This window comes from Prionailurus bengalensis, chromosome A2 (assembly GCF_016509475.1).
Source record: "Prionailurus bengalensis isolate Pbe53 chromosome A2, Fcat_Pben_1.1_paternal_pri, whole genome shotgun sequence".
NCBI lineage: Eukaryota > Metazoa > Chordata > Mammalia > Carnivora > Felidae > Prionailurus > Prionailurus bengalensis.
This window is the reverse complement of record NC_057348.1, coordinates 83,735,780-83,879,958: the sequence shown is the minus strand read 5'-3', so window position 1 is coordinate 83,879,958 and position 144,179 is coordinate 83,735,780. Positions and strand designations below refer to the sequence as shown.

The 144,179-nt window shown below is 37.7% G+C and overlaps 1 protein-coding gene across 2 annotated transcripts; it reads right to left on the bottom strand.

Annotated features, from left to right (window-relative positions):
• Positions 1-34,408: 34,408 nt before the first annotated feature.
• Positions 34,409-122,080, bottom strand: GNAI1 (G protein subunit alpha i1). 2 transcript variants are annotated; one of them, XM_043588697.1, is made up of 9 exons: positions 121,800-122,080; positions 121,098-121,266; positions 63,920-63,962; positions 63,678-63,819; positions 54,322-54,479; positions 50,455-50,583; positions 44,170-44,299; positions 42,386-42,539; positions 34,409-36,471 (listed from the first exon to the last, which is right to left on the bottom strand). In XM_043588697.1, the coding sequence occupies exons 2-9, from the start codon at positions 121,213-121,215 to the stop codon at positions 36,281-36,283; spliced, it is 1,065 nt and encodes a 354-aa protein (XP_043444632.1). In that variant the 5' UTR covers positions 121,216-121,266; positions 121,800-122,080; the 3' UTR covers positions 34,409-36,280. The 2 variants fall into 2 exon arrangements, with proteins under 2 accessions (XP_043444632.1, XP_043444631.1); XM_043588696.1 differs by having other exon boundaries at positions 121,098-121,814.
• Between the last annotated feature and the right edge of the window lie 22,099 nt (positions 122,081-144,179).

Sequence of the window (144,179 nt, the reverse complement as noted above, 5' to 3'; positions counted from 1 at the left end):
GTATGCTGAAAACTATAGAAAGCTTCTGAAGGAAATTGAAGAAGATTTAAAGAAATGGAAAGACATTCCCTGCTCATGGATTGGAAAAATAAATATTGTCAAAATGTCAATACTACCCAAAGCTATCTACACATTCAATGCAATCCCAATCAAAATTGCACCAGCATTCTTCTCGAAACTAGAACAAGCAATCCTAAAATTCATATGGAACCACAAAAGGCCCCGAATAGCCAAAGGAATTTTGAAGAAGAAGACCAAAGCAGGAGGCATCACAATCCCAGACTTTAGCCTCTACTACTAAAGCTGTCATCATCAAGACAGCATGGTATTGGCACCAAAACAGACACATAGACCAATGGAATAGAATAGAAACCCCAGAACTAGACCCACAAACGTATGGCCAACTCATCTTTGACAAAGCAGGAAAGAACATCCAATGGAAAAAAGACAGCCTCTTTAACAAATGGTGCTGGGAGAACTGGACAGCAACATGCAGAAGGTTGAAACTAGACCACTTTCTCACACCATTCACAAAAATAAACTCAAAATGGATAAAGGACCTAAATGTGAGACAGGAAACCATCAAAACCTTAGAGGAGAAAGCAGGAAAAGACCTCTCTGACCTCAGCCGTAGCAATCTCTTACTCGACACATCCCCAAAGGCAAGGGAATTAAAAGCAAAAGTGAATTACTGGGACCTTATGAAGATAAAAAGCTTCTGCACAGCCAAGGAAACAACCAACAAAACTAAAAGGCAACCAACGGAATGGGAAAAGATATTCGCAAATGACATATCGGACAAAGGGCTAGTATCCAAAATCTATAAAGAGCTCACCAAACTCCACACCCAAAAAACAAATAACCCAGTGAAGAAATGGGCAGAAAACATGAATAGACACTTCTCTAAAGAAGACATCCGGATGGCCAACAGGCACATGAAAAGATGTTCAGCGTCGCTCCTTATCAGGGAAATACAAATCAAAACCACACTCAGGTATCACCTCACGCCAGTCAGAGTGGCCAAAATGAACAAATCAGGAGACTATAGATGCTGGAGAGGATGTGGAGAAACGGGAACCCTCTTGCACTGTTGGTGGGAATGCAAATTGGTGCAGCCGCTCTGGAAAGCAGTGTGGAGGTTCCTCAGAAAATTAAAAATAGATCTACCCTATGACCCAGCAATAGCACTGCTAGGAATTTATCCAAGGGATACAGGAGCACTGATGCATAGGGCCACTTGTACCCCAATGTTCATAGCAGCACTCTCAACAATAGCCAAATTATGGAAAGAGCCTAAATGTCCATCAACTGATGAATGGATAAAGAAATTGTGGTTTATATACACAATGGAATATTATGTGGCAATGAGAAAAAATGAAATATGGCCTTTTGTAGCAACGTGGATGGAACTGGAGAGTGTGATGCTAAGTGAAATAAGCCATACAGAGAAAGACAGATACCATATGGTTTCACTCTTATGTGGATCCTGAGAAACGTAACCGGAACCCATGGGGGAGGGGAAGGAAAAAAAAAAAAAAAGAGGTTAGAATGGGAGAGAGCCAAAGCATAAGAGACTGTTAAAAACTGAGAACAAACTGAGGGTTGATGGGGGGTGGGAGGGAGGAGAGGGTGGGTGATGGGTATTGAGGAGGGCACCTTTTGGGATGAGCACTGGGTGTTGTATGGAAACCAATTTGTCAATAAATTTCAGAAAAAAAAAACAAAAAAAAAAACAAAAAAAAACAAAAAAAAAAAACTCCGAGGGAAACAGGTTGGAAGCATTCCCCATGAAGATGCATGAATTTGTTGCTTTCGATAAATAAATTGACATAAATTTAAAAAAAAAAAAAAGAAAGAAATTCCTCTCAGTAAGGGAAGCTTGGCCATTGAGCAATGCTTCAGTGTGCCAAGGTCTAAGTGATCAGAGGAAAGTGTCTTTTCAGGCCCCTTGTGCTATTAATTGTGTAACTTTTCTGAGCGGCCATTCTGGCACTGAAGGAAAACTTAGAGACTGATAATTTGAAGGTTCATGCCATAAGAACCATTTCAGGTTTCTGTTATACGTGGAGACATGGAAGTCTTTAGTGTAGTATCTGTAACTGGGCTTATTTTAGAGGGCCTAGTGGACTCTGTGCGTGCGTGTATGTGTGTGTGCTCGTGTGTGTGCATGTACATGCACACGTGTTCATAATTCATTACTCTTTCCACTGAGGAAATGTTCCTCTTCCTTTCATCGTGGTTCTGAGGGGGCCTATCAATCACATAGTCTCACCCTCTCCTAACCACAAAGTTTGGCCTAGTTCATCAGGATAACTTATCTAGTCAATGACTTTGATACTCCAAGGGGTAGACTTGTAATCCTAGCAGGACATATCTGAGTCCTTCGTGAGATTAGATAAATATTGGGAAACAGAGAGGCTCTCTTTCTATCAGTTCATAAACTATGGAGATAATGGCCTGAGGCTGACAGCTATTCTTTCCTATCATGTGGAAAAGCTTAAATAAGAATAAATTTGTCTTGTAGAAGGAGGCAGAGCCCAGAGACAGAGAAACTGAGTCAGAAAGCTTTGTTAGAGACCCTGGATTGAAGTGCACTCAAAGTCTACCTCATGCTTTCACTTCCCAGGTGTATGAATCAATGTTTATTTACTTATTTGCTTATTTAAGGGATCTTGAATTTTCTTTTGGTTCCTATTAGAAAGAGGCTTTTACTAATGGATAGACATTTTTACAAGAAGGAGGCAGGAAATGGATGAGGTCACTGGCAGAAGTTTTCACCAGGATCTTGGGGAGCATGGCTTTAGGGATTCAGGAAGAGATATTTGATGTTTAGGTGAGCCACAGACTTGAAGAATTGCTTAGGACTTCCAGCAAAGTTAGCAGTGATGTTTTATGTCCAGCTTCACCATTAGGAAGGACAGCCATCAGTCACTGGTGACGTCACATGGGCCATGCTCAACTAATGAAAGAAAGGGGTTTGGAAATGAAGTTTGACCTCTAGGAACCTGATCTGAAGTAATGCTTCCTTGGAGTCTGAAGGGTAAGTCCAGAGACAAATATTTGATAATTCGTCACAAACAAATGTTAGAAATTCCTAAAAAAATGGAAGTCCTTACAAATACTGGAATTTCTTTAATCAAGATTGGTGGAGGCTTGTAGCAATTATGATTTAAGATACAGTTTTAAGTATAATTTCAGACTACTTATATAGAGAAAGAAATTAGGAGAGGTCATTCTAAAGAGAAGGAAATACTGACAGTGAAATCTTGACATATTCATAAGACTATGAGAACATCAGACTGACAAGACAAGGTGAAAAATTTGGAGGAGGTTGTGAGAAATAAGGCTGGCTAATTATAAGAAGGATGTGTTATGGTGCAGCTTGTCAGAGAAGTTTAAGTCACATTTAGTATAAAATAGGGGATAAGAGAAGGGTTCTTATATCACCAAGTGGTATAAATTCAGCAACACCAGTTTAACTTGCTTGCAATATAAATACAATCACACTTTTTCTGTTCTAGTTAATTGTTTGAGTTTTCAAGCTTCATTCTAGAAGTTCCTTTATTTCCTTTTTTAAGATGTCCTGCTGCACTCCCACCCCAACCCCACACTGAATTGTCAAAGAATTAAAGGGCTTACTCAGTGCAAAGGAGATTAGTTCTGCTTCAAACACCACACAGGGAGAGATGACTGTAAGGTCAGACTGGCCCACATCCACCATCGGTTGGGTCACAGGGATCTCACACTGTTGGATGATGCTCCTGTCCTTCATAAATGCCCTTACTGGTCCAGATACCTACACAGGATGGACTGGTGACCAGTTTTCAGCTTCGAGGGTATAGAACTTAGGTAAATATTTATTTTCCCAGATGTTATTTCCAACAACAGGACACCATATACTGCAAGGGCTGGGTCTCAACTCACGCTGCCTCACAAGGATGCTAGAGCAGAGGAATGTTCTTTGAGGGTAAACTCAAAATTCCACAAGCTCTGCCTCCCAGCACTGATCATGGAGTACATTTTTGCTGCCCTGCTGCAAATTGGCTACAACTTGAACAATACCAAGTGTTCTTGGGATTGTGAATAAACTGCAAGTTTTACACAATGCTGGTAGGAGTACAAATTGCTACACTCATCTTGAAAAACAATTTCACATTTAGCAAAGTTCAAGCTGTGACTATGCTTGTGCTCCATAATTCTGCTTCCTAAATATTAGCTCAAGGTGAGCATGTCCATGGCAGTATTGATGAAAGAAGGGGACATCAAAATGTTCAACAACGAAGAATGACTACATAAATTATGATATGGTTTTACAATGGATTAGAGTTCAGTGACAATAAACAAGAATTACACATGTCAACATGGATAAATCTCACAATGTTGAGCAACAACAAAAGAAGCAATTTGTAACAGAGCACATGGAATTTGAGGCCGTATATCACATATCATTTCAAAAAATATGAAAAACTAAGCAATATTTGGTTAAAAACTATGTACATGTGTGATAAATCAATAAAGTAACACAAGGATTCATAAAGACAAACGTCAGGATCCAGATTAGTTCCGGAGAGGATGGAGAGAGCTATGCTCAGGGTTAGGCATGTGGGGGGCTCCAAAGATATTAACTTCATATAATACAACACAATGTCTGTTTTATTCTTTTTTTTTATTTTTTTTAATGTTTATTTATTTTTGAGACAGAGAGAGACAGAGCATGAACAGGGGAGGGTCCGAGAGAGAGGGAGACACAGAATCCGAAGCAGGCTCCAGGCTCTGAGCTGTCAACACAGAGCCTGATGTGGGGCTTGAACTCATGGACCGTGAGATCATGACCTGAGCCGAAGTCAGACGCTCAACCAACTGAGCCACCCAGGTGCCCCAACAGTGTCTGTTTTATTCTTTAAACCATGCAGCTACACTATATGTTTTGCACACACCTATCTACATAAAAACACATATAGGATTTCATAATTAAAATAAACAATTCTTGATCATTTAAGTGAGCTCTGCAGCTCTCTAAGTACAAGTCCAGTCCAAAAATCTTGGCTCTGTCTTGACTCCCTGGTTTGGAAACTCTATGGAGGTGAAGAATCATTAGCATGAGAGTCTCAGGGACTTTCTGAGAGTGGAAGGGCCAAAATAGCAACTCCTCCCTAGCACTTCTCTGCAAGCAACCACAGATACTTGTGACCAGACCATGAGACACTGGGAGAGCCTCCTTATACAAAAGCCTTCCTGTGGACAATGACCACTCACATCTTCTTCCAGAAGTTTTACCTCCAGGTCTCTCCCTTTCAGGTGTCCATGGCTCAAGAGTGTCCACCTGTGTACCCATCTACTCTACATTTGTTCAACATTTGTTCACTTCTTGCTTCTTTTCCCTCTTAAGGCACATGGTAATAGAGAAGAAATGGGGTGAGAAAAAGACAAAGAGAAAAGGAAATACTTCAAAAATACTGTTCTAAATATACTCATTGTGTCCCATAGGTGTTTGAGAGGGATAGAGCCTCCCTTACTCAATAAGTATAGCAAATGTAAAAAAAAAAGTTTTGTTTTGCATCAGGACTTACCAGAATCTTTAAAACTCTAAGAGGAGGATCCAGTACACTATTTATTTTCAAATTCAAAAAAGTCCTTTTCCACATATCTTTCTTTAATAATACTATGTTCTGTGGAGAAATTATGGGAAATCCTGAGTTTGAATTATGACCAATAATATTTTCATAATAAAAGGAAAATAAGTTATCTATTTCACTTTTTCTACATGAAATATTAGTACTAAAATATTTTAATTGAATTCTCCTACTTTCTATAATGGATTCTTTGTTGATATGTGTGCAGCCAATTCTCTATGGTAAATTCTGCAGTTTAGTGAATATTTTCTCGACATAATCACCTTAAAAAAAAATTACCTCATGCTTTCTCCTCCAATACTGAATGAGTGTCTGCCCTGTATTAGGTACTATGTTAGTGCTGGGGACACAGTAGTGAAAAGTATAGACATAATTAGTGTTCTAATGGAGCTTATATGTAAGAAAAATAAATTATTAGAAATTAATCCCCTCTCTATCAAGTATACCTAATAGTAAAATAAGGAATAAAATTTTAAGGCCAATTTAAGGTGATTTTTAGCCCCAAATATTTTTTCAACTTACTATAACTCTATTCAAGTAATAGCCTGAATTAGTTACTGGATTTCATTATTTGAAAAAAATTAAAAGTAAAAAATATTGGGGTGCCTGGGTGGCTCAGTTGGTGAAGCATCTGACTTCCACTCAGGTTATGATCTAGCGGTTTGTGAGTTCAAGCCCTGCATACAGCTCTGTGCTGACAGCTCAGAGCCTGGAGCCTGCTTCAGATTCTGTGTCTCCCTTTCTCTCTCTGCCCCTCCCCTGCTCACAATCTGTCAATCTCTCTCAAAAATAAATAAACATTTAAAAAATTAAAAAAATATAAAAGTAAAAAATACTGCTCAGGGAAGAAAAAGTCATCATATGAAAAAAACGTTTATTCAGAGTTTTGGATTTAGTTAGTTCCTGCTCAAACATCCCTCTTCTGTTAATAGCAGTACATTGCATCCCAGGACAGAAACACCTTTATCCCTCTAGGCTTTTAATTGTTGTATTTGCCTTTTATTGCCTGAAGTTTTATGTAAATATAAGTCAAATCAATTGAGGAGTCAAATTATCAATGCCATTGAGAATATAAGATTTAACATAATTGATGAAAATAATGATGGAAAAATACTGTAATTAAATCTGAGATAGAAATAATGACCTGGCAGAATAAGTCATGATAAAAAAAATAAAGAAAAATACTTATAAGAATGATAACAACATGAATTACTCAGGGATGAATTATTAAGAGAGATGCTTGAGAAATTTGGTAAGCCCTGTAGTGTATCTTCAAAATACCTAAGATCATTCTGTAAAAACAAAATGTGAAGGCAGTCATACTCTATCACATTTATTTATTTATTTATTTATTTATTTATTTATTCATTCATTTATTTATTTATTTTTATTTATTTATTATTTGGAAAATACTATACCAAAAGTATATATTGCTTTACTCTGTGTTCACCAAATTAGAGCACAATTAAAATGTAATCTAAATGCTATTTAATATAAGTTATGTGTATTTTTCAGAATCTTACATTTCATCTGTCAGGAAAATACCCAGGCAACTTTATCATTATATATTATACACTTTTCTCTCTGTTTTAAAAGGATTCACTTTAAAAGGCTTTTCCATTGTCAGTTATTCTCATATAAGGAAGATTTCCTACACTGGGTATTCTCCTAGTTTAAACATACACTTGAAAGTCACACTAAAGTATAGAGCCCTATTTTCTCAGTAAATGACTTCCTAATTCCACTTTTGGAAATTGCAGTTAGCTGACTTAGCCATGTGTCTGAGGTGGCTAAAATATTGAACCTTTCATTTTTAATAGGATGGTATTTAGCTCCACGGACTATGTTCTTGACACCAAAGCAATGAATACAATAAGTCTCTGTGGTAGACAGAATAATGGCTCCCCAAAGATGTCTATGATCTAATCCCTGGAACCAGTGGATACATTATATAGCATAGGGAAATTGAGCATGGGAGAGAATAGCCTGGCTTATCCAGGTGGGCCCAATGTAATCACAAGAGTCCCTATCAGAGGGAAGCAGGAGGGTCGAAATATTTATGGAAAATATAAGGATGGAAGCTGAGGTCAGAGAAGAGAGGTTAGGCTGTAGGAAGAAAGGGGCCTGTGAGGCAAGAAATGCAGGCAACCTCCAGAGGCTTGAAAAAGCAAGGAAATAGATTCCCCCCTAGAGCGTCCAGGTGACATGCAATCCCATGGACCCATTTTAGACTTCTGACTCCAAAATTGTAGAATGTTTTTATTGCTTTAAGCCACTAATTTGGTGGTAATTTGCTGCAGCAAGAGGAAACCAATACAGTCTTGTTTCAATTTTTTCTGTTTTCTGCTCTGCTGAAAATGCAAAGAAAACTTAGCTTTCCCCTATTCAGGTCCCTTTTAGGAGGAGCTTGGCAAGGAACAAAGAAATGGTTTTTCTTTTCTAACTGTTCCTTTTATGGATCAGTTCAAATGTCTTTCCTCCATGAGGTCTTACATCCATCCCCTGGCCTCTTATATCCGTGTGCTTTTATTTGCAGAGGCCATAGGACAGTTATGAAGGTGCAGTAAGTGACATTAATAGCCCTGCTGGGAAAACAGGGATAAACTAGAACTTTCCTGGGACAGATGGTCACCCTACTTATATTTCCACCACAGTGCTCATCAGTTTTCTTTGAATTACAATTAAACACTTTACTTGTCTGTCCCTCCCATCTCCTTTCTCCTTCTGCCAAAGATAAGGGAAGACTTCTTCTTCATCTCTATTCTCCGTAATATATTTAGCATCATCATTGCCATTAGCATCATCATTACCATCAGTATCATGATCCTTATAATCACTAAAACTCCCATCATACTTACTATGTGTCAGGCAGATTGCCCACATCTCGTGTAATAACTCAATCCTTACAACAACTGTAGAGGATGGCATTAATGTTATCCTCAGTTGATAGAGAGGTTATCGAGGCTAAGTTATATGCTCAAGATCACACAATGGAAGGTGGTAGAACCAGGATTCCATTTCAGAGAGTCTGGCTTCTTAATCACTATTGCCTTCCCAAGTAGAACTTTTCACTGACACGGTGTGTGTAGTCATTTGAAAAGTAAAGGCTGCACATGTACAGCCCTAATTGTACATGTTAATGGAAAAAGGCATTTAGGAAACAAAAAATTTCAATTTAATACTTTGTGTGGTGGGGCACCTGGGCGGTTCAGTTGGTTCAGTGCCTGTCTCTTGGTTTCAGCTCGGGTCATGATCTCACAGTTTATGGAACCAGGCACCACGTCGAGCACTGTGCTGACATTGCAGAGCCTGCTTAGGATTCTCTCTCTCCCTCCCCTGCTTGCGCTGTCTCTGTCTCTCTTAAAATCAATAAATAAACATTTAAAAAAATTATTTGAAGCAAAACGGCTATCCACACAAAATGCTGTCCCTGATGTTTTAAGAAGTAAATTAAAATTATTAGAATTAACTTGGGGAAATAAGAGTTACTGGGAGGATCAGATGCATCTTTATTTTATTTTCCAGTTTCGTTAAGATCTACATATGACATACAGCACTGTGTAAGTGTACAGCATAATGATTCGACTTAAATATATTGTGAATTGATTAACACAGTAAGTTTAGTTAACATCCATCATTTCATGTTTCCTTAATTAAAAGGTTGTTTTCTTTGTGTGAGAAGTCTTGTGATGAGTAGAATCCACTCCCTTAACAACTGTCAAATATACCATACAGCAGTGTTAACTATGTTCATTATGTTGCACATCATATCCCTGGTATTTATTTATAACCGGAAGTTTATACCTTTTGACCACTTACATCCAATTCCCCTTCCCCACACCACTCATGTCTAGTAACCACAAGTCTGATCTCTTTTTCAAAAAGTTTGGTTGGTTGTTTTTATTTCTCTCTTCTTTTTTTTTTTTTTTTTAGATTCTCCATCTAGGTGAGATCATGTAGTATTTGCCTTTCTCTAACCTGTTTCACTAATCATAACCTGAAGGTTATATCACAAAAGGCAGGATTTCTTTTTTAGGGGTGAATAATAGGCCATCGTGTGTGTGTGTGTGTGTGTGTGTGTGTGAGTGTGTGTGTCTGCACACGTGCACCACATTGTCTTTGTCCATTCATCCATCAGTGGTTAAGCTTGCTTCCATGTCTTGATTATTGTAAATAATACTGCTAGTAACATGGGGCACAGACATTTCTTTCACACAGTGTTTTACTTTCCTTTATATAAATTTCCAGAAATAGAATTGTGGGATCATATGTTCAATATTTAATTGTTGAGGAAACCCCATACTGTTTTCCATAGTGTTTGTAAAAATGTACAGTCCCACCAGCAGTGCACAAAGGTTACCTTTCTGCAACATCCTTGCCAACACTTATCTCTTCTTCTTGATGACAGATTTCTCATCGTGGTTTTAATTTGCCTTTCCCTTGTGATTAGTAATGTTGAACACTTTTCCATGTTCATGTGGGTCATTCATATCTTCTCTGGAAAAATGTCTCTCAGGTCCTTTGCCCATTAATTGGGTTATTTGGGGTTTTTTTGTTGTTGTTATTGAGTTGTCTGAGTTCTTGATATATTTTGGATATCATGCCTTTATAAGTTACATGGCTTGCAAATATGTTTCCCATTATGTAGTGTGTACTTTCATTTTGTTGATGCATTTTTTTGCTTTCCATCAACTTTTTAGTTTGTAGTCCCACTTGTTATTTTTTTTTTATTTTGTTATTTGTGTTTTAGGTGTCCTATTAAAAAAAATCATTGCTAACGCTGATGTCAAGGAGCTTACTACCTATGATTTTTTCTAAAAGTTTTATGGTTTCAGGTCTTATATTTAAATCTTCAATCCATTTTAGTTAATTTTTGTGAGTAGTGTAAGATGGGCTGTCTAGTTTCACTCTTTTACACATGAATACTAATATTCCTAGCACCATTTATTGACAGGACTGTCTTTTCTTTATGGAGTATTCCTGGCTCCCTTTCAAATATTAGTTGTCTTTATATGAATGTGTTTATTTCTAGGCTCCCCATTCTGTTCCTCAGATCCGTATGTCTGTTTTTATGCCAGTACATATAATTTTGATTACTGTAGCTTTACAATATAGCTTGAAATCAGGAAGTGTGATGCCTCCTCCTTCTTCTTACCAGGATTGCTTTGGCTATTTGGGGTCCTTGGGATTCCAGAAAAATTTTAGGGTTGCTTTTTCTACTTCTGTAACAAATGTCATTGGAATCTTAAGACAGATTGTTTTAAATCTATAGATGGCTTTGGGCAATATGGACATTTTAACAATATTAATTCTTTTGATCCATGAACAAAGGATCCTTTCCATTTATTTGTGTCTTCTTTGATTTCTTTCATCAATGCCTTGTAGTTTTCAATATAGTGAACTTTTATCCCTGCAGTTAAATTTATTCCTAGGCATTTTATTGTTTCTCATGCTAACATAAATGGGATGATTATTTAATTTTCAAATAATTTGTTAGTATATAAAAATGCTTGTTTTGCTTGTTAATTTGTATCCTAAAACTTTATAGAACTTGTTGATTAAATCTAACAGCTTTTTGGTGCTGTCTTCTAGGATTTCCTACATATAAAATCATGTCATGTGCAAATAAAGACAATTTTACTTCTTCCTTTCCATTTCTGATGCCTCTTATTTATTTTTCTTGCCTAGTTGCCCTGGCTAGGATTTTCAGTACTGTGTTACAGTGTGGAGAGTGGGTATTCTTGCCTTATTCCTAATCTTAGAGAAAAGCTTTCAGCCTTTCACCATTATGTTAGCTGTGGGCTTGTCATGTATGGTTTTTATTATATTGAGGCACATTTCTTTTACACCTAATTTGTTAAAAGTTTTTATCATGAATGGATGTTGAATTTTATCATAAGCCTTTTCTGCATCTGAAATGATCACATGATTCTTTTATTCTATTAATGGGATGTACCACATTGACTGATGTGTGTATTTTGAACAATCCTTACATCCCAAGGATAAATTTCACCTGATCATGGTGAATAATTCTTTAAATGTACTACTGAATAAGATTTGCTAGTATTTCACTGATAACTTTTATATCTGTATTCATCAGGGATACTGGACTGTAGTGTATTTTTTTCTTCCTAGTGGTGTCATTTTCTGTCATTAGTATCAGGATAGGGCTAGCATCATAAAATGCATTTGAGAATATTCCCTTCTCTTTGATTTTCTGGAAGAGTTTGAGAAAGATTATTGTTGATTCTTCCTTAAATGTTTGGTGAAATTCACTAAGGAAGCCATCTGCTCCTTGGTTCTTCTTAGTTGGCAGATTTTTTATTGCTGATTCAATATCCTTACTAGTAATTGGTCTGTAGAGATTTTCTATTTCTTTCTGGTTCAGTCTTGGTACATGGTATGCTTCTAGGAATTTTTCCATTTTTTTCTAGGTTGTCCAGCTTGTTGACATATCGTTGTTCATCAAAGCCTCTTATGACTCTTTGTATTCTTAAGATATCATTAGAGTGTCCTCATCATCTTTTATATTTTGTTGATTTGAGCCTTTTCTCTTTTTTCTTTGGTTAGTTTAAAGTTTGCCAATTTTATCTTTTTAAAAGAAATAACTCCAAGTGTTAATATTTTCTTTGGTTTTCTTCGTTTCTATTATATTTATTTTTCTTACAATCTTTATTTCCTTCATTCTGCTAACTTTTATGCTCCATTTGTTCTACCTTTACTAGTTCCTTGAGGCATAGATTTAGGGTGTCAATTTGAAATCTTTCTTATTTCTTAATGTAGCCATTTATTGTTATGAACTTCCCTCTTAGAATTATATTCACTGCATTCCATAAGTTTTGGTATGATGTTTTTCTATTTTCATTGTTCTCAATAATGTTTCTTATTTTCCCTTTAATCTCTTCTTTTATCAATTGGTCATTTAGGAGAGTGTTGTTTAATTCCCGTGTGTTCTTGAGTTTTTCTGTTTTCCTCCTGTTATTGATTTCTAGTTTCATACCATTAGAGCAAGAGAAGATACTTGGTATAATTTTTGTCTTCTTGAATTTACTAAGACTTGTTGTGTGACCTAAAAAATGGTCTGTCATAGAAAACATTTCTTCTGCTCTTCAAAAGAATGTTTTCTCCTATTCCCAGGTAGAATGTTCTGTATATGTCTGGAAGGTCCGTTTGGCCTACGGTGTTGTTAATATTCACTGTTTTCTTGTTGATTCTCTGGATGATCTGCCCATTGTTAAGAATCGGGTTTTAATGTTTCCAACTGTCATATTGTTGTTTATTTTTCCTTTATACCTCTGTTAGTTTTTGCTTTATATCCATGGGTACTTCAATGTTGGGCACATAAATATTATAATTGTTATATCTTCTAGACGTTTTGACTCCTTTATCATTATATAATGACCTTCTTTGTTTATTTTTACCATTTTTAGTTTAAAGTCTATTTTGTGTGATATAAATATAGCCACTTTTCTTTTGGTTTACCATTTGCTTGAAATGTCTTTTTCTATCCTTCACTCTAAGTCCCTATGTCTTTTAAAGCTAAAGTGGTCTCTTGTAGACAGCATATCATTGGATCTTTTGTCTTAGATCAGACATTCTGTGTCTTTTGATTAGAGAATTTAATCCATTCAGGTATTAAGTAAATGTTGATGGTTAAGGACTTGCTGTTGCCATTTTATTAATAGTTTTCCAGCTTTTCTAGATCTGTTGTAGAGTTTGTTTTTTCTTATTTCTTGTCCTGCTTTTTTTTGTGTGTGTTTTCATGTCTCTTGGGTTTCAATATGCTTTAACTACTTTATCATATTCTTTTGTGTATTTATTATAGGTTTTTGCCTTGTGGTTTTCATGAGCCTTATATAAAATACCTTAAAATTATAATACTCTATTTTAAACGGATAATTTAATTTGGTAGAATTCTTAAAGTTTATAGTTTATTTCTCCTCCCCCTTATATTTTAATTTATTGATATTACTGAATTCATATTTGATATTGTGAATCTAATAACAGATTATTGTAGCTGTGATTATTTTTCCATTTGTTTTTAAACTTTTAAAAAACAGTTGTAAGTAAACTATACACCACCATTTACCATATTGCAGAATCAAACTCTATATACTTATTAATGGCAATGAATTTACATTCCCTTCTTATATTTTTATGATGTTAATTAGTATGGTTTTACTTCCACTCAACTCCCTTTAGCATTTCTTGTAAGGCAAGAATGGTGATGAATTCCTTTAGCTTTTGTTTATTCTGGCGAGTCTTTATCTCTCCATTTTTGAAGAACAGCTTTGCCAGGGATAGAATTCTTGGCTGACAGTTTCCTTCCCTTCAATATTTTAAATATATCATCTCATTCTCTCCTGACCTAACAGTTTCTGTTGAGAAAGCTATCAGTACATTTATGGGAGTTCCCTTATATGTAACTTTTCTCTTCTTGCTGTTTTCAAAATTCTTTCTTTGTCTTTGACTTTTGACAATTGAGTTACACTGTGTCTTGGTGTAGCCATATTAAGGTTCAACCTATTAGTGGTTCTTAGGGCCTCATGAATCTGGATGTCCATTTCTTTCCCAGGTTCTTTCCCAGGTTACTTTAAATATACTTTCTGTCTCTTTCTCTTGATGTTTTTTTCTGGAATTCCCATAATGCAGATATTGTTTCTTTCGACTGTGTATTGTAAGTCCTGTAGGCTCTCTTTGCTTTGTTTCATTCTGTTTCCTTTTTGCCCTTCTAACTGGAGATTTTCAAATGTTCTGCTTTTGAGGTCACTGATTCTTCTTCACAATCAAGTCTCCTTTTGAAGTTCTCTATTCTGTTCTTCAGTTAAGTCATTGTATTTTTCTAGCTCTAGGATTTCTGTTTGGCTTCTTTTATCTCTTTTGATAGTTTCTATTTTGTTGAACTTGTCATACACGATTTTCGTAATTTCATTTAGTTGTCTCTGTGTTCTTATAGTTCACTAAACTTCTTTAAGATTATTTTGAGTTCCTTATCTGACAGTTCATAGATATCTATTACTTTAGGGTTGGAGCAATTAAAGCTTTATTAGTTTCTTTTGTGTTTTCATGTTTAAGTGATTTTTCATGATCCTTGATTCCTTCTGTTGGTATCAGTGCATTTGAGTAAGCCATCTCCTCTTCCAGACTTTAAAGATTCACTATGGCAGAAACAGTTCTTTACCAGTCAGCTCAGTTTGGGCTTCTGGATGTGTCCACTTATAATGTGCTTTGTGAGATGGAGCTTGCTTTATCAGGGTCTATTTATGAGTGAGGCCACTGCCCAAGCTCTGAGAAGTGGGGATGGTATTGCTGGCTGAGAATAGTTGGATAAAAGTCCTGGCTTTGTTTGCTGCCCAAGCAGAGGCTGTAGGGTGGGGTCTATAATTTCCTGAGTTCTGTAGCTGAGCCTACTAGATGGTCAGGATTAGGAACTATACTGCAAATAAGTAGGAATATGAATTAGCTTTCCTGCCCTGGTGGGGCAACCGAAAAGACCCCAGGGTCTGAATGGTTCATTGTTTGGCAACCTGAGTCAGGTAAGACTATCACTGAATCCCTTGGTATTGGGGCCATCAGTTTTGTTCTGCACATGGGGAAAAAGCCCCAGTCTATGCTTTTTGTTCCAGTACCAGTGTAAGCATGAATATTGGATGAACTATGCAGCTTCTGTGTGCAATATTGACATTCAGTGGTTAAGTGGGATGAGGCTGTATTTGGCTATGGGTGGGGCTACAAGTTAATTTTCCTGCCTGGGCAGGGTGGGAAAACTGGCTCGAAGGCCAGAAGGGCACTTTGTGGTCTTGACTCAAGTTGACCCACACCCTAAATTCTCTGGTTGAACAGGGCCAATGCATTTGTTCTGTGGATAATTGGGTCTGCCTGCTGGACTCTGCTCAATGATGGCTGGGCTATACAACCTTCCAGATGTTTTTGGCCAGGCATTCTGGTAAAACAGTTTCAGGAGCTACACTTAGCATAGGGCTGGGCTATGACTCAGTGCTAGGGCCATCAAGGTCTTTATTTGAAGACCCAAATCAGGCAGACCTCTCCCTGATCAGATTGCACCACTGTTTTGGCTCTGCAGATTAGTACAGCTGCTGGTTGGGACTGCAACTTGGGTCCCGCAAGTATAAACTCAGTCATTCAAGATCTAAATGCTGGTTATTGCAAGCTCCTCTCTCCCTTCTCCATCCCAACCAGATTCCCAGTGGTCAAACCCCAAAGATCCCATCACAGTCTCTGTGGGATGAGACTGGAGTGGGAGTTCTCAAGAAATGATCCCCAAGGCTGGGGGAGCTGGATGTCTACCCTGGGTTCTCTTTCGCCACTGGAAGGATGATAGGCTCAGGGGTGACCTCTGTGCATGGTCTCTATTGGTCTCTGTTGGTCTCTATTGGTTCCTGTTGTAGAGTGGGTGCTTTAGTCTCAGCCCTGTGTTCTAGGATTCTCTCAACGTTGTCTTGTACATGAATAGATATTTGTCCTTCTTGTGAGGAGGAGGAAAGAGAGTAATGACCCATGTTGTCATTTTGGTGACATCACTTCTGTATTTTTAAGTTGCTTTTTGATTAGAGATTAACCACAGTATCTGTAAGTGGAACTGGCAGCTATAGTTTCCTTAACAGGTAAAATGCTTTCCAATTGCCCTTAACAATAACTAAACAAAAGGCCTTTTTGCCAAAGCCTCAGGAAAAAGAAGGATAGCATTTATTTAGAAAATATGGAACATTTATATGGCTTATTAGATAAACTGTTGCCACATTTGAAAAAATCATGTTGAGAAAGAGTCCTGGGCTGAGACTACCAGCCAAGTGTGTGAAGTCTTCTGCTGCTTAGTAAACAGAATAACCATGATATTGATTATCCACATACTTATTCAAAAAAAAAGGACCAGTAATAACAACAACAACAACAGAAAGGCCTAAAAGATGAAGTTCGATTCTGAGAAATCACATTGCAGGACTGATAGCTCTTCTCTATGGAAAAGTATTGCTTCCAATGTGAACCCTGGTGTGTTTAAGTAAAGGTGAGCTCATCTTATTGCTTTAGCGATACAAAGGGTAGAAACACTTGGAATTAGCAGAATGCAGATGAGCATAGTGATTTGATTTTTTAAAAATGTATTCTTTTTTAATTTTGTAAATGTTTATTTATTCTTTGAGAGAGAGAGTGTATGAGCAAGGGAGGAGCAGAGAGAGAGGGAGACACAGAATCTGAAGCAGGCTCCAGGCTCCAAGCTGTCAGCACAGAGCCCAACGTGGCACTCAAACTCACAGACCATGAGATCATGACCTGAGCCGAAGTTGGACACTCAACCAACTGAGCCACCCAGGCGCCCCTTAAAAATGTATTCTTGGGGATCCTGGGAAGATGGCAGCATAGGAGGATGCTGGGCTCACCGCGAGTCCTGCTGATCACTTAGATTCCATCTACACCTGCCTAAATAACCCAGAAAACCACCAGAAGACTAGCAAAACGGAGTCCCGGAGCCAAGCGCAGACGAGAGGTCCACGGAAGAGGGTAGGGAGGGTAGGAAGGGCAGAGAGGCGGGTGCGGGCTCCACGGACTGGTGGGAGGGAGCCGGGCAGAGGGGCGGCCGGCTGGCCAAGCAAAGCCCCCGAGTCTGGCTGGCAAAAGCGGAGGGGCCAAACGGAGTGTGTTCCAACAGCAAGCGGGACTTGACATCTGGAAGGTTATAAACTAACAGCTCTACTCAGAGAGCAGAAGGCTGGAGGACAATGGGAGGCAGAGTTGTTGAGCCCTGGACAACAGAGCTCAGCTTGGAGGGAAACAAAGGCACTCGCCAGCGCCATCTCCCTCGCCCATCCCCCCGCCAAAATCCCAAAGGGAACCAGTTCCTGCCAGGGAACTTGCTTGCACCGCGCAAACACCCAAAGCTGTGCTTCTGCGGATCCATCCCTCTGGCGGGTCTGACTCCCTCCCGGTGCCGCAGGGCCCCTCCCGGAGCGGATCACCAAAGGAGAAGCGAGCTGAGCCTGCCCGTCCCGCCCCGTGCACCTTGCGGATCCACCCCAGCTAATATGCCAGATCCCCAGCACCACAAGCCTGGCATTGTGCAAGTAGCCCAGATGGGCCACACCACCCCACAGTGAATCCCACCCCTAGGAGAGGGGAAGAGAAGGCACACACCAGTCTGACTGTGGCCCCAGCAGTGGGCTGGGGGCAGACATCAGGTCTGACTGTGGCCCTGCCCACCAACGCAAGTTATTCAAGACAGCACAGGGGAAGGGCCCTGCAGTCCCGCACCACTCCAGGGACTATCCAAAATGAGGAAATGGAAGAATTCCCCTCAGAAAAAACGTCCAGGAAATAACAACAACTATCGAACTGATCAAAAATGATTTAAACAATATAACAGAAAGTGAATTTAGAATAATAGTCATAAAATTAATCGCTGGGCTTGAAAACCGTATAAAGGACAGCAGAGAATCTCTTGGTACAGAGATCAAGGGACTAAGGAACACACAGGAGGAGCTAAAAAATGCTATCAACAAGTTGCAAAATAAAATGGAGACAACTACGGCTTGGATTGAAGAGGCAGAGGAGAGACTAGGTGAACTAGAAGATAAAATTATGGAAAAAGAGGAAGCTGAGAAAAAGAGAGATAAAAAAATCCAAGAGTATGAGGGGAAAATTAGAGAACTAAGTGATGCACTAAAGAGAAATAATATATGCATAATTGGTATTCCAGAAGAGGAAGAGAGAGGGAAAGGTGCTGAAGGTGTACTTGAAGAAATAATAGCTGAGAACTTCCCGGATCTGGGGAAGGAAAAAGGCATTGAAATCCAAGAGGCACAGAGAACTCATTTCAGACGTAACTTGAATTGGTCTTCTGCACGACATATCATAGTGAAACTGGCAAAATACAAGGATAAAGAGAAAATTCTGAAAGAAGCTAGAGATAAATGTGCTCTAACATATAAAGGGAGACCTATAAGACTCATGACCGATCTCTCTACTGAAACTTGGCAGGCCAGAAAGGAATGGCAGGAGATCTTCAATGTGATGAACAGAAAAAATATGCAGCCGAGAATCCTTTATCCAGCAAGTCTGTCATTTAGAATAGAAGGAGAGATAAAGGTCTTCCCAAACAAACAAAAACTGAAGGAATTTGTCACCACTAAACCAGCCCTACAAGAGATCCTAAGGGGGATCCTGTGAGACAAAGTACCAGAGACATCGCTACAAGCATGAAACCTACGGACATCACAATGACTCTAAACCCATATCTTTCTATAATAACACTGAATGTAAATGGACTAAATGGGCCAACCAAAAGACACAGGGTATCAGAATGGATAAAAAAACAAGACCCATCTATTTGCTGTCTACAAGAGACTCATTTTAGACCTGAGGACACCTTCAGATTGAGAGTGAGGGGATGGAGAACTATTTATCATGCTACTGGAAGTTAAAAGAAAGCTGGAGTAGCCATACTTCTATCAGACAAACTAGACTTTAAATTAAAGGCTGTAACAAGAGATAAAGAAGGGCATTTATATAATAATCATAGGGTCTATCCCTCAGGAAGAGCTAACAATTATAAATGTCTATGCGCCGAATACAGGAGCCCCCAAATATATAAAACAATTACTCACAAACATAAGCAACTTTATTGATAAGAATGTGGTGATTGCAGGGGACTTTAACACTCCACTTACAGAAATGGATAGATCATCTAGACACACGGTCAATAAAGAAACAAGGGCTCTGAATGAGACATTGGATCAGATGGACTTGACAGATATATTTAGAACTCTGCATCCCAAAGCAACAGAATATACTTTCTTCTCGATTGCACATGGAACATTCTCCAAGATAGATCACATACTGGGTCACAAAACAGCCCTTCATAAGTATACAAGAATTGAAATCATACCATGCATACTTTCAGATCACAATGCTATAAAGCTTGAAATCCACCACAGGAAAAAGTCTGGGAAAAACTCCAAAAGCATGGAGGTTAAAAAACACCCCACTAAAGAATGAATGGGTCAACCAGGCAATTAGAGAAGAAATTAAAAAATATATGGAAACAAACGAAAATGAAAATACAACAATCCAAACCCTTTGGGATGCAGCGAAGGCAGTCCTGAGAGGAAAATACATTTCAATCCAGGCCTATCTCAAGAAACAAGAAAAATCCCAAATACAAAATCTAATAGAACACCTAAAGGAAATAGAAGCAGAACAGCAAAGACAGCCTAAATCCAGCAGAAGAAGAGAAATAATAAAGATCAGAGCAGAAATAAACAATATAGAATCTAAAAAAACTGTAGAGCAGATCAACAAAACCAAGAGTTGGTTTTTTGAAAAAATAAACAAAATTGAGAAACCTCTAGCCAGGCTTCTCAAAAAGAAAAGGGAGATGAACCAAATAGATAAAATCATGAATGAAAATGGAATGATTACAACCAATCCCTCAGATATACAAGCAATTATCAGGGAATACTATGAAAAATTATATGCCAACACACTGGACAACCTGGAAGAAATGGACAAATTCCTAAACACCCACACCCTTCCAAACTCAATCAGGAGGAAATAGAACACTTGAACAGACCCATAACCAGCGAAGAAATTGAATCAGTTATCAAAAATCTCCCAACAAATAAGAGTCCAGGACCAGATGGCTTCCCAGGGGAGTTCTACCAGACGTTTAAAGCAGAGATACTACCTATCCTTCTCAAGCTATTCCAAGAAATAGAAAGGGAAGGAAAACTTCCAGACTCATTCTATGAAGCCAGTATTACTTTGATTCCTAAACCAGAGACCCAGTAAAAAAAGAGAACTACAGGCCAATATCCCTGATGAATATGGATGCAATAATTCTCAATAACATACTAGCAAATTGAATTCAACAGCATATAAAGAGAATTATTCACCATGATCAAGTGGGATTCATTCCTGGGATGCAGGGCTGGTTCAGCATTTGCAAATCAATCAATGTGATACATCACATTGATATAAGAAAAGATAAGAACCATACAATCATGTCAATCGATGCAGAAAAGGCCTTTGACAAAATTCAGCAATCTTAATAAAAACCCTCGAGAAAGTCGGGATAGAAGGAACATACTTAAATATCATAAAAGCCATTTATGAAAAGCCCACAGCTAACATCATCCTCAATGGGGAAAAACTGAAAGCTTTTTCCTGAGATCAGGAACATGACAGGGATGTCCACTCTCACTGCTGTTGTTTAACATAGTGTTGAAAGTGCTAGCATCGGCAATCAGACAACAAAAGGAAATCAAAGGCATCAAAATTGGCAAAGATGAAGTTAAGCTTTCACTTTTTGCAGATGACATGATATTATACATGGAAAATCCAGTAGACTCCACCAGAAGTCTGCTAGAACTGATACATGAATTTAGCAAAGTTGCAGTATACCAAATCATTGTACAGAAATCAGTTGCATTCTTATACACTAATACTGAAGCAACAGAAAGACAAATAAAGAAACTGATCCCATTCACAATTGCACCAAGAAGCATAAAATACCTAGGAATAAATCTAACCAAAGATGTAAAAGATCTGTATGCTGAAAACTATAGAAAGCTTATGAAGGAAATTGAAGAAGATATAAAGAAATGGAAAAACATTCCATGCTCATGGATTGGAAGAATAAATATTGTCAAAATGTCAATACCACCCAAAGCTATCTACACATTCAATGCAATCCCAATCAAAATGGCACCAGCATTCTTCTCGAAACTAGAACAAGCAATCCTAAAATTCATATGGAACCACAAAAGGCCCCGAATAGCCAAAGGAATTTTGAAGAAGAAGACCAAAGCAGGAGGCATCACAATCCCAGACTTTAGCCTCTACTACAAAGCTGTCATCATCAAGACAGCATGGTATTGGCACAGAAACAAACACATAGACCAATGGAATAGAATAGAAACCCCAGAACTAGACCCACAAACGTATGGCCAACTAATCTTTCACAAAGCAGGGAAGAATATCCAATGGAAAAAAAGACAGTCTCTTTAACAAATGGTGCTGGGAGAACTGGACAGCAACATGCAGAAGATTGAAACTAGACCACTTTCTCACACCATTCACAAAAATAAACTCCAAATGGATAAAGGACCTAAATGTGAGACAGGAAACCATCAAAACCCTAGAGGAGAAAGCAGGAAACAACCTCTCTGACCTCAGCCGTAGCAATCTCTTACTTGACACATCCCCAAAGGCAAGGGAATTAAAAGCAAAAATTAACTACTGGGACCTCATGAAGATAAAAAGCTTCTGCACAGCAAAGGACACAACCAACAAAACTAAAAGGCAACCAACAGAATGCGAAAAGATATTTGCAAATGACATATCAGACAAAGGGCTAGTATCAAAAATCTATAAAGAGCTCACCAAACTCCACACCCAAAAAACAAATAACCCAGTGAAGAAATGGGCAGAAAACATGAATAGACACTTCTCTAAAGAAGACATCCAGATGGACAACAGGCACATGAAAAGATGCTCAACATTGCTCCTCATCAGGGAAATACAAATCAAAACCACACTGAGATGTCACCTCACGCCAGTCAGAGTGGCTAAAATGAACAAATCAGGAGACTATAGATGCTGGAGAGGATGTGGAGAAATGGGAACCCTCTTGCACTGTTGGTGGGAATGCAAACTGGTGCAGCCGCTCTGGAAAACAGTGTTGAGTTTCCTCAAAAAATTAAAAATCGACCTACCCTATGACCCAGCAATAGCACTGCTAGGAATTTACCCAAGGGATACAGGAGTACTGACGCATAGGGACACTTGTACCCCAATGTTTATAGCAGCACTCTCAACAATAGCCAAATTATGGAAAGAGCCTAAATGTCCATCAACTGATGAATAGATAAAGAAATTGTGGTTTATATACACAATGGAGTACTACCTGGCAATGAGAAAGATGAAATATGGCCCTTTGTAGCAACATGGATGGAACTGGAGAGTGTTGTGCTAAGTGAAATAAGCCATACAGAGAAAGACAGATACCATATGTTTTCACTCTTATGTGGATCCTGAGAAACTTAACAGAAACCTATGGGGGAGGGGAAGGAAAAAAAAAAAGAGGTTAGAGTGGGAGAGAGCCAAAGCCTAAGAGACTCTTAAAAACTGAGAACAAACTGAGGGTTGATGGGGGGTGGGAGGGAGGGAAGGGTGGGTGATGGGTATTGAGGAGGGCACCTTTTGGGATGAGCACTGGGTGTTGTATGGAAACCAATTTGACAATAAACTTCATATATTAAAAAAAAGTATTCTTAAGTAAATAAATAAATTTATTCTTTCAAACATTATATTGCTTGATATAAAAATGCGGATATAAATTTACTTTAATCAGGGGCGCCTGGGTGGCACAGTTGGTTAAGCGTCTGACTTCAGCCAGGTCACGATCTCGCGGTCCGTGAGTTCGAGCCCCGCATCGGGCTCTGGGCTGATGGCTCAGAGCCTGGAGCCTGTTTCCGATTCTGTGTCTCCCTCTCTCTCTGCCCCTCCCCCGTTCATGCTCTGTCTCTCTCTGTCCCAAAAATAAATAAACGTTGAAAAAAAAATTAAAAAAAAATAAATTTACTTTAATCTTAATGCCTTTATTAGATTACATAATCATTTAATCAAATTATAATTAAGTTGATATAAAACTTTTTTTTTCTTCTTCATAACTGCCAGAGCAACTTAAATAAGCTTTAATCATGTAAGCTCTTACAAACTTAAAAAAAAAAAATACACACACACACACACACGTACACATTCCTAAAATGTCTAGTGTCTTGATAATTTCAACTAATTGCAAATGAAATTCTTCACATATTCCAATATAATTAACTTTTTTTGTGCATTTTGTGCCAAGTAGAACATTGTGATATTTCTCATGGAGTGATTTATATATGTGTATTTTTAAAAGGAGTATAACTAAACAATGCACATATATATAACAATCTTTCTCAGATTAATACTATTAAACGAATGAGCTCAAATCCCGAGGGAAGTTTGAGAATCTAGAAAACTTCAATTATACAGATAAACAGATGTGATCTTATTGAAACTTTAAGAACAGATGTGATTTTATTGCTGTCTTCTGTCTTTATCAGAGAGCAAAATACACATCTAAGGCCTTGGAATATTTGATATGCTATCATGATTTAAGTCCTGCAGAATATGAAATTCCTGTCCTCCTCCACAGCTCCAGGGAGCTACTCTTTCCGAAAAAAGTTCAGAAGCTTTTTTAATGCATGACTATGCTAAGCCCAGTCCTGTGGGAGGTGTGGAGGAAGAAAGGAATTTGGCTAAGGGAATTGAAACATATTAAAAAACAAAACACAATACAATAACAACATTAAAAAAAACAACAACAGCTAATCTTGTGATTTGGCTAAAGAACACTGAAGAGATGGGTTTGTAAACCAGGGCTTAGTAATTTTCTGGTACCCTGATGGGTCTATATCCACTCCATGTATTGGAACTAAAAATAAAGACAGAAGCTAATTTAAAAATTCAGTTTGAGAGTATGGATTTTAAAATGTGTATTACTCTTTTTTATTACAGCTGATATATTTGAAGTGAGAATGAGATAGTCCCCCTTACGCCCACAGTAAAAGGCTATATTACATCAAACTGTAGCATTTCAGAACTGGAATAGTCTTCACATCTTAGCTTTTCATCTATGGTATCTGCTTCTCTAGAAATTTGGGAACTGTTCCATGGAATGCAAGTTGAGTTGTGGAAGAAAAAAAGTGTTTTACTTTTCAAGTAGAAATATAATCCTAGATGCTTGAATATTTTATATATTCCAGTAGTCACATTAACGATGTAAGAAGAAAGAAGGTGGCATTTTAATGATACATTTAATTTAACCCACTATATCCACAATATCAGTGTAACATGTACATTCTTTTTTGTTCACATCTCTGAATTCCTGTGTGCATGTTGCCCTGGCTGCCCATCTCAGTTTGGACTAGCTGTATTTCAAATGCTCTATAGTCACATATGGGTTGTAGTTGCTGTGTTAGCACCACTCTGTTTGTGAAACAGTGGATAACACACCAGGCTTCTTTCCTGCAGGACTTCTCATAGCCATCAGCATGCTGGTGTGCAGCACCATGCACACTTATTAACATTTGCTTAGACAACAGCTTTTGGGATATGCTACTCTATACCTTGTAGCAGTCTTAGGAAAAACATCCTTATGCTCCTGGATATTGAAAACATGTCTAACAAATGACCTATAGCCCTGGATTTTAGCCTGCTTCTGCCACTTTACTAGGTAGACAGCATTGCACCAGATACTTAACCTTTCTTAGTTTGTCTCCTTATCTGAAAAATGGAACTTTCATCAGTAACTTTGCGGGACTATTCTAATGACTAAATGAGAACATTGGTGGTGCACCTGAAGGGTCTGGTACTACAGGCACTGAGGAGATACCTCATGTATGCATTTTTAAATATATTTATGATGTTAGGGGAGGCAGATTATCTGTAATATATTTGAAACTATGTACAGGTTTATTATTTTCAGTGAGTCTTATCACACTAGTAAAATTTTTCAAGGGACTCCATTTGGAACTATGTTGTTTTGAGTCTGCACCAAGAAGCCTTAGGAGATTATAGGTGGTCATTTTAGAGAGTAGAAAGGGTACTTTATACTGGCTCCAAGTTTTCCCTCCCACCTTCAGTCATTAATTACTAGACTTAGATGAGCTTCCTTTTGAAGAAAAGATAAACAGCTAACATTAATCGGTACTCTACTGTAATAGAGAGTTTAAGAATGGAGTAAAATGTATGTCCAAGCCTGCAAAAATGTTCTGTTCCATTAGAGGTTAACTGGTTTGTAAAATAATTGCTTGAGAAACGATCACTTATATTGACAGGTACTTAATTTTGTTAAAACAACAACAGAAGGAAACATATGTGATTCTCTAGTAGAGTGCTGCAAAAAGATTCCAGCACAAATCAGATGAATGAGTTTCCGGCCAGGATGGTTCACATTCCACAGGGTTAAGAACCGACCATTCTGATTTCTTTTATCCATTCATCCATGGTAGAAGCTTAGGTTGCTTCTGCCAACACTTGTTATTTCTTATCTTTTTGAAAATAGCCATTGTGGTTTTGATTTGCATTTCCCTGATGATTAATGACTTTGAACACCTTTTCATGGACCTGTTGTCCATTTGTATGTCTTCTTTTGAAAAGTGTCTATTCAGATCCTCTGCCCATTGTTTAATTGAATTGTGTGGCTTTTTTTTTTTTTTTTTTTTTTTTTTTTTGCTCTTGAGTTCTAGGAGTTCTTTATATATTTTGGATACTAACTCATCAAATATATGGCTTGCAATTTTTTTTCCATTCTATAGATTGCCTTTTCATTTTATTGATGGTTTCCTTTGCTGTGCAGAGCTTTTTAGTTTAATGTAGTCCTTGTCCACATTTGCTTTTATTGCCTTTACTTTTGATGCCAAATCTAAAAAGTCATCAAGGCCAAAGTCAAGTTACTTACTGGCTATGTTTTCTTCTAGGAGTTGTATAATTTCAATCTTACATTCAAGTCTTTAATTCATTTTGAGGGTTTTTTTGTTTGTTTTGTATGTGTGTGTATGTATGTGTGTGTGTGTATATAGGGTAAGATGGTTGTTCAGTTTTATTCTTTTTGCATGTAGCTATCCAGTTTTCCCAACATCATCTATTAAAAAAGACTGTCATTTCTCCATTGTATATTATTGCCTCTTTTGTTGTTAATTGGCCATATATGCCTGGGTTTATTTCTGAGCTCCCTATTCTGTTCCTCAGATCTTTGTGTCTATTTTCATGTCAACACCATACTGTTTTGTATATAGCTTTATAATATAGTTAGAAATTAGGGCACATGATGCCTCCATCTTTGTTCTTTCTTAAGATTGCTTTGGCTATTTGGAGTCTTTTTTGGTTCCACACAAATTTTAGGATTGTTCATTATATTTCTCTGAAAAATGCTTTTGGCATTTTGTTAGAGATTGCATTGGGTAGTCTTTCCATTTATTTGTGTCTTCTTCAATTTCTACTTTGGGTAGTATTGTCTTTTGTTTGTGTCTTCTTCAATATCTCTCATCAGTATCCTGGTGTTCAGAGTACAGTCTTTTCCCTCTTTGGTTATTCCTTTGGTATTCCTTTGGTATTATTTGGTTTATTCCTTAGGTATTTTATCCTTTTTGATGCAATCGTAAATGGGGTTGTTTGCTTAATTTCTTTCTCATAGTTTATTGTTAGTGTATAGAAATAGATTTCTGTAAACATGGGGTTTATATCCTGCTACCTAACAGAATTTGTTAGTTCTAACAGGGAGCAGATTTTAAAATATGAAGATATATACTTCAAGCCTAAATCTCATTGGCCACCACATCCAGGTATCCCGGAGGTGTCCTCTGGGTGGCAGTGGCAAAAATTAGGGTGCCAGATGAGTGTATAGCTCCTTTCCAGGAGATACTGATGACCTGCAGTGAGGCAGTAGAAGGCAAAGATGGTCCACTGGCCTCTCTCCCTACAGAACGTTCAGTAGACCCTTAAATGCGTGCCACATGGGAATCCTGTCCCTTAGGTTGAAGCTCCACAACAAGCAAAGAGGCCACTTTCAAAGAAAGACTTGGGGTAGGTCTCAGTCTGTTGTAGGTGCTGTGCCCTGAGGGTGGAAACGAGCCAAGAACTGTTTCCTCATTTGTTCCAATCCCATGGAACCCATGAAAGCAACCTCTGCTGAGCTACCAGAGACAAGTAATCAAGGGGCATCCCTGGGTGACAGTCACAGAAACTGGGCCACCAGACACATGTGCAAGCTCCCATCTGGAAGACTGCCACTCAAGAGCACAGGAGGATAGCACAAAGACCGAGCCAACCTTCTTAGGTCTCTGGAGAAGATTACATTTTGCCCTTAGATGGGTGTTTAATTAGCCTGATGCTCAAGCTGCAGGTACGAAGATCTTTAGGGATGAAAAACTTCTTTCCCTGAAGTACTGGGAGCCTCAGTCTGTTGCCTCGTGCTGTGCCCTGGGGGCAGTAGCAGTTAAGAACACTGTCTCTGGTACAGTCTTGTGACTGTGTGAGCATAAGCCCTGCTGGCCACCACAGCCAAGAGTTCTGGAGGTGTTTCCTGGGCACAGCCATAAAAGTCAGGGTGCCAGATGAGGGCACGGACTCCTTGGGAGGAGATAACAGCAAGCTGGAGTGAGCCAGAGGGAGAGTGCTAAGATGGTGCCCGCTGACCTCCATCCCACAGAGTGTTTCAGTAGGCCAGGTGTGTGTTGAATTAAATACCTGCCCTTAGGCTGAACCTTGAAGATAAGCAAATAAGCTTCTTTTATAAAAGTCTGGGCACTTTTTCAGTCAGCTGCCTCTGCACTGGGCACTGGGGTGAAGGAGTTTGTCCACTTGAGCCCTTTAAGAAGTGTTTTCTCAGTTCACTGTAGTCTTGTGGGTTTCATGGATGCAAGGCCCTTTGGCTTTCAGAGCTCGATGTTTAGGGGGCTCATCTCTCAGGTGTAGGGGTTAAAAGTTGTGGTGCCCAATGCCAGGTTCAAACAGAGGTTTGAGGGGTTTGATATTTTTCCCAGTTGTGGGGAACCATGCTGGGAGTGGGTTTTATGGTGAGATTGTGACTTCATCTCTCCTAGGTACTGCAGTTTGGGTTTTTAACCCTCAGTCACCCAATGTTTAGGAGTTGCTCAGCTGGTTTGGGGCTTTTTGTTTAGTTTGTTTTGTTTTTGTATTTTTTTCAGAAGAAATTATTTCTTTTGTAGCTCTGTAAAAGGAGAGGAGTTCGGGATCTTCCTAATTTGCCATCTTGAACCAGAACCCACTACTACTTAATAAAAATGAAGGACAGAGTCGTCTGGGAATAGCTTTGACTTCATTCCTTTTTGATTTCCAAGGGAAAGATTGAAGCTGTACTGTGAAGTTGCACAGAAAATAATTAAAATTAAAAAGCACCTAATATAAAAGGACTTATTTCACAATGACTTATTTTCAAGACTGGCTTTACACTGAATTTGTATAAACGTCTCTCAATTTAGTATAAATGGTCTCCAAAATTTCAGATCTAAATTAATAATAATAATAATAAAAGAAAATCCTGGTAAGATAGGAAATACATGCGTAGTTTGGGCAGGAATAAAATTAATTTTAAGAATCTTTTCATAGATACTGCACTTGGAGAAGTAACTTCTTTGGATTTGATTCTTAGCTTATCATCATTCCTACTCTCTATCTTACTCTCTTTCAGGTGAGGCCCTGTGCAATTCAGGAGAAAACAACACCTCCTTTGTGATTATTATTACTATTGTTATTATTAAGTTTCATTTAAATCCAAGTTAGTTAACATATGTTGTAATACTGGTTTCAGGAGTAGAATCTAGTGATTCATCACTTAGATATAACACTCAGTGCTCACCCTTTTATTAAAAGCGACACTCTATCACCTGCTAAAGTAGTAGTTAAAATCTATCTTCAACTTCTTTTTTTTTTTAATTTTTTTAACATTTTTTTATTTATTTTTGAGACAGGGAGAGACAGAGCATGAACAGGGGAGGGTCGAGGAGAGGGAGACACAGAATCGGAAACAGGCTCCAGGCTCTGAGCTATCAGCACAGAGCCCGACACAGGGCTCGAACTCACGGACCGCGAGATCTTGACCTGAGCGGAAGTCGGCTGCTTAACTGACTGAGCCACCCAGGCGCCCCTACCTTGATCTTCTATACATGCTTTCCTCAACACTGCTGCCAGAGCCAACACTGTCTCTTGGCAATGCCAGTGTTTCCACCCACTTTGTTGGTATGGGAGCTCAGGAGGATGGCCGGTAAGTCAAGGAAGCTGGAAATATTTGCCTTTCTATATGGTTCTTGAGAAGCTTATTCACACAGTAGGACTGTCCCAGGGCCCTGTTCTGCATGACTGCAGCAGATTCCTGCCAATGCACATTTGGGTGTTCCTGGACTTGATGAAATGTGTCTCACAACTTTTAAAGTAGCTAAAAAATCCAAGTAAATAATAGAAATCACAACAGACGCCAAAGCAATAGTTGTTGGTTAGAGGAAAAATGCCTGGGAAACAGGTCAGTGGAGTTTGTGACATAGAAAACTCACAATAGTTGGGGCGCCTGGGTGGCTCACTTGGTCAAGTGACTGACTCTTGATCTCAGCTCAGGTCATGATCTCAAGGCTCATGAGTTCAAGCCCTGCATCAGGCTCTGTGCTGACAGGATGGACCCTGCTTGGGATTCTGACCTCTTTGCCCCTCCCCTGCTGTACTCTCTCTCGCTCTCAAAAAAAAGTAAACTAAAAAAAAAAAAAAAAAGAAAAAACTTTCATAGAAAGGCATTTTAACTATCATGGTACAGTTTCAAAAAGCAAGTACAAAAAAAACCAACTTTCCAAGTTAACTTTAAAATAACGGAAATATCCCATATCTTTGGTTACATGAAAACAAGAGAAGTATCCTGAAGTTGAATAACATAAAGAATATAAAATAAAAAGATTAATTTTTCTCCTCCTTCACATTTTCCATTATATCAATAGCGATGTGAGATACTCAGAAGTTTTAACTATAAAGATGAAGCATGATGTTTATTTTGTTTTTGAGGCATTTCATCAAAGGCTCATAGGAACAACCATTGGTCAAGCACTGATTAGGATTTTAAAGTTGCCCCCAAATTAAATTTTTTTAACGTTTATTTATTTTTGAGACAGAGAGAGACAGAGCATGAACGGGGGAGGGTCAGAGAGAGGGAGACACAGAATCTGAAACAGGATCCAGGCTCTGAGCTGTCAGCACAGAGCCCAACGCAGGGCTCGAACTCACGGACCGTGAGATCATGACCTGAGCCAAAGTCGGCTGCTTAACTGACTGAGCCACCCAGGCACCCCAAAGTTGCCCCCAAATTAAATAGTCTTTGTAATCAACAGTAAATTTATTTACCACGTGCTAGGCTCACTTCTAAGTGCTTAACATGCATGATGAACTTATTAAATGATGACAACCAAATTAGTGGTTTGGTTAGTTAATCCTTATGTTTTCAGGTTGATAAAAAGGAAGCAAAGAAAGGTTAAATAAATGTCCCAGGGTTACCCAATGAATAAGAAATAGAGCCCAGATTTGAATCCACACTGGATGCGAGGGTCCAGGCCACCACCACCACTCCCTACTTGTCTCTACAATAGAAGACTAGGCAGTGAAAATAGTAACATCTGTAACATTCATTACATTATTAATGAAATTCATTTACACAAGGTACCACGGTTGGTTCTACAGACAGGGTTAGGGGTTAGGGGTTAGAGTTAGGGTTAGGGTTAAAATATCTAAAACTGTTCATACTCTTAAGTAGCTTTGGGGTGCCTGGGTGGCTTAGTTGGCTAAGCATCTTAACTTTGGCTCAGGCCATGATCTCATGGTTTGTGCGTTCAAGCCCCTGGTCAGTCTCTGTGATGACAGCTAAGAGCCTGGAGCCTGCTTCGGTTTCTGTGTATGTGTGTGTGTCTCTCTCTGCCCCTCCTCCACTCATGATCTGTCTCTCTCTCTCAAAAGTAAATAATCATTAAAAAAATTGTTTTAAGTAGCTTCAAATCAAATGGATGTTAAGATAGCATAAATAGCTTTGGTATAAGATATAATAGGTATCATACTTTTTAAGTTTTTAGTTCATTTTTATTGAGATATGTAACATAAAACATTATATTAGTTTTGGGTGTACAACATAATTAGATATTTGTATATATTGCAAAATGATCTCCACACTAAGTTTAGTTGACATCTACCACCTTACATAATTACAATTTTTTTTTCTTGTGATGAGAACTTTTAGGATTTCCTCAGACTTTCAAGTATGCAATACAGTATTAACTATTATCACCATGCTGTACATTATATTCCCATGACTTGTTTTATTTTTTCATTTTTTTTATTATTTTGAGAGTGAGAGAATGAGCAGGGAGGGGCAGAGAGAGACACAGAATCCAAAGGAGGCTCTGGGCTCTAAGCTCTCAGCACAGAGTCCAATGCGGGGCTCGAACTCACGAACTGTGAGATCATGACCTGAGTCGAAGTTGCACACTTAACAGACTGAGCCACCCACCTGTCCCTCCCATGACTTATTTTATGACTGGAAGTTTGTACCTGTTACCAACTTCTTTCACCCATTTAGCCTACCACCTTTCTACTGGCAATCACCAATCTGTTCTCTGTATATATGAGCTGCTTTCTTCCTTTTTAAAAAAAAATCCACATATAAGTGAGAGCATGAAGTATTTATCTTTCTGTCTTATTTTACTTAGCACAGTGGCCTCAAGGTCCATCCATGCTGCTGCAAATGGCAAGATTTCTTTTTTTATGGCTGAAAAATATTCAATTGCATGTATATACAGCATATTTTCTTTATCCATTCATCTGTTCAGACACAGATTGTTTCCATATCTTAGCTACCGTAAATAATGCTGCATTGAACATGGGATGCATATTATCTTTTTGAATTACTGTTGTTTTCTTCAGATAAATACCCAGAGGTGAAATTGCTGGATCATATTATAGCTCTGTAATTTTTTGAGGAACTTTGATACGGTTTTCAAGTGGCTTGTACCAATTTACATTCTTACCATCTGCACACAATCATTTTTTCCTCCACATTCTCACCAACTCATTATTTCTTGCCTTTATGATAGCTATTCTAACAGGTGTGAGGCAATAGCTCATTGTGGTTTCGATTTGCATTTTTTTCTGATTAGCGATTTTGAACACATTCATGGACTTGGCCATCTGTAGGTCTTCTTTGGAAAAATGTCTGTTTAGATACTCTGCCCTTTTTAAAAATCAGATTGTGTGATTTATGCTATGGAGTTTTAGGACTTCTTTATATATTTTCAACATAAACCCCTCATCAGATGATTTGTGAATGTATTCTCTCATTCCATAGGCTGCCTTTTCATTTTGTTGATGGTTTCCTTTGTAGTAAGTAGCTTTTTAGAAGTTTGTAGTTCTAGTTGTATGTTTTTATTGCCTTTAATTTTGGTATCACATCCAAAATCTATTGCCAAGCCCCATGTTAAGGAGCTATGGTTTCTTCTAGGACTTTTAGGGTTTCATGTCTTGTATTCAAGTCTTTAATCCACCTATTTTTTGTGGCTGTTTTATAATAGTGGTCATTTCATTCTAGACCACATATGGCAGTCTAGTTCTCCCAACACCATTTATCATGGAATGTCCTTTCCTCATTGTATATTCTTGGTACCTTTGTTGTAAACCAGTGGACCATAAATGTGTATGTTTCTGAGCTCTCTAGTCTGTTCCTCAGATGCATGTATCTATTTTTATGTCAATACCATACTAATTACTCTTTGTCATATAGTTTGGAATCAGGCATCATGATGCCTCCAGCTTTGCTCTGTCTTATGTATTTATAATCTAAAAGTGTTTAGATAAACTCAGATGGTTAAGAGTGGGGATAAACAACTTACACATTTTCTAGAAATAAGGTAGCATTCTCAAGAGTTCAACAGACATGAAGTTGAAGTGATAGGTTTGACACCTTGATTTGGTCTTGGTCAAGTTAATTAACCTCTCTGAGCCTTTTCTGATCTTACAGATCCTTTGACATTCAGTAAGAACATATGCATTTTGAGACTTTTTCAATAAGTGATTGAATCTGAATGAATTTAATGAAGCATATAGAGTCCTTTAAACGGATACTGAAATGAAGGGAATTTTAGAAACCAGAACAGCTTTCATAAATTTAGGGGTGATAACTGGGACTATGACTGGTTCATTTTGGGTCACATGCCTAGTGATGAGAGACCAGGACTGGTCAGGTTTGATCCTATGCCAGGGAGGATTGGCAGCCCTACTGGAACCATGTAGTTCCCCAAAAAGCAGACTAAAGAGATGTGACAGGTGAATCTAAAAAAGGTAACACAAACAAAAGTCCTAATAAAAGTAACATTAGTAGATATAAATGAACACTTCCCATGTTCCATGGATTGTTTTAAGCATATCTCACACAGTATGTAGACAAATACTTGGAGGAAGGCCCAGGCTATGCACAAAGTACTTTTAGGATGTAGTGTAGAAGAGGAGTGGAGACATAATGAAGTGGGATCAGATAGTGGATGAGCTCTGAATAGGAGGCAAAGTTAAACTTGGTTTTATTGAAAAGTCAGGGCCAATGCCCTGATAACACAAGATAACACAATCAGGATAACTAGCCTGTATGAGAGAAAGGAAAAATGGGAAGTGGAGAATTTAATTAACAAGCCATTTCACACAGAAGTGAAGCAAAAACCTGCATTTGGTAGGTGGTAGTAGGAATGGAAAGGAAAAATAAAAACTGGCAAGGCATTGGAAGACTAGAGTTGTGAGCAAAATGGTGGCTCATCAGAGATGGAGATGAGGGCTAAAGAGAGTTATAAGTGGCTAAAAAGTTGCCTGTTGACGCACTGAAGAATGATGGTGCTGAGTGGTTACACTGGCAAAATTAGGGGGTAAGAACAGGTTTAATGAACTGGTAAGAACTGGGAGAATGACGATGAATGTGGTTTGGGACATATGGACTTAAGGGCAGGCAGTAAATTCTCAGAAGGGGCTATCAACCAGGCAGTTCTAAATGTGGCACCATATCTCCTGAAGAAACTTGAGGCAGGAAAAACTCAAGTTTGTGGAGATGAAATTGCAAAAAGATAAAGAATAAATGGGCATTCCATAGACTGATACTTAGTAAATCCTAATGTAAAACATGTGTTTAGTCAACAGGTTTGTAAAATTTTAAAAATTTAAATTTATTAGGATTTATTAGTAACACAATTACACAGAATAAAGTTCAGGAATTCACCAATTATGGTCACCAAGATGTGCTTCTTTGTGGCTTTTTAAACAGTATTTCTCAGGATTCATATTTATTCATAGTATAGGTGAATTTCATACATAGCTTCACAATAAGGATGTTACAGGTCTTCCATCAGTAAAATTAATGAAAACATCTTTCATGAAAGGCACGTAAAGAATCTAAACTAACACATTTAAGAAACTGTGATAACTTTGAATTTCTTTACATCACAAAGAAGAAAAACAAATCCCCAAAATATAACAGATGAAAATGTAGTCTGTGGTTACCCACACCCACACACACTTCAAGAAATATACTTCAACAAAATGACAGCACGTAACTAAGAAACTACTTATCCACAAAGCTTATTGAAGGACCTTTTTCAAGATGAGTAAAACAACAGAAGTAGGGTAGGGAATGCTGTTCATTTTGTTGAAATGAAGTCACAGAGACACATCATGAATCATGAAAAGAAATGACTATCAAAGTCCAATATCTAGCTGATATGTAACACTTATTTGAGCATACATAAAATCACTGACTTTATTAAATACTATTACTCATTTTCTAAGTGTAATTGCCCATTTAATTGTCAGAAATAATAGCACAATTTAAAAAGAAATATTAACTCAAGCAAGTGGTGGAAATTTGAGTAAGAGAAAAAGTAATTTTAATATATAGTGTGATAGTTAAATTTGAAAGTAGTTACATATAGGAATCTAAAGCTTGCATTAGATCAGCAGCTGAATATTCAAAGATCTTTCTTGTTATCTTCCAAATAAGGAACTATCATGTATGCTAGGTACAAGGGATTTCCCAAAGGAAATACACAAATGAATGTCTCAAAATTCATTATGCTGACATATTTTTACCCACAAAATGCTCTCAATCCACCTAAACTTAGTTATAAATAAGAATGTAGTTATTTAAAGTGTATAAAAATTAATCTGGCATCACCTTTAAGGAAATGCATGAATACCATCCAAATATTAAAATTCAAAGTGAAAACAAACCAACTGAATAAAAATTAAGTGTTTATAGTAAGTCTGAGAGTATAGCCTCAAAAATCTGAAATTTCAGTTTTTCAAACCAAATCTAATGTAGAATTAGATCAGCATGCACTTTTAGAAGAAAAATTAAAATGCATACAATGTTTATATAACTGATCCAAAGGCAGGTATATTCATCCTCTTAAGAACATTTCAATAAAACACATTAAATTTAAAGAACAAATCATGTTATTAAAATAGTCTGTGCAATGTTTGTACAAATAACTTTAAGATTACAAGTATACATATAATCAAGATAAGGGCTGCAATGTTTCCTAATATTAATTACTGTACTTAAAAATTTACAAGACATGAACATAAATAAAGCTGTTTAAAACTGGCAAACACGGTAATAGTCTGTCATTCAGTACAAAGTACTTAGTATTTCTGTTTATTACCAAAGCCATCACGCTAGAATAAGTTGCCACTCTTAAAGCCTAAAAGTAACGTGGAAAACAAAAGTTATAAATACATGTATACATACATTTGCATATTTACACATAGGCAGAAATCATCAATACACTAGAGTCGAGCATTAACACTGCCCTTAGTTTCCCACTGCAGGACCACCTCTCACATTTAAGAAAGGTCCTTCTACTACTTTCAGTTAAAAAAACACAACAGAACAACTTTGGTCAGGTCCCAGATACATCTGCTGTATACTACATTGTGTTGCTGCAAGACTCTAATTTAGAGAGATCCACACAGAAGTACTCATTTGGTTTGAAAATGCATTTTACCATTAGCTGCAAAATTTAGAAGAGACCACAATCTTTTAGATTATTTTTTATGATGACATCTGTTACAGCATCAAAAACAAACTGCACATTCTTCGTATCTGTGGCACATGTGAAGTGGGTGTATATTTCCTTTGTGTCCTTTCTTTTATTGAGGTCTTCAAACTGACACTGAATATACGCAGCTGCCTCTTCATATGTGTTTGAGCCTGAGATGGGAGAAGGCAAGAAACATAAGGCGAAAAGTTAAAATGAGTACACATCTAAGCAAAAAGGACCTGAAAATATTGAAATCAATTCCATACATATAAAATATGTGGATTATGTCACTGTATTTTTCCTTTTAGAACAAGAGGAAGGCATTCCTCTAAATGAAAAATACCCAATGTTAATTACCTTTCAATGACTAAGTTACCCTTAAAAAAAAAAACAACCCCCAACACACCAAAAGCATGGTCTTCTTGGCTCCCCGGGGTCTTTGTTCCTGCCCAATCCAAATGCCAGATCTTCCTTTTTCTTCCATTTTATACTCGACATCCCAACACCAAACCAACTCCCTTCCCTGACGGTGGTATGCTATTTCATTTCCAGCCTAGTGGATGATCGAGAAATTACCTGGTTGAATGGTAATCGGTATTTTTTATTCCCTTTCCTCTATACACATTAATTAGCATTTGTCACTTTTCTTTATTCAAAAATTGTAGACGGGTCTACAATGTGGTTTACGGCCATGAGGTTAAAGACTTCTGAGTAAACACTCCAGAAATGGTCCGTAGCTAATGATAAACACATGCACATGCAGCAATAGTTTCTAGGCAAGCCCTTGACAGACCTACCTACCTATGTTCATCATTAGACATATAAAGACTGTTAATAACAGAACTAACTTGTTAGGAAACAACCCAAAAGTTTTGGTATATCTATACAATGAGCTGCCATACAGGAATAAGAAAGGAGAATAAAAGGACTATTGCCACATACAACATGAATGTGTTCCATAAATATACTGTTGAACAAATGAAGCCAGACACAAGAAGAGTATATACTGTAGGACTCAACTGATGTTGGGAAAAAGAAGTTGGAAAACAATACAAATTATTCAATGAAGACTAAGTCATAATAACTCGGTGTGTCGAGGGTGGGGGCATTTGTTTAGACTGGGAGGCATGATGGAGTTTCTGGGAACCTGGAAATAATGCTGTCTCTTGATCTGAGTGCATATATCTGTGTTTTCCCTTTTTAAAATTTCAGTGATCTTCACATTTATCCTACATGTGCACGTATGTATATATTTTATATGTGTACATACATGATACTTCAAAAACTGTTCCATTTAAAAAAAATTATTAGATCTCTCTCTTGCAGTAGTAACACAAAATTATTTGCTGGGCTTTCAAGGTCCTCTGTTACCCAGCCTGCTTCGTAAAGCTATTCTGAGATCCTGTGGTCCACACCTGTAGCTTACTCTGTGTCAGCAGAACTCTATGTTATATAACCAACTCCCACCTGGGACCCTGCTCACAGAACTCTACCAGCTGCTTCACCAGCTACTGCAAATGATGCTGCAATAAACACGCAGGTAGCACCTATCTTTTTTAAGTCAGTGTTTTCATTTTCTTTGGAGAAATTTCCTGAATAGAATTGCTGGATATTTCTAATTTTTTTGGAATCTCCTTACAGTTCTCACAGGGGCTGCACACCAAATTACATTTTCACCAACAGGGCAAGAGGGTTCCCTTTTCTCTATAACCTCACCACACTTGTTTTTTTGCCAGTACCTATTCTAATCGGTGAGGTGGTAGTTCACTGTGGTTTTGGTGTGCATTTCCCTGATGATTATAGAGATTCTGAGCACCTCTTCATGGACCTGCTGGCCATTGTAGGTCTTCTTTTGGAAAAATGGTTCTTCAGATCCTCAGCCCATTTTTTAGTGGATTGTGTTTTTTGCTATTGAGTAGTAGGACTTCTTTATATATTTTCAATACTAACCCCTTATCAGATACATAATTTGCAAGTATCATCTTCCATTCCATAAGTTGCATTTTCATGTTGTTGGTTTTCTTGGCTGTGCAAAAAACTTTATAGTTGGATGTGGTACTACTTGTTTATTTTTGCTTTTGTTGTCTTCACTTTTGATGTCCGATCCAAAAAATCATCACCAAGACTAACATGAAGGAGCTACTGCTTATATTCTTTCAGCAGTTTTATGGTTTGAGGTCTTTGATCCATTTTAAGTTAATTGTTTGTATGGTTTAATATAGTGGTCCAGTTTTCCCAGAACAATTTATTGAAGAGACTATCTTTTCTTCATTGCATGTTCTTTGCTCGTTATGTTGTAATTTTTTGATCACATATGTGTAGGTTTATTTTCTGGGCTATTTCTCACATCTGTGTGTCTATTTTTGTGTCAATGCCATAATGTTTTGATTACTATAGCTTTGCAACACAGCTGAAAATCAGGGACCCTGCTGTCCCCAGCTCTGTTCTTTCTCAAGATTGCTTTGGCTATTCAGGTTCTTTTGTGGTTCCAAACAAATTTTAGGATTGTTTATGCTATTTCTGTGAAAAAGAATGCCACTAGCATTTTGAGAGGGATTGCACTGTATCTGTAGGTTGCTCTGGGGTAGTATGGTTATTTTAACAATATTTTTCTAATCCGTGAACATGAAATATCTTACCCTTACTTTTTCTTCTTCTATTTCACCAATGTCTTGGAATTTTCAGTGTAGAGATATTTTTTCTCCCCTTATTACATTTATTCCTAGTTATTTTTTTTCTTTTTGATGCAGTTGTAAATGGTATCGTTTTCTTAATTTCTTTCTGATCGTTCATCACTAGTGTATGGAAATGCAAAATATTTTTGCATATATACCGTATCCTGCAAATCTACTAAATGCATTGATTAGTTTAACAGTAGTTTAGTGGAGTCTTTATATATGTATACATATATATAGATATTGAATAATATGTATATATAATACTACAATCAAATAATACTATGTTGAATAAAAGTGGCAAGAAAGGGATTCCTTGTTTTATTTCTGATGGGTTTCCTTGTTTTGTTGAAGTATGATGTTAACTGTGACCTAATGGCCTTTCTGTTTTGAGGTACATCATTTTGAGTTTTTAGCATAAATGAATGTTGAGTTTTGTCAAGTGGTTTTTCTGTATCATTTGAGAGGATCAAGATTTTTATCTTTAACATTTGCAAATCAATATGATATATACCACTTTAACAAAATTGAACTACCCTTGTATCCCTGGAATAAATCCCACTATATCACTGTGTATAATTCTTTTAAAATATTGTTGAATTTGGTTTGGTAACATTTTGTTGAGGATTTCTGAATTTAAGTTCACCAGGGGTACTGGCTTGTAATTTTCTTATGCCATCCTGGTCTAGTTTTGGTATTAGGGTAAAATGCTGTCCGCATAAAATGATTTTGGAAGTGTTCCTTTCTCTATTTTTCTTTTCCAAGAGCTTTAGAAGGACTGGTATTAATTATTCTGTAAATGCGGGTAGAATTCATCAGTAAAGCCATCTGGTCATGGACATATTTATTGAGAGGTTTTGATCATGGAGTAATTGGTCTGTTTAGATTTTCTGTTTCTTCCTGATTCAGTCTTAGTAGGTTCTAAGTTTCTAGGAATTTTTCTACTTTTTCTAGGCTGTCAAAATAAGTTTATATTTTAACTCTTTCAGGTGGCTAGGAGACAACCATATACTTTACAAATCAAAATTGAGTTTATTGGTACTCTGAAATTCTAAAGCAATAAACTGTGTCTTATTGACAGATGTTAATGCAACCTGTCAGTTAAAAATATGTTTTGAGAAAAAAGCTTCTTGAACAGAGTGCAGAGCTTAACTTGCTGTATATATTATGGGTAGCTAGACTGCAAAATACCGAGAACTAAGATACATGAATAAACTCATGAGTGTATTTCTCAGTCTGATTTTAATTCTTAAGAATGGCAAGGATGTGGTGAGAAGGTAATAGGTATTTTCTAGATGTGATAGAACGGTCATGTATAAAGGCAAGTATGATCTGGTTCAAGAATGAAGAACTGGGAAGGATTGGTAATATAACTGAAAGGGAGATGGAGGAGATTTGAGAAAACAGTAACAGGAGTTTCGGGTGTTAAAAAACACGTATATGTTCAATAAGCAGCTGGAAACGCAAGCCTGAGGCTCTAGGGAGAAATTAGAGTTGACAATGGAATTCAACATGGTGACGAAAAACATGACCATGAAAGCAGGGAGCGCTAAAAGATTACAGGTTGCAGATGGAATGTGGTGAAATGCCAACATATTGATATTTTAACAGAAGAGGTGGAATAGGAGCAGGCAGAGGTGGAGATAAACCCACCTCTGCCTGCGCCTAGTTTAGAGGCTACACAGGCCCGAATTAAAAGTGGAGGTTGCAGCAAGAAGCAATGGAATCATGACTTAGAGCATGTAGTGAGGACTTTACATTCTAATCCTGATATTGGCATTGTGAAAAAATTATGCAATACTCTCTGTGTTCAAAGATTGTGAGATCACGGATTCTTAGTATCTTGACAACATAAGAAATATCCTTTCTTGGCTGATCTGAAATCCCTGTAGGTACGTGATATTTATGGATTCATTTGGGCAACTCTGGTAATATTAGAAAAAATGGCTACTTCATAATAGAAAATGACAAAAATAAACTGAAAGATGAAAGTAAAGGCAAAACTGAGCCACCTTGACTCTGGATAACTTCAAACTCAGACAGGACTACACATAGTTTTATTCCTAATAAGCACTAAAATGTTTCTGAACAAGGTGACAGGATACAAGGACTTTCAAAAAGAACACGGAAGTTTAAAAATAAGCAACTGTGTGAAATTTTTTTGAATCAACGTATGGGAGTACACAAAATGACCTGTAATAATGAGTAGTGTGATTATATTTATCCAAGAATCTTCCCCTTCGGTTCTAATGAGAATTTAACTCTGGCAGTCTGGTTGTTAACGGGCTGGGTGCAGGCGTGCCCATAGACTTGGGTTTGGATTTAGACTGTCCTTGAGCCCCAGTGTTCTCACCTGCATGAGTGGGATGTAAGAGCATTGAAATCAAAGGGCCGTTTTATCTTAGGCCTGTGAAAAGGCAGTAAATACTCAGTGTACTATTAATATACTCAATACAAGACTACCTTTGTGTTTATAATGAAACAAATTCTTGAGATTTAAAAAAAAATAAAGGATGTGGTCAGGGCAACTTGTTTTCAATTAGCTAAATTAACCAGACTCTTCAGAATATTTGGGTTTAGATACCATATAAACCAGTGGTAGTCAAACTCTCTTTGAGGCACAGAATCTTTCTTCCTCATTACAATAAAATCTTACTCAGAAACCTAATATGTAAAACAGAGAAACAAAGTCACCCTGCTTTAATAAGAGAGATGCTGTGTGCATGGATAGGGGAGGGAGGGAAGTATCTTTAGTCCCTGTACCTACTTTTCAGTAGCAGCCCAGGAGGTGCTCTAAGGAGCTAAACTAAAACCAAGTTTTAGCTCAACTTCTGATTTTACAAATGGGGTACTGAGACCCAGATAAATTAACTGCCTTGTTCAAGATCAAAGAGCTAGTTATGGAAATGCCAGGACCGCATCTCAGGTCTCCTTTTCGAAGTTCAGGCCATTTTCCACAGCAGGTGAATTACCAGACCATTAACAGTCTCCTTACCAGTGTTGGGATTACTTGTCAAACTGTGTGACTCCCCTGAAAAATAAGTGGTTTGCGGATTCCTTCTTCATTTATAACCCTTATAACTACAGTTCATGTTCTTTTATAGTAACATGCAGCTTTTTGTGTGTGTAAGAGTACATCCGTCTTTGAGATTAGACCGTGAACACAGACTGGTCTTATTTACTGTGCATCACACATACCTGACAGAAGATCATCATAAAAAATTCCCTAACAGCTTTTCCATTTGAATATGTTATTTCCAGTAATCTTAGCTACACCTCAAGGAACTACTTGTACTTGAAAGCAGTTTAATAATTTTAATTAAAGGTGATCTACAACTGAAATCTTGCCTTAGGAGAACTTTAGTTAGAAATATATGACTTGACAAGTTATCCACAGAAAGTAAAATACCTGCGTATTCTGGATAGCATATAGTGAGAGGGCTCTTTTTGATTTTTTCTTCAAAGAGATCCTTCTTGTTTAGAAAAAGTATAATAGACGTATCTGTAAACCATTTGTTGTTACATATGCTGTCAAACAACTTCATGCTTTCATGCATTCGATTCTGTAACAGGAAAGAATACAGTTTGTCACAACACGAAGGGTTTTGAAAGTATTACTTTTAAAAAATAGTGTTATCAGAAGAGAGAGCTCGGTCAGCTGAAAAATAATGTAGCACAGAAATACATTCCCGCCATTTAAGAACAAGTGTTGATTGCAGGGGAGATGAATGTGTACACTACTCATCACTTTTTGCATTCAACACGTACTCGCACAGTGCCCACTATGTGTCACTGTACCTGGGAACACCCTGCTGCAGGACCCTGCAATCTAGAGACACCAAGTGTGAACATTCAAAAAGAGATCTCACTGTTACAAAGTTAATGGAAGCTTCTCCATTAAAAGATAAGTAAAGGTTTTTTTTATTTTTTTTTTTCAACGTTTATTTATTTTTGGGACAGAGAGAGACAGAGCATGAACGGGGGAGGGGCAGAGAGAGAGGGAGACACAGAATCGGAAAGAGGCTCCAGGCTCTGAGCCATCAGCCCAGAGCCCGACGCGGGGCTCGAACTCACGGACAGTGAGATCGTGACCTGGCTGAAGTCGGACGCTTAACCGACTGCGCCACCCAGGCGCCCCAGTAAAGGTTTTTAAAAATTAATAAATTGAGCAATTAGCCCAACCCTCTAAATATAATGGTGTGTTAGCGTTTCCTGTTCTTCTAGTATATGTGGTATCAAAAGGACACTGACAGAAAGGAATATGGGATGGTGAACTGCACTATAATTGCACGTGCCTGATTTTAAAAATACAAAAGTGACATTTTGATCTCTTTTTCCCCAGTCTGTACTAAAGTTAACTTAGAATGACAGTGTTCTGAGGCGCCTGGGTGACTCAGCTGGTCAAGTGTCTGACTTCAGCTCAGGTCATGATCTCGCAGTGTGTGGGTTCAAGCCCTGCGTCGGGCTCTGGGATAATAGTTCAGGGCCTGGAGCCTGCTTCGGATTCTGTGTCTCCCTCTCTCTCTTTCAAAAATAAAGACTTAAAAATTTTTTTTTTAAATGACAACACTTTAGGAGCGCCTGAGTGGCTCAGTCAGTTGAGCATGTGAATCTTGATTTTGGCTCAGGTCTTGATCTTGTGGGTCATGAGTTTGAGTTCAGGCCCCGCAGAGCTTGCTTGGGATTCTCTCTTGCCCCCTCTCCCTCAAAAATAATAAACAAACATGTTAAGGATAAAAAATAAAATGACAGGACTTTAAATTTCTATATAAAAATATTTTCCCTAGATTAATGGTACATTGCAACACCTCTGAAAATTACACGACAATAGCAAAGTATAACATGGATTAAAGATTACAGAGCTGGCAGAAGTAACAAGTGAAGAAAAATGAGTCTTGGACTATTACAGGAGTTAACTTTACCTTTAGTCACTTCCTAGATAGCAGATACAGGAAATGCATAATTAAACATATCGGATTGAAGGGAGATTAACTCTCAGTCTTTTCTTATTCTTGGGGTCCCTCTGTGCTTCTTTAGCGTACTTCCCTTTCAGTATATACAAAGAAGAGCCAGAGGAAAGAGCCTGAACTTTCAAATAACTCACGCCATTAGCGAGAATTACTCAAGAATTATTCTCAGAAAAATCCTTGGCAGTATCTCCAGCCCTTCATCTCTCACAGTGGTTCTACTTGCCATTTCCTCATCTTCGGCTAGAACCAGGTCATAGTCACTCAGAGCCACACAGAAGATGATGGCAGTCACTCCTTCGAAGCAATGAATCCACTTCTTCCGCTCAGATCTCTGTCCTCCCACATCAAACATTCTATGAGAGAAAAAAGGAGTTGGACATCACCTTAAATGTTAGAAAGGGGTTCTAGAATATCATCAAAAAAGCTCCAAATTGCAGGGGGAATGTGGGATGGGAGGAAAGAAAAGGACATTACACGGGAGGAAAATGATGTCACAAATTGGTTTTCGCAAAGGGAAAAAAAAGTCTGGTTTTTAAAATTTTTGATTGAAAACAAAGCTCAAAATACCCTCAAAAAACAACACATTCATTAGCATATGAGAACACTTAGATCAGAACATGAAAGCAGATACAAATGAGTGGACTGCACTATGAGTAAACACTGAGAAGTCACAGGAAGCAACTAGGGAACGCAGAGATTAGAGTAAATTCAATTTGCCAGAGTCACAGAACATTACAGGCAGAGGACATGGTCCCTTCTTCCCACCACAAAATGTTTCTTTCAGAGGCTAAAAGTAGGACTCCGACATAAAGGGGAAACCTCATTTCCAGGTAAGAAAATGCTGAGTGAGCAAGTGACACTTAGCTGGGGCCAACAGGTGGCCTAAATTAAAAAGCAAAGCCAAGGTATAGGAACAAAAATAAGAAATAGGAGACAAATGGGTTTCCTTACTGAATAGTCTTAAAAGAGGAAAAAACCCAATTTTTATACAATGTTTAACTGCAGACTATTGTAGCCTGGTGTACAAGGTAGTAACACAAGCAGCATACAGAAAATGATCTGTTCATTTTTTTCTTATAAGAATGTATGAAGTTAAGCAAAAGTTGAAATGCACATAGATTGTTATGCAACCTAGAAATAACCACTTATATAATGGAAACACTATGCAAACTGGTGCATTTTAAAAGGCTCCATTCATCTAGATGGTGCACTAATTAAAATAGTCCCTATTTAATTCTCAGGCAAAAAGAATTTCCCTGCAGAATAGCATTGGCCTATAAAGCAAATCGGAGTACATCAACTAATACTGTTACTTTTTTCATTATTTCAATGCCGTTCATTCTATTGGGTTAGCTAGTGATTTGTTCCTTAAGTATGATATATAACAAAATGATTCTACCACACAGTAAATTAAAATGGGTTTAACACACAAAAAGGAGAGCTGGTAATAAAGATTAAATAAGAACAAAATAAAAGAAATTAAAATGATTACCCATTTGTTAACAAAGAATTTGAAAATAACCTTACCAAAAAGGCTTTATTTACTTTAGGTAACTTCTCTGATCCAATGTTACATGTATCTTGACCACTCAATATAAAATAACAAGCAAACCCTTTCCATCCCATCAGACATTTTCCTTCTGTGATGGCTGGTTTTGTGTGTCAATTTGGCTAGGCCATCATACGCAGTTATTTAGTCAAACACTAACCTAGGTGCTTCTGTGAAGGTATTTTACTGTGGTGCTTAACATCTAAAATCAGTCGTCTCTCAGCAAAGAGTATCCCTGGTAAGGGGAGAGACCTTATCCTATCAGTTGGAGGGCCTTAAGAACAAAAACTGAGGTTTCCCCCAAGGAAAAGAAATTCTACCTCAAGACTGAAACATCAGTTCCTGTCCGAGCCTGCTGTCCTGCCCTACAAACTTGACACTTGCCAGGCCCCGTGGTCACGTAAGTCAATTCCTTGAAATGGACAACCCTGACGTTAGTGCTCAGAGTGGGGTGCTGCTGTAACCAACACCTAAAATGGGGGAAGTGGTTATGGAATTGGATACTATGTAGAGACTGCAACAACCTTGAGTTACTACACAATAAAAGCCCAGATTGTTTTGAAAAGATGGCTGGTTCGAAACAGACATCTAAGGTAATAATTCTGGAGATGCTCGGGAGTGAAAGGATGGCAGAAAAGCTTCGATCTTAGAGGATATACATATATCATTCATGAACATGATGTTAGATTTTTTGATGAGGTTCCAGAAGGAAATGAGAAATGTGTTACTGGACACTGGAGCAAAGGCAATTCTTGTTGTAAAGTCGCAAAAACTAGGGCTGGCTGTTAAGAAATTAACTTGAATGTTGGCTGAGGAAATTTCCAAGCAAAATGTGCAGGGTATGGCTTTGGTTCACCTTGTGGCTATAGTAAAATATAAAAGGAAAGAGAAACTGAGGCAGGAACCAGGGAAGAAGCCCATGCGTCAAAGGCCAAGGAACACCAAGGATTTCCAACCACTACAAGAAGCAGGAGGAGGCAAGAGAGGATTCTTCCCAAGAGCCTTCAGAAGCACAGTTGTGCAGACATGTTGATTTTAAACTTCTAGCCCCCAGAATTATGAAAGAATATATTTCTGTTGTTTTATGCCACCGAGCTTGTGGTAATTTGTTATAGCAGCCCTAGGAAAGTAATATATCCCCCCTACCTTGTTTTATTCTTCGTTATAGTGATTATCACCTCCTGAACATCTGAACATTTATCTCCCTTCCCCCAACAATGTAAAGACAAAGACTTTGTCATACTTCACAAATATTTGTTGAATGAATGCATGAACTATGTCTACAGAATATTTTAAAACACCTTCAAGCAATAATAGACTAGCTTTACTACGTTAAAGATCCACGTCTTGCGAGGCACCTGGGTGGTTCAGTCAGCTACGCTTCTGACTTCGGCTCAAGTCATGATTGCATGGTTCATGGATTCAAACTCCATGTTGGGCTCTGTGCTGACAGCTCAGAGCCTGGAGCCTGCTTTGGATTCTGTGTCTCCCTCTCTCTCTCTCTCTGCCCCTCCCCAACTCATGATCTGTCTCTATCTCTGTTTCTCTCAAAAATAAACATTAAAAAAAAAAAAAGAAAGATCTAGGTCTTCCAGTTATGCTGTGGGAATGTTACATATAAAAAGGCTTTTTAACTTATAATCAATTAATTTACAGAAGAAATCTCCTAAATTTATTCAGTTTAGAAATGAATAAACTGATACTTCTCAAACTTCAGTATAAATCAGACTCACCAGGTGCATAAAGTTGATTCTGCTGGTCCGGGGACCATACTTTGAGAATCACTAGTCTAATTCATTAGCCAAGGAAAAAAAAATGACTAAAATCTAATGTAACAAATGACTGTGCATAAGGCATTATTCCTTTTTCACACATACTTTAGAATTATCTTCAAATTCTGAAGTTTTTAAAAAGTCATCAAAAACAAAAATATGTTCTCCTTCATATGAACAGATGAAACTTTTCTAGCATCAAATAGGAAGTGGATTTGATTTTTCTCAGGTTTCTTTTAGGGAGAGAGGGGAAAGTACAAGGGGATATTGAAGATCATGATATGTTTTTTTTAATTTTTTTTTAATGTTTGTTTATTTTTGAAGGAGAGACAGAATGTGAGCGGGGAAGGGCAGAAAGAGAGGGAGACACAGAATCCTAGGCAGCATTCAGGCTCTGAGCTGTCAGCACAGAGCCCGATGTGGGGCTCAAACTCACAAACCATGAGATCATGATCTGAGCTGAAGTCAGATGCTTAACCGACTGAGCCACCCACGCATCCCCCCCACTTTTTTTTTTTTTAAGAAAGAGTGCAAGCCAGGGAGAGGGGCAGAGGGAAAGGGAAAATCTTAAGCAAGTTCCACTCCCAGCACAGAGCCCAAAGCAGGGCTCAATCCCATAATCCTGAGACCATGACCTGAGCAGAAATGAAGAGTTGGACACTTCATCAACTGAGCTACCCAGGTACCCCCAAGAAGATCCTGAGATGTTCTGGCATTCTCAGACTGTCATCTGATAGCACAGTGATCAACAAAGTGCTGACCGTATGTGCACGTCAACCCTGTAAATACACTCCAAAACCCACTTTACATTTATAGTACTATATGAAAGTAACATAAATTTGTCTTATAATTTTATAATAGAAGGGATGCTTTAATTCTGTATTTGGCAAAAATATTATAGTAAAATTGCTGATTCCTTAAAAGCAATATAGTAGTCCACAGAGACACTTTCCACAAACGCTCACAGAGGTGATAAATATATTCTAAAATTATTGTGCTTTATTGCCTCATTTTGAATTTAATTCCAATCATACCAAAATTAAATGAAACTGAAATTTTACATCAGCCATTCATTAAAATGAGACAATGAATTATAATACAAAGCACACAAAATTCAAGAGTTCCCTGTAGAATTATTCTAAGTATATTTCTGCCCTCATTCTTCTGAGACTCAACATATAAAAAGCAAAGTTGGAACCATATGTTTACAATGATAGTAATTTAACAGAACCCAAATCCAAAATAAGACAAAGTTTATCTGAAGTTCCTGACAAACCTATGTTTAAGGCAGCAAGTGAAAACAGTAATGAAACACATCCTGTGAAATTCTACCTCACCCAAGGAGACTAAAGATAAAGGGACTTCCTGGGGGTATCATGGTGAGAGAGAATTTACAGAATCTCAGCACTTGCTTGAGGATGAAATGACAACTTCGAGAAATTGAGGGTAGAATGAAGAGCATGGTCAGGAAAGCGAATGTTTACGATTAATCTAACCAACACTGAAAGTGAATTTTGTACAGATTCCATCAAGTGCCACATGACAGACTGCACCTTTAGCACTGTGCCTTCCCACTGACAGAGCTCTTCCCTCTACAACGTTCCCCTGAGAGGCAATCACCCCATTTATGTTTATACCTCCAACAGTGGGCCAGAGTGTAATACCTTCTGGTAAGACTATTAACCAATTGTCCTCTTTACCTAATAGGAAAACTTAATTCAAGTATTCTTACTTGCTAACCCCCAACTCCATGCATTTTCTCCTCAAACTACATTTGTTAGAACAAAGCCATTATCTGAACATAATGATTTAAGTTTGCTTTTAAAATATGGTCTTTAAAACAAAGTAAACAAAAAAAAAATCTGAATCTAAGGTAAAAAAAAAAAAGAAAAACAAAACAACAAACCTTTGGAGCCTCATTCTGACACTGAGCTTCCTTATTTTATAACTTTAAGATAAATATGACAATAGTTCTCAGATCAGACATATCAGACTATTTAAATATTCATGTTTTACTATTCCTGACTTTGGTCATTTAATATCCTAAAAGTAGTAAACAGATGAAAAGAAAGTAAATGATTTTGATAAGAGCTATTGCCAGCAAGGAAAAAAGTCCAGTGACCACTTCAACAGAACTTTACCAAGTATTAAAGTACAAAGTTACATGGTCAGATAGACTAATTATGATCTGTAATTCTCTTTAAAAAAGGCAGGGCGATGTTTGGATTTGGGTTTTTTCTTTTTGGAGGGAAGCTGCCATGGAAAATTAAAATTCAATTTTAGTTTGCTGGAAAACTCAATTACATGAACCACTGAATGTAGAATAAATCAGTGACAAGCGGTAATAAAAAAAATGTATTTAAGATATTCAGGGAAGGAGTCAGAAGTACAGTTGCATATAGGTAACTACTTTCCACAACTTATTTATAAGGAAGCTCACCAATATATTTGTTTTTTTATCTTTGACTACAAATCTTTTTAGATGCTCTCAGAAATCCTGCTTTATTATTACTATTTCAGAGCACTAGAGTTAACTGAAGCAAAGTCCAAGTGGTTTTTTCATGCTTTACAAAAGAGGAACACAGGTCTGTAAATCTGAATGTAATGTTTCACTGAGAGTCCCTGGGTCTGGTCTGTCACGACCCGAGTGGACTGGACAAAGTGAGCATTTCCAATGGCTCCAAGTCTGTGCTTCTCTACTCAAACCTCAGTAAGTCAATATTCATTACATTCTACATTAAACGAACATTTTTCAACCTAAAAAAGTACACACGTTTGCATGAATAAGAATTTTCATGAAAACTTTTAAAAAGGTACCCTTCACTTTTAGTATTTCCATAAATAAGCATTTATTCAATCAGTAATTTTTTGTGAAGAATGTAGGACAACACTTTATAATATCAGAGTAATATTTTCTATTCAGAAATAAAAGTCAAAAACTATTTAAATCACTTTGAAAAATCTAGGCAAAAGAGATTGCATGGCCATTTTTTCTCAAATAAAAATACAAATATTCCTTCTAAGAATGTTTGTTACCCTCTTTTACCCAAAAATGCTTTGTCCAATAACCTAAGAAAAGTTTTCTTTTGTAATTTTTAGCTCAGTTTTTAAATACTTTTACCACTTTTTTACTAAACAACGTGTTTTATATCTAAATTTGTAAATTATATGCTTTGCAGCTACTCACTTAAAATGAAGATCTTTGAAAGTAAAATGGGTTTCAACAATTCCTGTAGTTTTCACTCTAGTTCTGAGAACATCTTGTTGAGTTGGAATGTAGTTTGGTTGTGCTATTCTGTCCAAGTCATTCAAATAGCTGAAAAAATAAACAAGACAATAAGCTAATCATTAATACAGCCATTAAAGATCTCCTCAATCAAGGAGTAAAACATTTTGATGCATGCAATATTCAAATTACTGGAAATCGTTACATTTCTCGGTAATAAAACAATTGAAGTTTATATGTTCTATTAACTCCCACTGAAATGAAAACGTTTATATAAGTCTCCAGCCACAAAGCTCTTTTAACACTTTTCAAGTGTTGTGTTCTTTGTTTCCTAAGGACACTAGTCATTCTCCTTGTTGGAAACAAAACAGAGTAACAACTTCTTAAAAACCACACAAAACCAACTGTACACTACAAGTTTGTTTCTTAAAATTCTTTACTACACATTTTTTATATAGCACTGTGTTTATTTTCTAGACATTACTCTTGAGGATTCTGAGAATCTTACACTTTTAAGAAACTAATGAGTAACCTCTAGTCGAAGGCTGAATTCAATACTGTTCCTTTTCAACCAGCCTTAAGTTACACATAGGAAAACAGCACACATGCTCTTTTACTCTGCATTTTACTGGCTCTCTAAATCAATATTCGTATTTTACTTCTCACTGATTTTAGTCACCCACCCGTTCAAAACTCTCTGCCAATGATGCCAAATACGTTGTGCTATTCAAATGTGGCGGTGTCATACCACGAAATTATTCTGTGTAAATTATCTCATGCCATTTTATATAGTAAATAATGTTGTAGAATGTCCAAATAGAGAGAGATTAATGTGAACCTCGGTGGTTAAGGAAGCATTCATGGGTGGTGAGGGGTTTAAACAGAAATCTGAATGATGAGACAGAAAAAAAAGAGAATGCCATCCACATGAGGAGAATCAGTAAAACGGTATGGAGACAGGAACAGTCACATCTCGTTTCTCAGAAAGCAAGGCCCCTAGGAAGGGTGATGCAGAAATTCAAGAGAAGTCTGGACTTAAGGTCAGCTGATCGTGGGGACCATCCCTACAGTGTCTTCTAATAGCTGAGAGTAATCAGTCAATGACGATTTAGAAGATACATCTATGTTTATTACAGAGAGGCACTAACTACTGCAATGTTAATTGAGGTTATCCTCTGAAACTGTTCCTTAGCCATTTACAACAGGTCTTGCGAACAAAAGAAGCTTAATAAATATTTGATTTGTAGACATGGAGGTCAAAAGCTATCCAAACACTGAGTAATCAAAAATGTTTTAAAGACAGTTAAGTATATGTATGTGATACTAGAATACAACGAGAGGACACCTTGAGTTATCTGTATTATTTGCTGAACTTAAAAGAATCTTATTATCTTACTGCACTGGTAATAATCCCCCAGTACTTATCTGTGTTTTTAATTCCACATATATAACGTTATGTATTATTGTAAGAAAATCTAACTTAATAAACAGGCCATGGCAAGATTTTACTCACTGTCCCTTTTAAGTAGTGTTACTCTCACTTAAAATGGGCTTTGATTACTCAGATCCATTTCTTTGCTTAAAACTGCTTCAGAATTGCCTCTAAAGATAACGCACATTTATATTTCAACGTGACAAATAAGAAAAACCGGCACAATTAAAAACTCCAATTGTTTTAAATGATCACAAATTTAAAGTAAACTGGTGCTTGGACAGTCGTAATGGGCAACTTGGCAGACCCCCCCGCCCCCCGTCAAAAACTCAGAAATCAAGATGCACTGTAACGACTGTGGAGGAGAAAAATTTCTGTGACTTCCTTCATTCTTGGAAAATGGCTCCATTATTGCCATCTTAAGGTCAGAACCACTAGTAATGAACTACTGGGGAGACAAAATGGCTTATTCTTCTCAGTGCACTGTACACAGGAGACAAGCCGTGGCCATTAGACTGCAGGGGTCCAGGAAGTACCACCATATGGGGAAACACACTTCAGTCGATTGTCCCCGAGAAGCACCCCTTTACTACTGAAAAAGCTCCCCTTGGTGGGCTCGGCTCAGAGCACTCTTCTCAACATGGCAGGGATTCCCATTTAGATCTTTCTGCAGGTGCTCGTGGTGCTAAAGCAAATAATATGGTGTAAGAGTTATGTTCTGTAAATAATTTTTTTTCTAATTTCTCTTCTACCTTCTGTAAAGTATGGTTTGTTAGTTCATTCACTACTAAACAAAGGCACAGTGAATGACAATTATGTGTCAGGCAATGAAGAAAGAACATACGGTAAGAGCAGACCTTACTGAATTAACAGTGTAGTGGCAGAGGCAGGAAGTAAATAATTTCAACAAAAATACAAATCAAATTACTTCAAAGTAAATGTAAATCTGTGAGCGTTCTGAAAAAAAAAATTTGGTACTGTAAGTATATAAAACAGGGAGGCAAAGACCTAATCAGTGAGTCAAACTCACTGAGAACAAAGATAACACCAGTGGAACTACATATTCAGTAACATGTGACTTATACGTGTAAAAAATACGTACATATTAACATGTATGGTGTATAGAGTGGCAAAGCACTAAAAACACAGACCAGAAAATAGAGCATGACAAAAATGGGCATGGGTTCCACAAAAATGTCGATTCTTTACTCATCTGCACTAAACTACTCATGTGACACATACTGAGTACTCTGATGTGTAACCAATGACATGCGACGTGGTAATCAGGAAGAGCCATACCCAGTTTGTTTTTCACTGTGAAGTATGTGTATTTACCTAGATCTTACTAATACCCATCATATTCTTACTCTCACTTGTGTCCCTAAAAGCCAATAGCTCTTTCAAGAAAATGGAACAACTTTGGGAAGCAAAATGAGTGCAGAGCACATGTCTGAAGACCAATCAAGGCCATTCATACCTTACATTTCTGCTGAGTATGTGTGTCAAATAATGGAAACAAATACTTTATTTTTTTGTTATCTAGATCACCAAGCAGAAAGCTCCCTGACCAGGTTTTATCACAACTTGCTTTATGAACTGTCTGTGGCCACCATCCAAAAAAATCAGGGAAGATTTTTCTTACAAAATACTGATGTCTAGTGCAACAGGGAACATACAGTTGATAATTTTCACGTGTAGAGCTACAGAAGATATCTGGGGATCACCATATACTCCTTCACCATACACACAAAGTGCCTGTCACTGGATGAGTAACTCTTCTCAGGCACTATTAGTATAATGAAAAGAAGACAATCAGGGTTGCCTGGGTGACTCAGTCATTTAACTTTCTGACTCTTGGTTTCAGCTCAGGTCATCATCTCACAATTTCGTTGAGTTTGAGCCCCGTGTCTGGCTCCACACTGACAATGAGGAGCCTACGTGGGATTCTCTGTCTCCCTTTCTCTCTGCCCCTCCCCCACTCATGCCGTCTTTGTCTCTCTAAAAATAAATAAATAAAATTTAAAAATAATAAAAAGAACACAATAAGTTACCCTCCCCTTGGGCTAGTCCCAGGAAAGCTAGAGATACACCCAAATTCAGAGTGAACTTTGTGAAGTTCCAATTACTTTCTTGGAAATTCACTGGAAAAAGTCCATTCTGCATGTTTCAATTAGAGTTACATAAGCATGAGTCTCTTGAGACACTTCTGAAGGCAGAGAAAATAACTGCAATGCTATCTACACACAAAAAATAAAGTTTTCAAATACTGTCATCCTGAATATCCTGAGTTTTACAAGAATGTGTCAGCCAATTCTGCAATAGCATTGACTTGGAGGTATATTTGACTTCCAAGTAATTATTCATGATAGTTTAGTTCTGAAGTTACGATTACTTACTATGCTGCGGAATCATTAAGCTGGTACTCTCGGGATCTGTTGAAACAGGCCTGTACACCACTATCTTTCCACAATCTCTTTATAACTCCGGCAAGTTCTGCAGTCATAAAGCCTTCTTCAGCGGCTCCAGCAAGCACAAACAGTTGGCGGGCATCATCCTGAACATTCAAAGGCCATTTTTTTTTTTTTAAGTAAAGAGAGACACATTACAGGTTAAAAGTACAAAGGGAGGCATTGCAGATTATAAGAAAAGTGCAACAGTGAACTTCCTTTGTTTTTCATTGGGGTCAGAACTTAATTCTCTATAGCACCACTTAAAAAACTGGCTTAACTAAAAGAGTGTAATCTTCAATCATGAGTCTATGTTTTATAATATCAGTAACAGCTATCAAGGCACTAGGAAAACTGGAAGAATGACAGACTACACTTACAAGTCAAGAGGGGATCCATTAAGTGACTATTCACGATCTCTCACAGTTTTTTGTGCACTGATAATGATCAGTTTTGAAAACAGAGAAATAATATATGTGTCACCCCTCCCTCCCAAAATGTTTCTAAGAAACACACTAACACCATTAAAGATTATTTTAAGATAGAATCTAATTAAATATTAGCTTTCTGATCTTCTTTATACAAGGAACAGATTTAATTCAGAGAAGGGAGAAATCAATGTGGAATAGGCAGTTTCACATAGAACTATTTTCTCAGACTTTCAGGAGACCTTATATATATATATTAAATCAATGGGCGAGGGGTGGGGGGCAGGTGTTTGCTCACGCAGGCATAGAAAAACACAAAATAAACACAGCTATGAAGTAGAAATACAATGCATACTGAAGACAGCATGCAAAATATTTTAAGTGAAGGAATGCTGTGTATAAAGTTAATTAAATTTTCCTTATGTTTTGAGGCTACAAATATTTAGTATTATGATCCACAGGTAATCAACCACACTAGTTTAGTGCTGTCCAAAGGAAATACAACATGAGACACTGATGTACTTCTAAATTTTCTAATAGCCATATTTGTAAAAGCAAAAGAAAGGTGAAATTAATATAATAAGATGTTTTGTTTAACCTCTACCTAAGATAACATTTCTACATGAAATCAAAATAAAATTATTGGGATATTTCACATTTTTATACATATTATTGTTCAGAATCTGACATTTATTTTTACAGACAGCATATCTCAATTCAGATGAGACATTTCCAATACTCAATAACCGTATGTGGGTGGGGGCTACACTGCTGGATAACAGCAAAAGAGTATAAAACTGGATTAACTATAGTTTTCAGGTAAGAACATAGTTAATCTAAAAATAGGGGAGATAAGAAATTGCTATCTTCATAGAGATTGTCTGTAGCCTAAGACTTACAGCTTTACATTAAGTCAGTGGACAATCCCTAGTTTTTCTAAACAAGGGGCATTTCCCCAAAGTACTGCAGTAAATGTTTATGAAGTGATGACACACATTATAAGGTATACAGTAGAGAAGCCATTTGGTGACACAGGACAGCAAACGTATTAGCTGACAGTAAAATTCATTCTGCTGCCAATTTGTGAACCTTTTTCTTTTTTTTTTTTCCAGATAGAACCCATACTGAAAAATAATTAAGTATCTCAGCATGGGAACATATTATTCAAGCATATGTTTCCCTTTTTAGTAAATCACAAGAGAAATGCAGGCAAGCAAGTAACACATGTACAATAACCTTAATAAAACCCAATATAACATGGTTTCAAGTTCATTCTTAGCACCATTTACCTAATTACAGTAAACATTCAGTTTTCCAAATAACTGTCTATATATGAGAAATTTCTAAATTTGGTCATTGTTATTAAACAACATCACACAGAATTTTCTCCATCCATTTCAGAAAAGCACTTTTCACTTAAGTAGTTTTTAATGAGCTTTCATTATGATATATTTATTCAATTTCATTAAAATTTCTTGACAGAAAACACTAATGCCTTCTGGTATGGGTCTTAAGATCACATTCTCTTCAAACTGTTTAGGAAGAAGCCTGAAGAAAAAGACAGAAACTTTGAAAGTGTACTTATAAACTGTACTGTTACATTCAAAAATGTCTCTTCTTCACAAAATGTAAAATAGCCTCTTTTCCTTGAAAAACTAATTAGAATATTCACTACCAAGTCATTAGGAGGACATTCAGAGGTCTATCAATTAGACCTTCTGGTAATAAATTTAAACTTATTTAAATTTATTCTTGGGGCGCCTGGGTGGCGCAGTCGGTTAAGCGTCCGACTTCAGCCAGGTCACGATCTCGCGGTCTGTGAGTTCGAGCCCCGCGTCGGGCTCTGGTCTGATGGCTCGGAGCCTGGAGCCTGTTTCCGATTCTGTGTCTCCCTCTCTCTCTGCCCCTCCCCCGTTCATGCTCTTTCTCTCTCTGTCCCAAAAATAAATAAACGTTGAAAAAAAAAATTAAAAAAAAAATTTATTCTTATTCTTAAACTTATCTTATTCTTAAACTTATTCTAAAAGTACTTTAGAAATCATTCTACCTAAACTTTTGTTTTGTATAAAAAGACTCTGAACACAGAGTGGTTAAGCAACTCATTTGATGTTTCACAGCTAACCGGTCACCCATTCACACATATCAGTCAACACCCATTGTCCAAGACAAGATAAATGTTAAAACTACAGAATGATAACAACAATCCTACCTGGCCATGGAATGAAGTCTTTTCAAAATGTATGTAACATAATGTTACCTAAGAACATTTAGAACGCTAAACATGGGTGTACCAAAACCATGTGACATAGGGTCGAAAAAAGATTGGGATTGCTAAAGAGTGAAGTTTAATCAGAAAGGATACAGGTGAGTAAAGCAGCACAGGCACTCTTCTGTGTGTTGAAAGAAATGTTATTTGCCAGGCAATTATTTGTGAGTAGCAAGGAAAAATCCTTGGATGTAGCCACGTTTAATATGTTTTCAAGCTACTAAGACTTAAATGAAAATAAGATGGCGGAGAGAATGTAAGTGCCTCTTTATACAACTGTGTGCTCTGGGAACTCAGGAAGAAGTTACACAAGGCTTTCGTGTGAAGGGACATGGAATAGGGTCGCTTTTCCCGCTGAGGGTCAGGGAACTTGGCATGCTGTATTTATTTAGTGACAGCACATTTCATCTGAGGCTGTCACCTACTTTATGGGAATTCAGAAGAGTCCTTTTGGGATGGGGAAGAGAAGACTCTGAGGCACCAGGACAGCTGTCTTCTGACATTTGAAGTAAGGATTATTAAAGGTAAGAGTAGACTTCATATTTAGATATAAAGCATAAAAAAGAGAATTCTTAGGGCAAAAGATATCAGATTTCAATTCCATACAAAGAACACTTTTTAACAATCAAAGTCATGCCAAAAAAAAAAAAAAAGGAGGGGAAATGAGAGACTAAGTTTTTAAGCAAAGGCTAGATGTTTATTTTAATATAGCAGACAGAATCATAGATTGAGTTTAAACAGAAAAAATCAGAAAGCCCTTCTATAATAGAGATTAAATAATATGATAAAGTAGTCTTAAATATAGTGACAACTCTAAATTTTTGGCCACAATGATAATATGTTGATGTCATGATTGATACAAGTATGGAAATCTTTTTTTCCAATGGCTTAACTCAGTTATTTCATTAATAACATTAGTGAATACCACATATGAGAACTACTCATATATTTAATCTGCCAAATTTCTACAGGATATAATCACTCCTATAAATTTAAGTCCACTATACTGCTTTTATCAAAGTTAGTATACCTTTAAAGAAATCCTGAGAATAGGGAAGTCACCACTCCATGGCCCATGGTGCCAATCCCAGACATTTCAAGAATTGCTTTAAGAATACATAGACGTTAATTTTTTTTTTCTCTCAAAACACACATATAATCAAAGTAAAAATGACTGAGGCAAGGAAATAGGAAGTCATTTTTCTTTTTTCCGATAGTACTGCTTAACACGATGGGGGAATGCTAAAAATAAAATCTAAGTTAATTTTAAATAAATTGCAGAGAGCAAAATTTCTCACTAAATTTCAGTGAACATGAGCTTCTCTACATCAAGATAAGAGATTACAATAAATATGCTACATAAAATTAGCCTTTATACATATACTTATGAAGCTTATAAATACGTGTACTTTTTATTTTCAAGTTCATAAAATAAAAAAAATACTTAAATGTTTTCTGGATGGACAATAAAACTTGTTGTCAAGAGCTATAAAAATATGTGCTAACTGATATGTGAAGTGAGGAAAAAAGAAAAACAGTGCTCGAGGCACATATTACATTTCAAAGGAAGATTAATACCACTTAGCCACATACAAAAATCAATTTTCCTCAGAATCAAAAATAATATAATCCTATAACAACCTCTTAGTTCTCAAACATAAGCCAGAATATAAAACCAATTCAAACATTCACCTGGAGAAATAACAAGTAGAAATGACTAGGAACATTTTGACCAAGAATACTGGGGAAGGAGGGCTAAAATTATCAGATATTAAAAGCTTACAATATGTAGAACACTCTTGTATTAACGCAGATCAATAAAAAAAGATCAAATCTGAACTTATTACATGATAAAGGTGGCTAGGTAAATTAGTAGGATAGGATATGATTAAGGAAAAAAACACAACTCTACTTGATAATTAGATAGCCGCCTGAAGAGGAAAAAAATAATGTAGATCTCAACTTCACGCATACCACAGAGTAAATTTTAGAGTAATTAAAGAACACATGAAATAATGTTAAAATTCACTTCCCTAAAAAAAACATTTAAAATAGTATGAATACTTAGTAAATCTTGGAGAGATTTTCTAAATTTAAACATAATGGAAGAAATAACAGAGGAAGATGTAAGAAAACAAAAACCCTAAGATTTAAAGGCAATAAGCGACATGTGAAAGAACATTAGTGGACAAAGGTTTCATACATAATCAACACACCAAGAATCCAAGTGGTAAATGACTAGGCATAAAACAGGTCACTGACAAAGAGAAAGAAAAATATAGTTAGTAGAGATATGGAAAACTGCAATTACACTAAAAATTAAAAATGCACATTAAAATGAGATAACAGGTACTAATAAATTAGCCAGTATTTTAAAAATGTTAAGATTTCTAAATTTTGGCTACCCAGAGTGCTAAGAAAAGGCACTCTAGGAAACGGGACAGGAAGGTAAATTGTTACAACCTTTCTCAGACACAATCTGGCAATTTAGGCAGACAGACAGAAACTAATGAAATACACTACAAAATTAGAAAAACTGAAAAGTAGCCATTATGCAGGTGCATGCTGAGGCTGGAGGGAGAAAGGGAGGTCTTTTCAGTCAATTCAAATCAGTTTCCTAAATTATACCAAGTAAGTGCTTCTTCAACTATCCATGACAAAGGACCAGTCCTATGTTTTGTTCTCTTTTATTTCCAATCTGTTTCAAAATAAAATTTAAATCACACAAAATATAAACCTATTTTCTTAAACTATCAAAGTTACCATATAAATTACTCTGCCAATTGCATTAAATGTAAATTCTTTTCCTTAATTCCTGTACTCACGTGCATGCTTGTGGACAGACACAGATTCATGAACCACACTTTGAAGAGAGCACTATTTTAAATGATGCAATGCCTGAGACATGTTAATAGGCTCCTACATAATGCTTCCCTAACTCCCCATTATTAAAAACAATAATTTATCATCCACAGATTGAGTAACTCATTCTGAGAGAGTTTTGAAAGGATAGCACAAAATCTGATTGCTCTATGCAATCCTTGAAAACAATTTTGTTTCCTCTGATTTTAAATAACTAATGTGTAATCTGCTTTGCAAATCTGGTAACTGCCAAATATGAAGCATACCACAGCAAATTAGTACCATTTCTGTAAGTTTTACATCTTTTTAGTCAATTCTCATCAAATTAACCTACATATTATGATGTAATTCCAATCAAGATACCAACAGACTGTTTTTGTTTTGTTTCAACAGGGATGTGGGGCATTAAGTTGATTCTCAAGTTCACCTGGAGAGAAACGCAAAACCAACTTCATATTTTGGTAACGACAACAACAAAAAAAACAACGGAATGAGTGCTCTTACCCTACCAAATACCAATTAACCCTATGAGGCAAGAGGAACTAAAATACATTGATTCTGAGAAGGATGACAGTAATATAATAATTATAAGTGGCAACAATAGGAGCAATAAACATTTAGTGAGCATCTATTATGAACAAGACATGGTAAAAGCTTGATGTTCATTATGTCATTATCTCTCACAACCCTCCCAGGTAGATGTTATTATTTCCATCTTACTGTAATAAAAGACACTTATAAGGGCTAAGTAATTTAACAAGTGACTGATCTGGAAAAAAAAAGAAAGAATACATCAATGGAAAAAAATGGGGTTCAGAAAAACATCCATTTTGCTGCTACAGGAGGAATTTTCAAGTCACAAAGGAATGGCTAGGGGCAAAGGATGATCAGATTATAAAATATATTTAGATCCCACACACCAAGAGACACAAATAACTTTTCCAGGTGGGTGAAGTGATAAGTCTAAAAAATAAAACTATAAACATCCTAGAAAAATAAGAGTATTTAAGTAATTTTAAGTTTGAGAAAGATCTCTCTAATAAGATACAGCAAAGTCAGAATTAATGCAAAAAAATTTAAGAGTTCTAAAACAAAGTTACTGCTATTTAAAAAAATTGAAAGAAACATATTGAGCAAAATTATCTGGAAAACTTAAAGAAAGGTTAATATACCTTATATTTAAAGAGAATCAATGTGAAAAGAACAAGTAACTTAACAGAACTGAATGACGAATACTCAGAGGAATTCACGGAAGAAATACTAAAAGACAAAGACTTCCCACCTCACTAACAGGAAAATAAAAAGTAAAAAATAAAAAAAAAGGAAGACAATATTTTTCAGGCATGAGACATTAAAAATCAAAATGTTGATAATATCTAAGTTTGCAAGACTCTGGTAAACACTGATACACAGTTGTTAGAAAACATTATTCACATCACTTTCTTTCTGAGAGCTCATCTGTTGTTCCTATCAAAACTAAATATCTGGTTATCCTTCGACTCACGGATAATATGTCCAAGAACTGGTATTTGAGAAATAGAAATATATTCAGCCTTTGAATATACTCTTATTCACAGAATGCTTTTTCCTGGCTTTTGTCTAGAAAACTCTTACACATTTCAATTTCAAGTTCCAATGTCCCTTATGTACATGTTTAGTTCACCTTTGTATTTTGTAGCACAATTCCAAAAGCCTCCAAATATTTTAAAGCTTAAGTAGAACACAAAACCAATCAAAACCAGCCTGAGAACATGAAGACATATGTGTGAAGGAGTTAGTAATAATGGCTAAAGCAAACAGAAGGAATAGTCTGAAGGTAGGAGGGAAACAGTTACTAGGCTACAGCTAGACAGTCTAAGAAGAGTGACTCAAACTAGCACTAAGTGAAACAAAGAGGAGAAAAAAAGTCCCACACGTAGATTTTCAAAGCATCAGAACTCAAAGGAAGGAAGGAAGGAAGGAAGGAAGGAAGGAAGGAAGGAAGGAAGGGTCAGAGTGAGGGGGGAGAGGCAGGCAGGGCAACTTAAAAAAAAAAAAAAGTTTGTAGTGACAGAGCAGTTACTTCAAGTCAGACCTGTCACTAAGTCCTTGAGAGAAAAATATGAAATAAAAAGACTTCATAAAAAACTGCTTGCACTGACTCTTCAATCACCTCCAAAAATGGAGGCTACAAAATCTTTCTAAATTATCACATATAACATCTAAATGCAGAATACCCTATATGTGATACGATAAACGATTTAAATCACTATCAGCGGAACTGATGTAAAAACTACAATCTACATCAATTCTTTCTCCTTTAAGGAAGGTTCCCCACTGTTAAAGACAAACAAAAGCATTTGTTGAATGAATCAATGACAAATGAATAAAGATAAAAATGATTAAATGAATAGTAGATAAGGCATAAACGTCTGGATATGATCAAATCTTGTTCCATAAAAAAAGGATTCAGGAAAATGTAATGAATTACTACTAAAAATAATCTTGAAATCTACTTGAACATTTTAGTTCATTAACACTAAGTTTTTAAATTCTTGTTTAAAAGGAAATGGTTAGTAAATTAATAAGGACCAAAAACTTACAAAGATATGTTAGTATAATTTATAAATAATAAACCAGGTTTATTTTAGATTTCCTCAATATATATTTTCTAATATTGTTTTCTTTCATTTTTTTCTATAAGCATGAACAAAGCCTCAATGTTAAAAAAAAAATTGACCAGACACTAAGAAGACGAAAAGAAAAAGTCTCAATATAAAAAATCCTCACGGTATTAGTATAGGTAGATGGCATGCACACGCACACGCACACGCACACACACACACACACACACACACAGCACTATAAAAAGCAGCCGTAGTAGTAATAGTACACCTACTCTGCACAAAAAAAAAAAAAGTTAAAATTTAAGCTAGAGTTTCAGTTAAAGTTTTATGGGAAGGTCAAGTTTTATTATCAGTTATTAAAAACAAATCAGTTTTAAACACACAAATAATAAAACTCTAAATAAACAGATTAAGCAAGCAAACGGGTGCAGTGAAATGAAAAATAAAGTGCCATCAAATGCAAAATGTGTTATCAGGCCAAAGAAGTCAGTGTGGGCCCAGTGCCTTGGTTACCATCTTCACCTTGGTTACCAGTCTTCCTATCTTGTCAAGTCTTGGCTTCCAGTTTCTTTACCGATAAAATAAAGGGGTGGAACTTGCAGGTCTCCTAAGGTCCTCAATCCCTTTAGCTCTGAAATTCTGATGCATGTTTTCTAACAGCCAATATTTTCCTATTCAAAGACAGGCAAGATTTTATACCATTTCCACTATATGAGGTTAGACTGCTTTTTAGGCTGGGCATAAATAAAATAATTAGATTATATCAGCATTCCAAATTATGAAAAAAAAATTCTGAAGAGAATCAGCACAGGAAGTTTACTAAACTCCATAGTAACTACTAAAAATCATCATGGAAATACATGAGTACCCAGTATCACATGTTATACAGAAAATATTGCATGGTTATGGAGTTGTCAAAATCACCTGATGGATAAGGAAAAAATTCTAGCTATAAAAAGATTACACAATCTTGTGTATTCTTAGGTCCTCACTTCTAAAGCTTCTGACTCACTTCATTCACTACTGTCCTTTTATAAAAGGGTCCTGAGACCATGGATAAATCTACGTTATGTAGTATGGTATTATCATGTAAGTTATTCTTTGTACTCCAACAGGCCTGTTCTAATGAATTTAACAACTCACCGCCCGAGCTGAGTCACCGAAGTCTATCTTCAACCTCCCCATGGCCCTAATGATAGCAATAATTGATTGGATGGTGTTGCTGTAGACCACCGCTTTGTACTGTTTACATTCCTCCTCCGAATAACCAGCTTCATGGATAATTCTAATGAGACAAAAAGAAAAACACAAAACAACTTACTTCCTTTGATGGAAGGGTACACTTAAACATAAAAAAACAAATTTAATATTTTAAGTCTACTTACTTCATTTGCTTCACAATTGTGCTTTTCCCAGATTCACCAGCACCTAAAAAAGGTAAAATAAAGGATTTCTAACTTCATCCTTGTGCTATATCCAATCCAACACAGGCACACATACACACCTTCTCTCTCTGTCTCTTAACAGCTGAATTTTTTTCGATATCAAAACAATCTTTAATGGTTTCCAAACATATAGAAAAATTATCAAGAATAAGTCCCTTTTGTTTATTACTTCATAATACTTAAATTCAATAAACTCAACTAAAAAATATTTCTATTGCTGTCTGTGTGTATTCACTAAAGCAATAAAAAAATTCAGTCTTCTATAACTTAAACTTAAGCACTATAAATTAGTTTTATTTAAAATTTTGCTCCTTCTTGGAAGATGTTCTGTTTGGTCAGTTATTCTAATTTTAACCTTTGCTTCATCACAGATATGAAGTAGATGGCAGTGGTGCCCAAACCATACAACAAATAATTTAAAAATATTATTAAAAGTTATGTCTATGCAATGCGTGTTCAACCACCATTATTAAACATCTGACACAAGGCCAACATAATGTGCTAGCATGGTGATCCAATGGTATGGAGGACAGAAATGTCTCTCCCCCATGTTCTTCCAGCTTTCCTGTCACCCAAGTCATAAATCCATTTTCAAAATGCTCCTTCACTTTCTACATATACGCAAGGTCTCTTCATAATCAGGGTTCCTAGCATTATGCCATCATAACATAAAAATATTACTAAGGAAACAGCCCTTCATAAAAGTAGAGCCCTTTTATCCTTCAAACTTAACAGTAGCTGATACCTTTACATCACATCATATCAACTATTTGTCAGGATCCTTCTGATTGCTAGATACAGAGAACATCTGAGCAAAGGACACCAAAGAAGATAAGACAAGTCTATCATTTCCCTTCATGTTGTCTTTGGCCAGGGCTACATATCATAGAGCTATTTATCACGGTTTGAAAGACACAGCTAGGATTTTTATTATCTGGGCCCCATTTTCCTACAGCCATTCCTACAGTGTTTTCTGATCCAGCATTACTGAACAACTTACAGTTCTGAGAACACCTACTGTGACCACACCACAAGTCTTCAAACATACTGTTTCCCCTGCCGAAATTTAATTTACTCTGCTTCTTATTACCACCCTGGTTATCCTCCACCAACCATAAATTCACCTCCTTTATCAACCTTTCCTGACCCACTACCCCTGTGATCCCTGCTGCCCCTCACTCTGAACGTTTCCGTGAATATTTCTTGAAGTCTCAGCCCCTACCTTGTGCTAGACACACAATCAACCCCAAAATGTATTTGCATTTATTTAAGCTATTTGTGCCTATTATAATTAGATGTCAAACTTCTGGGCGCTGTTCCTTTTGCTCCCATCCCTCTCCAGCTACACACACACACACACACACACACACACACACACACACACACAATCAGAGACATCTGAGAACAGATCATAGTTAAACGGCGTATTTGAAAATCTGGGGGGAAAAAGCTGCTTAAACTTTACTTGTGATTTAATATTTAAGAAATTTTCTCAAGACACCAGCACATTAAGTAGAAAAGCGGGAGCTGAATAAACAATGAGGGCATTCTTCATTTATAGACAGCCTTTGATTCTTTCAGGGCATCTGCCAATAAAAACAATTCCAAGATAAACAATCCATTATTTATTAATCAACAACAGTGTACTTGGCTCTGTGAAAAGCACCATTGTAGGCATTATGGCTCACACATTTCTCTCATTCAAGAGAGATCCACACACCTAACATACCCTAGGCAGTTCCCGGCAGGGCTATCTTCAAGATGGCCCTCTGGGTTTCTAGAGCACTGCCAAGCTAGTCAGTAGCAGCCATGCTGTGAAGATGAGACCTTCCAGATCCCCATAACCACCTACAGAAGTGGTGATTCCACTGGCATAGTGAGCTTTGATGAACCACAGACTATTTTTAGTCAAACTCAACAACTGAAAGGCCCAGAGAAAGGCTCACATTATGTAAGCCAGTGAGGTCTGAGAGCCAAGTGGGGTAAAATCAGAAATAGAAAAAAAAAATTATGAGTTAACATGAGAATTTTATAATCTTAACAAGAAAAAAATTTTTCCTAATATTAAGTTCTGATCCATTTCATATCTTTTAAAAATAATAACATGGGACACTTAGATTACTTTGCAAGGAGCATCTTGGTCAATGGCTTGTGGTTCAAAATATCCTGAAATCTGTTTAACATTAAAGATTGAGGATGGGAGTGTTATTAATTGGATATCTACCTAATTTCTTCATTAGTCACAAGGTGCTCTTTGAGGAATAGATATCCTAGAGGCAAAAATGCTGAAAAGAGTCCTTCAAAGTTTAGCAATTTATGTTCATGAGTTCAAGCCCCATATCAGGTTCTGCACTTATGGCATGGAGCCTGCTTGGGGTTTTCTCTCTGCCTCTTTCTCTACCCCTCCCTTGCTTTTGCTCTATCTCAAAATAAATAAACTTAAAAAAAATAAGAAAGAAAATTGCATCTCTGAGAGCAAACAGTAATAAGCTCAGCAGGTGTATGAAGTGGAGCTCAGCATCTGATGATAACGCACCATTCAGATGGTAGCAAAGAGCACCACCACAGTAACACTGAGAGGAAGGAAATTCATCGCAGTCTGGGGTCATATATGCATAGCCACCTATTAACAATGAGATTTGGGAAAGGGAAACACATTCACTTAGGACAAGCAGGAGGATGGAACCAAAAACCAAATCAAGATCTAAGTAAAGTAACCCTTGGCTAGATTCTAATTCTTTCACTAGGATTATATAATTTACCATTATAAAATAACAATCAAATAGTATCTGCCCCTGATTTTGTTAAAGGGCAGTATAGTAAATCTGAAGTTTTAACTGCAAGTAATTTAAAGACAAAGAACCTCTAACCTCTTCCAAACACTCATTATTCCTCCCTGCCCCCAAGAATATTCTTTGTCCAATTCTCTGCTTAGGGTCTCATTTATAACATTTATTTCTTGGTTCAGGATTCAAGCTGCCCAGTATCACAAGCGATTCAGCTATTAAAATGGTGATTTAGTTATTTTATTCTGAATTCCTGACATTCCACTTTTAAGAAATGCAAATTTTATGTAGAATTTAACAATTTCAAAATTTTACACTGAATAAAACTACATTACAGTTTAGTTTAAATGAGAATAAAACTAAATTACAAGTTGCATTTAAAGTCACTTCTGTTTATCACGGTGCTACACAAGGGTGACCCAGTCGGTTGAGCATCTCTCCCTCTGCCCCTCTCTTCCACTCACGTGTTCTAAAATAAAAAATGATAATAAATCAAATAAAAACAAAAATAAAATAAAGATATGAGGCTTTATTAAACCCTCTGAAAGTACGGGGAGAGATAATGGTCCCCTCCTTATCCTTAGAACATTTACTTCAGAAAAATTAGAATTGTACGTACTTTTTTTCCTCTTCCAAATTTGTATGTGTGATATACACACACATACACACATACACACACACTTCAGAAAAACAACAGGCCAGGGAGCCTGGGTGGCTCAGTCGGTTAAGTGTCCGACTTTGGCTCAGGGTTCGAGCCTCGCATCAGGCTCTGTGCTGACAGCTTGGAGCCTGGAGCTGAAAGGGCAGGCCTACGCCAGCCGACTCCATCTTGTTCTGTGTCCTTCACCTTGACCACACCTCCTCCCCTTGAGTAAACCCTCCCTCACTGCCTAACAGGACTCGGACCCTTCCCCAGGACACAACATTCGGAGCACAACATCCCCGGAGCACAACATTCGGTCCTCCGCACCCCACAAGGAAAACTAGCAAGAAGTCCTGGGTACAAGGGGCAACTGGTATGAGCCAGTATTCATGGACTACCCGAAGAACAGTAGATTTGGGAATGGGCCGGGTATCCCACTCCTTTATGGTAATACCAGAATGCCCCTACCCGCTGTTAGGACGGGACTTACTGACCAAGATTGGAGCTCAGATAACTTTCAGACAAGGGGGGCCTCAGGTCACCGATGGCAAGGGCCACCCCATCCAGGTCCTGACCATGAAACTGGAGGATGAATACCTCCTCCACCAGGAGGCGCTCCCGAGAGAGGATAATATAGACAGATGGCTACAAGAATTCCCCTCGGTTTGGGCAGAGACAGGGGGGATGGGACTAGCCGCTCATAGGACCCCAGTCCTGGTAGAGCTCAAGCCAGGAGAGAGTCCGGTAAGGATCAAACAATACCCCATGTCTCAGGAGGCCTGGAAGGGGATCCAGCCACACATCCGGAGACTACGAAGCCTAGGGGTACTAGTTCCTTGCCAGTCTGCCTGGAACACCCCCCTACTGCCGGTCAAAAGCCTCACACAAATGACTACTGACCGGTACAAGACCTCTGGGAAGTAAATAAGAGGGTCGTGGACATACACCCAACTGTTCCCAACCCATATACTCTCTTGAGCTCCTTAGCGCCCTCCAGGGTCTGGTATACTGTACTAGATTTAAAGGACGCCTTCTTCAGTCTGCCGTTGGCACCCCAGAGCCAACCCTTGTTCGCCTTTGAGTGGCATGATCCGGAGGAGGGCTACAGTGGGCAACTCACCTGGACACGGCTACCTCAGGGATTCAAAAATTCACCCACCATCTTCGACGAGGCACTACACGAGGACCTGGTATTTACAGACACCTTCTCTGGCTGGGTGGAGGCATACCCAACCAAGCATGAAACGGCTCACACGATGGCTAAGAAGCTACTAGAAGACATCTTACCCAGGTATGGTTTTCCTGCCATGGTAGGATTGGACAATGGATCAGCTTTTATCTCGCAGGTAACACAGGCAGTAGCCAAGGCGGTGGGGGCAAACTGGAAATTACATTGTGCTTATAGGCCCCAGAGCTCAGGACAGGTAGAAAGAATGAATAGAACCCTAAAAGAGACCCTTACCAAATTAACCATGGAGACTGGAGGGGACTGGGTGACTCTCCTACCATACGCCCTTTACTGGGTTAGAAACACTCCTTACACTCTGGGTTTTACTCCCTACGAGATCATGTTTGGCAGGCCACCCCCTGTTATTCCCAGCCTTCGAGCTGAACTTATTGCTGAGTTTAAAGATCAAGAACTTTTTCTTTCCTTGAGCAGGCTCCAGAGGGCGCACGAGGACATTTGGCCGCGCCTCCGTGCCATTTACGAGGCTGGCCCGATCCCGACACCTCATCAGTACAGGCTGGGAGACTGGGTCTACGTCAAGAGGCACCACCGAGAGACTCTCGACCCGTGCTGGAAGGGACCCTACATCGTGGTGTTGACAACCCCCACCGCTCTCAAGCTAGACGGCATCGCGACCTGGGTCCATCACACCCATGCTCAGCCAGCGGACCCCTCCTCGATCCGGAAGGACTTCATCACGCGATGGGCCATCAGTCGGGACTAACACAACCCGCTCAAGCTCAAGCTACAGCACATTCAACCTACCTAATATTGGTAACTCTGTTAACTCTGCTTGTCATTGCTCATGCTGCCGGGAGTCCCCACGCCCCCCAAAACATCACCTGGCAGATCATAGACACCAGCTCGGGGACAATACTTAATCAGACGTCCCAGAGCCACCCCAGGGACACTTGGTTCCCAGAACTTTGTGTAAACCTCCAGACTCTGTTCTCCTTGTCACCATAAATGCAGCCGGTCCCATGATTGGGTCCGTAAGCTACATGACAAGGGGGGAATGAAAGGGCAGGCCTATGCCAGCCGACTCCATCTTGTTCTGTGTCCTTCACCTTGACCACACCTCCTCCCCTTGAGTAAACCCTCCCTCACCTGCCTAACAGGACTCGGACCCTTCCCCAGGACCTTTCCCCAGCCAATCGGCTGAGGCCATAGCCATTACTTCACCAACTGCCCCCAGGCCCCAATAAAACCTTTGTCCTTTTGAAACTCGCTCTTTTTCCCTGGTATCTCACCGCTGCGTCGGTGCAGGTAGGGGATTGAGCTCGAGCTAGCTCGAATAAAGGCTCTTTGCTTTTGCATCGGACTTGGCTCCCTAGTGGTCTTTGGGGATCACGAATTCTGGGCATAACAGGAGCCTGCTTCGGATTCTGTGTCTCCATCTTTCTTTGACTCTCCCCCATTCATGCTCTGTGTGTGTGTGTGTGTGTGTCTTTCTCAAAAACAAATAAACATTAAAAAATTTTTTTAAAAAAAGAAGAAAAACAAATAGGCCTTGTTTTGGTCAGCTTTATGACCCAGAATGTCTTTCTCAAGAGACCGGCAGCCATTTCTTTGAAATGTAAACATCAAGAGAGATAGCAACCCTACCTTCCATTTTCTGTGGAAGGGTAGGAGCCTAACTTGGGTGGGTACCTTGCTCCAAGATGCAAAGCTACCTCCTGTCATAAAGATATGACATGTGTTTCTCCTTTGGGTAAGGCCAATTAGCTAACACAAATGGTCTACCCAACTAACAAAGTTAAGATGAAGTATGTGTATAAGGCTGTCAAGCCTCTTACTTAAGAACTAGTTAAATCTATTTAACTTGAAAACATGTATGTAGTTAAATTGTATTCATTTGGCTATATATGGAATGAGATTCCTTTCCATCTTTGCAATCTCTTAGTTGACTGCCTCTAACATACACCAAACTCTGGTTCAATGCTTATTCAAAAATTGATAAAAATGTTTTCTTTCTCTGCTACCTTTGTAAGGAGGATGTCTGGGTTGGGAGAAGATTTTGTTTCTAATTATCATTCCTCAACAGGAATCATAACCTAAAAATCTTTCTAAGTTGGCTATAAGAAGCTATGAACTATTTAAATAAATATATACATATTTATGGAATATATCTGGCATTCTAAGATATAACAATAATTTGATAATGACTATAAACACCAGAATCTAGATTGCCCAAATGACCAACTTTCTCAATTTTTTTTAAAATTTTTTTTTCAACGTTTATTTATTTTTGGGACAGAGAGACAGAGCATGAATGGGCGAGGGGCAGAGAGAGAGGGAGACACAGAATCGGAAACAGGCTCCAGGCTCTGAGCCATCAGCCCAGAGCCCGACGCCGGGCTCGAACTCACGGACCGCGAGATCGTGACCTGGCTGAAGTCGGACGCTTAACCGACTGCGCCACCCAGACGCCCCTCTCAATTTTTTTTTAAGAGAGACAGAGAGACAGAGAGACAGAGCACCAGCAGGTGAGGGGCAGAGAAAGAGGGAGACACAGAATCTGAAGCAGGCTCCAGGTTCTGAGCTGTCAGCAGAGAGCCCGACATAGGGCTCAAACTTGTGAACCAGGAAATCATGACCTGAGCTGAAGTTAGATGTTTAACCAAATGAGCCAGGTGTCCCTGGACTTTCTCAATGTTAACTCTCCATAAAACTAATCCCTAAGCCATTCATGCCTGAAATAGGTCCCATACTACTACACTGAGCAAGAATGACTGCACATTCAAGACTACTCTAGAAAGGTAGGACAAAAGGAGACAAGTGTGGGCAGCACAGGAAGCTTTTCCTGGCAGACCATGTCAGTTCAGGTTTCCTCTACCCCAACATATCCCAATGCTTGTGCAGTCATCAGGTGGCTCTCTTCATGTTGCTCTTAAGGTACTGGTGTTTGGTAAATGGCCATAAATACAGATCTTCTGGCAACTACAATTGTTGTAATAAAGTCATTTTTATCTCTGAACCAAGAAACTCCTGTCTTCTGAAGACAGAAGTTAGCATGAAACTGCAGTAAGCTAATGTGTTAGCTTGTAAGTAAGGTAAAGCCTCAAATATTGAATAGTTCTTGACATGCTATTGTTTAATTTTTAATTAACTCCCGAAAGTCTGGCAACTACAAACACTTCCAGTCATTGTTTCTATATCTGTACTACTTACCTTTTAAAAGCTCTGATCTTTTGGGTTACCTAGGTGGCTCAGTTGGTTGAGTATCTGACTCGATTTCGGCTTAGGTCATGATCTCAAGGTCATGAGACTGAGCCCTGCATCAGGCTCCATGCTGAGTGTGGAGCCTGCTTGGGATTCTCTCTCTCCTCTATCTCTGCTCCTCCCCCACTTGCACACACACTCTTAAAATAAACTTATTTTTTTTATTTCCCACAAATGGTAGCTCATGCACATTTGTTCAGTAAATCCAAAGGAACAGAACAATGGTTCTCAAAGTATGATTTCAAGACTAACACTATCACCAACACTTAAGAAATATACGTTCCTAGAACCCACCCAGCACTTACTGAATCAGACACTCTGGGAGGGGGCCCAACAATCTATATTTTAACAAACCCTCCGAGTGATTCTGATGGAAGCTAAAGACAAAGAACCAGGTAGACGAAAGAGGTAGAAGAAAGGTCACCTCCTTTTTTTTTCTGGATTAGTGATCAGAGTAACTGTAATCATTTAGTTGTTGACTAGGTCTCCCCTGTTCCAAAAAGTGAGATAAGTAATATTTCTGCAAATAGGTGATTAAAAGGCAGCTGGGTTCTCAATTCTCTGCATTTAATATAGTGCAATTACTTTTTACTTTGGTTGAGGTATATAAAAAAAACTATTTTCACATAATTATGTAACTATCAGAAAAGGGAACAGCAATTTAACAGCACTTACAGATAACTGTAGATAGCCTTCTTTGATTCTATACCAAAATTTTAAAAAGGGTAGCTTTGGGGTGCCTCGGTGGCTCAGTCGGTTAACAGTCTTTGACTCAGGTCATGATCTCACACACAGTTCATGGGTTCAAGCCCCGCATCAGGCTCTGAGCTGAAAGCTTGGAGCCTGAAGCCTGCTTCAGATTCTGTGTCTCCCTCTCTCTCTTCCCCTCCCCTGCTTGTGCTCTTTGTCTCTCAAAAATAAATAAATAAAACATTTTAAAAAAAGATTTAAAAAATAAATAAAAAAGGGTAGTTTAAAGACTGGTCATAACGCATTTCTATAAACTTTTCGTACTTTGATACATTACAGCTCATTGGTCTATCTTGTACTTGGATGGATATTTTACCCATGTTTGATCTGAAAATTAGTTCACTGAGCTGTGCAGAATTGAATGTTGATGTGTTTTTAATACCAAATAATAACAATATATATTATCCATATTATATGTATATAATCATCTTTTTAATATTACCCATAATCATCAGAAAAGACTTTAAGTCTTGGGAAGATTTCAAGCTCTCAGTGCTATGGATAAATTTTTTAAATTTTCAAAAAAATTTTTTTTTTGCTTAAAACCTTTAATTTTATTATTGGCAACAAACACTGTTAGCTATTTTCCTTGCAATGACAGACTAACTCTGCCAAATCCCCAAGTAGGACTATACCACAATTTCTTTCAAGTATAAATGGTATTGCAGGAAAAAAAGCAACTAGTTCAATTCACAACTTAATCATACAACTATCTTTCCTCAAGATAACAAACATGGTTTGGAATATGGCAGCATACTTTGGTATATTTCATATTTGGTTACACAGCATATTGAAGAGGTATGTACCTAATGGTCAAGATTTAACAATGATTTTTACAACTTGAGCATTTTTTATCACAAGTGCACAGTAGTGAAGAATACAATGACTATTAGTACAATTTAGTGCTATTGACATGATTCAGTATTTTGACCTATTATTATTTTGGTTCTATCACAACAAATAACAACACAATTAAAAAGGCAAATACCATCTTAGTACAATTATGAAAATGGTCCAGAGACCCCTAGGCCCATGGGTCACTCCTAGAATTGCTGGTTTAATGTCTTTCTCACGCCCTGGACTATAAGCTATGAAGGAAGGGAGCCCTGATGTTTTTCACCATGATATCCTCCAAGTTTTCTCCTACACTTAGCACACGGCAGGAGTGAAGTAAACATATTCGCTGGCTCCCAGGCAGGCAGGAAATACACCATGAAGAAAGTATTAGAAAATGTAACAATATTTCCATGAACTGTGGAAAGGGAGAATTCTGTTAAAAACCGGAAAAAATAAAGGAAAAGTGTGGTGGAAGCTTGTGATTGCCCATTGAAACGGGTTCTCACCTATTGTAACGGGCGTAGTGGCTGGGAAAATGGCAACTAAAGACTATATTTCCGTCCTCACTTGCTGCTAGGTGTAAACCACATCAACACATTTCTCATCAAAGCAAATGATTTGTGTAAAAGAAAAATGTAAACTTGGATTCTCTCTCCTCATCCTTTGTATGAGCCAGAAATTAGGTGTGCCTATGGTCTTCTTCTAAGCATGTATATTAAGACAATGCTCAGGGGATGCTGGGGCAATGAGAAGACAGAAACTTGGGTCCCCCCCTTTAGGCTGATGAGTTTACTTATTTAGTTAGTTAATTTTAGAGAGAGAGCACATGAGCTGGGGAGAGGGCAGAGGGGGAGAGAGAATCTCAACCAGACTCCACGCTCAGCACAGTGCATGGCACAGGGTTCAATCCCATGACCCTGGGATCATTATCTGAGCTAAAATCAAGAGTTGGATACTCAACCAACTGAGCTACCTAGGTACCACTACGCTGACAATTTTTTTAAGAGCTGTCTGGTTTAAATATATAAGCAAATATATAACCATATAGATAAAGAAGTCCCCAAACCTAAGAACATTTTTTTAAAAACATCACCATAAATAAAGTGAAAGGCAAAGAAATCAGTAATTAATGAGTATAGACTTAGTGCATAATGAATTAACATTAACTGACCAAGAAAAAGAATAATTTGTAGATAAAAAGAAACAGATACAGTATTAAGCTGTAAATATATATTCATGCAAAAAATTACATTAAAAGAAATACATCAAAAAATGCTTATATCTGAGTAAGATAATTTTATTCTGCAAATATTTCTGTACTTTCTAAATTTTTACATTGTACATAATAATACTGACTCAAAATTATGCACTTTATTTAGAAAAACATGGGTCACAAACTTTCATGATCATCCCTACCGCCCCCTACTTTATCCTAAATGGAGCCCTTTATCAACATGGACACTAAAAAGGACCACACTATGTTTAGGTGGGGGAGCATCTGGGGTTGTTCCTTACCAACCAAGGCACATCCTATTTTCAGGAAATGTGGAAACTAAGTTGACAGACACTGGGTTTACTACATGGCCCATTATAGCAGGTGGGATGACCACAACCCTACACAGACTTAGGTGAGAGATTATGAGGCCCGCAGTTAGAGGCAGCTCAAGCAAGAAGGCTCTATGCAACCACCATTGATTGCACCAGACACTTTGATTGTGATACCAGAGCCACCTAGGTAAGAGCTACCATGTTCATGACTAGAAGAGACAGAGCACAATACATCTAAGGGACTACTTTGTCCCCGCCGTTACAATGAGTTGTAGTAAGTCACTCTGCTCTTTCTTCCCACTCACACGCTGACCCTCACACCAATTATGGATAACAGCCAGGAAGGGAGGATGGCAAGTGATAAAACACTTTCATCTGAAAACCATACAGACTGTTTACTCAGCCATTAAAAAGAATGAAATCTTGCTATATGCAACATGGATGGATCTAGAGAGTATTATGCTAATAAAATACCATATGATTTCACTTATATGTGAAACCTAAAAAACAAAAAACAAAACAAACAACAATAAAAACAAATAGACTCATAAATACAGAGGACAAAGTGATGGTTTCCAGAGGAGAGGTGTGTGTATTTGTATGGAGGGCGGGGAATGATGCACAAAACAGGTGAAGGAGATTAAGCAGTATAATCTTCCAGTTACTAAATTAGTAAGTCACGGAAATAAAAAGTACAGCATAAGGGATATAGTCAATAATATTGTAATCGCACTGTATGATGACAGATGGTGACCACACTTTTGTGATGAGCATTGAGTAATGTACAGAATTGTGAAATCAATGTTGTACATCTCAAGCTAATACAACACTGCATGTTAATAATACTTCAATAAAAAAATAAATGGGCTGTTTAATCATATTGGACTCAGGCTTAAGCAGCATTGAACATTTTGTAACTTTCTCTACTAATTATAATTAGCAGGTAGGGGTTTAGCAGGAGGTAGGTTGTTTTAGGCTAAACTAAAATAAAAATGGCATCCCAAACATCACCACAGGCTGCTCTGAGAAATTATCAAAAGGGACACAGAGGAGCATGTGTTGTTATACACGTGATGTGAGCTAACATCATTCTCTCACCACTTTAAAAGTTTTCCTCTAGAAAGTAATCCGATGCATATACTACCATTCTACTTTTGTATTTTCACCAACTCAAATGAAATCATTTCTGTGACACCATGCTTTTGGTAGTATGGAATAGAACAGAAAAACCCAGAAATACACCTACAATTATATGGTCATTTAATCTCCGACAAAGGAGAAATGAATGAATACACAATGGGAAAAAGACGATCTCTTCATCAAATGGTACTGGGGAAATTGGACAACCATACGCCAAAGAATGAAACTAGACCACTTTCTTTCACCACACACAAAAATAAACCCAAAATGGACTGAAGATCTAAGTGTGAGACCTGGAAACATAAAAATCCTCGAAGACAACACAGGCATTAATCTCTGACATAGGCCATAGCAACATCTTTCTACATAGGTCTCATAAGGCAAAGGAAATAAAAGTGAAAATAAACTACTGGGACTACACCAAGATAAAATTTCTACACAGCAAAGAAAAACAGCAACTAAACTAAAAGGCAATCTACTGAATAAGAGAAGATATTTGCAAATGACATATTTGAAAAAAGGTTAGTATGCAAAATATATAAAGAACTTATACAGCTCAATACCCCAAAAACAAATAATCCAATTTAAAAAAGGGGCAGAAGACATGAACAGATATTTCTCCAAAGCTGACATCCAGATGGCCAAACACGTGAAAAGATGCTCAACATCAATCACCATCATGGAAATGCAAATTGAAACTACAATGAGATACCACCTCACATCTGTCAGAATGGCCAAAATAAAAACACAAAAAACAACAAGTGTTGGCACGGATATGGATAACAAGGAACCTGAGTACACTGTTGGTAGGAATGTAAACTGGTACAGCCATTGTAGAAAACAGTATGGAGGTTCCCTCAAAAAATAAGAACAGAACTACCCTATTATCCATGAAACACACTACTAAGTATTTACACAAAAAACACAAAAACACTAATTCAAAGGGATACATGCACCCCTATGTTTATGCAGCATTGTGTAAAATAGCCAAACTATGCAGCAGTCCAAGTGTCCAAGAATAGATGAATGGATAAAGAAGTGGTACACTGGAATGGAATAGCATAGAATGGAGTATTATTCAGCCATAGAAAAGAATGAAATCTTGCTATTTGCAACATCACTGATGGAGCTAGAGAGTATAATACTAAGTGAAATAAATAAATCTGTGAGAGAAAGACAAATACCATAGGATTATTTCATTCATATGCAGAATTTAAAAAACAAAAGAAATGAGCAAAGAAACACACACACACACACACACACACACACACACACACACACACTCTTAATTATAGAGAACAAAATGATAGTTACCAGAGGAAGGTGGGTGGGGAGATGGGGATATAGGAGATGGGAACTGAAGACTACACTTAACATTACGAAAAAATAAAGTAAATAAGTAAATCATTTCGATGTGACACCATACTTTTGGCATATAAATATTTAAAGTTTTCAAAAAATTTTTGGTTTAGGCAAAAGAAATGATTTAAACAAGAAAGAATACCACCTCTCCTTCACACAGCAGTCCAAGTGTAAGCAGTTCGGAGCTCAGGATCAGCGTGATAATGTTAGGGATCCAAGTGCCTTTTACTTTATTGTTCTACCATAACAGTGTGAGACACAAATAGAGGAAAACATTTTTTAAATCTAGTAGAATTTTTCATTTAGATTCCTTTGCAGTTATCTTTAAATTCTCACATGAAAGAAAAAGAAATTGAAAATAAGGGGTCCATTTTGGATATGCAAAAGAGACAACTCTGAACTGTAATCACACTCAAAAAAGGCCATAATCCCTCAATTTTTCACCACTATGATGTTAGCTGTGGGTTTTTCATACAATCCCACATCAAAAGATTGTGGTATAAAAGTATACTTACATATTTTTAACTAAAAGTAAATGCTCAAGGTATGTTTGCAGTTTTTTTAAGGATCTCCTCTTAAGACAGGTAGTTTTTGACAGATAAATTCTAATCCCATCAGTGCAGAGGAAATTTCCCCCTGCATATCAACATATTCAAAACTTAATTACCTCAATCTCCCAATGCAAATTTTTCAGTGCGGCATTCTTGGCAAAGGATTTGAACCCAAATGCCTTTTAGTCTTACCTCTGTACATGCCTGCAACCATTTTCTAGCCTTGTAAATCTTCAAAATAATCTATCTAATCCACACCACCAGAATTCTTGCATCTTGATGTCAACAACACTGTTAGGCAATCAAGTCAGTTAAGTAAGACAAAGGTTCTGATTCTAGGAAGTTGTATCCAGAATGTAAGTAGACAGTCAAGGAAATGAACAATCACAGTATTTTTTTTCTTTCATATATGAAGTACCCTCTATACAGAAGGCTTGATGCTAGACACTCAGGACAGAGTGAGTGGAAATAAGAGTTGTGGTCCCTGGTTTCATGAGGGGGAGAAACAGGTGGCAGAAACACTGCAGATTGTGTGATAAGGAAAGGCTACTTAGTAGGAAATGATTAATACACACAGTCCACTTAAAACCTTATAAGGTGTTCACTTATCAACACCTGCTACAAAGGTATCTTAACAAATGAATATATCTAGTAATTCACTAGAAGAACTAAATTAATAAAAAGACAGTAGAAAGTTACAGAAAAGTTAATACAAACAAGATATATACAAGTACATATAATTCCAAAATATAAGAACTATATAACCTATTCTACTTTCCCATTGCTCCATTAACATCTGAAATACTCTTTTTAACCACTCTTCTAGAAAGGACATTGATAAATGCGACGATGTCCAGAGAGGTGGCATACAGGGCTATGAACTGCTTCATTCCAAGAAAGGCAAAAGTTAAAAGAAGAAAAACATCAGGGAAAAGAAGATGTCTGATAAACAGCTGAGGAGCCCTCACGCAGAAAGAGAAGGCTGAAGAGAAGGCTGAATTAAGATCAATAACAGAAATCACACAGAAGCAAATCTGGCTCAGTAAAAGTAATAATCTATTAATGTGATGTCAGAATCTATAAAACAATATCATCTGTCAATAGGATTGTTATTCTCCCAGTTCTCTATCACAGAAGGCATATACACGGCTTTGCTAGATGTCATTTTACAGCAGATATAAATTAAGAAGAAATGGGCCAACCCCACATTTCCCACATACTTAACAATACTGTATTGTACATTAAATATTTTGTTAAGAGGGTCAATCTCATGTTAGGTGTTCTTATCACAATTAAAGGAGGGGGTGGAGGGAGGAAGGGAGGAAGGAAGGAAATGGGGCACAACAGAACCCTGTATTACATTGCTGGAAATCATTAAAATTATTTGTACCATCCTGACTCATGCAGTTGTGTTAAAATGTAGGCTTCATATAAACAACATTAATAAAAGACTTGGTTGAGTTCATACATTCTGGCCATTCCCAGTTTCTGTACAGGGTCAAAGTTCCATGGAGATCAATACAAGACAAGGCTCTACTGTTTTTTCTTTCTTTTTTTTTTTAATTTTTTTTTAACGTTTATTTATTTTTGAGACAGAGAGAGACAGAGCATGAACGAGGGAGGGTCAGAGAGAGAGGGAGACACAGAATCCGAAACAGGCTCCAGGCTCTGAGCAGTCAGCACAGAGCCCGACGCGGGGCTCGAACTCACATACCGTGAGATCGTGACCTGAGCCGAAGTCGGACGCTTAACCGACTGAGCCCCCAGGCGCCCCACTACTGTTGTTTCTCATCAGCTGTCTATACCAAACAAGAGCAAGTCTAGCCATGATAAATGATGGGGCAGCTCTAACTAAATCCCTGCACTTCTTCATGCACGTTGACACACAGAGACCTCAATCTTATAAAGAAGAAAAAGGCAAAAATTCTCGCATAAATATCCCCTTCCCAAGATTAATTTTTTACCAGGAAACAGGGAACTATTTTTTATTCAAAAAATGAGGATAAATAATGCACCCAATCACTGCCTTTGACATGACAAAATAGGTTCGCAAGCAGTGGCACACTAATCAGAAAGGTTTATAAAAACACAAAGGCTTCACATCATGAGTTATTTAAGTGTTGTCTGATGAAGTGTAGGAGAAAAATTTATATGATCCCAACTTGAGACTACTTTAGTGTCCAGCTGAACTAGTTGCTCTAGGGCTACGGAATCATGATTAGTAAACTTCTTAAATGAAAACTGGACTTTTTTTTCAAGCTGTTTTCACTAAAACCATATTAACACTTGGCATAAGATGCACTGATACCATGGTGTTAGAGAAAAATGTGTATCTTCGAATGAAGGAGAGATATGATTGTCCCCTGTTTCATCCTCACTAGTGGATCTAAATACCAGGTTAGGGCTTCCGCTAGGGACTTAGTATACTTAAGCATGAAGAGTTAATAAACATGAAAAACTACTCAACATCAACAGTCATCTGGGAAATGCAAATCAAAATCACACTAAGATGCCATCTCACTTGCTAGAATGGCTAGAATCAAAGAGTAAGATCATAACAAGTATTGGGGAGGATGTGGAGAAATTGGAACCCTCGTCATACACTAGTGGGAATGTAAAAATGGGACAGCCACTTTGGAAAATATTCTGACATTTCTTCAAAATGTTAAACAAAGAGTTGTCATTGGATCCAATATTTCTATTACTAAATATATACCCAAGAGAAATGAAACATAAAACTAGGAAAAATCATACTTGAATGTTCATAGCAGCTTTTTTTTTTTTTTTTTTTTTTTTTTTTGGAGAGAGAGAGGCCAGGATAGAGCTAGAGAGAGAGAATTTTAAGCAGGTTCTACACCCAGAGCAGAGCCCAACATGGGGCCCAATCTCCTAACAGTGAGTAAGCCTGAAGCCTGAATCTAACCTGAGCCTAAATCAAGAGTTAGACCCTTAAATGACTAAGCCACCCAGGTGCCCCCTAGCACCATTATTCTTAGCATTACCATCAATTGATGAATAAACAAAATGTGGCAAATCCATATATGCAAACAATGGATATCACTCCACCATAAAAAGAAATAAAGTACCGATAGATGTTATAACATGGATGAACTTTATAAACATTATTCTGAGTGAATGAGGTGAAAGAGGTCAAACACAGAGACCACATATTATAGGATTCCATTTACATGAAATGTTCAAAGATGTCAAATCTGGAGACAAAAAGATTAGTGGTTGCTTAAAACCTGGGGGTAAGGCGGGGTTCAGGGGAAATGGAAGGTTATTGACAAAGGATATGAGGTTTCTTTTGAGGTAATAAAAAATGTTTATTTTTTACTTTTTTTAAACGTTTATTTTTGAGAGAGACTGAGCACAAGCAGGAGAGGACAGAGAGGGAGACAGAGAATCTGAAATAGGCTCCACGCTCTTGAGCTGTCCACACAGAGCCTGACACTGGGCTCAGACCCATGAACGACAAGAACATGATCTGGAGCTACAGCTGGATGCTCAACCGACTGAGCCACCCAGACACCCCAATAAAAATGTTCTAAAACTGACTACGGTAATGGCTGCACTACATTGTGAATATACTAAAAATCGCTGACTCATATACTTTAAATTGGCAAATTTTGTGTTTGGTGAATGATACCTCAATGAAGATGTTTTAAAAGTTAATAAGGGGTGTCTTGGTGTTCAGCTGTTTAAGTGCCCTACTGTTGACTTCAAGCTCAGGTTATAATCTCATGAACTGTGACATCAAGCACAGAGCCTCCCTGGGATTCTTTCTCTCCCTCTCTCTCTGTACCTCCCCTACTTGGGTTGGCTCCTACTCTCTCTCTCTCTCAAAATAAATAACTAAAATTAAAAAAAAATTAATCAAAAACTTTGTAAAACAATCAACAAATAATTTAAGAATAATATTAAAAAAACCTGATTATACATATACCCTTTACCTCCTTTTCCACAAAATCTTCCCAAACCTTCAAGAACACTTGGTTCCTTGCTCAGTATGATTAAAACTTTTCTAAAGGGAACCTTCATTCTACACCCCTTCCTCTGCTATGGTGTAGCATTTCTGACAGCACAGTTTGCTGGAAGACTAGTGATTTTATCTAAAGCGTTAAGTACAAAGATTTTATACCGAAGCAGATAGGTGGTGTTTGATATGAGAGAATTATGTAGTTCTATACTTTAGTATTATTCTAGTACTAGCAAAACATTCATGTAGGAGGAAATTTGAGCCTGTGGACTTGAAAAAGTTAAAAGCTTTTAAGACAATCATTTTACACATAGTAATTTTAAAGCTTAATAAAGCTTTTAATAAAAAGCACCAGAAGGGCTCACAAAGAAGGAAGTGACTAGAAAAAGTCACCCAACTGCCAAACGTAGGACACAGAATCTTCCTAAAATCGTCATTTCTCAACTCACAATTCTTGCTCCCTAGTTTAAATCCAAGAAAAAAGAATATACTTTTTAAAATTCTGACAAATAAGTAATGAAAATAAAAATAATCAGGGAAAGCAGCACAGAAAAAGGATAATGAGAAAATTATTATTTAAAACAGATAAGATGAAACCAATAAGCATAGAATAAGGATAGAACAAGTAACAGTGAAGAAACAAAAAACAAAGAAGAACTGGCAAAAGGAAATATACAAACTCTGTAAACATAAAAAAATAATCTCAATGATCATCCAAAACAGTGATAAAATATTTTTAGCCAAACCAGTATAGTAAATTTTAGGAAATGGTGTGGGAGTTTGAGTAAGTTCACATACTATTACTGAGACTAGAACTATTACAAGCTTTCAGAAGGCAATAAACAATGTATTTTTTAAAACTTTTAAACATAGCCTAAATCTAAACATTATGCTCCTTTCTAGATATTTGTCCTAAACACAACAATGCATTTTAACAATACAAAGAAGAATACTGTCAACCTAAATGTCCAGGAATAGGGATTTTATTAAATAAGATGATAGAGCCATATGAATATATTTTTATATAAGCATTAGAAATGTGATGTTTTGGGGGCACCTGGGTGGCTCAGTTGTTAAGCATCTGACTTCGGCTCAAGTCATGATCTCACAGTTGGTGAGTTTTAGTCCCACATCAGGTGAGGATAAGCCCCACTTTGGGTAAAAACACAAGCCCGGGTGAACCCCGCTTCTCTCTCTTTCCCTCCCTCCCTCTCTCTTTCCCTCTGTGCCCTTCATGGGATTACCTCTCACTCTGCCCCTCACTCACCTGACCACTCTTTCAAAAAAAAAAAATTAATTAAAAAATTAAATTTTAATGTGATGTTTTTAAAACATGGATCAACACAGAAAAATGTACAGAATACATTATGCGGGGGGAAAAGCAGGCTACAAAAGTATATGAATAGATCAAATATATATGGATATGTACATATACAATCCATATCTGAAAAGATATACACTAACTTGTTACCTTCTGAGGCTAAGATTATAAGTGCTTTTAATTTTCTGATTAATATTTCTTATTGTAAATTATCTTGATAATAATCAAATATCATCTTGTAATAAAAATAATAATCTTCGGAGCACCTGGATGGCTCAGTTGGTTAAGTGTCTGACTTTGGCTCAGGTCATGATTTCGCAGCTCGTGAGTTCAAGCCCTGCATCGGGCTCTGTGCTGACAGCTCAGAGCCCGGAGACTGCTTCAGGTTCTGTGTCTCCTCCTCTCTCTGCCCCTCCCTCCCCTGCTCGTGCTCTGTCTCTGTCTCTGAATAATAAATAAACGTTAAAATAATATTAATAATAGTAATAATCTTACAATGGAACATACTGAAATGAAGTAAATAAGAATCTAGTGGCAAGAGAAAAAGATAAGAGAGAAGAAATATGATGGTTAAGAGTGCCTGGGTGGCTCTACTGTTTAAGTGTTGGACTCTTGACTTTGGCTCATCCATGATCTCACAGTTAGACTTCGAGCCCATGTCAGGCTCCATGCTGACAATGCAAAGCATGCTTGGGATTCTCTCTCTCTCTCAAAATAAATTAAAAAATAAATAAATATGATGGCTAAAGAGAAAGGTAGAAAAAGAGACAAAGCTAAAATAATTTCATAAACACACAAAAATGTACACATCTTTATGAATAAAAGTAACCTCATAATAAATAAGAAAAATTAGAATATTTTAAAAATTAAGTAGAAAAAAGTTACATGTGAAAAGATATTAAGAGATTAAAATGGTAAGAGTATAAACAAAAATTTTGAAAATTAAAAGTTAAAAACCTAGTAAGTTGGATAACCACATGCAAAACAATGAAGCTGGACCATTACCTTACACCACATACTAAAATTAACTCAAAATGAATCAAAGGTCTAAATGTAGGGGATAAAAAAACTCTTAGAAGAAAACAGAGGGGGAAGCTTCTTGACTTTTGTATTTGGCAATGATTTCTTGGATATGTCACCAAAAGGATAACAAAAGATAAAATGAATTAAATAGGATTTCATAAAATTAAAAACTTGTGCATCAAAAAATACGAAAAGGAAAATGAGAAGGCTGCCCACCAAATGGAGAAAATGTTTTCAAATTATATACCTGGTAAGGGATTAATATTCAGACTATATATATATAAAATAGGCACACACACATATATTAACCTACATCTCAACACAAAAAGACAAATAACCCAACTAAAAAATGGACAAAGAACTTGATTAAGGATCTTCTGCAAAGAAGATATACAAATGGCCCATCAGCACATGAAAAGATGCTCTATATCGCTAATTACTAGAAAATACAAGTCAAAACTATCCTGAGATCCACTTCATACTCATTAGGATAGCTGCTATCATAAAAATGGAAAAAATAACAAATGTTGGGAAGGATGTGGGGAAAGGAGGACCCTTGTGTTCTGTTGGTGGGAATGTGAAATAGTACAGCCACTACAGAAAACAACCTGGCAGTTTAAAATTTAAAAAAATAGAATTTTTTATTCTAAACAATAAAAATAAAAAATAAAACTACTGTGTGATCTAGCAACTCCATTTCTGGATACATACCCACAAGAATTGAAAACAGAGTCTTAAAGAGATATCTGTATACCTACGTTTACCACAGCATTAATCACAAAAGCCAAAAGGTGGAAAGAATTAAAATGTGTATCAATGGCCAAATAGATAATATATTAGTGGATAATATTCCATTGTATGTGTTTATACTGATATATATGTATCATGTATAAATATTAAATATTTATATACTTACATATATAAATATCATATAAAATATGATAAACACATACAATGGAATATTCGCCTTAAAAAGGAAGGAAATTCTGGGATGCCTGGGTAGCTCGGTCAGTTAAGCGTCTGACTCTTAATTTCGGCTCAGGTCACGATCTCATGCTTCCTTAGACCGAGCTCCGCACTGAGCTCAGTGCTGGCAGTGTGGAGCCTGCTTGGGATTCTCTCTCTTCCTCTCTCTCTGCTCCTCCCTCGCTCATGCCTGTGCATGCATGCTCTCTCTCTCTCTCTCTCTCTCTCAAAATAAATAAAATGTTTTAAAAAAGGAAGGAAATTCTGACACATCCATGCCACATGGACGAACTCTGAAGACATTATGCTAAGCAAAATAAGTCAGACACAAAAGGTCAATTACCGTTTGATTCCACTTCTATGAGATATACAGAACAAATTCATACAAATAGAAAGTAGAATGGTAGTTGCCAAGGACTGGGAGGAGGAGGAAATGGGGAGAGTTAATTTCAATAGGTACAGAGTTTCAGTCTGGGATGATGTAAAAGTTCTAAAGATGGACAGTGGTTATAGTTGAACAACAGTGTGACTATTCTTAATGCCACCGAACTGTACATTTAAAAATGGTTAAAATGGTGAATTTTATGTTTGTACATTTTATCTTAATAGAAAAAAATTTTCGAGTGTATCTAGTGCTGTAGGTATGCATGGCCTTTGTATGCATGAGGGCTTATTTCTAATAAATTTCACAGTAATCTTAAAATCTAGTAAATTGGTGGAAAGGAGTTAAATAGATAATTAGAAATTTCTAGAGCACCTTTCACATGTATAGATTCATGTTACGTTTTCTGACTGAATGTAGCTCCTAGGGCTTCAAGTTGCTATGTGATGTCCTACTGGAGTCAGCGTAGGGCAGTGATTCTCAAAAAGGACAGTACCTCAGTGGCCAGTGTAATGCAATTTATGAGAACATTTTTGTTGTTAGAGTGGCTGTATGCAACATACAAACAAAACCTATCAATGAAACATTGTCCTCTCCTCTGCACAATTTCCAAATGACCCTAGGGACCTCCCTGTTGGTTTAAAAAAAAAAAAGGTTCATAATCTGAGTCTAAATACCCACTTTCCATATAAACACAAAGACTTTTTTTTTTTTTGGCATGGCTTAAATATATACTGAAGACTGTATCCTTATCACTCAGAAATTTCACAGAAGTGGAGCCCCATTTCTGACAATGACATTCTCAGAAGCACAGCTATTGCAGTTTCCATGTGTAGCAAACTACAAATGATTCTACATATTAAAAAAATGTATTTGAGTTTTATAATGTGGTGCTGAGCAACCACATATGGCATACCCTATAACAAATTATTTCTCTATACATTATAGTAGGTATTATATTGATTGTTTTTAATAAGTATATAAAGATAGGTTACTAGTATCTATACATTTTATTTCAGGATATTATGGGTGACATTAGAACTATTTGCTACAAAATGGATGTATGTTACAGATATTGTAAATGTCTGTTGTCCACAGAATGTGAAGCAATGCAAGGAAGAACTTTCTTCTCTTCCTTTCATCTAACCTGTAGGCAGTGCCCAGAGTCAAGATAAGATGTAGAATGACAAAGTTCATTTGAAAAGATTTTTTTAATGTTTATTTTTGAGAAAGACAGAGAATGTGAGCAGAGGGAGGGAGCGAGGGAGAGAGGGAGAGGGAGAGAGGGAGAGGGAGCGAGGGAGCGGGAACGGGAGAGGGAGAGGGAGAGAGAGAGAATCCAAAGCAGGCTTCAGGCTCTGAGTTGTTAGCACAGAGCCTGATGTGGGGCTGAAACCCATGAACAAGGAGACCATGACCTGAGCCGAATCAAGTACTTAGCTGACTGAGCCACTCAGGCGGTTCGTGGGTTCGAGCCCTGCATCAGTCTCTGTGCTGACTGCTCAAAGCCTGGAGCTTGCTTCGGATTCTGTGTCTCCCTCTCTCTCTCTGCCCCTCCCTCACTCACATTTCTCTCTCTCTCTGTGTCTCTCTCTCTGTCTCTCTCTGTCTCTCTCAAAAAAACATTTTTTTTGTTTTGTTTTTTTAGAAGTCATTCTTACATTCAATGTAAGGCTGGACAAGGATCAACTCCAAAAGGTCTATGAAACTATCAATGGTTCTCAGGTGATTTTAGATTAAAGAACACTACCAGAAAAAAAGCAATCCATTAACCCACTCACATCCATTAACCCACTCATTCCCAATGATTACTGTTTACAATGATGCCATCTACCTCATCAGTTCTCACATGCAACACGATGCCCCAGGTGATAAACACCAATGATGACAGACTTGTCATGAAACCTCTATAGAGCATGTCAACTAAAAGGAACATTTGAAGCCTGTTTGGGCAACTGTAGCAAATCACTTAAGAATCACAGGTATACATTTTCATAGAGCATTACATGTAAAAGAGGATCCATACCCATCACCAACCAATGACATTAGTAACAATGGGGGAAAATGAAATTGAAATAACTTTATAAATATATATTATTGCCAAACTCTCATATAGTTTGAAAGCACTAAAGTTAAATTATAATATGTAGAGTCAGAGAAACAAAATTAGAATGAAAACTGAATAGAAGTAATCATAAAGTCAACCTAGAATACTAAAATTATCAATATGCAAATATTCACAATGTTATTACCTGTGAGATGCCTCATTTCCAATAGTGTTCTGCACATAATCATGTACAGTCAAGCAAATGCAAAATGTATCTTTCTTACTAACCTTATGATTATTTACATTTACAAGAACAATTTATCAATCTACTTAGCACAAAGGAAAACAATTTAAATAGCAGCCCCCCCCTTTTTTTTTAACAATTTGGAACCTCTGCTATTCCCAATAAGCCAGTTAACACATTTATCCAACTACACTTTCTGAAAGACTCCATTTCTGTGATCACTCTTCTATCACAATTACAAGTTTCTTCCTATGTTTCCCGTCTAAGAATGAGAGCTCCCCCAGAGGAAGAATGGATTTTTCTCATTCTTACATACTCAGTGTCCAGTATAATGCCTAGTGGTAAGCAAACCATATCGGTTTATGCCAATGCATAAAAATGGCTATCTTTATAGTTCTTACTGTGTGACAGGCACTATGCTAAGCATTTTGCATTCATTTTTATCACCAATCTTAAAAAGTACTGTGACATTACCATGTCTATCATAAATGGTAAAACTGAGGCTTAATAAAAATCAAATTGCCCAAGGTTATATCACTTGTAAGCAGAAATCAGAAGCCAGAGATTTCTTATTAATTTACCTTCTCTGTCTTTAATTCTCAATGAGATAAAATATAATAAAGGTTAAGTCAGGTGACACTGTCTTAATGGTACAGTAACTGTTATGAGAATATTTTCCACATTTACTTTAATATTTTGATTATATCCATGCCTTGTGTTATTTCTAAATCAAAAACAAACAAACAAACAAACAAAAACCTGGGAGGCTATTCCCAAATAGCATCTGTTCTTTTGGGATACATAATATGACATGCCTAAGACTAATCCAGTTTCCAAAAAGTACTATAGTAAGAAATACCTCCAGTTATAGAACAATTTAGCTAAAAAAGCAAACTAGTAATGAAATATTTGAAGGAGAAAATAAATGCACGGCATATTCAATTTCGTAACACACACAAACACAAAATACTGTGCCAAGTCTCTAAAGATAAACTGAAAATAAAAACTGTCACTAAAAATAAGTATCTTGTACCATTTAAACTAGTGAATTACATGAGGTATTTCTTTTATATAAACATAGTTTGCTTTTTATACTGAGAATAGCATGCTGAACTGCACAGTCACTTCTCCATTAGCAGATGCATGATGGAATGTTAACAGCACTTTAAATGACAGAAAGAAAAGAATAAAAGTGCCTCTAACACAACAGATCTCTAGATGTGAAGTGAGATTATGAAAAGACAAAAATCACTGAGCAAGAAAAGACTGGGAAAGGTCATCCAGCATCTCTGTGAGCCTTTGGGAGCACAATAAGACTACACCATTACTGAGAAATGAAAAAGCTGCCATTTTTGGAGACTACAGAGACAGAAATCCAACTTCCCCCTAAAAAGTCACCCCAGAGATCAACAATATTTAGAATCATAAAATTCCTACTTATACTCAATATAAATCCCTGAAGAGTCCAGCTTAAACCCATCACCTTTTGTACAGTCTTTGTGGAAAGTGCACAGCAGTTGGCTGTTAGAATACATCTTCACGTATAAAGTCTTCGGCTTTCTCTTTTCAGGGGACAAATATGCCATCTTTAGCTTTTTCTCATAGGCTTTATTTTCTAACCTCTTACAAATCCTTTTCTCTGATGCTTTTCCATTACTCTTAAGAGGCCAAATGAACAAGCAGGTGGTACTCTCATGCTCTGAAACGTCAATCAGCTATTACTACTCCATCATTCTTGCTTCTCTAATTGCTGGTATCTTTGTAAGATCATAAGATAAAAGCTGAGACACTATGGAGAATGTTAAGAGAAGAGATGGGCAAGGAGGGGTGGGAAAACAAGTCTGGAATCAATTTCCAACAACCCTGAAGGCAACTCATTAAAAGGTAAACACTGAGGGCACCTGGGTGGCTCAGTTAAGCGTCTGACTTTGGGTCAGGTCATGGACCTCAAGGTTCATGGTTCGAGCCCTGTGTCCAGCTCTCTGCTGTCAGCACACAGCCTGCTTCAGATCCTCTGTCCCCCTCTCTCTGCCCTTCCCCCGCTCAACCTCTCTCCCTCTCTCAAAATAAATAAAAAATAAAAATAAATTATTAAAAGGTAAATTGTGAGCACTCAGAAAAGTCACTGGCATGAGGAAGTGGCATAGGTTCACTAAAAAAAAGCCAGTCCTGTTTTGTTAAGATTACTAGAGAAAAAGGCATGACCAAACCTGAGAGCTAAAATAACTTAATTTCAGCAAAGCTTTAACAATATATCTCATAATATACTTGTGCTCAATACAAGCAAGAATACAGAGTTAGACTCTAGTTCATTTAGGTGGGTTTGAATCTAGAATCTGTTTAAAAAATGTTAATTAATTACTATCAGTGTGTTAATCATGTGCTACAAAACCCATACTTTAATCATCAGGTGGGCAAAAAAACAGAAGGAAAACTTCTATCTCTAAATATCTTAAAATTCAGAAATATTTTCACATGTTAAAATGGATGTAAGATATAGAAGTTAGATGCAAAATGTCTCGTTTCTCAAATGTGTTACTGGTTTGAGAAAAAGTTACATCATGAATTTCAGTGGTATTAAAGTGCCAGTGGTGAAGAGTTTACTAAACACAAAGCAGAATGATGAAGAATCTACTAGAGGACCTCTGGAGATCAAGCAAGGTCTAAGTACCTACTATCATTCAAGTATACCTGGGTTTACAAACGGTATGGGCCCACCCACAGAAGGGCTACTAGGACATTAAGGTATCTGGGGGTAATGTATAAAGATAATTACTGAGCTAAAATTTCTTATGTTAAATAAAAAATTGATGGGTTCTAGGGTAGAGACCATTTTGTACTTCATCTAAAACCCTTTCAGATGCCAGAGGGAAGTGAATACAAGGACCACAGAGACAAGGACACTTAGATGTGTAAGCCTCCCCTGGGTAGTCTCAAGTCAGCCCTGAGCCTGCCTTGAAGCTGCAGCCAGTACTTGGCCACATTCTCGAAAAGAAGTACAGCTTGGGGCGCCTGGGTGGCTCAGTCGGTTAAACATCCGACTTTGGCTAAGGTCATGATCTCACAGTTTGTGAGTTCAAGCCCCACGGAGGGCTCCGTGCTGACAGCTCACAGTCTGGAGCCTCCATCGGATTCTGTGTCTCCCTCTCTCACTGCCCCTCTCCTGTTCTCTCTCTCTCTCTCAAAAATAAATAGAATATTTTTAAAAAATTAAAAGAAGCCCAGCTTCACAATTTTCTTAAGCTTAACAAAGATTTTTGTGGAAAGATAAGGAATAAGATTTGTATCACACCATGCATACCAGAAACCTAACAGTATTACCCACAGATATCCATTCTTCCTTCCCCTGCTTTTATTCACTGCAAGTCACTCCAGCTCTCTTCGATTTCTTCTCACACAGTGTCTCAAAAACCATCCACAACGCTCAGCCACACCAAATCCTAGTCAGTGGCTGAATAATGACCACTTACTATTTCTTTTTAAAACCCCTCTCCACCTACCTTAGGGAGCTTTTCAAAGTATTCATTCAATCCAAGAAGTTTCCTCCTAGGTGGACAGATTTCCCATTGCTACTGAAATGGTAGTTCCAAGAGCAAAATCTCTTGGAAAACATGAAACTGAAGAGAATTCTGAGTTTGCTTGTGCATCAACAAAGCCAATTCTGGAAGATGTAGCATAGTTCTCTTCCTGCTGTTTAGATTAATCTTAGCATGCAGGTGTGTACCCTCAGTATGAGAAGAATGTATTTCCTGACCTATCTCACCATGAGAACAGTATCGGTTTCCTGATCTATAAAATGAGTATACTACTACACGCTTCCTCAGCAAGTTGCTGTAGAATTTAATAAAATATCTTAAAGATCCAGGCAAACTATCTGGCACATCAGCAGACATTCAATGACTGTTAATGAAATACACTGATATTTTTACAGATCCCATAGGAGACGGTAAAATGGGAAGCACTGTGTAAGTACCTGTTAATAAATAAAACAACTGAGCACCTTTCCAGTGCTTATGCTATACAACCCCACAATCCACAAGGAATGTTGCAGGGACAATTTCAGTTCTCTGGAAAAGAGGACAGACTAAGACACAACAAAAATCTCTCTGGACTAAAATTCCTATCAGGCTATGATTCAGTGTATTTGGGATAGTGCAGCTCACATTTTATAAACAAACACAGCCTGCCTTAACAAACATTACAGACTAAGTTACATTTTTAAATCTAATTTACTAAGAACCCAGAGAGGTTATATTGTAGAGTCATTTAATGAATTTCTAAAAACATGTGACATTTAAAGAAATTTTCTTATTTTTGTTTTTTTTTTATATTTACTTATTTTTCAGAGACACAGAGAGAGAGAGAGAGAGAGAGAGCGCGAGAGAGAGAGAGCGAGCGAGCAGGGGAGGGGCAGAGAGACAGAGAGAGAGGGAGACACAGAATCAAAAGCAGGCTCCAGGCTCCTAGTTGTCAGCACAGAGCCTGACATGGGGCTTGAACTAATGAACCGTGAGATCATGACCTGAGTGAAAATCAAGACGCTTAACCGACTGAGCCACCCAGGCGCCCCTAAAAATTCTTTCTTATTGACACAAACATGATTAAGGAGTGGAAAATTTCACTACCATGCCAATGATAAATAGTTGCCATTCTCAAGCTCTCATTCTCTAAATCAACGTCTTCTAACAGATTTCTCTTTAATCACCAAAGCTATACTCAATTAACTTCTCAAATACTTCTTAAATCAGCAATAGCATGTTATTTTGAGATCTAGTTTCCTTCTCAGCATAAAACAATCTCCAAATACATAAATATGTGCCTTCACGATGTAGCCAGTTTCTCCAACGCTCATTTACCTGCACCAGTAAAAACAATACCTAACAGGTTTGAGAGAATCAAATGAGGTAATAATGTAACAGTACTTTACAAACTGCCAAATACTATATATGAATGAGCTTCTCACAAACTGCATCCTTGGAGTACTAATACTATGAAGAATAGCCAGAGGTGTTCTGTGAATACCAGGCTACATATTACAATAAAGTGTGCACTATACTTTCTTTTTGAGAATTCACAATGCACATTAGCATAGTGAACATTCAAAAATGTCCTACATTTAAAAATCTGTTAACCTTTTTAAAAAAATATTCTTATTTTTTAAGTTTATTTTGAGACACACACACACACACACACACACACACACACACACACACACACACAGGCAGAGAGAGAAGAACAGAGAGAATCCCTAGCAGGTTCTGCACTGTCAGCGTAGAGACCAATGCAGGGCTTGAACTCACAAACTGAGATTATGACCTGAGCTGAAACCAAGAGCTGGACACTTAACACACTGAGCCACCCAGGTGCTCCAAAAGTCTGTTAACTTTAACTCAGTACTGTTTAAACATGATAAGCCAGTTTACTTAATTTATGGAAATTCAGTGTTCTGGAGAAAACTGGAAGATACCACACAATACAACATCGACTATTAGCTATCAAAATATTTTTTCTGAAAAAAATATTACTAAATGTAAAGAATATTAAAAATGTACTCCTTGCCTTTCTTAGGAAACATGAAGTTGTTTTACCAATATCCTCTTTAATAGATTTTCACAATGCTCTCAAGAATATAATGTGTTATAACAATTCAAGGTAATATTCTTCATCTTAAAAGTATTAACTGGTAAAATCACTCCATATAACATTGACAAATAACTTGAAACGAAGCCTTTGATTTGCAAATGAATATCACAAGTATACATTTTAAAATAAAAAACTTTGAAGGCAACAACCAAAAGAGGTTTGAAGCTGTCTGATCAATTTCCAAACTCTGACTTCTACTGGAGTTGCTTCTGGACACTTAATTATCCCATGATGAGAATACCGGAATACATCCTCCTTAAATGCAAACCACCTTCCTAAAATACGAAGTTGAGCACAGTAGATCTTATAAAACAACATATTTTTTTCAACAAATAAAAGTTCTTAAAGAAATCACCTGGTTCATTCCTCCCATTTTTCGTGTAACTAAATTGAGGTCCAGAGAGCTACAGAGAAACTGGGCTCTCTGAATTCGTGTTTTAATCTACACTCCGCTATCACAAGCTCTCACATCACGTGCAAACAGTTCTAATATCATTCCCCACATTTTCAAGGAAAATTGTCTCCAGTGAGCTAACCTAAAAGAGAGGCTACCTATAATATACAAAAGTCACTTGTGGAATAATGGTAGGATCATTTGAGAAACTGCCATCTTCCAGAGAGGCTTGCAGGGAACAGAGATGCAACAGGGATGTCTCTAAGCACAGATCTATGAGGCAAAGTAACAGGAGGGATTTACTTCTTTACTGATGGTTAATGAGTGAGCCAACCAACTCAGGGAGGTCAACATTAACTAGCAAGTAATGAGCATCTAGCGTGTGCCCAGCACTTGACACATATCTAATCCTCATAACAATTCCTATGAGACAGATGTTTTCTGCCAATTTCACAGATGAGGAGATTGAGTTCCTCAGAAATTTAGAAAGGTGCCATGGTCATCACCCACCCCCCCCCCCCCCAAGTTAAAGTGTTTAAGTCAAGATTCAAACTGAATTCTGCCTGTTTGAAGACTGGGATATTTTAGTATAGAAAACTAAAATGGAGAAAACCTACCTGGATACAACCACAACTAAAGATTCTTGGCCATCCAAGAAGGAAACAAACACATTTCAAAATACCAACAGTTTGCCGGAAATGAAAACAACAAATAGAAATGTCTCAGGTGTCTGCAACAAACTACCCAATGAATGTATTAATTGAACTTAAGCTGCTGTCCTCTAAGATTTCGACTTTTCTAGACACTACAAGACACTATTTCAAAACCACAGAGAAGTGAGGAGAAATCAAGTCACACAGTCTGGCTTAAACACAAAGGAGACCAGACTCAGAGCTATGGTGTCACTAACCCAAGCCATCTGGATCTGAGCCAGAAAAGAGCACAAGGGCACTGCAATAAATGAGCAAGTAAAACCTAAAAGGGTTTTCATAAATGTGTCTATGGGACTGTGACAGCACAAGGCACCAGCAGCTGTGGCCCAGGACAGTACTCTCAACTTGACCCACAAGAGACATGGTGAGGTCACAAGATAGACAGGGCAAACTCAAGCCTGGGCACCAACAGTCCCAGCGTGTCTGAGGTGGGTAGTATAGAGTGGAAGAAGCCAGGCCACCTCCGATCTCAATGGCTTGCTAAGACCTCCCTAAGGGGAGTCACAGCAAGAGGGGAAGAAAATGACAGAGTCAGTGAGGAAGCCAAGAGCCAAGGCAAGGCTAAAAGAGTCTCCAGGATGGATTGGGAAGAATCTGAAAGGGATGAATTTCTGAGGTTGGCAAGATTAGCTTGGTGCATATTGACAAAATAGATTTCACCACTGGCAATGTGACATGTTATTTAAAGGTCATTCTCACGATCTCGCGGTCCGTGAGTTCGAGCCCCGCGTCCGGCTCTGGGCTGATGGCTCGGAGCTGGAACCTGTTTCCGATTCTGTGTCTCCCTCTCTCTCTGCCCCTCCCCCGTTCATGCTCTGTCTCTCTCTGTCCCAAAAATAAATAAACGTTGAAAAAAAAAAAATTTAAAGGTCATTCTCTGGCAAAGAAAAATTTAGTATTTAGAAACACTGTTAAATATTAGCAGACTGATAAGCATGTAAACCCATCATTAAGAGTTTCAAATTAGACAGAAATTATTTAATATCAGTACTCAATGCTCTCCTTCAGAGTTAAGCAGTTTTTGGGTTTTTTTAGTGATCTTAGTCGGTGCATAAAAGTTACTCAAAAAGTTTAACAGTCTAGGTTTACCCTACAACTTGAGTTTCTCTTCAGGGAACTCTATAGGTTTTCAACTGAAATAAATACCTCTTTCGGTTCTGAGTAAGGAGAAAGTTCCCCAGTGGGTGGTGGTTATTCAAATGTTTGATACCTTAAAAGAAATTTCAACTCGATTCTCAAGAAGTTCTCCAGAGTTATCTTTATTTTCTCTGTCCTTTATCTACTAGCCTTTATAATCTATGATAATTTCATAAAGGAATTTGAGGTGGACATACAGCACATACATACATACAGGGCTATGGAAATATGAAAACAATGTATATTTGATTTTCTAAAACAAACCACCATGGATTTAATGGACTTCCAGAAAGCCAAATTAATTCAATACTATACTTAGATTATCCAATCTATTTCCACCTAAAGTAAGTAAGAGAGTTGAGTTTCTAAACATCTAATCCCTGAGTATTAATTAGCCAAGAATTTTTTTTAAAAATAAAAATATTTGGGTGGGGGAGAAATCAATAGCAATGAGCGAAGGTTTAGTGATTATGTAATATAAGGAAACTTAGAATTTTAAAGCTTTTCAGGGCTTCACAGGTAATTCAGGTGAAGAGTTTTAATCTTTATTTAAAAAGAAACCTTTTTCTTCTAATGTAGGCTTTCACTTACATCCAATGCCCTATTTCCCCCTGGTTGGATCCATTCAAACCATAGCGGTCTCCTCACTATTCCTAAACACACCTGGCATATTCCACATTAGGGCCTTGACACTCGTGGTTTCTAATCCTTGGAACTTTTATCCCAGTGGCTTGTGTAATTTACTCCATCATCTCTTTTAAGGTATTTGTTCCAATGTTACCTTCTCACTCAACAATATATTTAATACTTCAACCCCTGGCCCCAATAACTTATCTGCCATTCCTGCTTCATTTTTCTCCACATAATCTAACAGCATATAACACAATGTTTAATTTATGTAACTTGATTATTGTCTTTTTACCCTTTCTCAGCTTTTTTAAAAAAAATTTACCCATTCTCTTGTGTTTTTAATTCAATTTATTTAAATTAAAAAAAAACAAAAACGGTTTACCCATCTCTCCCCTCCCCACATTGACAACCACCAATCTGTCATCTGTATCTAAGAGTTTAGTTGGTTGGTAAGTTGATTGGTTGGCTGATTTTTAGATTCTACAAATAAGAGAAATCATATGGCATTTGTCTTTCTCTGATTTACCTCTTAGCATAATACCCTCAAAGTCCATCCATGTTGCCCAAATGGCAAAATTTCATTCTTTTTTTATGCATTAATAATATTCAGTGTGTGTTTGTGTGTATATCATAGTTTCTTTCTTCATCCACTGATGGACATTTAAATTGTTTCCATATTTTGGCTACTGTAAATAATGCTGCAATGAATATGGGGGTATGCATATATCTGAGTATTTTCATTTTACTGGCAAAAATACTCAAAAGTAGAATTGCTGGATCATATGGTAGTTCTATTTTTATTTTTTGAGGAACCCCCATACTATTTTCTGTAGAGGCTGCATCAATTTACATTCCTACCAAAAATACACAAAGGGCCCTTTTCCTCCACATACTTGCCAACAGTTGTTATTTCTAATCTTTTTGATACTAGCCATTCTGACTCGTGTGAGGTGACATGTTGTGGTTGTAATTTGTATTCTCCTAATGACTAGGGATGCACAGTGTCTTTTCAACTACCTGTTAAAGATCTGTATGTCTTCTTTGGAAAAACATTCAGATCCTTTGCCCATTTCTTAATCAGCTTGTTTGTTTTCTGCTACTGAGTTGTAGGAGTTCTTTATGGATTTTGCATATCAGCACCTTATTAGATATTTGGTTTGCATATATTTTCTCCCATTCATTAAGCTGCCTTTTCATTTCGTTGATGGTTTCCTTTGCTGTGCAGAGGCTTTTTAGTTTGATGTAGTCTTATTTGTTTACTTTTGCTTTTGGTGTCAGATTCAAAAAATTATCACCAAGGCTCATGGGTGGCTCAGTCGGTTGAATGTCCGACTCTTGGTTTTGGCTCGGCTCAGGTTATGATCTCAAAATTTCATGAATTCAAGCCTGATGCGCAGAGCCTGCCTGGGATTCTCTCTCTCCCTCTCTGCCACTCCCCTGTTCATGCTGTCTGTGTCTCTCTCAAAAATAAACTTGTAATTATCACCAAGACCTTTCACCTAAATTTTCTTCTGGGGGTTTTATGGTTTTATGTGTTAGGTTCAAGTCGTTATCCATTTTGAATTAATTTTTATATATAAGACAGTGCTCCAGTTTGTTTTGTATGTGACTGCCCAATATTCCCAGCACCATTTATTGAAGAGACTGGCCTTTTTTCATTGTATGTTTTCAGTTCCTTTTATCATAAATCATTATGTGTGGGTTTATTTCTGGGCTCTCTATCCTGTTCCAACTGATTTACGTGTCTGTTTTTATGCCGATACCATATTGTTTTGATGACTATGGCTTTGCAAATAGTTGGAAATCAGGCAACATGGTATCTCTAGCTTTGTCCTCCTTTCTCAGCATCACTGGCTATTTGGGGTCTTTTGCACTTCCATACAAATTTTAAGATTATTTGTTCTAGTTCTGTGAAAAATGCCATTGGAAATTTGATAGGAATTGAACTGAATTTGTAGATTGCCTTGGGTCATATGGATACTTTATCAATATTAAGTCTTACAATTCCATGAGGACAGAATACCTATCTATTTGTATCCTTTCAATTTCTTTCATTAACGTCCAATACTTTTCAATATATAGGTCTTTCATTTCCTTGGTTAAAGTTATTCCTAGGTATTTTATCCTTTTTGATGCAATTGTAAAAGGGATTGTTTTATTAAATTATCTCTCTTGACAGTTCATCATTAGTATAGAGAAATGTAAAAGATTATTTTTTAAGTTGATTTTTTATCCTGAAACTTTACTGAATTTTCTTATTAGTTGTAATACTTATTTAATGGAGTTTTCTATATACAATATCAGGTCATCTACAATAGTGAGTTTTATTTCTTCCTTTCTAATCTGATGCCTTTTATTTCTTTTTCCTGCCTCATTGCTCTGGCTAGGACTTCAACACAATGTTGAATAAAAGTAGGAAGAGTGGGCACCCTTGTCTTATTTATGATCTTAGGAAAAAAAGCTTTCATTTCAGCTTTTCACCACTAAGTACGGTCTTAGCTGTGTAAACGGCCTTTATTATGTTGATATGGAATAAGTGTACTTATAATATATACTTGGGTATTTATTTCACCTTACAGAGGATATCTTAAATCCCTCACTCACCACTAGATCCAGGGTACAAGAACTTTCTCTTTCCTTGCTTTCACTTCTTCCAACAGGATACATGGCATGTGATAAGCATGCAATATGTGCTTACAGAATATAACATATGTATTTAAGACAGGGGAAAAGTGTTTGGGAGAATTATGCAAATCAACATGGCATTCTCAACAACTAAGGCTTGCTCCAACAGTATTTGTTAAAAGATGGCTAAGGATAAGCTCCAACAGAATTGCCTGCTCATAAATACATTAGCTTTCTAATAGTCTACTCAGTGACACGGTGAAATTTTTTGTCTTAAACATCTAACTACATAGCTCTGTTATCATTCCTTCTGGAATGCCATTGCTACTTAAAATTTCAAAACCTCAATTATAATCACTGATCTTTAGTAATAAAGACACCAGCCTACTCACTGCCTTTGACACCTTAATGACTAAGAGTGCAAAGTCTTGAAAACTAGACTACATAAAATATATTCAAAGAAGATAAGCATGTAGTTTTTGTCTAACCTTGATGAAATCATGTGATTTCAAAACAAAAACAGTACTTCCAACAACCAAATTCTGAAATCAATGAAAACCTTTATCATAGACTTGGCACACACACACCCCGCCCAAAATTCATTTTTACACTTTATACATGTATTGTCTGGTAGAAATACAGAATTCGAAACTTAAATTGGCAACACTATCAAAGGAAACTTTGTTTCCATTTCTATGTAAGAAAAAACAATTCAGTTACGACTTAAATATCCAAAAAATCAAAACAATTTGTTTGATTAATAGAAACCCTGAATGGTTTGTTCTTATTCATGCAAGGAGACTCAAAGCATTAAATTTTCTTTTTACCAAAGAAATCTTAATAACTGAAAAGTTTCATAATCCTACTTATTGAGTCAATAATTTTGAAAAATCTCTGCACTTTGGGTAGAAATACATTATAGATAATCCATATAAAAATAAATTTTCAAAAGCATGTTACGTTATAAAGAATAACTGATCTATGACTTCATTTTTTATATGTGACACATATTTTTGCTGCAGTAATATTTCTCACTAAAGATAAAACTATATTTTATAAAGATAACTTATTTTTAAAAATACTGTATCTGTGGCCTAATAAACTATAAATCCAAGTCTTTCATAATTAGACCCTACATATAATTCTGGAGCACAGCCCAGAAAGCTAATGCTGAGGTCAAAGCTCTAGTTTCAATAACTGAAATCTTTCTAAGTTCTTCCAACTCAGAGAAAATACCATTTTCAAGAGGTTTTAATAGTCTTCTCTCAACTGTAAAACATACCCATCATTTGCTTTACCATAAAGAAAACAATCCTAAACAATTATGTAGCAATTGAACTATAAACCTAAATAAAGCTACTCTAGTAAAGAATATAAACTATGGTAGAAGCGTATTTATCCAAATAAAAAATTAATGCCCTAGGGGCACCTGGGTGGCTCATTTGGTTAAGCATCAGACTTCAGCTCAGGTCATGATCTCATGGCTCATGAGTTTGAGCTCTGTACGCTAACAGCTCAGAGTCTAGAGCCTGCTTCGATTCTATGTCTCCCACTCTGCCTCTCCCCTGCTCGCTCTCTCTCGCTCGCGCTCTCTCTCTCTCTCTCTCTCTCTCTCTCTCTCTCTCTCACACACACACACACACACACACACATAAACGTTAAAAAAAAACCCTAAATAAATGAAAATGAATGCCCCAGATAATATCATTCTGGAAAATAACATACATTAGAGTTAACAGAATCAAGCTCTATTACCCCAGCTCTGCCATTATTTCCAGGACAAACTCCTGAGAGTTTGGGAAAGATTAAAGCTTTATTTCTGAAGTCCCTATGCACTGAGTTCAATCCTAGTTTACCATAACTGTACCAAATATAAAATTTGCCATATTTTTACAGGTGCTTAAAAACACACCCTTAACAAAACATTTACAATCCTGAACTCAAACACAAGACATTATAATAATAAAAATATCAAATAAAGGTATACCTCTTTATTGCTTTCCTAAAAAAAATCAGTTTAATGAGTATATAAACCAGATTTCCATAAAAAATTATGTAGTTTGGCTGCATGAAATCTTCCTAGGAATTATAGTACAGGAAACAGAACAGATATCACAAAAGATTAATAAAACTAAATAATTTTCTAAATGCAAGGAAAGTAAGTATTATTTTCATTTCACTAATTTTTCTTTCTTCTCCTTTTTGCCCATGGCACAAAAACTCTTTTTCTTTTGTTTTTTGTTTTTGTTTTTGTTTTTGTAGTTTCTAAGTAAAGTACCCAGGGTTCTGTTTCAGGATAAGACCATTAACTAATATGAACCCTCAAAATAAGCTGACCAGAAGCACTCCTTTGTACATTTATTATATTTTAGCAGTTTGGGTGGAACAATCTATCCCAGGCATCTCTGAGTTATTAACCATCTCACTCTTTTTCTTCAATTATATCAGAGCAAAACTACTCCCAACATATTCCTGGTTAACCTGTAGAAAGGGAAATCGTCTTAACTTCAATTTGATAATTAGACATACCAGTATTCAAATATACTTCCAAAGTTATTAGAAAAATACTATACAAGCATTAACTACAGCTTCCCAATTTTTAAGATACAGATATTATAATCAAAACCTTAAACCAGCGGGACACCTGGGTGGCTCAGTTGGTTAGACGGCCAACTCTTGATTTCGGCTCAGGCCATCATCTCAAGGTTTGTGGGTTTAAGCCCCTCATCAGGCTCCACACTGACAGTGTGGAGCCTGCCTGGGATTTTCTTTCTGCTCCTCCCCTGCTCGTGTGTGCACATGCACTCTCTATCAAAATAAATAAACTGTAAAAATAAAATTAAAAAATAAAAAACTTAAACCAGGGATGTAAAACTGTATATTATGCCTATATCAAAGAAAAAAGGATGCAAAATTAAAATGAACAGATAAATTAATCAAGCTTGTCATGTCTAATGTAATCTTCCCACGTAGAGTCTCTGTCATCATCATGCTGGGTGGGGCCAGCTTGTCAATGACAGGGTTATTTTCACATTGCAGCATATAATATTTTAGCTACTTTGGTTAATGGACAAGTAATTGACACAAAAAAGGTCTTTCTAAAATATAATGATCCACATTTATTCTTTGGTGAATATAGTTGGTAAGTACAATTAACTCTTTCTTCAAAGATTCAGGATATTTCATTGTACATGTATTTTTAAAATATACATATTTCATTTTTCACTTGAAATACTTCCACCCTACATAAAGAAGATGTAAGAGAGAAGATCGAATCTATACTAAGCCCAGATTGTACCCTGAAATTGGTTTCTCTCATTTTTAAAAAATGAAACACTGACACTATTTTAATGTATAGGTAGGAGTTATTCTTCCCTTAAAAAAATCCATTTACTTTCACAGATGCAAAAGCCCACTTAATAACATAAGGATGGGAGCTTACTTTAGATGTAAGCCTAAGAAAGTACTTGACAAATACCAAGAGAGTTAAGAATCTGGAATTTGATGAGGAGATGAGACAGACAAGACCTAGCCTGGCCACTTACCAGTCACATAACCTTGGGCAAATTACTATCTATCTAAGCCACAATTTCCTACCTTGCAATATGACATTAATATTCCCTACCTCCTTCTAAAAAACCGAAGAAACAGGGTCCATGAAAAAAGAAATGAGGAGAGCAATGAAAGGAGAATGAAGAACATAAATATAAAAGTAATCAACTCAATACAAACATTTCAACTTAATATTCTTATTTGTACCCTTGAATAGCTGAAGGGCTGAATAGTTAACAGCTCTGACCTTGAAACTATGCCTCCCCTTATAAGTTCAAAGCCCACCCCCAGAATTTATTCCTCCCACGAATAATGCTTCCTTTTGTTTTATTTTGCCACTAAACTCCTTGAGGACAGGACCCACGTTTGAGTCATGTTTGGATCCACACACCTGACATAGCCCATAGTAATATTTACTGAATGATAACTGCATTAAGGTCCAGAGATATTTTCCTCATGTATAAAATCAGGCTACATGGTAGGAACACTACTGAGCCTTATGATTCATGATACTCACAGATGATTTTTCAATGAGGCATTTATTCCAAGGAAGGTGGGAGCACCACAGGAATGAGGGTTTTGCAACAGCTCAATTACAGAAAGTGGAGGAGAGAATTGAGACATCGTGTGGGATTTGGTAGTATAGGCATGCCAAATGCAAAAGCAGTCAATACTTCATTCATATCACAATCAGCACAGAAAAAGTAAAGTTCATAAGAACTGTATAGTTTGTACTTTTGTTTGTAATATTTTTGGCTTTGTGAGTGCTTAGAAGTTAGATATGTATGATTTTTATACATATTGCATAATTGCATTGCATAATTGTATCTATTTAAGTGATACTGCAATAAACGTAAATCAATATTAGGAATCTGTAAGAAGGGCTTCCTCTTTATTAAAGACCCAGATATTATTCAACTTTGATAAACGCTGTCCCAAACTCTGCTCATAAGTGGGCAGGACTGGAAACTGGTAAGGATGGAAAGGTATTCCTAGAAAGAACAGCAGGAGCAAGGGTATCAAGATGGGAAAGCATGAGACATACTCAGAAATTGCCAAGGGGCAGTCACAGGAAATATGGAAAGGCAGGGTGGAAGCCGAAACAAAGAAGCTCTTGAATACCATACTAATAAACAAGGTGATGCTCTGTAAATAATCACAACTACTAAAGACTTCTGAGAAATTACTGATAAGATCAAAGCCTTCATTCAGGAGGACTAATTTAGAATGAAGGGCGGAAAGTGTGGAGGTAGGATGACCAGGTAGGAGGGTATTATAGCAGATTAATTTCTGTGAAAATGGAAGGCAGGGGATGATGAACAAGGCAATGGAAATGAGAGTAAACAGGGTTGGGAAATAACCAGATGTGGGAGCACAGAAAAAGAAGATGCCAAAATTGACATGATTTAGCCTACAATAACAAAACTTCTGTTTACTTATGAAATACTTCAGTCATACAAAAGTATCCAGAAAATAAGAGAACAAACGTGTGCATTCAGCACCCTGCTTAAGAATTAAAACATTACAGGGGGCTCCTGGGTGGCTTAGTTGGTTAAGTGTCCAACTTCGGCTCAGGCCATGATAACACAGTTCGTGGGTTCAAGCCCCACGTGGGCTCTGTGCTATCAGTCCAGGGCCTGGAGCCTACTCTTAATTCTGTCTCTCCCTCTCTTTCTGCCCCTCCCCACTGGCACTCTTTTTCTGTCGGTCTCAAAAATAAACAAACATTAAAAAAAAATTAAGAATTAAAACATTACAACACCCTGGATACCTCTCCCTCTTCTACCTCCCTTTTTCCCTTCTTCAAAATAACCAACACTCTCACTCAATTTGATGTGTAGCCTCGCCAGGCATTTCCTTATACTTTTGCTATATTTGCTCTACCTACAAACATAACCATGAAACAGTTTTGAAGATTTTTTAACTTTATGTGAATGTGTCACAGAACATACTATTCTTGCAAACTGCGTATTTAACAATGTCAATGAGATTTATCACACATTCATTTTCTCTAATATTTAATTTGCGTAATTGTATATAGTATTTAATGTTCAACATGTATTTATTCATTCTCATTTAATCACACCTGATGGTAAATAATTTAGGTATTTCAAAATTTTGCTACTACTAGCAATATTGCAGGAAACATTTTTCTTGGTAAAATACAACACATTCTCTGGAGTCTATACCTGTGAGTGGGATTATTACATCCAAGGGATATGTATCTTTACCCAAAATGGTTCTAGCAACCGCTGTTCCCACCCAATAGTATATTAAAGTTATCCCAGTCGGCATTTGGTGTTTTCTGATTCTGACAGGTGTAAAATGCATGTCATTTTAATTTGCATTTCCATCATAATAGGTGGTACATAGTATGCTTTTGCTCCATTTTGTTTATGGTACCTATTTCATCAAAGTTGCCATGGATGAATCAATTTTGTCTACTACAGTTTGCATTTTTCCCTTCTTGTTTAAGAAGGTCTTCTCTACTACTGATGAGAAAAGTTCGCAGGTTTTATATTCAAAAGGCATATATAACAAACACAAAAATGTCGTTTGTCAAAATCACTCAAGGCACAGATACAGAGCCAACAATTCAAGCAATTCTAAATCTTCTTACTGAACTTGAAGTAAAACAAGGAATGTATGTCCAAAAGTTACAAAATCAAGAAGCACACAACTGGGGAAATAATATGCAACAAATATGCAAAGTATCACAGGACAGGTTCTGATGAATCTTAAAATGGACCAGACTCACTTCTTTAGAACAGACAGTCCTTCCACCACCCCTCAGCAAATTCCAGATTGCAGATTAAAGTAACAATGTGAAGCATTTTTACTCACCAGTTTAGTACAGATAATTACAAGAACCCTCAATGCTAATGAGGGTAAGACGAAACAGCAGCCTCACATGCCACCTGCAGGGGTGGAAAATGGAACATGTGGGGAAAGCAATCTAGCTGTACATATCGTAAGTCTAAAAACAGTTCAAACATTCTAAGCCACTAATCTTAGGAAATAATCAGGAATATAGGCAAAGATATATGCACAAAATATGGTCATCACGGCATATCTGATTATAAAGCTGGAAGACCTCAATTTTCAACATTAGTGTGACTCAATAAATTATGGCACATCTATAAGACGGATTACTATGTAGACACTAAACATGAGAATACACAGGCGCTATTTAATGATAGGTAACTATACGAGCCAAAAAAATATACAGCTATATACATATACACTATCATGTCAAAATGCATACAGAAAAGAAGCTTACTCAAATGTTTATTTTCCCAAATGTTCAAAAAACACATGCAATACTTAGCCTTCAAAAATAATTAGAAACGAGAACACAAGAGAACAATGCCTGTATTTTCTTCCTATAATAAAATAATGCTGTATATAACTGCAGATTTTCAACTTAGAGATATGACTAACATCTCATGTAAGTCTCAAGACTAAACAACACAAAACATGTGAGACAGTGAACATATGTGCCATTGGTGATGAACAGTCTGGTGAAAAAGCCACTTCTTTGTTGTTTAGAAGGTAATAAATAAACTATTTTTTGATACTAGATGTACAAAGGAAGGAACACCAAACTTGTTTGTTTGTTTGTTTGTTTGTTTAAACAGAACCTAACAGTCCTTTCCTTGGCTTTCTGAGGAGCAGGCTCCATGATTCTGAACTGTTCCCCTACCACAGGTCCCTGGACCAGAGAGGATTGAGTATTTGACCAAAAGGTAGTCCAGGGGCTCCATAGCTGGGGATAAAAGGTGAGATGGGCAGATCAAAGCTGCCTGATTTTGGAAAACTAAATGAGAGTTTGAGGCAGTGAGTGGTATAAACTGAGCATAAAGCTTACAGAGTGTGGAAACCAGAAGGCTGGAAGGACACCACTGCAATGCCACGCAGCTCCAAAGCCAAAGGCACAGTCTTGGTTCCCAACCCACCAGCTTTAAAGTTTCAGCCTTGGGTATCCTCTGAGCTGTCTGTGTCATAATATGTTCTTTGCTGGAGCTAGCCTGAGGAGTACCTCTTCCTAGCACATAAAAAGCCTTGCCTATAAACAGAAGTACTCTTCACACACTCACCATGCCAATGTTTACTTTATCTACCAGCACAGATGCCATTTTTATAAGAGAATAATATATGAATATTAAATATAAAATAATAGAAACAAAGATAATTAGGAAGAAAAACACTTTATGAATATTTTATGCCCAAGAAAGTTGCAGAATGCATCTTTCATGAAGGCTCTATACTGAGGTTATCACACTACTATTGCATTAAAATATGAAACAATCTTGGATCTATACCACATAATCCATTATTAGTAGAAGAAACACATTCAGAATATTACTATAACAACAGAAATGCTCTGGTTGAATGCTTCAATTTAAGGCACTCACATATCAAGCTTTAGAATCTTAATAACAGTAAATTAAACTTGGGAAATGCCCCAAATGGAAATGATACATTATTAAAAACCAACCTTTCTTAAATCACAGACTACATACATAGGAAATAACATGACAAGGAAGTGACATCTCTATATGCTTACTCAAAATGTTCTATCAAATGCACTGAATACCCTGTTGCAAACTTATCCACATAATATTTAATGGTTAAAACTATCATAAATCTAAATAACTAATCTTAACTTTCAAAAATCCACACAAACCATTATGCCAAATGATTTCTAGAATATCATGCAATTCTGAAAATATTAAAGTTGAGATCTCAACTGAGTCCCCCATGTATATGGATTCATTCTACAAAAACTATAAAGCATTTTCTACTTTTATTCAGAAAAATATAAAAATGAGTCTTTTATCTGAAAGACTCAGTCTGATGCTTATAGTTTCTACCTTTTTTTAAAAAATAACATTTTCTTACTGATGAACAAAAACATCCACATGCACCCAAATATAATTCAAAAATCTACACAGTCTATGAATTATAAAGCAAAGGTTCTGTTGACTGGTTCTCCAAAGATAGCCACTGTTAAGAGTCTGTTAAGAGTGTTCTATTTTTCAGAACTTTTTATACTGCTTACATTTGATACTAGAGTTTAAGTTATCTCAGATGTGTACCATGGGCCACACTGTTGGTTGATAACTTTTTAAGAAGTTAGTTCTAAAATTCTAAGCATCATCACCAGGTTTACAATGTAAATTACTTTGGAGTTTCTTACTTATTCTTTGCTCTGTAAGTTTTTGAATAGCTTTTGGCAAAAAGCAGTAAAATTCAACCTGTGTATAAATGCAATCATCCAAAACAAAGTTAAAATGATCTACTGAAAAGGCACAGTATGATAAATGAGAGAGAAAAGAAACCCAGAACCCATGTTTTAAATACTTAAAATTGTAAGTAAACAAGTCAAAGTAAGCGTATTGCTTTCATCTTATGGTTAAAACACTTAAAGAATGTTTTCTCTACTTGAGTTAATATCGGCTTCCCAAACATTGTTCCATTTCCAGATACTTAGACAATGCAGGCCACAGAGTTGGCATTCTATAAACATCTGTTGAATGAATTTACATGTTTCATAAGAACCAGGTGTCATAACTTACCTAACAGCGGAGCCTAACCAGCAAATGAAAAAAGTGTAAATCATTTATGCTATATTTAATCATAAAATGTTACATATTTTGTAATACTTGCCAGTAAATATTAATGTAAAGAATAGTGTCTAAGATCAGAATTGCCTTTTAAAGGGAATGGACATCATGTTGTATATGCGGCTAGATTAGGTTTAGATTAGATTAGTTGAGGTTATGTAAAAATAGTATGATTATTTCAAGACCAAGGACTATAAACTTTCCCAGAGTTTACAATCACCCTTTATTTACTTCTGAGAAAGGAATTTCATCATGGACATTACCAGATGAGAGTGTTCATAAAAACATATTTGTAAGGTCACATTCAACCTGACCTGAAAAATCCTATCATTAAAAAAAGAAATTCACTTTAAAAAATATGGCTAAATACTCAGAAGATTCATTATGACTAATTATACTTTATGATCACTCTCCAGGAAGTGCATGTTTCCATGCAAGATAATATCAAATAGTTTTTCTCAAAATGCTCTATTAAAAAGCCATTCCAGAGTAACATAAAAGCGTAACTACTAAGTGTGATAGGCTTCACATACGCACATGTACAGACATGCAAGTGTATAAATTACAGTGAGCACTTACTTTGTGCAAAACACTGTTTTAGAAACTTTACAGATGAGGTTAAGGGAGATTTCATGAAGGTGGCAAAGATGGGATGAATCGTGAAAAATGCTTATGCAACGGATAAACGGAATCATCCAGGAGAATCACCCACTCTAGGACTCTGCTTCCCGAGGCATGGACTGGACTGGGGATTGGCAAAGGCAGCCCCCAAGGGCCTGTGAGAAATGTAGAATCTCAGGCCCCATCCCACACCTAGAATGAAAATCCACATTTTAAAAGATTCCAACTTATTTTTTTATGCATATTAAAGTTTAAATCTAAGAAGAGTTGCTTTATGAAAATAAGGTGAACATATGTGGTCCAGCAAGAGCATACAATAAAGACAAGTGTGATAAAAACCTAACTTCAGAGCATGAATGTAAAGAACAATGGAGAAAGTAATGTGAGAAATATTTTGAAAATGTGTTTCCTTTTTTCTCCTCTGCATTTACGTGAATAATGGGAGAGGAGGCAGACAGGTTGTATTAAAGCCATCAGATGAAAACGGAGGAGTACAAGTGGCTTACTTTGCAGGCATCACATGGCAGAGACTGTAAGCCTGGCAGCCACAGGGCAATCAGTGGCACAGTGGCAATTGCTGAAGGCAACTACAGATAAGAAAGGCAGAGAGTCACTTGTATCTTGATATCCCTCTTGGAGCCATAGTTTCAGAGGTGAACAGTATGTCAGAGAAGATGAAGAGACTGCTAACGGCAGAGAGGCCTATTTGGGATCCTAAGAGAAGAAAGTCACCTAGGCAGGAACACATCCAAGCAGCCTAGTGGAGAAGTGCGGCTGAGTAGAGGGAACACCTGAGCTCATCTCTCTGCAGCATATCGGCAACACTGATAGGACATGATTTTCCATGTGCTGGGTGTGACCAGAGAAGGCAGAGCACTCAAGGTAGCCAAGAGTCTGGCTACCAGTATTGGCTCTGCAGCAAAGGGTTGCCCAGGAAAAATCATACCCATGAGACACAAAGGAGGGCCAAGACAGAAGGGGAGATGACCCTGGCTGTGAACAAAATGAGACATAATAAACCAATAAGCAGTGGATGCTAGCAGGCAAGAAAAAAATCTGACTGCCAGGGACAGGGACACAATGGGAGTTAATGAGGATCTCCACAACAGTACTGGGAGACGCAACCCACCATACATGCACACACAATCACATAATCACATACCTCTCATCCTAAGCAGAGACCACACGAGTAAAGGGTAGAGGGAGACAAAAACAAACACACAAACAAAACTGCACAGGAATGAAGCGAAACCATAACTTCACTGTTGCTGGATGATAAAAACCAAGACAGGAAAATAAGTGGAATATTTAGAAAACAAACTCAATGGAGCTTTGGACTACCTGGGTGTAAAAGCAAATAAGGAATCAAGGATCTCTTGATTTCTTGCCACCAACTAAAATAAAGGAAACGGGGAGAAGAAGAAAGTGATTAAGTGGGTGAGAGATGACACCTTCAGCTTTGGAATATTGTGTTAAAAAGGTATATTTGAAGTAAACCTGCCCTCTACTCTCAAGCCACGATACCAGGGTGCACAGGATTCATGCAGACAATGTGCTCATTAATATACGCTCACAATAAAAAATTACTAGAGGATACAATCTACCTACTATAAAATAGTCAAGACACTACAAGTATCTGAACCTTAAGAATTTTAAATAATAAATTTTTCACAAAGAGACTATAAAAGTACAGAATGATGAAAGTGGCTTCTTAAAAAAGGTGGAAAATATAAGAATAAACTATTTCCAAAAGATTAAAAATGGTTTCTAGAAATACAAATATTACTAATAAAATTAAAAATTCAATATGTTAGGGGCGCCTGGGTGGTGCAGTCGGTTAAGCGTCCGACTTCAGCCAGGTCACGATCTCGCGGTCCGTGAGTTCGAGCCCCGCGTCAGGCTCTGGGCTGATGGCTCAGAGCCTGGAGCCTGTTTCCGATTCTGTGTCTCCCTCTCTCTCTGCCCCTCCCCCATTCATGCTCTCTCTCTCTCTCTCTCTGTCCCAAAAATAAAATAAACGTTGAAAAAAAAATTCAATATGTTAAAAGTCAGATGAGGTTATGGCTAAATGGATAAAAGTGAAGTAAAATGATATATAAGTAACATAAAAAGATAAGGAGATAAAGAAAAGAAAAAAAATGGAGACAAAGTAAGAGATAGGAAGTTACAATGAGAAGCCTGACCTAATTATAGAAGAAAATCCAGAAGACAGAGATCAACCCTAAGCTCTCTGTAAAAAATATATATTTGTGTGAGTTATGTGAGTGCCCGTTTTATTTCTCAATACTTCTATATAATTGAAAGAGTCCACAATTTTAAAATAAAAAGCAATTTAAATAGCAAAAGGAAAATGAAAAAGTAAAAATGGGAATGCAGCCTAACATTTTAAAATGTTTAGGTGAAAAATGAGGAATTAAAAATGATTTAAGGAGAGTGTAGATTCTTCTGCTTAGATTTCATTACTTTTAATGCTGGGCATGATCTGACAGTGCTTATGGATGAGGACGCAGGAGTCTTTGGAGAAATGTGAAGATAGCAGAGAGAACCAGGGTGGACGGAAGAAGGTTCTGGGAAGCAAGAGAGGACGAACGAGTGGAAGCAGGTGCACAGCACTGGTTCCAAGGAGAATCATCTCATCGGTTCCAGCAACTTAACTGACCAGACTGATGACTTATTACAGTCACAGAACACCTCTTGCATATAATTCTTCATCTTGTTGCTGATAACACTGTTCAGTTTGTGAAAACTCAGTAGATAAATTTTTAATTGCACTAGAAATAAATGTAACTCATGAAATTAGGTTAACTTCAGAACTACCAATAAGAATTAGTTATCTTCTAATTCCTATTACACTGATCTTAAATGCAGTTTACTCACAGGTCCCATGCTTCTTAAGTATCATGAAAGGCTGTCAAATAAAAGACATGTGCCCAAGCAAACAAAAATACAATAAAGATTAGGTAAATAAATTACTAGAAAAGATTTTAGACTGTGCCTTCGAAAGGCAAAGTAAACAGAAAGGCAAATGTCACCAAGTTAATTCAATGCTAAGTCTTAAGAAGACTCCTTTGAAATATTATTAAAAGAGATAAATACTACCACAGATTCAATGCTTCATTGTTTATCAGGGTTACTACCACTTTTCAAGAGATGCTTTTCTTAAAAGTAAATTCATGATAATTTTGGAGTTTTATTAGGAATTTGAGTCATCAGTGCAGAAAGTTTCAAACGGTTTTTAAATTTGTGGGAAGTAATCGTAAATTCCCCTGAGAAATGGCACATTCATTTGAGTCAACTCAAATAATGTTTCATAACTTATACTAACAGCCTTGTTTTATTTTCAAGAAAGATAAAAGGAAAGTTTGCAGGAAATTACTCCATTTGTTCTAAAAATGGGTAATAAAAAGGAGAACAAAATTACTTTTAAATCATTTATAAAGTTTTCCCATTAGTTAAAATCCACTCTCTAGAATTCCTAACATAACACATGTATTTACCTGGTCTATTCCCAATGGGGAACTATTAACATAAAGCCAAGCCCCACAAGGGAGCCATAGTAGGATCAAAAACTAGATACCAAAATTGATTTTAGGGGCAGCTGGGTGGCTTAGCGGATTGGGTGTCCAACTCTTCATTCTGGCTCAGGTCATGATCATGTTTGTGGGGTGGAGCCCCTGAGCTCTGGGCTGACAGCGTGAAGCCTGCTTGGGATTCTCTCTCTCTGCTCCCCCTGTTGAGTGTGTGCGCTCTCAAAATAAATAAACTTTTTAAAAAAGATTCATTTTATATTTCCTTATGTCTTCCCTATATACATACCCCTTGCTAAGAGGAGCCAACAAAAGGATTTAATGTCTATGACCATAAGTGGATCAAACTGCAAGGAGGCAGAGAGGGAGGGTTGACCCCAAAGAGGCTCTAAAGTATTTATCATAACAGCTTATATTTATTGAGAACTTCTGCACCATGTACAAGTCTGAGAACTCTGGATGCTTTAGTTTATTGTGCCCTCAACCCCTATGAGGTAGGTACATTTATCATCTGGAATTTATGGAAAAGAAAACTAAACCTTAAAGAATTGGGATAACATGTCCAAGATCTCAAGGAGAACATTTTACTGCCAGAGTCCTAGGTCAACTGCCTTTCCCCGTGTAGAAAGTCTCTGGACAGAGCTAAATAAACCTCAGAAGACCAGAAGTCCTTCTACGTGGGGGAATGTAAGAAAACTTATAGATAGCAAAGGCTCTTTCAGAATGCAGGTTTCTATACAATAAACCACTTACAGCCAATCATGATTTAAAAAAATAACCTCAGAAATGCATAGAAATGAACAGATTTATAACCACAGTAATTTCTGACAGATATGTGACCTCCACCCCACATCCCACAACATCAACAATGAAGACCCCATTAAAGCTCACCTCCCCCAGTATCTATTATTATACCATTTCTTTCTTCCCTATTTGCCATTCTGAAGAATTAGACTGTAAATTTTCTTAAGGATTTGGTAAACCCAAGGCATAACTCAACACCCAAAATATAGAATGCACTTTGCAAAATGTCACCAATGATGATTCTTGCCACATGAGGACAGGCAAGACATGAAGAACAGACTGTGGTCCATTTCTGAGCACCCTGCTGGCTCCAGAAAGCCAAAGTTACAATCACATTGTCCTGCAGTGGTAGATAGGACTCAGGGAACACATTTAATGCCTTGTTGAATGACTGCATGCATTTTAAGAAAGTATTCAAATAACATGTGAAACAGCAATGCAACAATCCTGCTGAAAATACTGTCCAGAATACACAAATATAAAAATCACATTTCACTCTACACCTAATTTACCAAGAGTTATAATATTTTCCTGATCCTGCAACAAGAATTAGGTACCTCAAATTAATTCCAGGTTTTAGAAGTGAGTAATAATGCAGTAGGTTTTAGTTACTCTAACCAGCAAGATATTAAAAAAATAAAAGAGCATACATTGGGCCCAAACTCACGAAAACTGCCCAATGCAGGGGCACCTGGGTGGTTCAGTTGGTTAAGCGTCTGACTTCAGCTCAGGTCATAATCTCGCAGTCTGTGAGTTCCAGCCCCGCATCAAGCTCTGTGCTGACAGCTAGGAGCCTAGAGCCTGCTTCAGATTCTTTCTCTCCCTCACTCTCTGCCCTTCCCCCACTTGCACTCTCTCTCTCAAAAATAAAATATAAAAAAAAATTTTTTTTAAATTGCCCAATGCACAAGAAAATATATCAACTTTTTCACTTTAAAAGATTACTAGTCAAAAATTAATGTTCAATAATGTAACCACTCATTCATTTAATCAACATTTATGGAAGGACTACTCTGCACTATTAGGTGATAAACAAGTCAGACGGGATTCATGCTCAGAGGAAACCAATCCCACAGAGAGGCGCAACAGACAATAAAAAAAAGTAAATGCACAAGATGATTTCAAAATGGTGTAATTAGGCAGGGAGGAGAAGGAAGATAAATTTAGACTAGATGGTCAAGAAAAACTTCACTGATGAGGAGGCATACCAAAAAAAAAAAAAAGTCTTATTCTTTAACTTACTGCAGTGAAATACTAACCATGGGTTCATATGGAGTACTAGAAACTGGTGATTTTGCTGTTATGATAATAGTCACATAAATTGCAAAGGACTGAGAAAATAAAATTACAATCATTCTGTATGCCCCAAAGTTATACATGAGATGTTAAGGATATCTAGAAGTGGGGTGCTGCTGCAAAAAAATACTAAAACTGTAGAAATGGCTTTGGAATCAGGCAACGGGCAGAGGCTAAAATTCTGAGGAATAAGACAGAAAAAGCCTAAATTGCCTGACACAGTAGAAATACAAATTTTAACACCTACATAAGTATATGTTGGAGGAAACATACGTGATCTCAGAAAATATTTTCACTGTCATGAACAGTCTGCTAATAGACATATGGACATTAAATGTGCTGCTGGCGAGGACTAGGATGGAAAGGAGGAACATGTTATTATAAACGAGCAGAAAGGGGATCCCTGTCACCTCACAGCAGAAAGCTTAAGCGAATTATGTCCTGTGGTTATGTGGAAAACAGAACTTACAAGCTATAAACTTGAATATTTAGATAAGGAGATTTCTAAGTAAACTGGTTTTGTTCAAGGTGCAAGCTGTTTTCTTTCTTGTGGTTACAGTAAAATGGGAAAGAAGAAAGACAAATTAAGGGAGTCCGAAATGGAAGAATGCTGTCAGGTCACAATAATTCCACAGGCAAGAAACGGGCTGATAAAATGACTCAGCGGCAGACCTGTGTTACCTTTCATTAAAAAGGAAGGGCGGAGTCCAGCTCCCAGAAGGTGGAACAGGATCACAGAGGATTATTCCCAGGCTCTGAAACCTAATGTAGTTTGAGAAGCTCAAGGGACCGAGGACTCCTTTTTTCATTCCACTTTCTTTTCGAACAGGTTTGTCTATAACTGATACCCTGTGCTTGCTCCACTGCTGTATTATAGGAGCACATGACATGTTTCCAAGCTGTACAGGATCACAGGTAGAGAGGAATTTTGTCCCAGGATGAATTACACTGAGAATCTCACCCATACCTGAGTTAGATTATGAGATTTGGATGAGATTTTGGGACATTGTGTTGATAGGGCAATGGGTTGAGACTTTGGCAGATGGTGGAATTTGGTAAATGCATTTTGCAGGCAAGATGCACATGCATCTTCAGCAGCCAAAGGGAAGACTATGGGAGGCGGAGTAATAACTCCCAAAGATGCCCACATCCCAATCCCTGGCACCTGTGAACACGCCATCCTACATGGCAAAAGAAACTGTGTAGATGTGGTTAAAACAAGGATCTTGAGATGAGGCTGTTCCCTGAATTATCCAGGTGGGGCCAATGTAATCACAGGGTCCTTTAAGTGAAAGGAGGCTTCCAAGAGCAATGCTACATGGAAAGACTACCAGCCACTGGGGTTGTGAAGATGAAAAAAGGTCCCATGAGCCAATGAAAGCAAGTAGCCTCTAGATGGAAGCTGGAAAAGACAAATAAATGGATTCTCCACTGGGACCTCTAAAGGAAAATTAGCCCTGCTGACCTCCTGATTCTAGCCTGGTGAAACCCATTCTGAATTTCTGACCCCCAGGAATGTAAAGTTAATAATTTTACATTGTTTTAAACCACTAAGTTTATGGCAATGAACGTTCACTTTAAAATTATTTTGCGCTATTTCTGCTAACGCTTTTAATTAGTATTTAACAAGTCATGACAGAGGCAGCCTCAGCACTACAAGATTAGGTGCTGTTGACCTTAGTTCATACAGCTCAAATGCCATCTGGGATCTGAGCTTCACCAATGTCACACTACGGGAAGTCACACATTGGGTAACTGCATGCCAAAACATGTGACCAAGAAATATGTGACCTAGAAGTGCAACAAATACATTCAGGTCCTCCCATGGGAATTTGTGGTAGCTTGAACTTTCCAAGGCCAACACATGCATAACAAAAACATTAAGATTATGGTTGGATGTTCACTTTTTGTTTAAAAAATTATAGGAATCTTTCTCAGGTTTCAATAACATCTCCCACTAACTCTTTAAGATAGGCATTATATTTCCTAATATCTTCTATTAAATTCTCTAACACAGGCATTGTATTTCTTATCACTGACAAATTTAACAAGACTCATGGTCTTTATTTATGGTTAAAATAGGCCAGTAATAAAGATTAGAAAATGAGATCTTGAAAAAAGAAAAAAAAAAATAAGAAAGAACACTACAACTGCAACACAGCAGACCTTCCTCCAATGAATATTTGCTGTCATTTTCTCTATTTTACCAAATAATATAAGGACTGTGAAAAGTTCTCACAAAAGTGGAAAAGTATTCTTAAACCAAACAATCTGCTTTTAGATACCATGTGCTAATTTTGATCATCATATACTGTTATTATTCCTTTTTTGTCTACTCTGTTTGGCTAGGTAGTCATTTATTCCCATTAACACTGAGAATGGCAAAGTACGTGGCTTGTATTCTAGGGAAGTCCTAATTCTACACAAGATATTAACATAATTAGGAACTAATTAAGCACATGAAAAAGTTAAAGGTTGTTAGGGATGGATACAAGTACAACTTACAATGATTCTGCCCCTGAAGTGCTCACACTAGTAGCAAAACAGGACACAAGCCTAAACAACACTAGAAACCAGAGTGCAATATGCTTCGCCATATGCCTACTGTTCCTGTCTGGAGGAGGAGGGTGCCCTGAGGAAAAGAGCACAAGGATAGAGAAAGTTTTTATTGTGCAGGCAATGGAGAAATCAACAAAGTTTCAGAGCCAGGAATTTGCATGATAGAAGAGCAGCCTAGAAGCAAAAGACCAGAAGCCTTCTGGAATTAAGCTGCCAGAGGCATCAGAGAACTTGAACTATAAATTTTAAGAATGAAAAACGTAACATACAGAAAAATCAGCCTTTTCAAAACACTCGTTAATGTCACCTGCAGTGTCTATCAAAGTAACTGTTCTTAAGGCAGGTGAGGGAGAGAGAAGCACATAACCCATGTTGAAATATCAGGTCCATTTATTCAAGGAAATGGGTTTTCTGACACTTAGGATCCTGAGCCAATGCTAAAGAAATAGCGAAAGCAATGCAAAATCCAAAATCCTGCAACGCCAGAATTTCTCAACTAAGGAAGTCACACAGCAAGTTCACAGGGAAGAAAAAAGATTAATGATGTAGCTTCTCAAATAGCTGCTTGCTGGTAGCAATGGAAAAAACTCACTAAGTAGTAGAGATCTTATTCCCTCGCCTCATTTTCACTCAACCTATAATATTTAAAACAAGCAAAAGAAAGAGGGTGTGGATTTTTGTCTGTGAGGATGAGTGGAGAGAATAATGAGGCAGAGTAAAGAATTAAAACTCACCTTTAGACTAACTTATGTAAATGAAAATTTTACTTTCATATAATCTAACCCTCTACATCTTTGAAAATTATAATAAAATAATATTCAGTAAGTGCTCATATGTACAATATAGTCTCACTGAAAAAACAGCAAAGCATAATCATCCTGCCATTTAAAAAATGATAAATTGCAACCTCCTCAAAGGTATGACAACAAAAAAATGTTTCCCCCGAGACAATGAGCCATCTATGATGGAAAGAAAACTGTGATTATAAAAACAAGTTCCACTATTTAGTATTATTATTCTAATACCAATGCCTGAAAACTAACCTAAAGACCTGAATCACCCAAACCCTGTCCTAATTTTCTTTAGGTCAATGATTAGATTAGGTCCTCTCTTTTTAAAGCCTGATTCACTGCTCCTAATAAGGACAGTGAAATATGTCTGATTAAAAAAAAAATTGTTTTAATTGTAACACAGTACCAATTTTTTTTTCCTAATGATGTTCATCTCATACCTGAATCTCTCAACCCAGATGTCTAAAAGACAATGCATAAATGCCTTAAGAAAAAATGCAATATAATGAACTATTTATCTTTGGAGGCTTTTTGTCTTAAATGGAAAAAATTCATTTGATGAAAAAAAAGAAAATAATTGAAGACGATGACCTTTTATAAATGGAGTGACAGTGGTTATAGATTGCCTAGAAATCATTTTATATTTCTAGTTGATTCAGTTGTTTTATATGGAATTATTTCATCGAGCTGCTTACACATATGACTTTAAACATTCAAAAACGAACCAAAGGTCAGAACTTCAGTGCTAAAGACAAATTGGGAAAGAAAAATGTTTTGAAACATTCCAAGAATAACATTTATGAAATAAACCAGCATTTTGTTTATAGGACCTAGAGTGCCGGGACCCTGCGGCAAAAGGGTAGAGTAGGAGTAAGACCTAAGGAGGAAGGGGAGGGACAGCTGGGCCAATAAGGCAGGGGTGCTAAAGGATTTCTACAGAGAGAGATGTAGGGAAAAGCAAAACACCAAATCTAGAAAAGACAGCTGAAGGAACTCAGTTACCTAAAGATTTTTAAAAAATCATTTTGAAATCGTTCTAATGTTACTGGTATAGAAAAACAAAAATCTCAGTTTCTTCCAAAAATCATGACTCTGCTACACTTTTCTCATAACTCTCACTATAGCTGGTTGTAGAGATACAACTTTGACTTCTATATTTATACATTCAACCCTGTTAATCTAGGCTCTCATTGGAGGTTGGGGACTTTGGGGACTATCTGGAGACATTTTTCAAGGATCAAAGGCTGAGGGGGCTGTTACTGGCATCTAATGGGTAAAGGCCAAAGAACACCCTACAATGCTAAACATCCTACGATGAACAAGACAGCCTGCACAACAAAGAATTATCCTGCCTCAAATGCCAATGGTGCTAAAGTTAAGAAACACTGATCTCTTCTCAAAATAAGCAAAAACCAACTCCTCTGACCTTTTATCCTAGTCCATCGTTCTCTAATAGACATCTAATTAAAGCCTAAAACACCACCAGAGGACTCATTTTTTTCAGTTGCTTTAAACATGGTGGATGGCTGGCTCAAACTAGAGTCACACCGAAATACACTAAAAGAATACATAAGAGCAATAGTGCAGAAACTCTAAGAACTTTGTAATCTTCCTTTTGTCTCATGTTTGTCTCAAACACATCCACTTCCTAAGAGGAATATCTACATGTTTCCACATCAAGGTGCGTCTCTTCTATGCTCAATACGCTAAAAATACACTGACCTAGGCAAAATACATTATTTCTTATTAACGTAAAAACTTAGGGAGAGTATTAACTGAGAAAGATTTGTGTTGGTGGCAAGGGTGAAGAAAGCCACCCAGGTCTTTAAAATGCAAAGTTATTTCACAGTTTGTTAGCAAAATGACTCAGGTCATTATTACTTTTAGTCATGCCAAGTTTGCTGCTTCTAAGCCTACTAGTAATGGAGAAAAAAAAACCCACCATTTTTCCTGCAGTCATTAAACCAATGAAACAGAAGCTTACTGAAAACAGGTCTGTGCAATATTTCTCTTTTATTATAACTGTTATAAAACAAAAGCAATCGCTGGAATTGCAGATGAAGATTCTAAGAAATCTTTAATAAATAGCTATAGTGTGTGTATGTGTGGTGGACGCGGGGGGGGGGGCAGCAAACAAAAGAAAATCTTAACTCATAGATGTGCAAGTCTTATGCTGTTAATATTTTCCTAAGGTATCCTTCAGTCAAAACCCTGGCTTACTCCTTTTTTGGTCTCTCCTTTCAAAAACCTGGAAAAGACCTCCACATAGCGTTTCACCATGAGAACAATACTAAGAACAAATAAAAGCCTGGCGTGTACCTGGCAAAGCTCATTCATCAGAAACCGTGGCAGCTGGGAGAGAACTGTTCTCCGCGTGACCCTCTCGCACCTTTCACATAGGTTTTCTCCGCTCGAGTATCTGTCTTACCTACTACCAGAGCAAACGTTACCCAACTTTGATGGTTTCCATGTCTCCACAGTAATAAAAAAAAAAAATCAAGCATCCAGCATAGCCTACTTCCTTAGGCAAGGTAAATATAATCTGTGCTCCTTTAACACTTACTGTGTCGCCACAGGAAGTTAACAGGAAAGACACATTTCAATCCCACGGAACCCCACAAAAGATGCACTAATATCACAAAACGTGGCACGCTTGACACGGGAAAACCACAACCGCGATACGACATCCCATAGGAAGGGTTTTCGGGGGGGGGGGGGGGGGAGGGGTGGAGGTGACGGTGTGTGTGTGTGTGTGTGTGTGTGTGTGTGTGTGTGTGCCGCGAATGCCCCTTCATCTTCAGAAGGCTGAGCTAACTTAAAAGAAACAGCATTTACTCGCGACCCGTTCCTCGGCTCCTTGCGGGGTCCACACCAACGCCTGTGAGTGAGGTAAAGCGCCAGCCCAGGGCCGGCGGGTTCTCACTGGACAGGGAGGAGGGAGGAGGGCAGCAGGAGACCAGGGAAAGGAGCACCCGCCTCGGCTCTGCACCGCACCAGCCCCGCTCTCGCCCGGAAACCATCCCCACCGCTCCAAGTCGCGCTCTTGGCCGCTCAGACACGTCCCCTCTGGGTTTCCAAACGCAAAGGGCCCGCAGCGGCCACCACGGGGCGCCGCGCCCAGCAACCCGCCCGACCCTAGGGCCCCCCGGGACGCGCCCGGCCGCCCTCACCGAGCAGCAGCAGCTTGACCTCGCGCGCCGCCTTCTCGCCATCCTCGCGGAGGTTCCGGTCGATCATCTTACTCCGCTCCACCGCCGCCTTGTCCTCGGCGCTCAGCGTACAGCCCATTGTGCCAGAAGCGAGAGCTCGCCTCCGCTCCCTCCACGTCCGGCGCGCTGCCTTCAAACACAGGTGAAGTCTTTCTTTCCGGACGCGGGCGTTCGAATACCTCCCGACGCTGGCCACGAACCACCCCCACCCGCTTCCTAAATGGAGCGAGGAAAGCGCCGTCTGCTAAGCAGCGAGCTGCACCGCGCGGATCTTCCTCGCGGCCAGGTTCCACTCCTGCGTCCCTCAGCGCCCCCCAAGTCCCAGGTTTTCGGGCTCTGGATACAACGTCCACCGCCCTCCAGCTGGTGGCCGCGCCGCAGCCTCAAGAAGCCCGGCGGAGCTCGGCGTCCGCGCGCCGCCGCGGCCCCGCCCCTACCCGCCCCGCCCGCCAGCCAGCCAGCCAGCCAGCCAGCCAGCCACTCCGCGACCACTCCCCGGGCGCGCTCCCGCGCACGTGCCCTCGGACAGCGCCCCCTCGGACGGGCGCGCGCGCCCGCGCATCCGCGGACCCCGGCTCTGCGCAGCCCCCAGGGCCCGGCGCCCTCGCGCGCGGCCCTTGGAAGCGCCCCCGGAACGTTGAACTGCCCAGCTGGCTCCCCTACCTCGCTTCCTCCGCGAGAGTGGGATAATTTCTTCCCGCTTACTCACACCAAGGGATCTGTGCGGACCTGCCCCTTCGGGGTGCGGGTGGGAGAGCTGCCAAAGTTGGAAGCTGAAAAAAGCCAGTCCTGGGCGTTTGAGCATGCCCAGCTCCGGCAGCCACGCACGGGTGTTCAAAATGTAAACCCCTGTCGGCTGGCCTTCAGGGTTGTGGGAAATAGAGGGAGCTGGGAAGGGAACGGAGCCACAGCGAAAGCAGAGATGGAGACAGTGGGGGAACAAGCCTGGGAGGGGGTGAAGAGATTAACTTTCTTCCTTCCGGTTTTTCTTTCCTTCCTTCTCTTCCCTCCCATCCATTCTTTCGTTTCTTTTCACAGAACATTTTAATGGATTGAGGAAATGTGAGACAATATTCAGAGTATATTTTAAAATGACAAGAGCAATAAAACACACCTACACAGATACATCTGCTCTGCACCATAACTTACCTCCTCTGGGGCAGCATGTAAGCTTCCACGCCAAATTTTGACCAATTTAGTAAGTATTAAGCCACTAAGCATATCATTCCTTCTTTAAAGGCCTTACTTGCCCCCAAAATGAGTTTAAATTGATCCATATTATGACTCCATCCTTCTAGTGCTAACTACTCTCGGGTTCTCCGGGGGATTTATTTCATCCACGAGTGAGTGAGCACAGGTTTAAGGTCTGGGCTTATGTCAGTTACACTACACTTTTCCCTTACAGACATCGCCGGAAATGTTGATTGATTAGAAGATGGGCTGGTAGCAAAAAGTAAAATATCTTCTTTGATGTAGTAAAAATTAGAAAATTGCTCTTTGTTTTCCATCTGGAAGTCTTCCTTTCTAAAAAGTATTTGTAAAAAATAAATTAAACAAACAAACAAACAAACTGGCTTTAGTTTTCCATGAAGGTAAGGCTGAGCGGATACTGTAGGCAGAACAGCTGTAGAGTGGGTCACTGAAGCCAGGCTTGTTGGCTGGCAGAGATCATCAGTCTCCTTATTGGACATATCCTCTCCTGTTCTACAACTGTCAAACTTGCTCTGCTCAAGAGATGCAATTTCAAGAACTGCCTCAACTTTTCCTATGATGTTTCGCAACATAACAAAAGGGAGCAAGCTTTAAATTGTACTTAATCACCTTGTATGCCCTTTGTTTTTCTCGGTCATTTATTTTTTTAAGTCTTATTTATTTTGAGAGAAAGGGAGGGAGACAGAATCCCAAGCAGTCTTTGCACTGTCCGTGCAGAGCCAGAAGCGGGGCTTGAACCCACAAACTGTGAGATCATGCCTGAGCATGAAACCAACAGTTGGACCCTTAACTAACTCAGCCACCCAGGTGCCCCTTTCTTGCCACTTTAAATGGTGATGTTCATCAGAAACTCTGGAACTAAACTTGACAGAATGAACTTTCAACATAGTATTTGTGTATTAGCCATCTTGGATTATTGGTTATTAGGTCTTTTCTATAAGCTTCAGGCCATATCAAGTGAAGGGCCAACAACTGCAGGAAAAGAGGAAGAAACCATGGTGGGGATAATGACTATAAATCTCATATTTTAGAGAATAGAGGGTGCAACAGAATTATATACATTCCTTCTCTCATTTGACAATCTTGTCAAGTAGATGATGAGTTAAAATACACAGGCGAATAAGAATTGAAAATTAGCTTTATATGAAGCTATACTTCCTAGAGGATTCAGAGTAGTGGAGTGATCAGTAAGGAGGGAAAGTCCAAGAAAACAAAGCTGCAAAAAAAAAAAAAAAATGGAGCCCATTTCTGGAATTAGTGAAGGGTTCAAGGGGTAAGTATTGGTCAGCTCAGGCTGCCATAACAGAATAGGACAAATGAGTGGCTTAAATAACAGGACTTTATTTCTCACCATTATGGAGGCTGAGAAGTCTAAGATCAAAGCACCAGCCAATTTAGGTCTCCCAAGAGGACTCTCTTCCTGGCTTGCAGGTGGTCACCTTCTTCCACATGGGTGCCCTCCATGTAGAGCTGTAGTCTCTCCTTTCTCTTCTTATAAGGACACTAATCCCATAAGGTCTTACCCTTATTACCTCTTCCAAATCTAATCACCTCCCAAAGGCCCACCTCCAAATACCATCATATTGGAGTCAGGGCTTCAACAAATGAATTTGGAGGAAAGGGGGAAGGGAAGACAATCTATAAAACAATGTATTTTGTTTGCCATGAATAATAACCAGCTAAAAGGGTTAATAGGTAAAATACATGTTGGAGAAGGCCAATTGTTTTATAATTGAAATGTAGTTTGGCTGTGAAGAATGATAGGAAGTGTGGGACAAAGTTGGAAGAAACCTTTAAATATTAAGGTGAAGTGTTAGACTTTATGCAATGGGTACTAAATGTTCCTTACATTCTCCTGAGTTGGGTAACACGTGTTTAAAAGAAAAATAATCTCTTACCCTACAAAACACACGAGTTTCCAGTAAGTGGATAGTGTTAGTAATCCAGATATGAAGTGGTGAGAGTCACTCAGACTAATAACTTACATAATTATGAGGTTGCAAAGTGTGATTCAATAACCTTGTCAAGGAGGTGGAGCAGATATTATTAACTCATCTATTTTATAGAATGAAATTGAAATACAAAGGTTAAAGCAATCTACTTCAGAATACTGTTTTCCCTTCTGGACATGATATTTTTAAACAACTATATTGAGATATAATTCATGTACATATAATTTATCCATTTAAAGTATATAATCGAAGGGCTTTTAGCATATAAACAGAGTTGCACAACCATTATGGCAATCAATTATATTTTAATTACCCCCCAAATAAATCCCATAAACCATAGCCATTATCCCCAATTTTTCTATCCCTGACCCCAAGTCCTAGGCAGCCACTAATATACTTTCTTTCTCTATAGATTTGCCCATTCTGGACATTTTATATAAAAGAAACTATATAGTATATGGTCTCTTGCAACTGGCTTCTTTTCATTTAGCATAAGGTTTTCAAGGTTCGTCCGTGTTGTAGCATGTATCAGGACTACATTTCTGTTTACTGCTGAGTACTAATAAGCATCATATGTTAAGAGAGTTAATTATACACCTGAAACTAATATAACATTGTATGTTACCTATATTAGAATTAAATTTAGGGGCGCCTGGGTGGCTCAGTCGGTTGAGCCTCTGACTTCGGCTCAGGTCACGATCTCGCGGTCCGTGAGTTCGAGCCCTGCGTCAGGCTCTGGGCTGATGGCTCAGAGCCTGGAGCCTGCTTCCGATTCTGTGTCTCCCTCTCTCTCTGCCCCTCCCCCATTTATGCTCTGTCTCTCTCTGTCTCAAAAATAAATAAACGTTAAAAAAAATTGTTTTTAAAAATTAAATTTAAAAAGAGACATATTAAGACCAACTGGGACACATTCAGCTGAGAGTACTTAGGTCTTAAAGTGTCTGAAAACTGTGTTATAACTCAAAACTGTCTGGCTATAAGGTGGTACATTTAGAAGTATTGGAAGAAAGTATTGGAAGAATTTGACGTGAGGAAAAATGGTGCACAATCGCCCACAAAGAGAATAGGCAACCTTAGAAACATATTCATTCATTCACTTTTTTTGAGAGAGAGAGAGAGAGAGAGAGAGAGAGAGAGAATCCCAACCAGGTTTGATGCTCAGCACAGAGTCCATCCCAGGGCTCAATGCTACCATCCTGGGGTCCTGACCTGAGCCAAATCAAGAGTTGGACTGAGAATGGACTGAGCCATCCAGGTTCCCTGAAACATATTCATTCTTGATGAAGATAGAAACATCTAGACTGGATGACTGCATATTGGGAAAGATCTAGAAATAGATAAACTCTTAGGATCCCTTCCAACTTTGAGATTTTATATTATTCAGAAGTCAGATGGGATTAGTGTCAGAAATGAGATTAAAATTCAGAAATTCCTTCTGGCCTCCAACCTTTTCCCTACTTATCCTGCTATATGAGAAACGTGTAGAAGTAGGGAAAGGGAGTGTATCTGAGATGTGTTTGCTTGGTACATTGATGGATTAGTGTAGGGGTAAGGAGGAACCAAAGAAGAGTCAGGACAACCTGACATGTGTACACACACACACACACACACACACACACAAAGGGAGAGAGAAGGAGATCAGAAGGGCTGTGTGTATCTTTGGCTCACTGAGAACAGACATGACACATAGACACTTTTCCATTGCCTACATTGAGATTTTTGCCTTCTATGTGAGAAGGAAAGAGTTTGGTTTGGGGAGAGTCTAAAAAAACTTAGAAAAACAGAAGGGCTAGCATGGCATCTGTAGCCCTGTTTAGCCAGAGATATAAAGGCCCAAACCAAAACCATTTCTAAATTTTTTTTATGTTTATTTATTTTTGAGAGAGAGACAGAGCATGAGTGGGGGAGGACCAGGGCTAGAGGGAGACACAGAATCCAAAGCAGGCTCCAGACTCTGAGCTGTCAGCACAGAGCCCAATGCGGGGCTCGAACCCATGAACTGTGAGATCATGACCTGAACCAAAGTCAGACACCCAACTAACTGAGCCACCCAGGCGACCCCAATTTTTTTTAATGTTTATTTATTTTTGAGAAAGAGAGAGACAGTGTGAGTGGGGGAGGAGCAGAGCGAAATATTTGGGGAACATTTTTAGGAGGCTTAATTTCCTGCTGAAGCAGGTAAGTCTTGAAGTCATTTTTGATGAGGCCAAGGGACATTGAGGAATATAATTGGACATAAGTGAAGGAGGGAGAGGTTCAGGAAAAAAGGGTAAAATGTGACTTCAAATACATCAGAAAAAATCCCCAGGGACAAGTGTAAAGAAAAGAATTGACAATAGTGGTATGGTAGAAGAAGCTCTAGGCAGGTGAGCAGATAACTTTAGAGCAGTTCAGAGCTCTGTTTTCGCACATTTGACAGTCCCTTAAGCTTTGTAAACTGCAGTATCCCTATCTATAAAAGTGAGTTTGTTGAATTAGATCATCTGCAAGGTCCCAATAATCCTGAGGACCTATGAGTCTATCATTTCAACAGGAGCTGGTTGCCAAAGATACAAAACACTCTGACGTACTGTTGTGAGTGGAATCCATAGTGTGTAAAATTAAGGGTTAAATAAATGCTGACAATGCAGACCTTAGTGAGGAAACTTTTAAGAATCTTAATCATGAAGAATGGTAGACACATGAGATGGTTGATGGAGAAGTAGGTTTGAGATGTATTGTTTCATTTTGGCCATGACTCCTCTTCTCAAGCATTACGCAGGTGTGGGGAAGGAAATGGTTATGGTGCAAAGGAAAGAACATAGCTGGTCCACTTGTTGACCTCAGCCTCTGATTTTTCCATCTCATTACCTGTGATACCTTAGTGCCACCAATTCTTTAATGCCATAGAGGCCTCCCATCCACAGACCATTTACCTTTCCCCTGTCCCTCATGACTCATCATGTGCTAAGTTCTCTCATTACGCGACTTATATTCCATCCTCCACCAGGATCATCAGTCTTTTGCCACATACCTTCAAAACACCTTCAACATTGTATTCAATGAAGAAAACCTCAAATTTGGTTAAATCAGGTCTTTGCCTACATGTGTACAACTGGGCTTGACTGGAGGAAAAGACTGTAGTCAGCAACTCCAACCATCCATTTGTTCATGCCAAAAATCAGAAGTCAACATTGATTCCTCCCTTTCCTCCAACCACAACATACCCAGCCTATCAGGAAATCCTGTATCACTGTGCTTCCAAGTGAATCCAGGACATGGCCAAATATCAACATCAACTGATACTCCCTAGTTCAAATTATCTATGGAGTATTGCAATAGCCGTCTCCTACTTCCTCTGTGTCCACCACTATCTCATGCTATTGTTTAGCTGGCAACCAGAACCGTCCTTTAAAAATGTCAATCAGATATTGCCACTCCTGTACTGAGAACCATCCATTCACTTTCCATCTTACTTAGAGGAAAATCCCATCTAAAATTCTTATGATGACATAGGACTCACCTGATTTATCAAGTTCAGCTCTTTCACCCCTGATATTATTTCCTGCCACATTCCTTCTTGCTTTCTGTGGTTCAGCCTCATTACCTCCAGGCTATTCCTTGAACTTGCCAAACACACTCCATCATTAGGCCTTTGCACTTATGTTCTCCCTGAATGGAACACACTTCTGCCAGATTTCTGCTTGGCTCATTCCCTTCTTTCTTCAAATCTCTGTTCAAATGTCACCTTATCAGGGAAATAGACTCCATCACTGCCCACCTGTCACTCTCCTTTTCCCTTACTATGCACTACCACTTTGCACACGACACACCTATTTTCGTGTTTGTTTCTTGCCTGTCTTCCCTCACTTGAATATAAATTCAAAAAAGCAGAGACTTTGTCCTCTTGTGTTTACTGTTTCATCTCCAATAGCTAGAACAGTAAATACCCATAGTAAGTGAATAAAGAGGAGAAGCTGGATTCAGAGCATAAATCTAGTCTTCTAAACTATTCAGTAATTCATTCAACAAAATTCATTGCAGGCCCATCATGAGCCAGACAGTGTTCTTAGCACTGGGAATAAGGTGGTGCATAAAATATATTATACTGGGTTGTGAATGGGGACAGTGGTCACAGAGAGATGTTAAATACATAGGTAAGCTAATCAATTAAACTGGATGCATTCAAAAGTAGTTGTAAGTGCTACAAAGATAATGGAACCAAGTGTTTTACAAGAGAGACACTAGTTTGGGTCTTTTGAGAAGAAGGCACCAAGACTGAATTAGATATGCAAGAGATTTATGGGGTGGGGGGGAAGTGTAGGAGGAGAATAAAGGAGAGAGGGGAACAGGAAATCCTCCTTCAAGTGGGATGCAGCTCTGACACCTGGAGATGGAGCAAAGAAAAGAAGAAGGACTGGGTAGGAATAGCCTCAGACTATGGTGCAACTCTGAGAAAATCTTGAGCAGGCCAGTGGGGATACCTTCTCCCACCCCCTAGGAAATATTGCTTGCGGGAGGAGGCCTGCCTTAGGCAGAAATGGCCTGGGTCTCGTACCCTGACCTTGCTCGGTCATGGAGTGACTTTACCCTCAAAAGAGTAAAGCCTCAGACATACCTGTGAACACTCCGGTGGGTCTCAAGGTGGGGCACTTGGAGGCACTCCCCTAAAGGGTTATCTGAGTGATACAATTCCATGGCCACAACAGGAAGTTACTCTGAGAGAAGAGGTAGGTACTTTCAATCAACTGTTTAGAGAGATCATTCTTAGGAGGTGACACCTTGGAGCTAAGAAGTGGATGATAAGAAGAAACCAGAGGGGCACCTGGGTGGCGCAGTTGGTTAAGCGTCTGACTTCAGCCAGGTCACGATCTCGCGGCCCGTGAGTTCGGGCCCCGCGTCAGGCTCTGGGCTGATGGCTCAGAGCCTGGAGCCTGTTTCCAATTCTGTGTCTCCCTCTCTCTCTGCCCCTCCCCCATTCATGCTCTGTCTCTCTCTGTCCCAAAAGTAAATAAATGTTGAAAAAAAAAATTAAAAAAAAAAAAAAAGAAGAAGAAGAAACCAGATTGAAGAAAGGAGATTCTAAGCTCTCTCACTGGCAAAGTGCAAGTGCAAAGTCCCTGGGGTAGACTGAGGTTGGCCCACGCAAGGAACTCAAAAGGCAGTTTAACTGAAATGTAAAAGTGAAGATGAGGGGGTAGGAGATGAGACAGATAGGGCTGCAAGGTAGGCAGGGGCCGGATCCTATAGAGCTGAGGCAGGCAGGGGCCAGATCCGATAAAGCTGAGTAGACCATTCAAAGGAGGACAGAATTTATTTTAACTTTATTCTAAATTAGAATTTGTAAGCTTCAAAATTTTTCTTCAAAACTGAATATATAAGCAGAAGTGCTGTGATGATTAAATAACATAATGTATAACATAATTCCTGGCACATCATGCGCTCAGAGTTACAGTACTTTTCTTTCTGCTTTGTCAGATCCAAGAGTTTAACTATTTCACTCTTTAGCAGAGTAGGAAAGAGAAGAGATTAAGGTAGAGAAGACAATCCAGGTCTTTGAGGGCCAAAACGCCGGGATTTGCATAAAATCCAGAGAGGAGAGATTAGGTCATAGTCAAATTCATGACACAGTATCCATTTGTATCTTGATGGAAAATGCTACATTTTGGAATCTAGTTTTGTGATTCCTATCTGCCTTGTATTTTCATGGTTATCAAACTTCCTACTCTTCCTTCTGAGAATAAGCCTAAGAGTGAGGACCTATCTTTTTCTTTCTCCCATGTTTATTTGACTTTACAAAATTCCTAAAATGCTGCTCTAATAAAGAATCAACCAGGCCTTGGGCCAAGCTTGAAGCGAAGGCTAGCGTCTCAAGGAGAGACCTACCTGGCTTTATTAAAGTCTAAGTGTTTATTTACTACATTGGATTAAAAAAGAGCTATATTGACACTTCCCCCTCAGTTTATGCTTCCTGCTGGCTCAGCTGTTTCCCTTTCACTCTAGCTCTGTTTAAGCTGTGAAACTGACATGTGTGTCTCTTGTTCAGCTCAGCAGGAAATGCAACAGAAGGATTGATAGGGACTAGGAGTAGGAGCCAGGCCAATGGGATTCAGGGAAGCACTGAGTGCCTTTTTTGTCCTAATTACCGCTATCTGGCAATATTATTCCAAATAATGGTAGTAAAGAGTTGTGCACAAATTTGTTCAATATCAGCACCTTATGAGGTTATGTATGGATTAGGCACTAAATGGGACAAAACAAGTTTTATGTTATTAAGAAATGAGCTCTTTGTGAGAGTTCAGGGTCACTGAATGGGGGGGACAAATCACACAGGAGGTACTTTAAGACATGAAACTCTCCAGATTTTTCCATGTATCCAATTATAGCAGCGTGCAAAATGGAGAGTTAAATAGTCAGACACTGAAGATCAAATTCTAAGTGTCCTGTGAAAAGACGGGGGTAAAATACACGTATTGGCTCAAGGCCTGCCCAGAGTACACTGTTTTTTCACAAGGAAGCCTGAGCATATCAGCCCAAGAATTTTTAATATGTGTTGCCTGAGAGGTACTGCTCAGCCCTCAAACTTCAGTCCCCTATCCTCTTACAAAGCTCTACTTGGGATATCCAGGGTTGCACAGCTACTGACAGTGTGGGATTTTGATTCACAAAGTACTCTAATTCCTTTTGAAAACAGCTCTTTGGGAACTCCTGGATGAGGAAGAGAGTTTATACCAGCAAGGCACTTTCAAGAATTTCCTGCACCTAGAAAGTAAAATTTAAAATAATTTCAGGGGCGCCTGGGTGGCGCAGTCGGTTAAGCTTCCGACTTCAGCCAGGTCACGATCTCGCGGTCCGGGAGTTCGAGCCCCGCGTCAGGCTCTGGGCTGACAGCTCAGAGCCTGGAGCCTGTTTCCGATTCTGTGTCTCCCTCTCTCTCTGCCCCTCCCCCGTTCATGCTCTGTCTCTCTCTGTCCCAAAAATAAATAAACGTTGAAAAAAAAAATAAAAATAAAAATAAAATAAAATAATTTCAAAGCTTTACCCTAGTCTCCAGCAATTTCTCAAGGCAGAAATGGACAACTGACCTATACTATGTTGAGCCACTAAAAATTGCTTTCTCAACAACAAAAAGTTTATTCTGAGACAGAGCCGGAATACGGAGAAAGGTAAAGAAAGGCAATCAGCTCCTTTTAGAAGTCCACCTTCCATAAAATTGAGGCTTTTCTTTAGCAGGAAGCAACTCACTGAAGGGCATTTTGGATAGCACAGGAAAACAGTGGAAAGAAGAAGGCAGCAGAAGTACTTGTGATTGCAGTGTGGTTTAGTGTTCATTTTGATAGTAATTTTATTGTCTTGAGTTTGTACACATAAAGAAATGTGATGTGATTAGCTTTTTCTTAATTGAGATATAATCCATGTATGGAATTCAGCATGTTAAAGTAGAAAATTCAGTGGTTTTTAATATATTCACAGGATTATGCAATCATTACCCCTAATTCCAGGACATTTTCATCAATACAGAAAAGAAACCCTGGACCCTTTAGCAGTTATTCCCAATCCCCTACTCACTCCAGCTCTTGGCAACCACTAATTTGCATTCTGTCTTTATGGATTTGCCTATTGTCGACATTTCATATAAATGGAATCATACAATGTGTATTTTGTATCTGGCCTCTTTCACTTAGCATAACAGTTCGAGTCTTATCCATGATGTTGCATGTATCAGTACTCCATTTTTCTTTAACATTTTTAAAGTGTATTTGTTTTTGAGAGATTGTGTGTGTGTGTGTGTGTGTGAGAGAGAGAGAGAGAGAGCAGGGGAGGGGCCGAGAGAGAGAGAGAGGGAGACACAGAATCCGAAGCAGTCTCCAGGCTCTGAGTGGTCAGCACAGAACCCAATGCGGGGCTCGAACCCGTGAACCACCAGATCATGACCTGAGCCAAAGTCAAATGCTTAACCGACTCAGCCACCCAGGTGCCCCACTCCATTTCTTTTTAATTGCTCAATAGTATTATTCTGTTGTCTAGATATGCCACCTTTTGTTTTACCATACATCAGTTGGTGGATATTTGGGTTATTTCCACTTTGGGACTATTGCAAAATGGGAGGATAAGTACCTTCATGTGCAAGTATTTGTTTGAATACCTGAAACATGAATTGCGTGATCCTCTATTACTGTTTGGTCATTTTCTTTCACAATGGTCAAACGATTTTTTACTCATAAGAATTATCACGTATCATGGTGCTGGTCACAGAGCAGGAATTCACCAAAGATCTATTAGATGAATGGATGACTGGGTAAGAGGTAATCTTAGTGGTTTCATTAAAAGCATTAAAGGCATCTTATTAAAAGAAATATCTTCTTTTCTTGCCAATAAAGTATGCTCCCACTGTTTTGTTGTCCTAACATTTGAAGGAAGCAAAATAAGTCCAGTGCAGTAACATGAGCCCAGGAGTGAGGAGACATGTAGGCTTTAGTTCTGCTCTGAAACTAATTTGCTCTAAGCAATTAGGTAAAATGTTTATCTTCAGTTTCCTCATCTGTCAAGAGGTAATGATATCTGTTGTAATTACTTGACAAGTTGTTGGGTGGATCATAGGAAATAATACATTTATAACCCTGAGTCAGCTGCTGCTTCTCTGCCCTTGAAATCCTGGGCGGTGTATGCTCTGTCTCTGCTTCTGCTTTTGTACATGTTTCCTCTGTTTCCTACTGTTTGGGTCCAGACATGCTTCACTTACACACACACACACACACACACACACCTCATTCCTATAATGTCCACAGAGCAAACATATAGCCCAGATTACTCAGGAACCACTAAAAATCACATATTGGTTATTTCTCTTCTTAAAAGTATTTTTTGGGGGGCGGGATGGGAGTGCTGGAGTATTCCACCATAAGGGAGATTTTTACAAGTTCTTTATTCCATGCAACTTTGTTTCCCAGCGTATCTTGGTTCCTCTGCCTCCTCCTCTCTTTGTCCTCTCCAATCCTCCTAGGAGAAAAATCTAACACCTTTCATTTTGTGAAGCAGAGGACCCTCAAGCACTCTTTTGTTCTTAGAACTCAGCTGGCACCCACACCCTCAGGATCTCATGTCTCTTTCAAATAGCTTGCCAAGCTATTTTCCCCCAACAAAAATAGTTCTATCCCATAGAGAAATTGTTTCTATCCATTAATACTTTTTTTTTTCATTTCATTCACATCAAAAAGTGCTTTGGAAGTTTAGGATAGTAATGGATACTTTAGGGATTTTATGTTTGACAATCCATTTTCTTGGGAGGAAATAAGGGTCTATATTTCCAATCTATTGGAGAATAGCAGTTCTCATCTGGCATTCTAACTTGCTCTCATCGTTCATCACAATTTAGGATTATGGGTTGGCACATAATCCAAACATAAGGAGATTCCCTGTCAATTTATAGTTGGAAATGGGAGATTAACATCTTTAGGTGGCTGTATCTATAAAATATATGTTCTGGCTGTGTGGGTAGCCACATTTTCATTCAAGGAGAAGAAGAAATCTTTAGGTTTTTTTTTTTTTAATGCTTCAAAGCAACAGTACAAGTAGAAGAGAGAAGGAGAGGTCACTGTTTCCAGTTCTTTCCTGAGACCTTGATATGCTCCTGGTTTCAGATACCAGGAGATGCTTTTGTATCCTTATAATACAACCCTTTCTTTATCTTTTGCTCCCCTTAAGCAACTTTGAGTTGATTTCTGTTGCCTACAATAGTACGATTCCTAATAAAAGAAATATTTACAAAATGAGAACTTGTAATTACTATTAAATTTTTTCTAAGCTTCCAGGAATAGTATCTTCTTGATTTCTAAATGTATTTATATGTTTTACCTCATTTGATTCTCACGACAACCCTGTGATGTAGGCAGCATGAGATTTAATGTCCCAGATTATAAATGAGGAAATTGACTTTCAGAGAGATCAAGTGGCATACCCTTAAGAAAATAGTAATTAGCCAAGCCAGAAAGAGAGGACAGAGCTTCTGAGTACTTCTATGACACCCCAGAGATGATGCAGGGAGGAGTGGCTTTTAACTGAATTTTTAATACATTGCTATAAAAGTTGTAACTGTTAGAAATCTAACAATTCTTAAATCCCACTTACTACACATTAAATTGAAGGAAACTGTAGTAAAATTCCAGTGTAGGACATAGAAGGCAAAACCCTTATTGATGAGACAAATGAAAAAGACTACTGTACTACTCCTATTCAAAAATATCACATGATTTCATTTATAGGCATGTAGCATAACTCGTTCAAGTTTTAAAAGGCTTTTTCCTAGCAGTGTTGACTGCAGTATTTATGTAATACCATATGTAATTTATGTAATACCATAAAATATTTCCTCTCCTGCATCTATAATTTTCTCTGTATTAAACTTGAATCTTTTGCTGTCTAGGAACCAAAGAGTGGCCTTGGAACACTGGGGATATATAATTTGCACAATCAGAAACACTAAGCACAGAGTGTACTAAAAATACTTGGAAAATCCGGATAGTCCTACTCTGCTTATTTCGCCTAATGTGGAGTGCACTGTAAGTTCTCTGGAGGCACCACTATTATTCTGGCTATCTGGAGTTGATATAATAGAATGGGACACAGAGAGTAAAGGCCTCCCTGAAATGGTCTGAGAACAATTCCATTCCCCATTCCTCCACAAACCCCAAGGACTATCCTAGATAGAAGGCTAAACATCAGAATAGAGATAATACATACTTTCTCAGGAGGGCAGGACCAGGGTACCAGGCTCTTTATCTTCTGAGATTGTACCCAGGGCATCTTCTCAGAGACAGGCAACAATGATAGGTATAGGCCAGAGCCTTTAGCCCCTTAAATCCATGAACTCATATTCTGTTTTTCAAAATAGCAGTATTTATCTAAAATTATACTAAAAGTGCTCTCAGAGAGGTGAATTCATCATATAACATATTTTCTCAACTGGAACTGTCTGAAATAGCATCTTTTGAAATTTATTAATTTATTTCGAGAGAGAAAGAGTGCAAGTGAGGGTCAGAGAGAGAGAGAGAGAGAGAGATTGAATGAATGAATCCCAAGCAGGCTCTACACTCAGTGTAGAGCCACATGCTGGGCCTCAATCTCACAACTGTAAGATCATGGCCTGAGCCAAATCAAGAGTCAAATGCTTAGCTGACAGAGCCACCCAGGTACCCCATTTGTTTTATTTTTATTTATCTCAGCTCTGCCGTTGTTCCATGTCTTCTTGGATTATTTTTCTTTTCTGAATTTTCTAGACAAGTGAGGGTATTGGGCCACTTAGTTTGAGTTAGACTGGGATGCCACTCAGTTTCACATTCCTTGGCCTTTTATCATATAGCAAACATGCTTTATAAATTATCTATTCATTTAGTCACACATTTATTCAATAATTATCTATCAAGTGCTGTACAGGGCAGACACTGGCCTGGGCCTAAAAAAGTAGAACACTGATCCAGAGAAGTAATGAAATCATGTCCCTGTTCTCTGTTAGCTCCCATTTACATGGACATTCAAATAGATAGATAGTGACCAAGAAACCAAATAGAATGTTTTTAGGTAGTGATAAGTGTAGGACAAAAGAAACAGAGAAGATAAAGAGTGGTAGGCAGAGGCTGCTTTAAATGGTATGGGGGAGGGCAGGATTCTTCAAAAATGAGAACTTTAAGCTGAAATAGGATGGATGAGGGGGATCCAGGTGAAGGGTAAGGGTGGGAGGAAGACCAAGTCAAGCAGAGAACAGGAACATGGGCAGTGCAAGAGCAGTAGGGAGGCTAAATGGCTGACAGGTTCTGTTTGCAGAAGGAAATAGGAGCTGGATCATGGAAAGACAAACGAGGGAACAATTAGAAGAAAACAGAGAGGTGATGTGACCTTATTTCTTTTCAAAGATCATGCTTGCCACATTTTAGAGAATGGGAGAATTGTCAAAAACAGCAAGGAGAAGAATTAGAAAGCTTTTGCATCATCTTAGGAAACACAGGAAGATAACTTAGAACAGGGCAGGTGCAGTTCAGAATTACAACTGACAACTTTTAGATAAATTCAAGACATATTTTAGAGTTAGATTAACAGGACCTGGTAAACAACGGCTGATGGTGTGGAACAGACAGAAATCAAGAATAATTTTTAGATTTTTTTTCCTTCATTATGTGGCAGAGTCCTTGCATAAGGTGGGAAAATAGGGAGTGACGTGGGTCAGTGACAAGAATTATTCGTCTACCTTTTGAACCTGATTGAAGATGTCAGATAGGCAGTTGAACACATGCATCTAGAATGCATGATCTAGAATTCAGACCTGGGGGATAGGTCGGACCTGACAAATAAATTTGGGATGTGGAAGCCCAGAAATGCTATCTAGAGCTATGAGAAAGAAGAAAAATAACCTAGGAAGATGTGGATAATAAAGAGGAGGAGGAAAACTAAACCTTGGGTCAGAAGGAAAAGAAAGGACATAAATGAGAGACTGACTTTGAGGTAATAGTGAAGTAAGAGGGAAAGCCCAGAACTGTTAGGTCAGGGAATCCAGGAGGGAGGGTTTCCAGGACAACATTGCTAACGAATGTGTTGAATGCTGTCAAGAGGTCAAGTGGGTTAAACACAGAGAAATTACTATTGGAATCGGCAACTCTGGAGGTAGTTGGTGACCTTGAAAAGAACAGAGTCAGTGGAAAGGGGAAACAAGTCAAATATGTGTAGTCTGATGGATGAATTGGAGAAATAAAAAGTTGGAGAGGATAAGGCTAAACTAAGAGAGAATGTTTGCGAGGAAGAGAAGCAGGGAAATAGACTGTAACTAAGGGAAATGAGGGGTTAGGGTAGAGATTTGAAAACAGAAATAGTATGGAATATCTATGGGCTGATGAAATTACTCCAGTAGAGAGGAAGAGATGGGTGATGAAAAGATGAAGAGATTGAGGAGGTAGAAAAGAGGAGGCATGACTGAGTCAGTGAAGTCCTGGAAAAGGCAAGAGTTGGAATCCAGCACATATAAGAATAGATTAGAAAGGACATTTCTTCTGTATCAATAGAAAAGTGCAGAGAGAATGAATAGATTTGCTGCTGGGAATGTGAGGGAGTTGCCCTGTAGTAACTTTTCTCAGTGAACCATGAGGTGAGAAGTGCATCCGCTGAGAATTAACGCCTGTGGGAGAGGGGAGGCAAGTATGAAATAAGTAATGACCTCGGGTGGAGGAGGGGATATTCTTACCAGGCCCTGGAAAGGAAAGTTCTGTTATATTTTAATGTCATTATGAATAAGTTACTTTTCCAGACACGAAACAGGAGTGCATCAAGTCATATGAATGACATATTTTTAAGGGTTCAGAAAAATAAATCCCCGTGTTAATTTTAGAATTAGCTTTCCAATAATTGTTAGAATCTGATTCTGTTTCCGCTTAGCTCACTTATTTTCTGTTCCATCTTTAGTACTCTGGGAAGCCCTTGATTATGTATACATACTGACACCTGGTTAGACTCAATGTCTAAATATCTTCAATGAAGAATGATATTTCAATAGGATTCCTCAGAAATAATGAGAAGTCTGAGAACTATCACTTACTGTCCTGTAAATTCAGGCATTATGTTACTGAAGGGTCTGCATCATATTTTCCACAAGACTTTTCCAAAATGTACACATAGGCATATGCATGAAAATGTCTTTTCAAAAAATCCAAATAAATGAATAAAATAAACTGTAATTTAAGGCCTTAAAGGATATAAATCACAAAAATATGGCTTTTAGAAAATCAAAATGAGATTACATAAAAAGCCTAATGTGTGCTAAAGCAATTTCTACCGTCTTACTAAATATACCAAATAAATAACTTTAACCAGGTTAAAATGTAAAAGCCTTTTAAAAATACATCTAAAATGCCAGATCAGACTCAGCTTTACAGGTTGTATCTGTGCATTTTCAACTGGGATATTATGCGGGCTGTGATTTCAGTATATGTATGTGCATGAATGTTTGTACATGACAAAGTTTTTTTTCATGAGTAAAAAAATAAATCAATAGGGAGTGCAAATATATTAATTTTTAATTTCCTTAGTGCACTGAATTCCAATGGATTTATTACTTAGTTGAATTATGCATTATGTTTACTGGGTAAATGGAATTATAAAATTATATTATCTCACTGGATTCTTAATTGATTGGCCTAGGTCTCACAGAAGATTAGTATGTAGGAGAGTATGTGTTTTCTTTTTTATTACCTTGTAACTAATCTGTCATACCAACATAAACACAGAAAATGTTCTCTTTTTCCTAGTCTTATTTCAAAACACCTAAAATAAGTACATTCAGAGGTTTCAAATGAGCAAACCTCTGTGCATTTGACAGGAGAGATGCCTTTGAGATGGTCATTTAAGGAAGAAGTTGTTCCATCAGTCTGTATCAAAACCTCATCTCAGTGTGGACCCTGCTTGGGATTCTCTCCCTCCCTGTCTTTCTACCCCTTCCCTTCTCATGCACATGCACTCTCTCTCAAAAATAAACATTTAAAAAAATTTAAAAAATAAAAAACTTCATCTCTGAGGCTTCAGACCATTCTCAAGAACCTCAATGTCTTTGATGCTCTCACTTGAAAACTGATCTCCGGCCAAATGGTATGCCTTTTTCCCTTTTCTGTTTTGTAAATCCCATGAAAGCCGACACCATCTATTAACTGAGGACTTCCACGAATCAACTAGTTCCATTAATCAAAATATGAAAACTAGAAATATCTACTTCACCTCCTATTGACTGTTCTTAAATGTAATTAAGTTCCGTATTTCTCTCTGACAATTACCACCTATCTACCTAGTTCAGGTGACTATCGCGTCATGTCCCTATCTCTGAAATAGAGCTTTGACCATTTCTTTTAGATCTCAGTCTGGGATACTTTTGAGAATGAAAGAGGGTACCAAAATAATTACAGAGTTTCTTGAACTGCTTATCTCCTGCCCCCCAAATTATTTGATTGTAATGCTGAAACCATACAATGGTTTCTAAAAATAAAAGTAGCCTGTATCTACATTCATTAAAGCAAAAATTTTAACATTTATTTATATTGATTATGCAAATATTACAAAGATCAGAATCATTATTCTTGGAACATACTCATGTTCTTTAATCAGCTTGTTATATAATGCCATTGATGTTTTTCTTAAGAATGTATTTTTCAGCATTTTTTCTTAAGAATATCTTAATTATTTTCAGTTTTCCTATAATTATCTGCAATGTTCTTCAATGTTGTGTTTTGTAGTTACTAAATTTGAAATTGTCAATAATTTAGATTACTATTTCTCTGTAGAACATATTTTTAATTAAACAAATGATCTCTTTATAGGTGTTAAGCTCCTTGGTAAGACTTGAGCATCTTTGGCTACATAGAGGATACTGTTAATTCTTTTTGTATTTTTACAATTGAAATGTGCAAATATTTAACCTAAATATTTGGACAGGTTTGATTTTTTGTCTCCAATTAGAAAAAACTTTCTTTGATGTGTATTTTATATGAAAACAATTGTCAGATAAGTTATCTCTTTCTTCTTCTTCTTATTTTTTTTTTGGTTATTTCACCATCTTTGAAATTGTAGGACTTTCATTCAATTTTGATAGAAATTATAAATTTATCCATTAAAATGAAAGCTTTTATCAAAAGATTCATCCCACAAATTGAGGTAGTCCAAAGTGCAACTATAGAATTAAAAAAATAAATCATGACCCTGTCTGAGCTCTCATCTTTAACTTATTCAATCTCTCTCTTGCTTTTCTACAAATACATTTCATGCCTTCCCGATTTTAACAGTTTTCAATTTTATTTTATGTAACCTTGAAAAGCTGAAGCTCTTTATTGTTACATTGGCATTAAATACCTTCAACTTTAATTTTGAACAAAAATACAAGCACATTTAAAAATGTACTTGTTTTTATGGAACTTTAATTCCACTGTAGGCCTTTCAGGCCGTTTTACAAATTCTGTCTTTCAAGTATCAAAAATTTCTTAAAATCGTACTGCTGATGAGCACCACGCACACACACACACACACACACACACACACATCCTTCAAGGCTGAAATATGTTTACATGTGTTTAACATCAGCTTCATCACCCAAATTTTGTAGTTTACTCTGTGAACATACTTTAAAAGGCATGAAATTTGACATCTGCACCCTCTCTTTTGCCTATAGAGCATTGTACTTTTAGGGATTCACTTAATTACCCGTGACCACAACCAATTTCAAATATATCTCTTTTTGAGCTCATTGCTTCCAAACGGGTTTGCAGATTGATTTTTTCTATGCATAGCCTTGTCATTCTGATTAGAATCTACGTCCCCACCCCTTGGCTTAACTAGGCCGGTGGCCTGTGGATAGATTTAACAGTGTGCTAGTTCTGAGCTTCACGTTTAAGAGGCCTGCAGTTTAGGAGTGCCTGCGTGGCTCAAATGGTTAAGCGTCCAGCTATTGCTTCCTGAGTTAGAGCTCTGCCTTGGGCTCTGCACTGACAGCTCAGGGTCTGCTTGGGATTCTCTCTCCCTCTCTCTCTGCCCCTCCCCTGTTCATGCTCTCTCTCTCTCTCAAAATAAATGAACTGAAAAAAAAGAAAGAGGACTGTGTTTTTCTGCTTGTGCTCCAGAGCCTTTCCTATCACCATGAGACATACAGGTCCTTGTGTGGCCCGCTGGACCCAGGAAAAAGATGAGAGACACGTGGAGTGTCAGCTGAGTGTCACCCAGATTAGCTGACCCTGAACTACTATAGTCTGAAGGGAAGCTGACCTATGTATTTAAATCCAGTTACCACCCAGTCCTCACTCCTCTCATCCCAGCCTGAGCCACCATCACTTCACTCTTGATTATTGCATTCATCTATTAGCTGGTTTTCCTGCTGTCAGCAAATCACACATCCATATGAATGAATGTTTGTTTCAAGCTGTTGAATTTTGGTATAATTCATTATGCAGCATTAATGTGGCAATGGCCAATGGACACAACAGGTTTCTTAAATTAGCTAGAACATTGTTTTTCTCACAATGCTTACTCTACCCAACAATCATATTTATATAATCATTATAAAAAATTGCATCTTAAATGTTGAACATTTTAACTGAATTTGCAACTTTCATGTCATTTGCAAATGTCAGATGTTTCACTTTCTTCAAAATTTTCACTTTGACTCCATAAATAGGGTGGAAAAAAATCTGAAGTATTATTGGAATTAAGCTACATGAATTCTATTTTTTTCTTTTTGAAAGAGAGAGAACACACATGCCCACGTGCATGCACCAGTGGGGGAGGGGCAGAGGGAGATGGGGAGAGAGAGACAGAGAGAGAGAGAGAGAGAGAGAGAGAGAGAATCTTAAGCAGGCTCCAAGCCCAGCATGGAGCCAGCTCCAGGTGGGGCTGGATCTCACAATTGTGAGATCATGACCTAAGGTGAAATCATGAGTCAGATGGTTAACTGACTGAGCCTCCCAGGTGCCCCAGAAGTAACCTACATGAATTCTTATTTGAAGCATCACTATTGCTTCACTTTTCATATGTTGTCAAGAAAAATTGGGATTGAAGTAAACTAAATGAAACAAACAAACAAAAAACAATTGATCTAAATGAAAACTCATGCTTCTCAGCATAAAATGTTTGAGTTAGATGTATTAAATCGTTGTCTTTGGAAACATTCTTCTTAAAATAAGTATTAATTTTTGACATACATGTTGTTTCTTCAGAGAGGTGTTTTCTGGCTCTGAAGTGACTACTAGCTTTACTAAGGCCCCTATAGTGAATGGTTTGCACTGATAATTTTTTTTCGGGTAAGTTCACATTAAGTATTCACTTATTTGAGAAGTAGATACGTAGTACTAGTTTTCATTAAATATATTTTTCATATTTTGATCTCATTGCTTCCAAACGAGTCTATTGCAAGATAAAAAAAGAACTTTACCAAACAATAAAATAAACATTCGTAATTTACAGTATTCAATAAATTACCAAACCTCTATAGCAAGATATTTTAAAGTACTATCTCTAAAAACATAGGCAGTAATCTCTCAGACATTGTCCTTAGCAACATATTATGGATATGTCTCCTGAAGTGAGAGAAACAAAAGCAAAAATAAATTATTGTTACTACACCAAAATAAAAGACTTTTGCACAGCAAAAGAAACCACCAACAAAATGAAAGGGCAACCTAGTGAATGGGAGAAGATATTTGTAAGTGGTATCTCTGATAAGGGATTAATATCCAAAATATATAAAGAATGTATACAACTCAACAACAACAATGAAAAAACAAATAACTAATTTTAAAATGGGCAGAGTATGTGAAGAGACATTTTCCAAAGACCTAGAGATGCCAACAGACACATGTTAAGATGCTCAACATCACTAATCATCAGGGAAATGTAAATCAAAATCACAATGAGAAATCCGCTTACACCTGTCAGAATAGCTAGAGCAAAAAGCAAAAAAAAAAAAAAAAAAAAAAAGACAAGAAATAACAAGTGTTGGTAAGGATGTGGAGAAAAATGGAAACCTCATGCACTGTTGGTGGAAATGTAAATTGGTGCAGCCAGTGTGGAAAATAGTATGGAGGGTCCTCAAAACATTAAAAGTAGAAATACCATATGATCCAATGATTCCACTACTGTTTTTTTACACATAGAAAACAAAAACACTAACTTGAAATGATATATGCACCCCTATGTTTATTATAGCATTATTTACAATAGGCAAGATATGGAAACAATCCAAGTGTCCATCAATAAAAGAAGGGATAAAGAAGATATGGTATAGATATACAATGGAATGTTATTCAGCCATTAAAAAGAATGAGATCTTGCCATTTGCAACAGCATGGTTGGACCTAGAGGGCATTATGCTGAGTGAAATAAGTCAGACAGAGAAAGACAAACATATGATATCACTTATATGTGGAATCTAAAAAAACAAAACAAACAAACACAAACAGCAAAAATTCAGATTCTTAAATACAGAGAACAAACTGGTGGTTGCCAGAGGGGATGTGGGTAGGGGGATGGGCAAAATAGATAAAGGGAATTAAGAGATACAAACTTCCAGTTATAAAATACATAAGTAATGGAGATGAGGTGTATAGAGAATATAGCTGTTAATATTGTAATCATGTTGCAGGGTGACAAAGGGTGACTACACGTATCATGGTGAGCACTGAAAAATGTGTAGAATTGTTGAATTCATATGTTGTACACTTGAAACTAATGTAATACTGTATGTTAATTATACTTCAATTAAAAATGAAAAAAATTAAGCACTCTTTTTATATTACAGAAGGATTCTGTATACTGAACCTTTAATTTTCTGTTTCCTGTTGACCATATAGATTGTTAACTAGTAGCTTCATGTCTTTCGACTGTCTGGCAGAGACTGAAAAATACAAACGCTTTTCCCATCACCACCTTAAATTGCAAAGAGGGAACTGTCCCTAGCCACCCAGGTCCAAGTGCACTTCGTTTTATCAGTGAGCATCCCCATGCTGTCCTTGAAAGGGAAGTGTTATTTACATTGACTCTGAAAAGATGCAGGAAAAGGTAGGTGGTTATTAAAGGTCATTTTAAAAGTATCACCATGTTTATGATAGACCATGACAGAAGCTGCAAAGACAAAGAGTAGATCCAGCAAACTCATTCCTGATTATTTTATATAAATGTTAATACTAATACTTTGATAGAAATGAAAAATCTGGATAAATGCTGAGTAGGTGTCAATGAGGCCTGAGTCAGCAAAACTGGGACACCCACCCCGCCTCCCACACAACACACACAGGAACAATGGGCTGTTAATTGAATTGGCCTCCTTCAACCCATTCTTCCACTCTAAGCCTTTCTCCAAAAGAAGGAAAAAAATCACAAAAAGAATCAA

Bases quoted from the DNA above. Each gene is read 5' to 3' on its own strand.
- GNAI1 (XM_043588697.1), bottom strand. From the start codon at position 121,215: ATGGGCTGTACGCTGAGCGCCGAGGACAAGGCGGCGGTGGAGCGGAGT. The intron at 63,820-63,919 runs GTAAGTAGACTT...TTGTCTCATTAG, and splicing joins ACAATTGTGAAGCAAATGAA to AATTATCCATGAAGCTGGTT. The intron at 42,540-44,169 runs GCAAGTAGAACC...TTCCTGTTACAG, and splicing joins TAGCCGAAGATGAGGAAATG to AATCGAATGCATGAAAGCAT.